Source organism: Cupressus sempervirens, chromosome 10 (assembly GCF_028749045.1).
Source record: "Cupressus sempervirens isolate cs-2001-9-10 chromosome 10, ASM2874904v1, whole genome shotgun sequence".
Taxonomy (NCBI): Eukaryota; Viridiplantae; Streptophyta; class Pinopsida; order Cupressales; family Cupressaceae; genus Cupressus; species Cupressus sempervirens.
Genome location: NC_143127.1, coordinates 907,079,593 through 907,223,771, shown reverse-complemented (window position 1 = coordinate 907,223,771; position 144,179 = coordinate 907,079,593). Strand labels below are relative to the sequence as shown.

The following is a 144,179-nucleotide window of genomic DNA, read 5'->3' as shown; positions in this document are numbered from 1 at the left end:
CTATGGAAAAAAATTATTTTAACTTTTTTTTGTAATTTTTTCTATACATAAATCTATTTGAAATGACCTAATTTGTACGAAACCATCAAAAGTCAAAATTTGATTTATACTTTTTTTTTTTTAAATGTAAATGATAGAATGCAGACAGAGACGACAAAATGCACAGACAACAAACCACGCAGACAACAAAACAGCGAATACGACAGAATAGCGCAGACGATAGTTTAGAAGGTTATCGAAAAATCGCAAACGACAGAATAGGTCGCCAAAAAATCGCAAATGACAAAGTAGCTAGTTGTCAGAAAAGCGCAGACGATAGAATAGGTCACAAAAAGTGCAAAAAATAGTTTTAAAGGTGAAGACGACAGTTTAGTGCACCCACAACGCAGATGACAATCTATGAAGCAGAGACGACAAAAAACAATTTGTAGATGACAGAATAGAATTTAAAAATAAAAATAAAAGAACATGCGAAGACGCAAATCTACTTAGACGCTAATCTACACAGACACTGATCTACATAGACAACAGAATGGTTCAAGCAAAAATGCAAGTATGCAAAGACGCTAAAGCATGGAGATGTTGATATGCGTAGATGCTAGTTTGCGGAGATGCTAGTTTGCTCAGACGACAAACGCAGATGATGTTGTGGCCCGCAGAGACGACAATGCGATGTTTTATGACTGAACTAAGGTAGTTTGCAAATTTTCAAGTGAAACCAAGGACGTGACTCCCACCGGGCGTGCCAAAATGTGTGCTAGAAAATGTGACCTGTAAGAAGTATGGGTTAACATACAAACACTAGTTTAAAAGCTTTCAAGTGCATCAAAGATTCATCAAAATGAAAAGAACAAATATCAACTAATGCTTGCTTGGGTTTTGCAACCTTAAGCAACCAACAAATCCAACCTTCCAGCCACCTCTATAGCTTAACAAAGGCACCCATAAGAGGCCTTGTTGGTGTGTTAGGATGGGGAGGTATGTTTAGTGTGCTCTCCAAAGCACAACAAAAGTATGAATCTCTTGAATGATTATGCAAATGTGAGTGCAAATGCAATATGAACCTAGGCTAAATGAGATGAGGAATACCTCAAGAAATGGCTATGAAAAAGCCATACTTGAGGGTATTCAATGATGAAATGTGAAATGCAACCAAGAAACTAATGAAATGTGCAAGCTAAACTGAGATGGAGATGCTAATACATGAAGAAACTAGATTAACAATGCATGAAGAAAACTAAATCAGCTACCAAATTGTTAGTATGATCTTAGAAATCTCTATGAAAATCAAACTACAATGCAAACTTTTAGCATGAGAACTCAAAACTCAAAATAGCATGATAACAATACAAAAATGGGAGATGCAAATGCTTGAGACAAGCCCTCTATTTATAGGCTTGAGGGAGGGCTTGGTGAGGTGGCATCCATGTAGGTGCCACATAAGGTGACATGCAAGCCATGCAAATGGTCAAAAATTCAAAGTTTGCTCACACATGTGTGAGCAAACTTGAGAAGAAGAGTAGGAGACAAGAGTGTGTAAGCATGCCATCTCACACATGTGTGAGCACACTCTTAGGCTAATGAGGGGGATTAGGGAGATGATTAGGAATTATTAAGTGGAATTAGAGAAGTAGGCTTAAGAGGATGAAAATGATAGGTGTAGACTAGGCTCTAGGTTAGGCTTAAGACTAAATTAAATGAAATTTAATTTAATCATGAGTTTAAAAGAATTAATGAGATGTGGAGAATTTAAATAAATAATATTTATTTAAAAAGAGGGAAAGATGGAAGATCATGTGTTAAATTAATTTAACACATTAGAGGTAAGAGTATTTAAATTAAATTTAAATACTCATGAGAATGAACTTATTTAATTAATTAATATAATTAAATAAGTAGAAGAATGTGAGAAATATAATTAATTAATCAATAATTAATTACACTGTCACGGGCAATATTAATAAATTAAGATAGTCTTTAGGGACGATTTTAAGCGTCTACAAATTGGTCAAAAGTTTGAATTTTAATGCAATACTACGAAAATTTTAAGGCGAAAATAAAAGTAGGTGTATGTCTGACCACCTTAATCAAAATTAAATGATAATATTTTTTAATAACTATAGATATTAAAAGTAGACTCCTGCCCAGATGTGATGCATATTTTTGAGTATTTTTATTCTAAATAAATAATTAAATATGAATTTTATACTAAATTTTTTTTAGAAAAAAAAATTCCATGCTTGACCACCTTAACTAATTGAAAACTTTACCAAATTAATTTTATTTATTTTTTTCTTATACTAGGTGAAGCATAGAATGTGACACAACTTTTGGATTTAAAAAATGTTATACTGTTTGAAAGTTATAGCTATTTTTCAATCAGTATGTCAATCAACATTTTATAATCATCTTCATTAAAAATTAACTAATAAATACTTATTTAACTCAAAATTTGACAACAATTATATCAATGGAATCTCGAGAGTGTTATAAAAAAACTTTTTTCATTTCATTCAATTTCGATGAAAATAACGTTGTTAGATGGGTACCCAAAGTGTGAGTGTGAGTGAAACCCTTTTCAAACACATTTTTTGGGTTGACCAAATAGGCTTGGTAAATACCAAGGCTAATCGGATACCCGAAATAAAATTGAGTATTCAATCTGTAATCGGATACCCGATATGAAATCGAGTATCTAATCATTGCAAATTTTTCAATTGTAATTTTGGAAGGAAATTTGAGAGGAAAGATTTTCCAATTGCAATTTTGGAGGGAGGGAAATTTGAGAGAAGAAATTTTCCAATTGCAATTTTGGAGAGAATTTTGAGAGGGAAACTTTAGAGGGTTTTGGAGGGAAATTTATTTGGGGGAAGTGTGAACATTAATATTATTATTACATATGATTATGATTATTATTATTAACTATTATTATTATATATGATTATAATTATTATTATATATAGTAATATGTATAATTATTGTTATTAAATATAATATAGCTATAAATATTATTATTATTATAACTAAATATAATATAGTAATATATACAATAAATATTATTATTAGATATATATAGTTATATTATATGACTATTATTATATATAATAATATATATGGTTATTATTATTAAATCTATAATCTAGTAACATATATGATTATTATTGTTACATAATTTAATAATATATTATTATTATATTAAAATATACAGTATTATATTATTATTAAATATAATATTATCATAAAATGCATCAAAAAGGGTCATAGGTTAACATATGACCCCTTTTGACACATTTCATGACAACATATATCCCTAGGGCCCCTAGTGACCCCTTTCAACGCATTCCCAATAGGTCCTTAGGGGTCCTAGGGCCCCTAGGGACATACGTTATCATGAAATACATCGAGAGGAGTCATAGGTTAATCTATGACCCCTCTCGATGCATTCGAACCAATCAAATACGTCCCTAGGGGTCTTAGGGCCCTTAAGGACATACGTTGTCATGAAATGCATCGAGAGGGGTCATAGGTTAATCTATCACCCCTCTCAAATCATTGAAACCAACCAAATACATCCCTAGGGGCCTTACAACCCCTAGGGACATAGGTTGTCATGAAATGCATCGAGAGGGGTCATAGGTTAACCTATGACCCCTCTCGATGCATTAGAACCAACCAGATGTGTCTTTAGGGGCCCTAGGGCCCCTAAGGACATACGTTGTCATGAAAATGCATCGAGGGGGGTCATAGGTTAACCTATGACCTCTCTCAATGCATTGGAACCAACCAGATGCATCCTTAGGGGCCCTAGGACCCCTAGGGACATACGTTGTCATGAAAATGCATTGAGGGGGTCATAGGTTAACCTATCACCCCTCTTGACACATTGGAACCAACCAGATGCATCCCTAGGGATCCTAGGTTGTCATAAAATGTGTCAAGAGGGGTCATCATAGGTTAACCTATCACCCCTCTTGACACATTGGAACCAACCAGATGCATCCCTAGGGGCCCTAGGTTGTCATAAAATGTGTCAAGAGGGGTCATAGGTTAACCTATGACCCCTCTTGATGCATTCAAACCAACTAGATGGGGCCCTAAGGACATACATTCTCATGAAATGCACGGGACGCATCTAGTTGGTTCCAATGCATCAAAAGGGGTCATAGGTTAAACTATGACCCGTCTTGATGCATTAGAACCAACCGCATGTGTCCCTAGGGGTCTTAGGGCCCCTAGGGACATACATTATCATGAAATGCATCGAGAGGGGGTCATAAGTTAACTTATGACCCCTCTCGATGCATTGGAAGCATCCAAATGTGTCCCTAGGAGTCCTAGGGCCTCTAGGGACATATGTTGTCATGAAATGCATCGAGATTGCATCCTTAAGGGTCGTAGAGCTCCTAAGGACATATGTTATCATGAAATGCGTCAAGAGGGGTCATAGATGTGTCGAGAGGGGTCATAGGTTAACCTATAACCCCTCTCAATGTATTAGAATCAACCACATGTGTCCTTAGGGTTGGTAGGGCCCCTAGGGACATACATTGTCATGAAATATGTCAAGAGGGGTCATAGGTTAATGTATGACCCCTCTCAATGCATTAGAACCAACCAAAAGGGTCCCTAGGGATCCTAGGGTCCCTAGGGACATATATTACCATAAAATGCATCGAGAGGGGTCATAGGTTAATATATGACCCCTCTTGACGCATTAGAACCAACCACATGCATCTCTAGGGGTCGTAGGGCCACTAGGGACATACGTTGTCATGAAATGTGTCGAACCTATGACCCCTCTTGACACATTAGAACCAACCAAATGCATCCCTAGGGGTCCTAGGGCCCCTAGGGACATACATTGTCATGAAATGCATCGAGAGGGGTCATAGGTTAACCTATGACCCCTCTTAACATATTAGAACCAACCAAATGCTTCCCTAGGGGCCCTAGGACCCCTAGGGACATAATTTGTCATGAAATGCATCGAGAAGGATCATAGGTTAACCTATGACCCCTCTTGATGCATTAGAATCAACCAAATGCATCCCTAAGGGTCCTAAGGACCCTAGGGACATACATTGTCATGAAATGCATTAAGAGAGGTCATAGGTCTCGATGCATTGGAACCAACCACATGCGTCCCTAGGGCCCCTAGGGACATAGGTTGTCGTGAAATGCGTCGAGAGGGAGATAGGTTGTCATGAAATGCGTCAAGAGGGGTCATAGGTTAACCTATGACCCCTCTCAACACATTTTATGACAATGTATGTCCCTAGGGACCCTACAACCCCTAGGGACGCATGTGGTTGGTTCCAATGCATCGAGAGGGGTCATAGGTTAACCTATGACCCCTCTCAATGCATTTCATGACAACCTATGTCCCAAGGGATCCTAGGGCCCCTAGGGACGCATTTGGTTAACCTATGACCCCTCTCAATGCATTGGAACCAACCACATACATCCCTAAGGGTCCTAGGGCCCCTAGGGACATACGTTGTTGTGAAATGCATCTAGAGGGGCCATAGGTTAACCTATAACCCCTCTTGACACATTAGAACCAACCATATGTGTCCCTAGGGGTCCTAAGGCCCCTAGGGACATACGTTGTCATGAAATGCGTTGAGAGGGGTCATAGGTTAACCTATGACCCCTCTCGATGCATTGGAACCAACCAAATGCATCCTTATGTCCCTAGGGGCCCTCGGCCCTCTTGATTTGGGGAACAAGTCAAGATGAGTCATCCTTAAGAGTGTTTTAATTGAAATTTAAATCGTGTAGTCTTTTTATATTTGATGAAAATTTGGCAGATTCTAATCACTTGATCACTCCAAATTTTATTACAGTCAAATCTATACGAACATTTTTTTTTATTAGTCCCTGCCTTCATTATGGGCAGAGAAAGGGAACTAATGTTTCCAGTAGTGGTTGCAATTAATTTTATTCTCTAAAACTAGATAATTTGCTTAAAAGTTGGTTTATTATTAGTCCCTACTTTATAGGTAGGGAACTAATGTTTTTGTTTACCCCTAGGGCCCCTAGGGACATACGTTGTCGTGAAATGTATCGAGAGGGATCATAGGATGCATTGGAACCAATCAAATGCATCCCTAGGGGTCCAAGGGCCCCAAGGGATATAGGTTGTCATGAAATGCATTAAGAGGGGTCATAGGTTAACCTATGATGCCTCTCAATGCATTGGAACCAACCACATGCATCCTTAGAGGTCCTAGGGCCCCTAGGGACATATGTTGTCATGAAATGTGTCGAGAGGGATCATAGGTTAACCTATGACCCCTCTCAATGCATTGGAACCAACCAAATGCATCTTTAGGGGCCCTTGGACCCCTAGGGATATAGGTTGTCATGAAATGCATCGAGAGGGGTCATAGGTTTGAGACCCCTATGACCCCTCTCGATGCATTGGAACCAACCACATGCATCCATGGGGGTCCAAGGGCCCCTAGGGACATACGTTGTAGGGCTCCAAGGGCCCCTAGGGACATACGTTATCATGAAACATGTGGTTGGTTTCAATGTGTCGAGAGGGATCATAGGTTAACCTATGACCCCTCTCGACGCATTGGAACCAACCAAATGCATCCCTAAGAGTCTTAGGGCCCCTAGGGACATACATTGTCATGAAATGCGTCGAGAGGGGTCATAGGTTAATCTATGACCCCTCTTGACACATTGGAACCAACCACATGTGTTCCTAGGGGCCAAGAGGGATCATAAGTTAATCTATGATCCCTTTCAACGCATTGGAACCAACCAAATGTGTCCCTAGGGGTCCTAGGGCCCCTAAGGACATATGTTGTCATGAAATGCATCGAAAGGGGTCATAGGTCAATCTATGACCCCTCTCAACACATTAGAACCAACCAAATGTGTCCCTAGGGGTCCTAGGGCCCCTAGGGACATACATTGTCATGAAATGTGTCGAGAGAGGTCATAGGTTAACCTATGACCCCTCTCAATGCATTGGCCTCTAGGGACATACGTTGTCATGAAATGCATCAAGAGGGGTCATAGGTTAACCTATGACCCCTCTCGATGCATTGGAACCAACCAAATGCATCCCTAGGGGCCCTAGGACCCCTAGGGACATAGGTTGTCATGAAATGCGTCCAGAGGGATCATAGGTTAACCTATGACCCCTCTCGACGCATTGGTGTAATACCCCAAAATTGGCTCATTGCCATTATACCAATTCTGGTCTATTTCTGATAATTTCTAAGTTCTATTCTAATAGGCAATTCTCATTCTGTTATTCGCTACTTGACTTAATTGTCAGATGCAGAAAACCCTAATCTGCATTCATAATATTTCTTATTTAATTCCTATAGTACGTACTCATATTAGTCGCATTAAACCTACTTGATTTAATTATAATAAGATTATTAAGTATTTATACTTTAATTAAATTAAATTATATCTTAAGGCTAATGTACTATGGAATTAAATTTATTTAATTTAATAAATATGCCTATCTTGATTAATTAAATGTAATTATTTAATTAAATGGGAAAGATATTTCTAATTAATTAAACAAAATTATTTAATTAAATGGAGTACTTACTTCTAATTAATTAAACAAAGTTATTTAATTAAATGGGAAGCCATTCCTAATTAATTAAATGAAGTTATTTAATTAAATAAGAAAAGTGTCTCTAATTAATTAAAGATTATTTAATTAAATAGAAAAAGTAATTATGAGAGCATATCTCATTTTATTAAATTAAATATCTCAACAAAATCTCTATTCAGTTCAAAAAGGGAAATTTTCAGTTCACTGTTGATCAAAAATGAGTTAAATCAGTTAACTCCTTTTTCTACTCAAATTGAATCAGTTAACTCCTTATTTTACTCAAATTAAATCTGTTAACTCCCTTTAATTTGGGAATCTCCCTTTATGACTGAACTTCACCTTTAATCCTGACCGTTGATTGAAATCGATCTCAACCATTGATGGATTTCAAAAAAGTCTATTTAAGAGACCCTCATCTCTTCATTTTGAGACGATGAATTTGGAGAATTTGCATCGAATCGCTGCTGGAATTCATACTCACATTTGCTCATATTTTTACATACATCTTGCATTCTTAGTTTAAATTCATCTAGCTTAATAATGCATACATTTTTAGTTTAATGTCTTTTATTTCTTAGATTAATTGTTTGTACTTCATCTAGATTACTTGCATATTCATATAGCTTAAATTGCATTCAAATCTTTCGTTCTTACAGGGTCTAGTTGCCTGCACCTTGATTCTGAGGATATTAACAGGAAAAATCCCTTTAGATAGAAGGCAACAGGTCACTTTGTAGGCTGATTTTTGGATAAACAATCCAATGTTCATTTCAGGATGAATCTGCATACAATGACCGTATTGAAGTGTGTGTGTTAGCAGAGGCCACATATTCACGCATACAATTGGAACCAATCAGATGTGTCCTTAGGGGTTCTAGGGCCCCTAGGGACATACGTTGTCATGAAAATGCGTCGAGGGGGGTCATAGGTTAACCTATGATCCCTCTTGACGCATTAGAACCAACTGAATGCATCCCTAGGGGCCCTAAGACCCCTAGGGACATACGTTGTCATGAAAATGCATCGAGGGGGGTCATAGGTTAACCTATCACCCCTCTCAACACAGTAGAACCATGCAGATGCATCCCTAGGGGCCCTAGGGTCCCTAGGGACATAGGCTATCATGAAATGTGTTGAGAGGGGTCATAGCTTAACCTATGACCCCTCTAGACACATTAGAACCAACCAAATGTGTCCCTAGGGGTCCTAGGGCCCCTAGGGACATACGTTGTCATGAAATGCATTGAGAGGGGTCATAGGTTAACCTATGACCCTATGACCCCTCTCAAAGCATTAGAACCAACCACATGCATCCCTAGGGGCCCTACTAGGGACATACGTTGTCATGAAATGCGTCAAGAGGGGTCATAGGTTATGACCCTTCTTGACGCATTGCAACCAACCACATGCACATGAAATGAGTCGATAGGGGTCATAGGTTAACATATGACACCTCTCGACACATTTGAGAACCAACCAAATGGATCATAGGTCATAATAATAATAATAATAACAATAATAATATATGTTGTTATATTTAATAATAATAATAATAATTTAATAACATATATAATATATTACGTTATTATATTTAATAATATATTTTTTATTATAATATAATTATAATATATATTATTATTATTACATTATAATATATATATCTATATTATTATATTATATATTATTATTATTATTATATATGTTATTAATATAATTATATTATAATATATATATTATTATTATATTTATAGATTATAATAATAATAACATATATCATTATATTTAATAATAATCACATATATGAATAATAGTTGTTAGAATTATTTAGAATAACTGAGAGGGGGGGTGAATCAGTTATCCAAGGTCCAATAATGTCCAATAAAACTTTTTCTACAAATCCTTAATGGCACATAACTGAAGTTATCATGTATGCAATTGAACATAAAAGTAAACATGCATCACAACATAACACTAAGGATTTGATAAGCCAGAAACCCTCCAAGAATAAGAAGGTAAAACTGGAGTGGGGATGATACCCACAAAATAACTGTGCAATTGATTTGAACCACTTCTAATGGTCTGCCTTGTTAAAGGCCTACCCTATTAAAGGCTACAACACACTGTTAAATGTGACCTTGTTAAAGGATTTAAAACATTCAACTTGGAATGTCACCCTGTTAAAGGATTTACATAGAGCTATTAGGCTCACCCAAGTCTATGGGATTTTCAGTCACCTTCTCAAAAGAATCTTTCATCCCTTTCTAAGAATCTCTTATCCTCCTCCTGAGGATCTCTTTGTCCTTCTCCTGGGGATCTTCTATTCTTTTCCTGAGGCTTATACCTAGCTATTAAGCTAACCTAGCAATGTAGGGTTTTAATATCTAATACAATGGTAAGAAAGTATTAGAAGGGTTTTGACCTGATACAGATTTGCAATCCTAACTGTGCAGATTTCATATCACTCTTCAATTCTCTTCTTTGCTTGGCTTCTCTCCTTTGCAGTGCAAATAGCTTGTTCACCCTTCAAGATTTGTCTCCTTGAGTTCTTCCACTCGTTATGCCAATGCAATCTCTTTGATCGCTTGATCAACTTAGAGTCTTGATGCTATGTTCTTACTCCTCTAGGCTTCTTTGCATGATCACACTTATGACCAATTCCCTCTCTTTCATGCGCACTTGATCTCTGACTTGTAACTCTTTATATAGAAGTTTTGTACTCAATTTCCCTCTCAAATCTCAATTTGCTCTTGAGAAAATGGTATTTTTTTCCCTCCAAATTATTTCTTCTAGAAACTTCATGATAAATCCATTTGGATTTGCCAAAAATGTTTTACATATTGTTCTGTGCCACCAGCTCATTATTCTTATCTTCTATTTGGCCCACAAAATTCTAGATAACTACCATGTCGGCTTAGATCTGGCGAATCTTTGATTTTCAAAATAATGCAGCAACTCGGCATTATTGGTTTAGTGATGCTTGGCACCTTCTGTATTACTCGGCTTCTTAATGTTATCTTTACTGGCGCTCAGCACTTGAAGACTTACTCAGCATTCATTACCTTTTGCTACTACTCGGCACCTGAAGGATTCGGTGTTACTCGGCATCTGAGTAATCACTCGGCTTATACTGAAGTTGAACTTGCTCGGCTTCAACTGAGAATCTGTTCGACTCTAACTAGCTTACTCAGTTCTTTCTAATGAACTTAATTAATCCTTACATCTTTGATGTATCAGATTGTGCCCATCCTCTTAGAGTATGTCATCAATACATTATTTCATTAATGGCTTAGCTGATCCTTATACTTCATTACATCATCATAACTTCAACCTTTCTCTAGGTACTCTAGTTACATCTTATTGATTGCCACCTCCTTGTCAATCAACCAATTAATAGTACTTGGATCACTAAAGCAATTGTCATTCCTGCAAGTAGCAAGTTTGACATCAATGACAAAACAATGATTGAAAATATTCTTTACCAGTTCCATCATCCTTCATTCATGATCTTTTCAAACATTTCCAACAATAATAGGTCATAATAATATGCAATACATAACAATAATCCTAAATAATATTACTCGTCATACATTCCAAGGGTCGTAACTCGAAGCTTGTGAGGGCTATCGATAACCCCTTACCAAGTTTGGTGAACTCGTCTAATTAAGAATTTAAAATTATAGCAAAAATTGCTCAAATTTGTAAAAGTTGCAAATTTGCAATTTTGCAACTTTTTCTTGCAAAGAGTCAATTAGGAGTTTGAGCAGGACCATACAAGGTTGGAAACACCTATATAAGGTGTGAAATGATAGCATGCATTAATGAAGCCAATTTTGTTAAGTGGATCAGTATGGGTAATTTGATCAATGTGAGAAATGTATAGATGTTATTCATATGGATATGGTATTGGGGAACCAAGTTAAAAAGGTTTGATCCAATCAAGTCTCTTAAGTTGGGATATTTTGAAGTTATCTTGAAATTGAAAAGTTGTAGTATGAGGATAGTAATAAAGTGAAGGGATAGTTATCAAAGATTATGAGTCTAGGAATGAGTTTGTGGTTGGGAAGAGAATCCATGGTTGAGGAGTGGAGTCCTTAAGTGTGTTGAGATTAGATTTGAAGCCAAGAGTTAGTTTCAAGGTTGAAGGTGGAGTTTAAAATCAGAGTTGGGGTTATGTGAACCTTGTGTAGGAGGTTAACAAGTGTGTTTATGTCATGATAGCACTTCAAATTAAATATTGCATCCAAATTTGATAATAAAGGTTGTTAAAATGTTATTCACAAATTATTATATTTGAATTGAATATAACAAACATGATCAAAATTAATGATATTCTATAAACATGAAAGATACACATGATCCACAATAAATTGAACAATACTAGATACTAAATTAATATGTACACCATTGTGCACATAAATGATAAAAAATATATATCAAAATACATGTATTCATAGACAAATTACACAAATATATATATATATATCAAAGTTCATGTATCCATAGACAAATTACACAAATATATATCAAAATACATAGATCCATATACAAAATGTGGTTGATCATGCCATTGGAATGTGTATAATATCAATGTTTCTGTAAACAATGTGGCATATGCCATCTCAAAATGTCTCATGACGCATCATATGACAACTATACTATCCTAGGCTGCTGGTGGATGATCAAAATGCAACCTCTTCACTACACTAGGTGGATTGGATGCCTCTTACATAAACAAAAAAGGAAAACTCAAAGTTAGACTACTAAATTTATATGATTCTTTGTATCTGACATTGAATCACTCAAATGCATAATGATCTTTTTTTTAATGATCTTTTATACTATTAAAATTTCATAATAAATACCTCTCTTGTTGACCTCCTGCATTGGTCAGGAGTCCTCTCGTATGCCCTCAGCAATGCTTTTACCTCACTGATTGTGGCCAGTGTATGTTCAAATATGTTTATCAGATGAATTTACAACTCAAACTATAACATTATAATTCATAGCATGCTAAATTTATAACATATTTAATTAAGAATTCAAACTACAACTTACTAGTGTCGGCTCCTTCTTAGGATATAGTGGTTGCATCATCAAAGATACAAAACTCTCCTATCCAACCTCATGCGCACTACGAGTTTCCTATGAGATACAAAATAGTAGTTATTAATATCATGAAAATCAGTTTTGAATTTATTTATGAAGTTAAAGAAAATAAAAAATAAATGATTTTTATACATACAATGGGGCTCTCGGTGCGAATAGAACTGCTTGAGCATCTACAATACATAATATGCATGGGCTTATCACTAGTAGCCACGCCCTATACAATAAAGAATGTAATTAAATTTTATTACCACAAACATTTTACAAGAATGCGTTGATATTTAATCAAATAGAAAGCACCTAATTACCTTTCCTTTGTTAATCGGTCCTCGCTCATCCCCCACACTTTGTCCCCCAAGGACAGGTGGCACCTGCAAGATAAAAGAAAGATTAGAAACCATATATGCTACAATATCAAATAGAAAAAGTAATGAGAACACAACATAATGTACCGTAGATGTCTCAAGGCCAAATAAAATAGCCGAGAGCATGGCATTATCAACCTGTCGCAGCTCCTCCTCAGTCATCAACTAAACATGAATGAAGATCACATACATGTATAAGTCAGTATGGCTTAAAAATTAAAATTACTCTATTATAAAAATTAACTTTAAATCGCATATGTGATAACAAAAAAATGAATACATGTACCGACACAAAAGGAGTCCATGCCTCTACATGCCCCTACTCTCTCACATCAGGGTCAATAAACTCTACATGTGCATCTAGTGTATTCTCATCTAATACAAACTAATACTCAAAAAGATCACGTATGGGACCCAAACAAATATTCTTGCATGTAATGCAAGTATGAGGCACACAAACGTGTGATGAGCTAGTTGATGATGAACTCGCACCAACATCATCAACACAGGGAGGCAGGATTGACTTAGCTTGAGATATTAATAGGCTACTCAGTCTATGGATGGCTCTAATGGTCTGAGAGCTAGCCTCTACGATAATATCAGGATGCTGCACTCAAGGAGGGGGGAGACATCAGTAGGGGGGGACAAAAGTGCCAAATTTCTTCCACTGGGAAGAGGGTCTATCCTGAGGAGCTCCTAGTCCTACACCCATGTTGGGCTTCATGCTCCAATAGTTCACCTTGAGTTTCAACACAAATTCTGCATGCAATTTTCTAAGGAAATAAAATGGCACCTCTAAATTGCTATGTGGAGGGATGTCAAAAACCATCCACAATTGATCCCAAAAGTTCACACTTATGGCATTATTTATGCATCATTTAGTCGAGAGTTTGGGCTTTTTGCAGTCAATTGGTAAACAAGTTTTTGGGTTTGCAAAAAGGGCAATCAAATCATCTTTACTTATATTGAGGGTCGCAACCTCATCATAGTCTAACCCATCATCAAACATCTCATGCATTTTGTCACACCTATGAAGAGCAGCATTTTGTTCCTTGGTAAGTGTTTCAATGTTATCCACTATGGTGTTTAACGTGGATAACATAGGAGCCAATACGAGTATAGTATTATATGTTATTCGCTAAGCCCTCAATTCGGTGAGATTTTCAAATATCAAATCCTTGATTCGAGGAGGGTTTTGAGGGGGTAAAGGATCATTTGGTGGACGATTTTGTGGGGGCACTGAATCATTTGGTGGGGGTTACAAGAAACAGTATTCCTTGCCTTAGTATCATCATTTTGGTTAGCCATACCTATTAATTTGCAAAACATAATTTATATTACAAAAACCTAAATTTTAACGATTTCTAAAAAAAACCTAAATTCTAACAAATTCAACTAAAACTAACAAATTTATACTAAAATTGATTAAAAACATTAAAAAAAACCTATTATTGCGTATATGATTACAATATGTATATCTGAGCTCGCAAAACACTATATCACTATCAAAATAGCAACCCTCAAGTTGTATTTTTTTTTTAAATAACAATATAGTTATCGGGTATCTGATTTGGTATCGGATACTTGTTATTATCGAATATTCATTTTTATATCGAATATCCGATAATATTGGGTATCCGATATCAAATCAAATACTTGATAAGGGTTGGGGGCCTACTTTCTAGGTTTGATACCAGGATGGGTGAAAAAAATTCAGAGTGAATTTTGAAATGCTTTAAGACATTTTCAAATTCTATTTTTTTCACATCGCCACTTTTTGGCATTGCGATGATCTTGCACATACCCATAAGAAGTTTGCTAGAACTAAATAAACTTGACAATGTTATGTGTAAACAATGTCAATTGGGGAAAATGACTTAAGTCAAGTTTCAAGAGAAAGGCATATTCATCTATTGATATTTTGGAACTGGTTCATATTGACTTATGTGGACCTATCAATGTTCAAAGCTATTATGGAGAAAAATATTTCATTCTATTTGTTAATGACTCTAGAGTGATGATTGTGATGTTTCATAAAGAAAAATCTAATGCATTTCAATTATTTAAGTGGTATTTGGCCAGAGTTGAAAAAGAGATAGGAAAGAGTCTGGAATGATTTAGATCTTACAGAGGTGGAGAGTTGATTTCCAATGAGTTCAACATTTTCTACAATGACAAAGGAATCAAAAGATAGATGTCTGCACCTAGGACCCCTCCTTAAAATGGAATAGCTAAAAGGAGAAATAGGTCAATCATGAATTGTAGTAGAACACTAATAATGGAGAATAATGTATCACATAAATATTTGAGAGAAGTTATAAGTACAACTATTTATACCTTGAATAGAGTGCAAGTCAAGAAAGGTACAAATGTTACACCTTTTGAATTATGGTATAGGTATGCTCCTAATGTAAAGTATTTTAAAGTTTTTGGAAGCAAATGCTACATACTAAAAGATAATAGAAATGGAAACTTGATGCTGAAAGTGATGAAGGCATATTTCTAGGTTATTCCACTAAGAGAAAAGCTTATAAGTGTTTGAACTCTAATACTAATAAAGTTGTAGAAAGTGCAAATGTGAAAGTTGATGAGTATGCAAAAAAGAATGAAATTGAATGTAAGACAAAACCTGAAGACAACAATATATTCATATATGTGAATGATAGTGCTCCTAGCACCCCACTTGAATTGATGAACAAAGTTGTAAATCTACAACAACTGAGAATGTTGAGTTACAATAGCCAGTTGTCAAGCAATAGACTATGGGTGTTGAGCAACACTAGAATGATGTCGAGTCATGTACAAAAGGAACTAAACATCAAGAAGACAATGTTGAGCATGCATAACATGAAGTAGAACCTAAACAAGAAAGAGAAAATGAGCTTGAAATCATTTTTCATGATAAGAAGATGAAAGAAGAAAAGAACCTATACTAGCAAAATATGTGAGAAGACATCATGCACCTGAGAAAATCATTAAAGATAAAGAAACTAGTGTTATGACAAGGAAAATACTCAAAAGTGATACATGCTTACTTAATGAGTTTCAACCCAAATCAGTGAATGATGCTTTAGAGAATAAGGATTGGATACAAATAATGAATGAAGAAATTAAATAGATTGAAAAGAATAAAACATGGACATTGGTACCTAGACCCAAAGACAAAAATATTAGAGGGAGAGATAACCAAGAGGGAGAGATTATAACATGGAGATAAAAGAGGGAGAGATTACAATGAAGATCAAGAAAAGATGTATGTTCAAAAGGAGATTATGTGAGTTATTGAGAAGCCATGCACAAAATAGGATATATATCAAAGAAAAAGTTCATATCTTATGTGAGTTATACATGGATGAGAATCATAATGAACCTATAGATATTAATGAAGATCTAGATCTGAACTCACACATAGAGGGAGTTTGCTCGAGACAATACATGTTCTAGATTACATGGTAACTAGAGGTATTGTCATCAATGCCAAAGAGGGAGATTGTTGGAAACTGTAATTGGAACAATTTTTATGTTGCCATTAATGTCAAATCATATATGTAAGATGATTTTCTATCTAATTTAAGTGTCATATCTATTTGATTGATGAAGAGGATTTGAGAAGTTAGTCATAAAAAAAGTACTTAGAGGGAAGGTTGGAGTAATGAGAAGAAATGACAATGGACACTTGATTAGTTACACCTTGACAAGATAAAGTGAGTGTTTAATCATATTACAAGTAGTGAAGATAGTTACATTAAAGCCTTGAAGAAGTGATAAAAGATAGAAAAATGCCTAGGCTTGACCGAGCAATAGAGTAGAAGATTAAGGAACTTGAAATACATGTCAAGTGATACTAGTGTCGACTGAGTGCCAATACAAGCTGAGCATAATTAATATTGATCGAACATCAGTAGTGACTAAATGTTAGTATGTGTGTTGAGTAGAAGATTTAGCAGTGACTGAGTTACACAGTGATGATCGAGTGACAAAATATAGTGTTGGCCGAGGAACACCATTTTAATAGTTTGTAAGAATTTGTGATTTCCAACTGATCTCTTGGAATATGAAAAGCATGTTGAAGATAAGGATAAATGACCTGGAACATTTAAATCAAGTAAAACTATGTTTGTGCATTTCTATGCAAGGATTCAAGGAGAAGTTTGGAGACATTTCTAAAATAGAAAGAAGAGACAAAATGGTGGAGGATTCAATGAATCTAACCTAAACCTAAGATATATGGTAATTATTAAGTAGAAGAATATCAAAATTACCTATTTAAGGAGGTACAAGGGCTAACTTTCAATGTTGTTGATCGATGCTATTGATTGGCGAATTTGAGCAGAAGGCTGAGAAGAAAAGAGAAGAGGAGAGGAGTGATTTCTTAAAGGATTACTAAGCGAATCAAAAATTGAGATGACAATGAAGATCATTCTATGGATCAACATGAGAGCAAAATAGAGATATGAATTTGCAAACTAAATTGTACTTGACAACTCAAAACTTGATGTTACTTTCTAACCATTGTATCAATATGTGCATTCCTTTAATCAAGGTTGACCTAACATTCATATATAAATCCTTTAATCAAGGTGGCATTCTAATGGAATGTTCTAAAGTCCCCTAAAAAGACCACTTTTAATAGGGTGATTAAATCCTTTAACAAGGTCACATTTAACAATGTGTTTTGTAAACCTTTGATAGGGTTGGCTCCTAATAGAGATCACTTTAGAAGAGTGAAAAGATTGGTGAGATGTTACTAGTGGTTTTTCCCAAATTGGGTTTCCACGTTACATCCTAGTGTTAGACTTGTGTGGATGTTATTTATGGTGATTTATTGTTTATATTTACATTTTGTAAGTCTATTATATTTAGGACAGTGGACTGCTAGTCAATGTTACTAGAGGTTGACTATAGACACTGAGCTATGGAATTTTAAGATCTGAAGTAGTTTAAGTCTTTTTTTGTTCAATTGGTACATATGGACCTTGGATAACTGATTCACCACCCCCTCTTAGTTATTTTAAACATTCTAACACCTACAAGTTCATTGTTGAAGTGCACACTTTATACATGCTCATGCTCCATCATACTCCCCTTTTCCATGTCCACTTTCAAAGAAGTTCCACAAACTCCTAACATTGCTTCTAGCAAGTTGCGTGGCTAACCATTTAAATACTTGCAGCTTTAAATTATCCCATAAACATGAAATGTGCTTTAAAAAAATTTTGTTGAAATTATTTAGAATAACTGAGAGGGGGGAGAATCAGTTATCCAAGGTCCAAATGTACAAATAAACTTTTCAATGCTTAGTAAACCCATATCCATAAAACCTTATCATGCATGTATCCATTAGATCATACAATACTTAAACTTTGTAGGTTAATGTCCTAGGTCAAAACAACTATTTAGAAATGTAAACATGAAACAACATAAGAACATTCACACAATTTTGACACAAGAGTTTTACATGGAAACCCAATTTTGGAAAAACCACCAGTAACATGCTGCTAATTCTCACTCTTCTGAAATGATGTCCTGTGAAAGGTCAACCCTGTCAAAGGTTACAATACACACTGTTAAATGTGACCTAGTTAAATGATTTCAATCACCCTGTTAGGAGTGAGCCTTGTTAGAGGACTTTAGACCATTCCATTAGAATTTCACTTGGTTAAAGGATTTACAAATGATTGTTAGGTAAACCTTTATCTAAAGGATTTACCCTAGATTGATGCAATGATTAGAAAGTAATAGTAAGGCTTGATCTAATAAAAAATTATAACTCACTTGCAAATTACAAATCTTTGTTTTAGTCCTCCATTCTACTTGGAATTCACACACTTAATCTCTGATAGCTTGTTCACCCTTCAAGCATTCATACTCTTATGCCTTTTTGCTTTGCATGCCAATGGTAGTCACTTCTGTTCGGCCACTGAATGAAGCAATACCCTAGACTCCTTGTCTTCCTTAGGTTCTCACATATGACAACCTTTGCTTCTTATTAGCTATATCTATAAATAGAGAATTTAGATCTTTTGTTGCTTAACCACAATCATCCATTTTAGGATTAGGTAGGATATAATGAATCTACCCACTTTTCCATTTGGTTCCTCTAGAAACTTCTTCTACTATCTTCCTTAAATTTTACCTCAAAACGGTTTACCTTGAATTGTACACCACCAGCTCATCATAGTTATATTCCACATGCTTCACATAATTCAAGAAAACAAAATAGTTGTCTTAGATTCATCAAATCTTTGATTTAACACTATTTACTGGTACTCAACATCAATATGCTAGCACTCGGCATCATTATGTTGTCATTCGACATCTATACTATTATGTTACTCGAGCAACACTAGTTCACTTGGCAAACACTAAAGTTTATTTATGCTCGACACCAACTAAAATTTACTTGGCATGTATTAACAATCACTCAACTTGCACTATTTTTCATCTTTGCTTGGCACCTCTTGATTTTAACTCGACTTCCACTAGCTTTTGCTCAACTTGCACTGACTGCTCAGCAAGGTTTGACAAACACTTTTCCTACTTAACCTTCTATTGGTGTTTTATAATGTCATGTTTCAAAAACCCAATGATGAGAAAAAAAATAGATCTAGGGGTAGCTAATTCCCATGTTCAACATACCTATTCAAAAACTGAAGCCAACTATAAGGCTATACTCCTTCTCCTTCTCCAGGCTCTGTAAAACCTAGGCAGGTGAACCTATAGATTATTTCATATAATACCAGTTCCAAAAGCATACAATATGAATCTATGCAAAGCAAATAAAATCCTGAATCTTCTATTGCTTATGCAAATGATCATGGACATGAAATAGATAATAACATGACTCGTGAACTTGAGGACAACTCTTTTCAACTCTTCACCAAAAATAGAAACGATATTGATTAATGATTTGAATCAACATAACCCACATATGCAACAACAATAAACATGAAATCTCCAAGTTGATCAGTCCCTTATCCATTGGGCATTAAATAAGTAAGAACATACACAAGGATACCTGAGATATACTCATATACCAAGATATCAAATCTATCCATTCACCTTGCAAACATACATCTATCTTCAAAATGAAACTCATACTTATCAAATCCTCCCATGATCCTTGCAATTTTGTCAATGCATATCAAGCAATTTACTCAAGTCCTTGACCCAACAACAAAATACACAATGGCATACAACTTCAAAGCCAAGTTGCAACTAGACAATATGCACCTTCTACATATATCATAGAAAATTACAAACCCATAAAGAGGAGACAAGGTTTAGATTGAAACTTTCAACAAAGCTTTGTATTCATTTCCTTGAAACAAATACATCGAATGTATGCAAAAACTCAAAAAATACACAAAAGATGACTATATTATCTAAATGCTCAAAAGAAATTAAACATCATTCATATAGAGAGAGAAAATGTTGACTATGAATGGTGGGATTGTTGGTAAACAGATTTTTTCTTTCAGATTATTACTCTTTAATGCCTAATTCGGAACAATATTTGATCACAAATAGTTGGAAAGCTCTTTATGGATATTTTAGCTTTCCTCTGAATTGGTAGGTACAACTCCCTGAAATAGATTTGCAATAAATTATGTTTTCTTCCTAAACTGCTTTGGGGTATGTTCTTAACCTGAGAACAGTAGAGGGATAACCGAGCTAGACCCATATAAAATCCAACTCGGGTAGATAAAAACTTCTCAATTCTGAAATAGATTTATGCATCCACACATGTTATGAATCCATAAATTCCATCCACATTATTAATTGATGCTTAACTAATCTAATTCAAATTTAAACTATGACTAATAAATTGGAAATACTAGCAGAATCTCTTCGTCGAATGAACTATAACAATACTTATCACGTTCATCCATTGCCTTGAAATAGGGGAGGTAAAACTCTATTCTTCCCTTATTCCAATTCAAATGAAAGAGAAAACATAAACTAAATACAATACTAACTAGAACAAAAAATGATTGACATAAAATACCATTCAATTGTCTCTACAACAAAGAGTACTTTACACCAAAAATTTGTCGACCTTTCATTAATCTTTTCAATTCATACATATAGAGTTTTTGAGATGACCATTACAATGGAAGTTTAATCGATTCATCTTCTTAGGGTAACAAATGGCAAGGTGCCAGTTTCTCATATTACAAAATTATAAAGAAAGCAAAAAGAGGGGATAACATGAATCATTTAGACTTCTTCCCCTTTTCTATTTTCGCTCTATGTGACTTGGCAGCAACCATTATTGGGATTAGCTCCTCATGATTGGGCACATGTATATTGGTGAATCTCAAAAGCCATTGTGCATGTTCCCTTGCCAACTCTTTTATGGCATTCAACTGACCTGACAACTCCTTCGTGGCCACATGTATCCATCCATTGAGTGCCTAGAGTTCTACAGTTCTGTTTTGGCTACTAGTAGCCACTACGGACAAATTATCCAAAAAAGTAGAGAAGTTACTTTTCATCACTTCTACTCTAATGAGGTCCTTTCCTTGGCTATTGGTTTGAGAGTCAGTGTGTAGCCCTCTCATCAACTCAAATCCTCTATCTTAAGTCTTCTTTATTTTACTCTCTGTCTCCTTGAGCCCCTTCTCAGCTTCTTGGATCATTTCTAACTTGAATTGTATACTTTGGAACCATTCAAACAAAGGTTCATTCCCTTTATTTAGAATCTTGGCTTCGACTGCTTCTTCTGCTTTCATCTAGATGATCATCTTTAAAAGGGAGATGCATTCATCACACCTAATTCTTTATTCAGCCAGAGTATTACTGTTACATAATATGTTATCCTTTTCTATTTCCAATCTGAGGATAGCATTTCCAATTTGATCTATGAGAGAAACTCCTTTTGATTTGAGTCTCTCAATCCACTCTCTACCAATCTGGCCATAGTGCCTATCTTCCTGAAGCTGGAAAATGAGAGCTTGCACTTCAACTGCACTAGGAATCTGAGTCATAGACATACTAGAAATAGTTGCTAGTGGAGTGACTAGCTACCTGATAAACTTATTCAATTCTTCTATTTATGCTTTCATCTTGATCTTTGACAATTTGAGACTCTCTAATTGTCCTTCTATCACTCTATTACTCAATCTCCACAATCCAACCTTTGTATCATGTCTAACTTCCCCAAGGTCAATTGAATGCAAAGTAAAATCATCAGGAGTCATATCCTCAATTCTCCCTCCTTTGTTCAGCTTTGCTATCTTCGTTGTCAAGTGCCCTATTTTTGGATCTTGCTCAAGTATGGACAGAGTCTTCTTCTTCTTGACCTTTGCCAATGTAGTCCCAAAATGAACCGCAAGGGATATAGTGTCTTTTGCAGAAACACTCTCATCCTTTCTCTTTCTTTTCCTTTCCAAAGTATCTTCTAGCCAAGAATAAATTCCTATCACCTTGGAAGTTGTTTCGAGTGATTTGATGATGAACATCTTCTTCTTTACTGGAGTCATGGCTACAACAATTGAAGAGAAAGGATTCTTTGAGTCCTTGGAGATGAGTTTGGAAGAAGCCTAACCCTTCTCCATCTCTGAAGTCTTCTTTGTCTCTTCATTTGATTCAGTTGACTCAGTGGTGCTACTTTTTCCATCCCCTAAGTCTACTATTTATATGGGGGAGCCACGTGGTCTCAAAAGTGAAGCACTTACTAATGGCACCAGGCTATGATGAGGGGATGGGATTGGAGTGGTACATAGAGAAGGAACAAGGGTAGTGTGAGGAGATGGAACAGAAGTAGTATGTGGGGAAGGTATTGGAGTAGGAGCACTATCCTTTGGTTCTTTTGCTTTCTTCTCTTCAGTGCCAGTCTGGGTTCCTATAACTAGCAAGGAACCATCATGACATGTTGGGGCTATAGGAACATTCTTATCTAGGAGTTGATCACCTCCACCTGTAGGTTTAGCTGGTCCTTGGGTGGAAGCTATGGTCACACTCACTGTAGCACTCTGAGATGAAGTAGGCATTGCAGCTACCGGGGAGGCTTGAGTGGCTGCACCCTTACTCTAGCTCTTTCTGGTTGTCCACTCGACCCATTTCCTAGTTCTCTTGATTATCCTTGCCATCATAATATCAAGACTCTCCTCCACATCCACATATGGCTCATAACTAATAGGAATTCCCCTTAATTTAGTCAGATATGTATTGCTATACATATTTTGACCATCATCCTCTAATCCTTCTACATTGAGATCAATGCTATATGTCTTTATTTGTTCCATCGTGAGCCTAGCAAATGCATGATTAGGACTCTCCAACTTATCTTTGCAATCTGCCTAATAATCATCTAGAGTAGTGACATGTTTGATCACACTCCCGATTTGAAGCATCTCCCTTGCATATCCATTTGGGTCGAACATGGGCCTCACAACTTCATATTCCTCCAATTTCTACTTATTCTTGAATGGCTTGAGCATTTTTTTAGCATCATACCGAGAATCACAACTATAAGCCCCAACCTTCATGGGGAACTCATATCCCTTCTTCCTTAGACTAGCACTCAGCACATTCACTTGGATAGCTTGTCTTACAATCTCTACAAGCACAATCATGTCGCTTGGGTATCTGGGCAGCTTCAGAGGAAATCCATCAAAATCTACAAGATGCAAATATGAGAAGGATGAGAATTGAATGAAGTAGCTACCAAACTGACTGATGGCTACCATTGCTTCTGGGCTAAACCTCCTCTCCGAGCATCCTCGTAGCTCCCTGCAAATCCTCGTTGTAAAAGAGTCATTAACCCTAACATACTCTGCATAACTATTCTGTAACTGCAAGCATGGATAAAATTCATAACTTTTTACATCATCAGGGAAATCCTCTATTATGGGAAGGCTCGACCACAATTGTAAAGAAGTGAACATATAAATTAGGAAAGAAGACATTTAGAAAGTATTGTAGAACTTTGCAGCACTGAGAGCTCTGGACAGATGTTCACTCACCTGTTAGGATAAACCACGGATAGAAATAAAAACTACATGCAAATATAACCAGTAACAAAAAATAATAGATCACACAGAAATGAACACAAGGCACCAAGATTTAACGTGGTTCACCCAATCCCTGGGCTACGTCCACCAAACAGCAAGTCCAATCTTATTACAATCCAGTGATTACAACCTGATTACAATCTGTAATCCCTTACTGCTCAATACCATCGCAAGAACCAATTTCACATCACAACATAATGAAAATACCTAACCCTAAACCCTTTTATACAAGTATTTTATCCATTTTAGGGTTATAACATGTCGGCCATATGTCAGCTACAACGTTGCCCACGACCCACTAATTATGAAGTATGTACAGTACTTTCCTAATCAGTCACCATAATCTAACAATCTCCCACTTGAGGACTGATCAGGCTCCACACTAAACAACAATCTCCCACTTGAGGATTGATTCTGTAGCAATACCACTACCACATGGGGCTCCCACTGGATCAAACCACCCTGGACTCTACTATTCTTGTATTCATGGTCAGTCTAGAAGACCAACTGAAGCTGAAGAGGAGTTCAGCTTCTCCCTTGTTACAACCTTTGTAAACATATCTACTAGATTGTCATTTGTATGGATCTTCTCCAGATTTAACTGTCCATCCTCCAAAATTGACCGAATGAAATGGTACCACAACTGTATGTGTTTGGTCTTAGAATGCAGAGCTAAATTCTTTGCAAGATGAATGACACTTTGACTATCTGTGAACAAATAATTATCCTTCTAAGGATGTCCCAATTCTTCCAAGAAGAACTGAAGCCATATCATCTCCTTGGTTGCCTTTGTAGCAGCAACATACTCTGCCTCTGTAGTGGATAGAGCATTAATCTTCTGTAACCTAGAAACCCAGCTCACAGCTGCCCCACCAACAGTAAAGACATAACATGTAGTACTCCGCCTGGTATAAATATCTCCTGCCAAATCTGAGTCAACATAGCCCTGTAAATCAGTAGTAGAGCCTCGAAAGTGTAAACACTTATTGGATGTTCCTCTCAAATATCTAAGAATCCACTTGACAACATTCCAATGCTCAAATCCTAGATGACTCATATACCTGCTAACGACTCCCACTACATGTGTAATATCTGGCCTAGTGCATACCATAGCATACATCAAGCTTCCTATAGCTGAAGCATAGGGTACCTTGGACAACTTATCCTCCTCTTCTTGTGTCTTCGGACACGTCTTCTTAGTCAATTTCAAATGACCAAGTAAAGGTGTGCTGACAGCTTTAGCATTCTCCATAGAGAAACATTGCAACACCTTCTCAACATAATCAGTCTGAGATAGCGTCAATGTTCTATTCCTCCTATCTCTACAAATCTTCATACCAAGGATTTGTTTTTCTGCCCCCAAATCCTTCATAGCAAATGCATTTGCTAACTGACATTTCAGTCCCTTAATATGATCCATGTTAGACCCAGCTACAAGCATATCATCAACGTATAAACATGAAATAATGTAGCTATCATCATCCAACCTCTTAAAATAAACACAATAATCTGAATGACACCTATTATAACCATGCTCATGCATAAACCTATCAAATTTCAGATACCATTGCCGAGGTGCTTGCTTCAAGCCATATAAACTTTTCTTCAATTTGCACACTAAGTTCTCCTTACCTTTGACCTCAAATCCTCGTGGCTGAGCCATATAGATTTCTTCATCCAAATCACCATGAAGGAAGGATATTTTAACATCCAGTTGCTCTAAATGCAAATCTTTAGTAGCCACAAGACTTAAGACAGTGCGGATAGAAGTCATTTTAACAACAGGAGAAAATATCTCATCAAAATCAATTCCCTTTTTCTGTGCAAATCCTTTTACAACTAACCTGGCCTTAAATCTTTTCTTACCTCCTTCCTCTTCTTTCAACCTGTAAACCCACTTATTCTGTAAAGCCTTTTTACCTGTAGGCAACTTGCACAAATCCCATGTCTTATTCTTCAGCAAAGAGTCCATTTCCTCTTTCATTGCAGACTCCCACTGAATCTTAGTATCCACCTGCACAACTTCATCATAACTTTCAGGTTCACCAACATCAGTAAGTAAAATAGAATACAAAGAGGGAGAAAATCTCTATGGAGGTCTAATTTGCCTCGTTGACCGTCTAACATTCACCAGTGTGTGTGGTATTTGTTGTTGCAGTTGTTGCACATCATGAGGAATGGCTAGAACATTAGCTTTTGGAGTATCATCCAGCACTACATAATCATCTTCTTTCTTCTCATGTTGCTGCAACAGATCTTTGTACAACACTTTCTCATTCAATATGACATCCCGGCTTCTTACAATTTTATGATTTTCAAAATCCCAAAGCCTATAACCAAATTCATTAATGCCATATCCAACAAAGACACATTTCTTTGATTTAGCTTCTAGCTTGGTTCTATTTTTAGAGTCTATATGAGCAAAAGCTTCACAACCAAAGGTCTTGAGAAAAGAATAACTCACCTTCTTACCAGTCCATGCTTCCTCTGGAATACCACAACCTAAAGGAGTAGAGGGACCTCTATTAATCAAATATACAACAATATTGATAGCCTCTGCCCACATGTGTAAGGGCAACCCAGCATGCAACCTCATGCTCCTTGCGTGCTCCATTATAGTCATGTTCATGCGTTCAGCCACTCCATTTTCCCGTGGAGTCCTTGGAACATTTTTTTGTCTATGAATACCATTAGAGGAGCAATAATCTTCAAATTCATGACTGCAATACTCACCACCATTATCAGATCTTAGACATTTTAATTTCTTACCAGTCTCATTTTCAACCAAGCATTTCCATTTCTTAAAAGTTTGAAATACATCAGATTTCTGTCTAAGGAAATAAACCCATACTTTTCTAGTTGCATCATCAATAAATGTAACATAATAATGAGAGCCACCAAGGGAAGATACCTAAGCTGATCCCCATACATCTATATGCATAAGCTCTAATTTCTCCTTTTTGTTTTCCTTCCCAGTCTTTACAAAACTCGCTCTCTTTTGTTTTCCATACACACAACTTTCACAGAAATCCATATTAACATATTTTAGACCTGGTAAAACTTTCTTTGAATGAAGTACTTTCATACCTTTCTCACTCATATGCCCAAGTCTATTGTGCCACAATGCTATATCAGAATCTATAGCAACTATTTGTTCTCCCGGCTCAACTGCAACAATTGTTCCTGAACATTCATTTTTCTTTGAAACAATCAAAGTAGAAGGAACAGTATGACTTGTACAAAGATATAAGGTGCCTACTTTCACACCTTTTGCTACTACAAGGGAACCTTTTGAAACCTTCCAATTTTTATTATTAAAAGTAACTACACAACCCTCATCACCGAGTTGCCCTATTGAAATTAAATTCCTACTCAGCCTTGGAACATGTCTTACCTCATGTAGTAGCCAATGATTCCCATTCTACAACTTAATCTTAATTTTTTCCTTTCCAACAATTTGATAGGGTTCATTATCCCCCAAATAAACAAGCCCAAAATCCCCTAGAACATAATCAATGAAATAACCTCTATGAGGTGTAGCATGAAATGAAGCACTAGAATCTAAAACTCATGAATAATCAACACTTTCTAAAGACAGAAGCAAAGCATCCTCTTCGAATTTGTTACTTACCACATTTGCCTCTTTGTCTCCATCTGATTTATCTCCTTCATTTTTCTTTCGATTCCATCAATCTTTTTTTTTGTGCCCTGGTTTCCCACAGTACTAGCAATCATTTGGTCCTCTCGATTGAGACCTCTTCTCCTTTGACTTTCCTCTTGATTTTCCACGATTTCCAGAGTTACTTCCTCTCTTAATCGTTCTGCCCTTGCTTTGTGCATTCAAAGCACTTCCTGATATAGATCCACCTGAGGTTTTCCTACGAGTTTCCTCACTCAAAACAACACCAATCACATCATCATATTTTAGGGTACTAGATCCAAGAACAGAATTACTCACCACCATTACCAAGCCATTCCAGCTTTCAGGAAAATAACACAAAATCAAGAGAGCCCTAATTTCTTCATCAAAATTGATACCTATAGAAGATAACTGACTAGTAATAGTATTAAACTCATTTAAATGATCTGCAATAGATCCACCTTCTGCCATTTTCATATTAAATAAACACTTCATGAGAAATACCTTGTTTGAAGCGGAGGGCTTTTTATACAGTGTCACTAGGGTTTTCATCAAATCTTCTATCATCTTTGCTTTTGTAATATTAAATGCCACCAATGGTGCCAAGCATAATCGAATGCTTCCGAGTGCCTTTCTATCCAAAAGATCCCATTCAGCTTCTGACATAGTTCCCTGATTCTTGGTTTTGCCTTCCAACGGCTTCCATAAATCCTTTTGATAAAGATAGTCTTCCATTTGTATCTTCCATAACTGGAAGTTCTGCCCATTAAACCTGTCAACCCTTAGCTTACCCTCATCTACCATTGCTCCCACTCAACCATGAGACTCCCACTCAACTGTGAAACTTTCTTGCAGAGGATAACTGAAAAACAACTAGGCTCTGATACCACTTGTTAGGATAAACCACGGACAGAAATAAAAACTACATGCAAATATAACCAATAATAGAAAATAATAGATCACACAGAAATGGACACAAGGCACCAAGATTTAACGTGGTTCACCCAATCCCTGGGCTATGTCCACCAAACAGCAAGTCCAATCTTATTACAATCCAGTGATTACAACCTAATTACAATCTGTAATCCCTTACAACTCAATACCATCACAAGAACCAATTTCACATCACAACATAATGAAAATACCTAACCCTAAACCCTTTTATACAAGTATTTTATCCATTTTAGGGTTACAACATGTCGGCCATATGTCAGCTACAACGTTGGCCACGACCCACTAATTATGAAGTATGTACAGTACTTTCCTGATCAGTCACCATAATCTAACATCACCTCATACATCCAATCAACATAATATGTGTCTGAACAGATGATTTGTACTAAAAAGAAATATTGTTCTATGAAATTGAGTGCTTCTACCTCACCTTCCAACCGATGCAAAAGAACCAGGATGTCCATGATTTCAGGCTTGAGATCAGTGCCAAAAAGAGTCTTAGGAACCTTACTCTTAGGTCCTCATGCCTTTTGGAACCAAGACCTCATGATTTCCTTCTGCTCCATCATCTTCTTCAAGGAGAACTTGGACATGGCTCCTCCCATGGTCAATTCAGAAAATTCTTCCTGCTCTGGAATCTAGAGGCAATTGACTACAGTTTTTCAGTCAATTGAGATTGAAACTGTATGATCTGACAACATAATTTGTTTAGTATCCAGATTGTAATGGTTAATGCATTCAACAATCAACTCGGGGGCTTGAATTGATACTGGAAACTTGGTTGCTTCCACTAGCTTGCTTCCTTAGAGTTTCTCTGTTATTGGGTGGATTGGCTCCATTTTCAACCTTCTTTAGAAATCTTGCATGTCGAAGAAGTAGAGTGAAGTATCTATAACATTCTACAATGTCGACTTAATCCCATTCAGTCCATCGAAACCAGTGAATCTTGTTGCCATCTTAACTGAGATAGAGATGAACTGTAAAACTTAAAATTGAAAATAGTACAGAGAGTAGAGCCTTGCAACTATGAGCATTTTGAAATCACTATTCAATTCAACAACACAACATTTCAAATAAGAAAGTGGTAGTTTAAAAATCCGTTATGTTCATCTCTATATAGAAATCCCAATCCACCCGTTAATCTTCAAGATTCACTCCACACAAGTGAATTAAAGGATAAATCCGTTAGATTAGTAAATGTGGGGGTTTCTAATAGATTTTTTCATGTCATTTCACTGTTCCCGTTGTCCCAACAGTTACTTTCCTTTATTACATATTTACTTTCCCATTTTTCACCAAGTTGCGGAGAATTAAGAACGGAGTACTCCATGGGGAAAAATCCGCCCAACCAAATTTTGCTCAAGGTACCTTCCCAAATGTGATCAAATGGCTTCCATTATCCTTTTTAAGCATCCTATGATTGATCTATGAGCCCAACATGCTTGCAAAAGTTATTTTTCAATGGATACGGAAAATCGCTTCAAAGGGTTGAAAATCCGCCAAGGAGAAGGCAACTTCTTTTTTTTGCCTTTGTTCTTATTTTCACTTAGCCCTTTAAGTCAATGTGTCTCTAAGCTTCAAAAAATCTTAAAAGGGCTGCAAAAATGAAAAAGGAACGCACTTACTTGCTTTTCTCCCTTACAAATGCCTTTGTGGAAAACTGACTTCCTGGGTCGAAAACTCGTCGTGGAGAAGCTACTTTAGAGTTTTCTACCCGATGTTATTCTGATCATTATGATGATTTCTGAGTAACTCCTGAGGTAGAATACTGCAATGTAGGAATAGTCTATCCATAAAACAACTAATTTCCTCCTTGTTTTAGCTTGTATAGCTCTTTTGTTGACCTCTGCGAAAAATCACCCTCACAGTTCGAAATTTCACCAAGGAGAAGTCAATGCTAGGTTTTTCGCAGACTTCATTTTCTTTATGTGTAAACTATAATAAGTTGCAAGAAATTTTGTTCTTGAAAATGACTTTGTGAAGATCGTGATATGACCCAAGAATCTCCATCGGAAGGTTCCTATACTACCCATAAAACTCACGACAACAAGGGAAACCCACTCGATTATGTAATGCGAGAGAAGAAGGAAGGTGAAAACCTGATGGAGTGACTTTGCACTTGGGGAAAAGAAATAGACTCAGACATACCTAAACCTAATTGAGACACAAGACCGTTTTCCACTTTGCATAATGGGTACAGAATGAAAAATAGGGCAATAAGGATCACAACTAGACCTCTACTCAAAAGTTTGGAAAACAACCAACCATCAACAACCCTAGAGAAAGAGAAGAGAAGAGATTATAAAGAATGGAAGAAATCTTAGATACTCTATGATGTTGCCATTTGTCCACTTGAAGAACTTCCACTTGCTGATGAAAAACTTCTCTCTACTCTCTTCCTATAACTCAAAATCAGATCTTCATCATTCTGTGTGAAAAATATCTTCAAGAATGTTATCAGAATGATAGAATCATATAACTGATTTGCAAGGGGAAACAAAATAGCCAATAAAGCTCATGCCAAATGACTTAAGAGGCAAAATGGAACTCTTAACAACATTTTCCCCAAATCTAGAGCCAAAAAACTCCCCTTGTCTTCTCCTTAACTGATTTTGAAGCTCAATGATGAAAAACACTCATTTTGCTAAGAATGCCTCAGAATTTACAAAATTGCTTATAACTTTTACTAGTCAATACCTATGCATATTCTAATTGCAAATTTGAAAAATTTACCTTCCACCCTTTCCAACCATATATTACACTCTATGTTTCTAATAAAAATGGCCCCTCTGGTATGCATTTGAAAAATCTAGGCTCGTGACCATGTTCAGAGCATTTAAAAGGATGGAAAATTTAAAAATTCAATATAGCTTGAACTTTGTGACACTTCAAATTTATTTAAATCCTTCATATCTAATGCACATGAAATTTGAAGGAAAAATACTAAAATAAATAAATTTATGACTTAATTTTTCTCCTCTTTTTTTATCTGGGTCAAACTTGGTCAACCCTCCTATGACACGTATCATCATGTGATTTGTTTGCTTCGCTCTGTCATCACCACCTGGGCACCATGTGGCACCATCCCATTAGTCTTTTGCCAACTCACTGCTTCATCACAAGGCTCTGTCGCATGTCATCTTCTTACTAGCTAGATCCACCACCTTATTGCCCCATGTCACATCTCATGTTCTCACGCATTTAGGGTCTTAACCCTTAACCTCACCTTAACCTAAGAGACCATGGGATTAACCACACTTTGTGCCATCAAAGATCCTTTTCTTAACCTTGGTTTAACCACTATGACCATGAGATTAATTTTGTTTTGCAACTTCGCACCTCAATCTCCTAACTGCGCCTTTTTCTTTGTGATCATGCGATTGCCTCTTTTTGCACTATTGGAGCATTTTATTGAACATAGAATTAAACGTCATAAAATTGTGCCTATCAGTTAATTAACTATGTCGCCCCATCATTGTAGTTAGGCCTAACCACACTTTAACTATTGCGATCGAGTAATCCAAGCTTGCCTTGAGATCTATGCCATGCGGTACCTACTAGTTCGTCATTGGGGTTGTTGATGTCATCATTCTTCAACTGAATTTTGGTTCAAAATTTATTTCATGTCATCATTGCCAACTGATCGGATGAGCCCATCGACGTGCGAGCTTTTGTCTTCAAAAGATGGGTGTCTTTTAAGACAACTTACTTCCATGTGTTTGGGCATATAAATATTAGAATTTTCCTTTATCTACCCAATGTGAGATATAATTTTTTCACCTAAAAATCCAATATACACACCATACTTTTCACAAATCAAAACCCACTGAAAAGCTCCTGCAAGATCATATGCTTGGGATTTTGCCTCTTCCTTTAACCCTATTAGGATTTTGCCTTTCCTACGGTGATCTGATAGATGAGAAAACATCACATGAATAGTGGTCTATTTTTAATTGTTCCTTGTGTCTTGGCATACCAATAGAGTAGAGGAGTATCATCTTTAGTGATGTTGCTACACTATTTTACAATTCCTTTCAAATTGCGATCACAAACCCCATGTTAAACCTCGCAAAATGGGAGAATGTGTATTTAGAAGATCCTGAAATGAGTTTTATGCTTGGCATTGATGAACAACATGAAAAATGAATAAATAAGAACTCAAAATTTTATGATGCTTGCACCGATTCAAGCTTTATTATAGACTCCCTCCTCTATCTTCGACTCATCACTCTCTCTGTGGTTCCTTGGAAGCAACATCATTGTCTTCATTTACAAACTTTATAAACTATGATGTAGAGATTTTTATCATACATAATCTGAGTCACCATCTTCTATTAAAACCAATGTTGTTGTAAATGCCTCATTCCATCATCTCATTGTTAGTTTGTGGTGACTGATCAGGAAAGTACTGTACATACTTCATAAATTCTTTGGTGAAATATTTTTTTGGGGTCATGGCCAATGTTGTGGCTGACATGTTGTAACCCTAAAGTGGCATAAAATACTTGTATAAAAGGGCTTAGGGTTAGGTATTTTTATTAAGTTGTGATGTGAAATTGGTTCTTGTGGCGATATTGAGCTATAAGGGATTACAGATTGTAATAAGGTTATAATCATTGGATTGTAATAAGATCAAACTTGTTGTTTGGTGGATGTAGCCCAAGGATTGGGTGAACCATGTTAAATCTTGGTGCCTTGTGTTCTTTTCTGTGTGATTTATTATTTTCTGTTATTGGTCATATTTGCATGTAATTGTTATTTTCTGTCTGTGGTTTAATCCTAACAAGTGGTGTCAGAGCCTAGTTGTTTTTTTAGTTATCCTTTGCAGGAAAGTTTCACAGTTGAGTGGGAATCTCACGGTTGAGTGGGAGAAATGGCAGATGAGGGTAAGTTGAGGGTTGATAGGTTTAATGGGCAAAACTTCCAGTAATGGAAGATGCAAATGGAAGAATATCTATATCAGAAGGATTTATGGAAGCCATTGGAAGGCAAAGCCAAGAATCAAGGATCTATGTCAAATGATGAATGAGATCCTTTGGATAGAAAGGCACTTGGAAGCATTTGATTATGCCTAGCACCATTAATGGCATTTAATATTACAAAAGCAAAGATGACAGAAGAATTGATGAAAACCCTAGCGACGCTATATTAAAAGCCCTCCGCTTCAAACAAGGTATTTCTCATGAAGCGTTTAATTAATATGAAAATGGTAGAAGGTGGATCTATTGAAGATCATTTAAATGAGTTTAATACTATTAGTAGTCAGTTATCTTCTGTGGGTATCAATTTTGAAGAAGAAATTAGGGCTCTCTTGATTTTGTGTTCTTTGTCTGAAAGTTGGAATGCCTTGGTAATGGTTGTGAGTAATTTTGTTCCTAGATCTAGTACCCTAAAATATGATGATGTGATCGGTGTTATTTTGAGTGAGGAAACTCGTAGGAAAACCTCAGGTGGATCTACATTAGGAAGTGCTTTGAATGCACAAAGCAGGGGCAGAACGACTAAGGGAGGAAGTAATTCTAGAAATTGTGGGAAATCAAGAGGAAAGTCAAAGGGGAGGAGATCTCAATCAAGAGGACCAAATGACTATTGGTACTGTGGAAAACTAGGGCACAAAAAGAAAGATTGCTTGAATTGAAAGAAAAATGAAGGAGATAAATCAAATGGAGACAAGGAGGCAAATGTGGTAAGTGACAAATCTGAAGAGGATGCTTTGCTTCTATCTTTAGAAAGTGTTGATGATTCATGGGTTTTAGATTCTAGTGCTTCATTCATGCTACACCTCATAGAGGTTATTTCATTAATTATGTCCAAGGGGATTTTGGGCTTGTTTATTTGGGGGATAATGAACCCTGTCAGATTGTTGAAAAGGGAAAAATTAAGATTAAGTTGCAAAATGGGAATCATTGGCTACTACATGAGGTAAGACATGTTCCAAGGCTAAGTAGGAATTTAATTTCAGCAAGGCAACTCAGTGATGAGGGTTGTGTAGTTACTTTTAATGATAAAAATTGGAAGGTTTCAAAAGGTTCCCTTGTAGTAGTAAAAGGTGTGAAAATAGGCACCTCATATCTTTGTACAAGTCATATTGTTCCTTCTACTTTAATTGTTTCAAAGAAAAATGAATTTTCAGGAACAATTGTTGTAGTTGAGCAGGGGGAACAAATAGTTGTTGTAGATTTTGATATAGCGCTATGGCATAACACACTTGGGCACATGAGTGAGAAAGGTATTCATTTAAAGAAAGTTTTACCAAGTCTGAAATGTGTTAATATGGATTTCTGTGAAAGTTGTGTGTATGGAAAACAAAAGAGAGTGAGTTTTGCAAAGACTGGGAAGAAAAATAAAAGGGAGAAATTAGAGCCTATGCATAGTGATTTATGGGGATTGACTTAGAAAACTATTCCAAGAACTCCACAGGAAAATGGAGTGGTTGAATGCATGAATAGGACTATAATAGAACATGCAAGGAGCATGAGGTTGCATGTTGGGTTGCCCTTACACATGTGGGCAGGCTATCAATACTAATGTATATTTGATTAATAGAGGTCTCTCTACTCCTTTGGGCTGTGGTATTCCAGAGGAGACATGGACTAGTAAGAAGTTGAGTTATTCTTTTCTCAAAACCTTTGGTTGTGAAACATTTGCTCACATAGATTTTGAAAATAGAACCAATCTAGAAGCTAAGTCAAAGAAATGTGTATTTGTTGGATATGGCATTAATGAGTTTGGTTATAAGCTTTGGGATTTTGAAAATCATAAAATTGTAAGAATCAGGGATGTCATATTCAATGAGAAAGTGTTGTACAAAGATCTGCTATAGCAACATGAGAAGAAAGAAGATGATTACATAGTGTTGGATGATACTCCAAAAGTTGATGTTCCAACTATTCCTCATGATGTGCAACAATTGCAACAACAAATACCACACATACCAGTGAATGTTAGACGGTCAACAAGGAAAACTAGACCTCCACAAAGATTTTCTCCCTCTTTGTATTCTATTTTACTTACTGATGATGGTGAACTTGAAAGTTATGATGAAGCTATGCAGGTGGATACTAAGATTTAGTGAGTCTGCAATGAAAGATGAAATGGACTCTTTGCTGAAGAATAAGACATGGGATTTGTGCAAGTTGCCTGCAGGTAAAAAGGCTTTACATAATAAGTGGGTTTACAGGTTAAAAGAAGAGGATGGAGGTAAGAAAAGATTTAAAGCTAGGTTAGTTGTAAAAGGATTTGCACAAAAAAAGGGAATTAATTTTGATGAGATATTTTCTCCTATTATTAAAATGACTTCTATACGTACTGTTTTAAGTCTTGTGGCTATTGAAGATTTGCATTTAGAGCAGCTGGAGGTTAAAACAACCTTCCTTCATGGTGATTTGGATGAAGAAATATATATGGCTTAGCCACAGGGTTTTGAGGTCAAAGATAAGGAGAACTTAGTGTACAAATTGAAGAAAAGTTTATATGGCTTGAAGCAAGCACCTCAACAATGGTATCTAAAATTTGACAGTTTTATACATGAGCATGGATATAATAGGTGTCATTCAGATTATTGTGTTTACTTTAAGAGGTTGGATGATGATAGCTACATTATTTTATGTTTATATGTTGATGATATACTTGTAGTTGGGTCTAACATGAATCACATTAAGGGGCTGAAAAGCCAATTAGCACATGCATTTGCTATGAAGGATATGGGGGCAGTGTTGTCACAAAAGTTTGCACCCACGTCCAAAGTTTTTACCTAAGGACAACTTTGTGAAACATGGAAACAACCTCCAAGCTGTGGGACCTGAACTATGAGGTTAAGTCTCCGGAGAAGGCCGACTTCCTTTACTATCAAGGTGCACCTAACTACTCTTGAAGAGGAAAAGAGAGAAGGAATGCATGGAAGCAAATCTACCTATTATAATCTAAGGGGGTGATGCACCAAAATAGAGTGTTCAAACCAATCTCTACCCATACATGCACTATTGAACCTTCATGACACCAAAAGATATATACATTCAAACTTGTTTTAATCTAACAATCACATGCAGATCAAAAAACCGAAATGAATGACACAAGGAAAGAGAGGATTCACTTATATACCATTCATAGGCCAAAAGAGATACAGTCATGCAAGATTGCAGATCTCTACAATACATCAATGAGAGGCAAATAGTTCTTGCACTTTACATCAATGGCTGAAGGAGATAAGGTAGAATGTCATACAGTTCAAAGGCAAAGGGAATTTACACATGAAATTGCAGAGCAATATCAGAGAAGTCAGAGATGAGTCAACCTTTACAAAATCTACAAAACTTGCCTTTATAGTTCAGGCATAATTGAGATATCCTCTTACTAAAGTTACTCCACAACCACTGCCATTAAACCTTTCAGAGAATAATCATGGAGATTTGAAGAAAATTCAATCTGAGTATAGATCCAGATGCAATGATATCTGATCTTGTTGGAACAAGGCCCTGAGAAGATAGAAATGACACCATTAAATAGTTCTAACCAGGAAGATGCATCAGATCAGAGATGGTGGAGTGTTTCTCGCGTTCACTAAGTTCAGCGCTCATTCAAGGGTGGTTGGCATTGATCACAAGGATCAGATCACGCAACAAAACTCAAATTCCCCTATTTATAGCTCTTGAATCAGCATGATCAGCAGGTCAACCGAATATTACACCCAAGTTAGGCCACGTAGGCCACTAACTTCATTTTATTTTGCCACTCTACAAGTCTCCACGTGGTTGATCGACACCTTCTTTACTAACTGTGCTACCTCCTCAAATCCTAACCATGATGCAACCACCAACCACCAGCCTTAACCACGTTGCCTAGCTGCAATGTATCTCCTTAGGCCTGCAAAGACACGTGTCCCTCAGGCGCTTTCCCACATTACTTAAAGTCCTCGCATCTTCATATTGTGGGGAAGTGTCGATCGTCGATCTTTATGAGATCAACGATCAAGAAAGGTCCTCATTATACTACGCACACCCACTAAAATTTTTAGGCCCGTGAACACCTCGACAACTACCTCAGTGACATGGCCCCACGATGCTTGCTCGCATTGTTTAATTTCCTTGCATCTTATTAATGCGGGGAAGCACCAACTCTAGATCTGTTTGCATCGAACGATGGATCTTGCTACTCAATAGAATACCACCTTTTCAAATCCACGTGCTTTGACAAGAGCCATGATAGAATTTATTTGTCTCTCTTGAGAAGGTCGAGCCCATGACATCACATCATGCCACGCGTCGCAAGGGCACATACCCTCATTGTTTAAAATCCTTACAACTTCATCTTAAGAGCATGTGCCAGCTGTTGATCTGATCGCATCGGACGGTGTTCATAACATGTGCTCTCTAAACCTGTGTAAATATCCACCGTGACATCATCCAGACACGAGTCACCAAGGCACTTGTCCGCATTGTCAGAAAGTCTAACGAAGCTCAGAATGTGGGAAAGCGAGTGCCAATCAAAATGCCAACTCACCCTGCCACCTTGTCTACGGTGGCTTCAAAGGAGACGGACCCACCTACCACGTGGCCGAAAAGCGCTGCCCTGCATTATTAGGAGATCTAACAAAACTCAGAATGTGGGAAAGCGGGCACCAATAGAATCGACAGTTGGAATAACCTTCTTCCCCTCTGTAGCCCACAGAAAGAACACAAACCCATCGATCCACATGTCGCAAAGGGGCTTCCTCGCATTACATATGGATCGTGCATTTGGAGAATGCAGGAATGCACCCATCATAGATCGTTAGAGATCTGACGGCATGAAAAGCTGTAGAAAAGAAGGTCTATTTGATTGTTTTATTTAATTTTTTGCATTTTAAATTCTTGGGTGTTAAAATAATAAAATAGTAGGACGTAGCCGTTGGGAGGACTCAAGTGTTTGAATTCAAATTTTTTGGCTGGAGGCAAAAAATGGTAACAGGCAGCAAAACAAATCCTTGGTATGAAGATTTGCAAAGATAGGAAGAACAGAACATTGATGCTATCTCGGGTTGATTATGTAGAGAAGGTGTTGCAACGTTTATCTATGGAGAATGTTAAAGCTGTCAGCACACCTTTACCTAGTCATTTGAAGTTGACTAAGGAGATGTGCCCTAAGACATAGGAAGAGGAGGATAAGATGTCCAAGGTACCCTATGCTTCAGCTGTAGGAAGCTTGATGTATGCTATGGTATGTACCAGGCCAGATATTGCACATGCAGTGGGAGTTGTTAGCAGGTATACGAGTCATCCAAGAATTGAGCATTGGAATGCAATCAAATGGATTCTCAAATATTTAAGAGGTACATCCAATAAGTGTTTACACTTTGGGGGCTCTACTACTGATTTATAGGGCTATGTTGACTTAGATTTGGTAGGGGATATTGATATTAGGCGGAGTATTATAGGTTATGTCTTTACAAAAACATTCACATATATATCAAACATCCCAAAAACATTTAAATATTCGACAAAAATAAAAAAACATTCAAATATATATCAAACATCCCAAAAACATTTAGCTATTCAACAAAAACACAAAAGCATCCATATATATTCCATAAAATCCCAACAACAAAAACATGACATTGCATTACAAACAACATTCATTGTCCCCTTGATTGCCACAACAACAAGCACAAACTTTTTATTCTCCTATGACAACAACACCAACATTCTATTTAACTAATAATGTTTGGTAGATTTTTTATTCTGGCCTCCCTGGGGGAGGTGGCAAGATAGGGCGTCCAATCACTGGCATTCCTTCAAACCCAATCCCAGATGATGATGCCCCTGAAGTCATCCCCACACCTACCCAAAGTGTATCCATGGGGATCGGGATGTTACCACGCCTCAAGAAGGTGTTTATCTGCTCCATAAAATGTTTCTCAGGGTATACAACTCCTCTCCTTTGCTCCAAAGGGACCACCTGGTGCTATAATCCCATGTAATATGTTGCATCTCGTGCAACCTTCACTGACTGCTTCATGACATCTTTCATTTCTGCCCGTAGTCTTTCTGCTCCTAGAATAGTTGTTGTCCTCTGCGTAATATCGCGTTCTCTTTCATATCTATTTGCTAGCATTTTCATTGACTCCCTCTCATATTTCACTGTATTCAACTAATTTTGGTACCATGTAATGCATGCATTACTTGCATTCAGCTGCTCTTGTGACTTTTGCGCTAAACTATTGGTTTGCACTACTGACTCCCTGAATGCTTCTACTTGCGACCGCAGGAGCACTAATTCATTTTCACATCTCTCCTCGCCGCTCTCTTAGGTGCCAAAGTTGCCTCCATAGTCTCCACTCTTTTTTTCTCCATCATTAACATCATCCCTAGGCACTCAGCTTCTGTCTGTGCACCATCCTCTCGTGCTCTTTCAATCAGGCCTTGAAAGAAATTCGCATCTTTCTCCACCTAGTCAGCCCATTCTTTTTCCACTGCCAATGTTTTCTCCATCACCACCACTACATCATGAGCCACTTGTACTGCAACATCATATTGCAATGCTCAAAATGGCCGAAATGTAGACAACACTAGGTCACCCTTTTGTTCCCCAAAGCTCTGCATCATATCCCCTAAACTACTTTTTCCCTTCTTCCATAAGACTAATGTTGGTTGCATCACAAATCTTTTTTCCTCTTTTCGAAGAATCTCTTCTATAGATGGTTGATCTTCTACACTTGCTCCCTCTAACAACACTCCCACACTTGGTACATTTGTCTCCTCTTTTTCCTCTGACTCTATTTGTTGCATCGCACCTTCTGCTGACAACTGCAACAAGGTCAAATCTTCTTCTTCCTCTTCTGCCTGATTTTGAGCTAAATTAATTTTGCTAGCCTCCACCACTCCTCGATCACAACATCGCACACTTCAACGTGGCAAGGTTTCTCTTCCTTCTTGTTGGCTTTTCTTTACGCCCCACTTCTGCCCCTGCAACCATTTCCTTTCTCCTTGGCTTTCATTTTCCTCTTCACTCCATCCCCTCATTCCTCCTTCTATCGCCTCTGGCATTTTTTGCCTCTGCTCTTGCGAATCGGCCATTGGTATTTCACTCATAGCTTAATTCTTCACTCACACTTTTCTTATGCTTCAGCTGACACTTCTTCTTGTTGGGTTTTCATCAAATTCACTCTCCTTTTATAGAACCAACAACATTCTCCATCGCTTCCATTAAATGCTATCCATATCTTCGGCAACAAGCTTCACTTCCCGCCATCATAATAGTCAAGTCGGCAACTACCTCCATCCTTTCCACACCTCACCTTCCCTATAGTAACAGTATGCTATATCCTATCTCTTTCCACTAGCTTCTGATCCCACGATTTTCATCGCCCTATCTCCTCATCCCTAGATTTTCTTCTGCTAACCTTCTCATCTTCATCTTTCCTACCACTATCCTATCACGCTAAGCTTTTGTATGGTAATCCCTTGTAAATACTTTGGTTTGTCCATTGTATATTCCTTGCATGTCAGTCCTTTGCTTGGCATCATTGTATATCTCTCATCTCTTTATGTCAGTTTATGCTTGATCAAACAAAAATAAAAAATAAAACATTTGCAGTTCTCTTGGTTAGGCACTTTAGCGAATCCTTGTACGAGATCCCTTGTCATCAAAATGTTGTCCTAAATAGTTTTGATTTCCCATTTGATCTTAGTCCTCGATATTAATGATAGATCCTTGTAGGATGCATCCTTCCTCTCGTCTCATCTTGGTCCCTCAGTATCCCATCCTACTGATCTCTTTGGCAAAAGGTAACTTTTTCATGGATTTACATTTTCTTTTGATTTATTTTCTTTTTAGGATTTCACGTTTGGTTCTTAAAGTATCTCTTCCAAATGATTTGGGTTATTCCCTCCTCATGGTCACCATGATCTTTTATATCATGGTGTGCTATGAATGGGGCAATTCAAGAGCAAGGTTTTGATAAGGTCTTTTTTGTTTTCTTTTCTGCTTGTGAGTCAGTCGGATATGACCCTTGCATAGTCCCAACATGTGATCACTTGTGGTTACATGGTGCACTTGGGAAATATTGTTTGCTTGTGGGTTATCCAGTATCATTTCCACTTTGATTCTTTCGAGATTCATGTGTGATGCTGGGGCAATCCTTGCGTGTTTGTTTCGCATCAGTCCTATGTAATATTGGTAAAAAGGCCTTGATGTTCTTACTAACCTTGGCATATTCCCAATATTCCTATATCAAAATAGTGCTCAACTACATGGTGGTGCTCCCCTTTGGAACACCCACACACTCAAGCTTCAATGGATTACTTCACACTACCATCTTATCAAAACATTTCATCCTATCCAAGCATCCCATCCAATCAGTCTTACAATCATAATCATAGCTCCTTCATCAATCATAATATTAGCTACTTCATCAATCATAAATCATATCTCCTTCATCAATCATTATTGTAGCTCTTGCATCAATCATAATCTTAGTCATCACCAATCATTAATCCTCAAATCATAATCTCCCCAAATCTCCCATCTTCCAAATCACTTCCCTAGGTTCAATTTAGAAAACCAATCACCCTCCCCCCTCTCCCTATCGCCAGTGTTCTTACCCATTGGTTATCCTTGCACATAAGGTTTTCCTTTGTATTATTCTCACATTCTCACTCCTCCTACTCACCCTCAATTCTTGTCCCTTTAAAGAAGTTGTTGGGCCTCACCTTCTCTCCCCGCCATCTTCTTGAGGGGGCATCACACAGTCCACTCTCTCCTCTTCTATTCAAGACTGGGGCAAATCATGTTGCTTTCAAAATTTTCTTCATGTCGTCTATCTTCAAACTTCTTTGAAATAGTATTGTTCCAACACTATCTCAAAGAGGGGCAAAATGTAGACACCTAAATCTGATTACATCACTTAAGTAATGCTATTTAGTCATCTCCTAAGGCATCATTAATTAAGTATTTAATATTTAATTAATCTATTGTCATCCCCTAGTTAATTAGTTAATTTAATTAACTATAGTCCAATTGATAAAATCAAATGATCACCCAAAATCAATTTATCAATTAAATCCCTATTCCTCTATTAAATTGAATAAATCCTCAAATCTATTCAATTTAATTCCATATCCCCATTTTATTAAATAAATCATTTAATAAAATATCTAAAATCCTAAAAGCCTCCTTAAACCCTATCCTAACCCCTAATCCAACCCATTCACACATACTAATGTCACTTAGCCACCTAACTAACCCATCCCATCAAATCTAAGCCACTTGCCCCCTAATCCCCCTCTAATCCAAGCCTAATCCTCACTCTAACCATGTGCACAACTTTAATCCTAGGTTAAGAATTACTAACCCAGGCCAAAGTCAAGACTTCCACCCACCTCCCATTTTAATATACAAACAAAGACTTCATCCTCCATTTTAAAGTCAAAACTTCCACCCACCAACCATTTTAATATTCAAACAAAGACTTTATCCTCCATTTTAATATTCAAACAAAGACTTTACCCTCTATTTTAATATTCAAAAAAAGACTTAACATCCTCTTTTAATATATTAGAATAAAGACTTGACCTACCCAAACCACTTGCCTCTTAATCTCATCCTAAGCTAAGCCTAATCCCTTCCTTAAGCATGTGCACAACTTTAACCAAGGGTTAAGAAAGTCTTAAACCAAACCAAAGTCAAAGTTCCACCATTAAACTCTTGCATTCCTATTCAAGATCCTTAAAGGCTCTTTAAAGACTTTTTATACCTATTTTTCACACTCATCCTCCACTTTTCTTCCCTCATAACTTCCTCTAACCACCTATCTTGACCATCTTCCCTATCCAATCCCTTTGTGACACTTGTCACAAGGCTAGAGCTTTGAAGAAACACAATCCATGTGCTCTCTTCTCCTTGCATCCTAGCCCTCCTTAAACCAATTCCCCTTCCTTGCATCCTAACCCTCCATCTCACTACCCCTTGGCCTATAAATGAAACCCTCTCCGTTTACAAATATCATCCACTTCTATGCTAATGTTATAATGCTATTTTGAGAGACTAAGGACTATCAAAATACCATCATAATGGAAAAATCCATCCACAAATCCATTTTTAATCATATCCTCCATTGAAGATTGAGCAATGTCATTGAGCACACATCACATCTTATAGACACATCTATGCATCAAAGGGAAGATTTCTTGGTTTAAGAGGTTTGCACATTCTTAGGCTACATTGGTAATTTAATTCTCTTTCATCTAATCATATATGTGAGTTAAATCTATTGTTTTGAATGTTTTGGTTATCCATTGTATTCCTTTAAGCACTAGTTTTACAGCTCTACACTATCATATACACCTCCAAAGCTTAACAAAGATGGTTCCGATTCTATATCTCTTTCCACATCAAACTTTGGGGAAGTGACTTCATTAAATGAAGAAACATCATAAGGGAAAATATGAACATCTTTAGAAACACTTATATACCTTTCAAAATCATGAGCTAACAAAGCTAAAATTTCATCAAGATTCAAAAAGACTTCCTTACAAATCTTCTTGTCTTGGCTATGATTGTTATCGGATGGCATGAAGAATTTACAACAACAGAAACATTAGTAGTAAAATCTAAAAAATTAGAAGCCTCACTATAGTCATTTTCATCATAATAAGAATTACTTCTACTATTGTTATGCATTTCTTTATTCTCATAAACACTGTCATATTATTCATTTTCAGTTATGTATCCATCTTCCTCATGTTGACTGCAATCATCTGATTCACTAAATTTTGAATCGTTCTCTTCACAATCACAAGACACATTATCATCATCTATGAATTCGCTACATTCACTATTATCTTTTGAAAATTTGTTCAGTGCTCCCCTCAGGATTTGTGACAAGGGCTCAATTGCCTCCTGTGTACTATAAGTTGAGTGGTTGTATTAGGTATTGAAAGATCAATGTTTTGATGCAATGAAAACCCCACTCTAACAAGTGGTATCAGAGCACAGTTACTTTGAAGAGGCTTAACAGCTTAAGTAAGATCCCAGTGAATATGGAATAGTTGAAGAAGAATCTTGAAGAAGCCCTTGAACAGATTTACCTTCTTACTAAAGAGAGAGATAACTTGAAAGATAGATACAAAGATGCAAAAGTTTACATTGGAAAACTGAAAGATGAAATTGATGATCTTAAATCTGCAAGGAACCTTTTGTGTAGATTAGCGTTAATGATGATATAGAAAATCTCAAGAAATATAATGAAATCTTGAAAGGTGAGTTGAAAATTGTTGAACTAAAGTTGAGTCTTAAGACTAGTAGCAATAAGAGTGAACCTAATCTAAAATATGAGAATGCAGACCTTAGATCCTAGTTAAGTCAAGTGGCATCTGAATAACATTTTATTAAGATAGAGCATGTAGAGTTGGAAAAATACAACATCATTTTGAAAGGAGTGTTGAAACAAGCTAAACAACAGTTAGAGAAACTTTACACAAGTTTTGAGAAAATTGATGAACATATATTTCATTAAAGACCTTCTTATGAAAAGGCAGGCCTTGGATATCTTCTTGGAGAGAAGTCAGCAAAGAAAGATGAGATTAGGATAGAACCAAATCCTATAACATAAATCCCTAAAGAAAAGTTCAAGTGGTCTGATGTCACTGAGAGAGTTAAATTGACAGAGAAATTTGATGAATCTAGAACAACAAAGCAAGTTGAAGAACCTAAGCAAGGTGGTTATCTAAAGAGGTAAGACATGAATTCAGAGGTAGATGTTATATATGTAATGAAGTTGGACATATTAAGAGAGATTGTATAGGTAAGTCTTTTAAACCTATTACTAATTTCTATTGTTATAATTGTCATGGTTATGGACGAAAAGAAGTAGATTGTAAAAAACCTAAGTTTGATAGTAATAATGGGAATAGTAGAATGTTTAGGAATACTAACTCTGTAGGTAATGGAAGAGGTAGATCTCAGAGTAGATCTAATGATAGAGAGAAACATGATGGTGAGAGAAATCAGTTTGTTTGTTACAAATGTAATAACCCTAGACATATTGCAAGGAATTACAAAGCACCTGAAAGTCAGAATGGAAACAATCAGAGGAGAAATGCACCTGTTTGTCAATTATGCAATAACTTTGGACACTTAACAAGATTTTGTAGAATGGACAGAGGGAACTTTAACATGAATCCTAATTAGAGAAGGAATAACAATAGAGATAATAGAAGGAAGAAGAAGAAGAGAAGAAAAAGGAACATGAAGAAAATAAAAGAAGAAAAGAAGAAGAGGAGAAAAGAAAAAAAGGAAGAAGAAGAAAACAAGAGAAAAGAAGAAGAGAAGAAGAAAAAGATAGAAGAAGAGGAGAAGAAGAAGAAAGAGGTTGAGGAGAAGAAGAATGCAAAGGAACAAAAGATAAAGACTACTATCTACTTCTAACAAGTGGTATTAGAGCTTTGTCACAGGTTCAAATCCTCAAACCCTTGGGTAACATTGAGGGGGAGATTGTTGAAAATTTTCTCAGTGCTCCCCTTGGGATTCATGACAAGGGCTTAACTGCCTCTTATGTACTATAGTTGAGTGGTTGTATCAAGCATTGAAAGATCGACCTTTTGGTGCAATGACGGCCCCACTCTGATGTAATAACATCAATGGAGTAAACCAAATGTTGGGATACATTCTTATTCCTTCAAAATCCATAAAATAAATTCTATTTTTAAAGACATCTCATGAGGCAAAACAAAACTCTTTCCAACACTAGTTTACAATACTTCACCGTTCACATGGTCTGACTGCTATACCCGAGTACATTCATCATAAATTTCAATCCTGATATTTTCTTAAAAAATCCTTTGGAGGATTTGTTCCAAATTAGGAATTCTAAAACATATCCAAAGCTAAGCCAAAAATAATAAATCCATTACACGTTATAGTCTCTGCATGTTGACCCATTTTCCTCTGTCATAAATTGGAAGTAAAACCAGTAACCCTTCCTAGGGCATCTAATAACTTCCTCAAAATGACTTTAAATAAAACCAAACCAATTTTAAATCAACCCTATATGAGTCTAGTTTTTTAATCTATAATCCATTAATTTTTTCAATTCATAAATTGTTCTACAAGCAAAAATCATTATCTGCAACTTCAATGGAGATCCTTAAAAACCAATCTTCATTAAAATGAACATAACTTACACATATCTAAATGAAAATGACTAAAATAAACTGGAAATGAAATCTAGTTCATATATCCTTCCAATGAATATAACTATAGTTTCTATTTCATCCAAATGTGTTTGTACCAAACATTTAAATTTGACTGTAGTTGGACATCCTCAAATCTGAAAATAACTACTTCACCAAAACTAGCATAACTTCTTCAAAACTTAACAAAATTGCTCCAAACCAAAGAGAGAAATAAGAGTATTCATCCTACTCTTCAAATTTATAGAAAATACAAGGGTTTCAAGCTACACATGTCTGTACAAGACCTGAAACCAACACAAAAATAGTTAAAACCAATCAAAATGACAAATTCTTAAGAAACCAAATGTTTCAAAATGATCTCTTCGTCCTCTTCCTCATTACTTTTTGTTTGGAACAACCAATACAATGATTTTTAAGTGGTTGTGGTGGTTTACAACTTCCCAACCACCTTTTAAACCAACACATTACATTCTTTGAACCCTTGTACATATTTCAATGCTTCTAAATGACTTAAATATTACAATATTATGATATTCATCATAATGTATGAAGGGTCAAGATGCTCCCACATCACACTCTAACAAGATCTTCAGCACATTTACTTTTTCTATCAAAGGATTCAGTACAGGATTCATAGCTACTTAAATCACTGTCAAAATTATTGAAAAGATCTTCAACATGCAAGATCTTTTGTAATCTCAAATGTGTTGGCCAGTTAATTGAATCAGGCATAAAAACATCTAGAAATATAATAGGCTATGAAAATTCCTTAGTTCTTAAAGAAATATCCAACTCCATGAGTGTTGATTTGAACTTCATATAAAATTGATCATCTCTTAGATTTTGAATACTTCCTACCATATTTCTTATGAATCTAACAATTTGATTACGAAGTTCCTTTTTTATCTTTAAAGTATCTTCAAGCACATCTTCACAACTTAGTAAACTAACTTCAAATCTGAGATCTGATTCCATTTTGAAATAAAAACTTCTAACTACCTCTTTCTCCTAGTGTTGAAAATCACTGAATAGAGGTAACCATTTCAACACTTGACTTTCATTGAAACTCATGAAAACTGAAATACCTTAAGTGTTGATGCTAAAACTTAATCTGTTGATCTTAACATAGGTGTAAATCTCAACTTCTTCATACCATTTATCAAAACCATGTAGAGTTCCCACCTCCTTGAAGAGGACAAATGAGATCACTATTATGATTCACTATATAACATTTTAAATTCTTAAAATAGCAGATCCACACAACACTTAAACTTTAATCAAGAATTGATAACTTCTTATCCAAGAAATATTGTCAAGAGCTTCAGATCTACTCACACAAGCTAAAATTCCTTCAAATTTTTTAATATGAAATCAACTAGGATACTAGTATAGAGATTTAGAGTCACCACTCACACTTGTGAGAAAAAATTATAACATAATTTGTCACTTGACAAATCTGAACCAAACTTTCAATTTGTAGGAAAATATGCAATTCATCAAGCCACTTTTGGAGATTTATAATCTTGGAAAAGAGAACAAATGCTTTTGTTCATTATTGACTCTGAACTTTGCAACATCACTTTGAAATATTACTCAGCTAAATTGATTGAAGATAAACTATCTTAGTAGCAATGCAATTTACACTCAACCCTTAAAGTTAATATTTTTCTAAATAAGGTAACCACTGGGATGCATGATTTTTTCAATATGAAACTGGAAATGACATCAAAAAACTTACCGTTGCAACTTGTTTCATGCACTTCTTTGAGTTGTATTGCATCTTTTTTCAAATTGTCCAGGTTTGTCTATCATAAATATTCAATACACTCCCAACAGAGTCACCATTTTGTTGGTGTTTTAAAATGCCAAGTTTCAAAAATCTAATGATGAGAATAAAATACATATAGGGGTAGCTAATTCCCATGTTTAGCATACTTATTTAGACACCAAGGCCAACTGTAAGGCTATACTCCTTCTACTTCAGGCTCTATAAAACCTAGGCTGGTGAACCTATAGATTCTTTCATATGGTACCAGTTTCAAAAACATACAATATGAATCTATAAAAAGTAGATAGAAAAATGAATCTTCTATTGGTTATGCAAATGATCATTGACATGAAATAGCTAATATCATGACTCATGAACTTGATAAACTAAGTGAGGGAAAATATTCTCAGCTCTTTAACAAAAAGGGAAAAGATATTGATTAATGATTTGAATTAGCATAACGCACATATGCAACAACAATAAACATGCAATCTCCAAGTTGATCAATTCCTTATTCATTGGGCATTAATTAAGTCAGAAGATACACAAGGATACCCAAGATATACTCATATACCAAGATATCATATCTATCCATTCACCTTGCAAACATTCATCTATCTTCAAAATGAAACTCATACTCATCAAATTCTCTCATTATCCCTGCAATTTTGTCAATGCATATCAAGCAATTTACTCAAGTCCTTGACCCAAAAAAATAAATACATAATGGCCTACAACTTCAAAGCCAAGCTGCAACTGGACAATATGCACCTTATACATATATTACAGAAAATTACAAACCCATAAAGGGGAGACAAGGTTCAGATTGAAACTTTCAACAAAGCTTTGTATTCATTTCCTTGAAACCAATACATCAAATGTATGCAAAAATTTAGAAAATACACAACAACCAACTGCATTATCTAAATTCTCAAAAGAAATTACAATGTTGTTCATATAGAGAGAAAATGTTGGGCATGAATGGTGGGATCACAACTAGACCTCTGCTCAATAGTCTGGAAAACAACCAACCATCAACAACCTTAGAGAAAGAGAAGAGAAGATATTATAAAGAATGGAAGAAATCCCAGATTTGTTATGATGCTACCATTTGTCCACTTAAAGAACTTCCACCTGCTGATGAAAACCTTCTCTCTACTATCTTCATTTAATTGAAAATCAAATCTTCATCATTTTGTTTGAAAAATGTCTTCAAGAATGTTATCAGAATAATATAATTATATAACTGATTTGCAAGGGGAAATAAAACAACCAACAAAACTCATGCCAAAAGACTTTAGAGGCAAAATGAAACTCTTAAAAGCATTTTCCCCAAATCTAGAGCCAACAAACTCATGTATCTGCTCCTTAAATGATTCTAAAGCTCAATGATGAAAAATACTCATTTTGTTGAGAATGCCCCAAAATTTACAAAACCACTTATAAATTTTACTAGTGAATACATGTGCATATTCTAACTATGAATTTGAAAAATTTACCTTCTAGCCTTTCCAACAGTATATTACACTCTATGTTTCAGATAAAAATGACCCCTCTAGTATGTATTTGAATAATCTAGGCTCACGACCATGTTTAGAGCATTTAAAAGTATGAAAAAACTAAAAATTCAATATAATTTGAACTTTGTGATACTTCAAATATATTTAAATCCTTCATATCTAATGCGCTTGAATTGAAGGAAATTTATTTATTTATTTATGACTTCATATTTTCCCCCTCTTTTTTTATACGGGTCAAACCTGGTTAACCCTCCTATAACACATGTCATCATGTGATTTGTCCACTTCACTCTATCATTGCCACCTGGGTGCCATGTAGCACCATCCCATTGGTCTTTCACCACCTCATGACTTTGTCACAAGGCTCCACCACATGCCATCTTCTTACTAGCCAGATCCGCCACCTCACTACCCCTTGCCAGATGTCACATTTCCAAGCGTTCAGAGTCTTAATCCTTAACCTTACCTTAACCTGGGTGACCACATGATTAACCACACTTTGCACCATTAGAGCTTCTTTTCTTAACCTCGGGTTAACCACTGCGACCATGTGATTAAAGATTTTTCGCAACTTCACACCTCAATCTCCTAACTGTGCCTTTTGTCTTGCAATCACGCAATTGCCTCTTTTTGCATTGTCAGAGCATTTTCTCAAATTTGGCATTGAATGTCGTGAAACTGCACCAAGCAATTAACTAACTACATTGCCCCGTTGTCACGATTAGGCCTAACCACTACAACCACGCGATTCAGGCCTGCCTCAAAATTTGTGCCACATGGCACCTATTGGTTCATCATTGGTGTAGTGTCTACCCCTAGTTAACATTTCTGTTATGATTGTCGAACTCTTTTAGGCCAATTTTATGCTCGATTACTAGTAGTATTGTTTTGAGATTATCAGGTATTGTTTCACATTAGTTGATTATATGACGAGATTACTTGGTACACTATACTTCATGTATGCATAATGATTATTCAATGATTTCAATTATTGATGATGATTAGTTAGATGGATTATCATGTGTTTTCTTATGGATACTTTCCCCATACTGCATGTGTATGGTGTGCATGTATGTTTTCTTTGTGTATGGTGTTTCTGATGTGGTTAAGTAAGGGAGTCGTAGTCACTTACTAGTCGGGATCTACATGATGCACCACTTCCTATCATTGTCTATTTAGCTTAGAATATTATGTTTGTACATGCATGAATTTTATGCAGATTGCAGGTACCGGGTATCGACTTTCCTGAATTCCCAGGATGAGCGTACCCTATTGCATTATCTCAATGGTAAGAGAGGGGAGATAAATTCTGAAGTCTAAATCCTAAACTTTTAAGCCATTTGTCCTAGAAAATTAGGACAAGTATTTGAGTTGTTTACCTTCTGAATGCATCGGATGATGTTAATTTGTGATTATAACCCTTTAGTTTGATCTTGTATGTGTTTTTCTATGATGGGTTTTCGTATTTTGTTTTATAAATTTTTGGTGGTTTTTCTATTAATTAAGTTAAATTAAATAATTAAATTAATGATTTAATTTAATAGAGAATTATTATGATATTTTAATATTTAATTTATTGGAAAATTAATTAAATGAAAAGAATTAAATTTAAAGATAAAAGTTACAAGTTTAATTTTAGAACGTGATAGTATTTATTTAATTTAATAATAATATATTTAGAGTTCATTTTTAAATAAATGCTAAATACTATTATTATTTAAGTTAATAAATATTCTATCAATTAAATGTTTGAAAAAAAATTAAAAAGTGGAAAAGATATTAATTTATTAAAAGTTTCAAAATTGCATTATGCGTGCATGGGATTAAAATTTAATAAATTAATTGAAAAGAGAAGTCAAGTGAAAATTAAATAAAGTTATTTAATAATTCAATAAACGTGCATGGAAATGATAAAGAAAAGATAATAAAGAGTTGAAGTTTGGTGAGCAAGGAGTCCTTTTGGGTGAATGCACAATTAGTGCCCTAATTTTAGGAGAGAACTCCTTATCACCAATTGAGGGTTCATTTTCGAAGGACCATGAATTTTGGAAGAGGAAAAGAATTTCGAAAGAGAGAAGATTTTGAGAGGGGAAATTTCTCTCACAATCTTCTTGAGCATAGCAATTAGCATCAGAGTCCAAGTAGACGCTTGTGATTATTCACTGAGTTTATTACGCTCTTTCTTTTCCTGTCCTCATCATGACTATCAAAAGGTTATCTGAATAATTCTTGTGACGAATGTTTCATATTATGAATTTCTAGTATGTTTGTTAAAATCTTATGTACAAGGAGGGGTTTAAATGATCAATATAATCCTTCTTTCAATAGATCTAAAAATTGGAAATTGAATGGGGAAGATTTTTGTATTAAATTCAAAATTTTCAATTAAGAATTCGACCAGTTGGTCGTATTTCCTCTATCAATTTAAGGCTAGAATTATTATTAAAAAAAATATAGCCATATTATGGTTGGGGGGGTGTGGGTATTGTTGTTTTAAATTTTTATAAAAATAAAATAATTTTAAAAAATATATATATATTATCAAATCAATGATATATATATATATATATATATATATATATATATATATATATATATATATATATATATATATATATATATATATATATATATATATATATATATATATACTATGTTGGGGAGGATGGGACATGCCCACACCCCCCTCCTTTTATTAAAGTCGGCAACCATACTGTTGCCGTAGGTACTGCAACAATAGAAATCTTCTGTACATGGAGGGGTTTAAATGATCAATATAATCCTTCTTTCAATAGATCTAAAAATTGGAAATTGAACAGGGAAGGGTTTTGTATTAAATTCAAAAAATTTAATTAAGAATTCGACCGGTTGGTCATATTTTCTCTATCAGTTTAAGGCTAGAATTGCTATTAAAATACATTATCAAATCAATGATATGTGTGTGTGTGTGTGTGTGTGTGTGTGTGTGTGTGTGTTGGGGAGGATGGGACATGCCCACACCCCCCTCCTTTTATTAAAGCTGACAACCATATTGCTGTTGTAGCTACTGCAACAATAGTGTTGTCACAAGCCCTGCGACAATAGGAGGCCGCATGACAACCACAAAGGGAAAAGCTAGCGGCTTAATCAAAATTGCAGGGTGGTACTTTTATTATTATTAAATTTTATAATTAATGAATTTTATTATGATCATGATTATTATTTGATAGTATTCATTAATAAGTTTGTTTTAAATTAATTTTATTATTATTTAATAATGATTATTAATAAAGTTTTAATTATTAATTTTAATTATTATTTAATAAATAAATTTTATTAACTATTTAAATTTTTAATAATTATTTAAAATATAATTATTATATATATTTATAATAATTAATTAATCTAATCAAATTTTATTTATTTTAATAATGGAAGTTATTTAAAAAGAAATGGAGATTTATTTAAATATTAATAATCTTGATTTTTTTTTATAAAATTGCAAGTTGTTTTATTTTAATCAATGGAATTATTTTAATAATTTAAATAAATAAATAATTATCCTTTAATTATTTTTAGAAAATTATTTTAAATATAATGGGGGGTAATTCTATATTTGACTCGAATAAATGAACGGGTTGACTTGTAGGGTAAACTGAGGATCCTTTTACTTGAAATGTACTTTGAAACAAAAATTGAAACCTTACATTTAACTCAAGTGTGTGCTTTCAAATCAAACCAAACTATGAAACCTATACTCTATTTGTTTTGTGTTCTTTGTGTTTGGAGTTTTGGGGTTGACCTAGCTTTGACTAGTCTTAGGATGTTACCAAAGGCTCGGGAGTTTGGTGTTTGTGATGTCATGATGATGTTTTGATCTCGATCTTTTATACTCAACCATGGTAATGTGTCTGGTATGCTCTATGATGTGTGTTGATCTCTTGATTGATATTGCTTTCCAGTGTTCTTGTGTGACGTCGAGGTGAATGTATAACCTACTTGACTTAACCATTTTTTAGTCTCGATCAGTTGTATTTGGATTGCTTTCCTGTCACTTTTATAGGACTGAGGTGTTTGTATGATTTGTTCGTAATGATGTCATGTTATGACATATCTGACTTAACCATTTTGAGTCTTCAATCAATATTTTTGGAATGCTTTCTAGTTGCTCGTGGAGAACTGATGTGTTATTGTGATTTATCTTTTGATGCTTTGTAGTCACTTGTATAAGACTGAGGTGATTTTATATGATTCTTTAATTTATACTTTTATGAGCCTAGGGTAGGTTATCTATATGTAATGTCGGGAAGTGGCTTACAATGGAGGTCAGGGCCCTAAGTGGCTACTAGGGTAACCCATTGTAAGTTGTTAAATTTAAGTGAAATGACTACACTAAATGAGAGTAAAATGAACCTAATAAGAGTCTTTGTATTTTCTCACCCATGCTTCGAGTGTCAGTACAAACTAGGATGGGAGTAGAGAGAACAATTGGTTGTGACCTTGCATCGTTACTATGCTTTGTCAATATGAGAGGATACTAGCGCCGCATAGGGATCACTAAGGGGTCGGGGTCCTAAGAGACTTCCAATGTAACTCTGGTGTGATTCTTGCGATGACACTTGCCCGGTTACATAGTAGGTTTCCTACGTGTCTTTGTGTGCCTCTAGGATTAGATGTTGATTTATCTTGGTACCTTTGAGTTAGATTACTTTTAGTGTTTTCTAGACCTAGAGAGTACTTTTGATATTTGGATTGATATCCTGTTTGGGACTTGAGACTATCTCCTTAGCACGATGGGAGTGGGCCTTTTTGGGTTACCACGCAGTCAAGTGGTAGTGCTTTTTACTCTTAGCATTAAGATCTGTCAGTTGCTACCGTGGTTGGAGTTTTCTTGTCTGCATTTCCTTTCATTCTATCTTTGAATTATTATGATGGATGGATATATCTTTTATGATGGATAGTTTCATTTATGGTATTGTACTTTATATCATGAATCCGAGAAGGATGATGTAATTCAATTTTTATAAATATATATTCTTTTAGCCTTTCATACCCTGTGACATGTACAATGGATGATTGAGCATTTTGAATTTTATTGCCAAGTGGCATTTAGAACAAATGTATATTATTAATTGAACATTGGAATTTTAATTATTCTTTAATATGGATGTGGTATTTTTTAGACTTAGTATTAATTATATTTAAATGTGATTCAACGTCTTGGGATCCTTAAAAAAAATGTAATCTGTTTTGTTGCTTATGTATGATTGTATGTTATTGCTTCCACTACTTTATGTTTGATGTGTATGATATTCTTTCTTGTTCAAAAAAAAAAATGTTTGACAAACTTAGTAAAATTTTAGGTGAATTCTTTTAGATCCCTTGGCGGGGTGTTACAATTGGGGTTATTGCTGATATCATCATTCTTCCACTACATTTTGGTTCAAAATTTGTTTCATGTCATCGTTGCCAACTGGTCGGATGGGCCCCTCCATATGCGAGCTCTTGCCTTAAAAAAATAGGTGCCTTTTAAGACAACTCACTTCTGTGTGTTTGTGCATATAAATATTAGAATTTTCCTTTATCTACCAAATGTAGGACATTTCTTTTCACCTAAAAATCCAATATACACACCATACTTTTCACAAATCAAAACCCACTGAAAACCTCCTGCAAGATCATATGCTTGGGATTTGGCTTGTTCCTTAAACCCTATCAAGATTTCTCCTCACCTACGGTGATCTGATAATCGAGAAAACATCACATTGTATAGTGGTCTATTTCTAATCATTCCTTGTGTCTCGGTGCTCCAACAGAACAGAGGAGTATCAACTTTAGTGATGTTTTACTATGCTATTTGACAATTAAAAAGGTAAGGTCTTTTTTATTTATTTGGGTGGGGGCAGGGGTGGGGTCGAAGATTTATTCAATTTCTTCCCCTACATCAAAGCCTGACTAACAAACAAAGTGATTGGGCATTCTCTCTAGCAAGATGAGAATCAGAAGGCTTACCTAAGAGTCTATTTTAAGCCAAGGGTCCTTATATCTAGGGCAAGAACAATAATTAGAGAAAAAGTTGACCTTTATGCCTTGACCTCGAGCATAGAAGCCAGGTCAGTTTCCCATGATTCATAGCCCCTAAAAAAACTCAAAAAGCTCAAGGGGTGGTCAAGGCTTTACTAACATGAGTTGGTTGAAGATTCACCCCTGCTCCACCCACAATTGATGGTGTTAGTGGCAAATTCTAATGAATTGTTTAAGGCTTGTTAAGCTAACATGATCTAAGCTGAGCAACAGGGATCCGAGTGAGGAAGAGATATTCCCATGTTCCCAAAGTTGGCGATTGGTGTAACCATGGGATAGTCTAACTCCCTAGTCATTGCTGATATGGAAACCACACATTAAACATCGCATAAGGGGAGAGTGTCTGTTTGGAAGATCCTGAAATGATTTGTATGCTTGGCATTGACAAACAACATGCATAATGCGTGAAGAAGAACTCTAAAATTCATGATCCTTGCACCAGTTCGACCCTGACTCCAGACTCCCTCCTCCACCTTTGACGCATCACTCTATCTCCGATTCCTTAGCAACAACATCATTGTCTTCATCTATAGACTTTATAAATTGTGATGTAGAGATTTTTATCATACATAATTCGAGTCAACATCTTCTATTAAAACCAACGTTGTTGTAAATGCCTCATTCCTTCATCTCATGACTTGTCTTTGTGCAATGATTTTTCAAACAACTCCCAATAGTATGAAGTTAGACGCTGATTGGAAATACACAAAGATATGGCATACTCTATCTTTTAACTTAAAACATGAAAATATTTCCAATAGAAACCCACATGCCCAACTTATAAATAATCCATACAGTGTCTTCATTATAAATGTTGACTTCAGAGGTTTGTCACCACTTGTAAATTCACATTCATCCTTGTTTGCATCTAAATCTGGATCTATTTCATCATCTACATCGAGAAAGTATCTATCTTCCTCAAGCACTGGATCACCAATCACAATAGATAGAAGTGGAGGAGTTTCCAGTTCTTTCGTGCATACTTTCTCAATTTCCTCTACTACAACAACTGCTAGTGCATCCTGGTGGGCTTCAAATGATGGATTCTAAGAGAGTGGGTATGGGTTCAAACCCAATATGAAGGTAAAATAAAGAAACATTTTCTATTGCATTATGCAACCTCCACATTCACATTCAGTCCTCGTGCTTGTCAAATTCACTATAAGGCATCTGACAAGTTTGGCTTAAATGCATGAGCATACATAAGCATTAGCTTTCCCCTTAATTTGGTCAACATCACGCCCTTTGGATTAGATCTCATCCCTAAGGAAGATTGTGCATAGAAAGGAAAAAAACACCACTACTCGATTTCATGAGCATTTCTAATGAATAATCCTCCCTTTTAATTACTTATTCGACATGATTTGACACTATTATTCAATTCACATTAATTTGGATAATGTAGAAATCTTGATAAACAAATAAGACTTTGATGTGCATTGACTTTTATGGAGCCATGTTTCCCTTATGCATGCTCCTCATTGAAATTCTTTTTATTTCACTTGTGAGCATAGTGCCTTGTGCATTTCTCAATCATCAAATAATAAAAGACATCAATAAAGGTCATATCCTTGGTTGCAATGATACTAATTTCTTTATATCACATATGGAACAACCACTTATTTACTTATGAACTAATACTACTGAATGAGAAACCAGATGTATAAGATTTCATACTGATACAAAAGAGTGGAGTCAATATATTACTTTTTTTGCCCTGCTCAACTTGCGCCTTCCTTTGGCACCTTTTGTACATCCCCTTTTTTACTGTGTATAATATTGATTAGATAGAATCAGTCAGGCCCCAAAGTGGGTCCAACTAAAAAAAAATCAAAACTATAACACCCGAGCCTTTGAACTAATCCAATGAACTCAATTTACTTATTTAAAACAAAAATCAACCACTGAATCATCACTTAAAACTTGTTTTACCACTTTCTTGCAAACTGTGATTTATGCCTGGATGCCTTTGAGATTGGCTTTAAAAACTGTCTGAATCCAACAATTGGGCTCTAAAAATTGACATGTTGATTCTTTGTTCCACATTATTAGATCCTATCAAATTTCATCTCATGACGACATTTGGGTCAAAAGATATTGACTGTCAAAGTTGCTTAGTCGAAACTGCCTACAAACAAACATGTTAGAAAACCATAAAATGCATTTGGTTTTGGCTTCAAAAATAGGTCAAACAAACACTTGGAGGCATGAAAGCTGGGTCATTAGTTCACTGTCATGACAAGAGTATAAATATATGTTCTGGCTCATGACGAATAACTGGGCATGTTTGACAAGTGTGTGAAGTTAGGTACTTGGATTTGCAGAATTAGGAACATTGCCAAAACAATGATTTTCTCAAACAAAATTGATAGCAAAACATTAACACAATCAAAAGCTAAAACCTGTCAATGGACCCTTGGTCTATTGGTGAAGTTGAATGGCTCACAAAGAGCCCACTAGGGATCAAGTCTTGCTGAGTGGAAGGCTGTGACATCATAAGGGATGAGACCGGGATCGTGCCCCAGGTGATTTTGACGACGTGGATGCCCTTTAGTCCTTGGCTTTAAGCCAAAGAGATTTCAGGAATGAGTGGGCCCGTATTGGATCCTTAAATTGTCTATGTGGTGACCTTCGCTGGTTGGTAGCTCGCAGGTAGGTCTACCTCCATTAAAAAAATAAAAAAATCCAAAAACTTCCATAGAATTTATTTGTTTATAGTACAATTTCTTTTCTTTTCTTATACTTTTCTATTATTAAAATAAAAAAAATAAAAATAAATAGCCACACGTAGGACGTTGTCGAAGTCGACGAAGGCGTATTAAAAATCACCACCTGAGTCATTATAAGCAGCAGGAATTTCCCCTGTTGTGGCGACATGAGAAACATACAAAGAAACAAGGGCGCGCACCGAACACAAAAAGTAAAGCCGAAGATCGTGAATAACGCAGAGGGTGTCCCAAATATACCCAGAAAATTTTGATTACAAATCATGGGTTCTCTGCAAGAAGATAATAACAGTGCAATCAGCATGGCAGACGATAACGGAAACGCCCCATGTGTTTCCGTGTCTAATGGCGAAGTGACTGTGAAGGAAGAGTGGAAGAGCGACATTACGTACGCGTCTCCTCTACCCACGCCCTCCACTGCCTCGTCAATCGTCGTGAAACAGGAATCCTCAAATGAGCGCAAGCGGAAATTAGGGTTTGATCTCCCGCTGGACGTCGGCACTCGCGTACTCTGCAAATGGCGCGACGATAAATTTCACCCGGTGAAGATCATCGAGCGTCGCAAGTTTCCCAACGGAGCATCAAGTGACTATGAATATTATGTTCACTACACAGAATGTGAGCTTTTGCCAATTTCTTTTCATGTTTGTCTTCAATTTTTCGTCTTTCCGAGGTCGCACTGGATTTTCCGTGGGTGGAGCTTTTGACTAATTGGTTCCTATGGTTTAATTTTGAAAGATGTGGAGAATTTTGTAATTTTCTCCGTGACTTGTACTTCCGTAGCATTCTCATCCTTGACGAATTGTTATACGATGCCCTTGTTTCGTACTTTGGGCTCTAAACCCTCGTTTTTTTTTCCCTATTCAAAATCTTATTTAGATTATCTCATCTCAATTTTAAGTACAGTGCTGAAAGTCGGACTCCGCGACAATTCTGCAAGCTGGTTTTTTTAACTGAACTTGGAATCAACTTGGAGTTAATTTTGTTTTGCGTTTTTAACGACTTATTTCTTATTTTAAAGATCGTTTACTTGTCTTTGCTTTTAATTTTTTTTTTTGGTTATTTTTCTTTGTTTCGTTTTTCACTCCGGCTGTTCTTTTGTTTTGGTTTTTATTAGTTTGTCTTCCGCAGGATTTGACATCTTGCTGAATTGTTACATTATGTCGTAGTTTTGTAATTTTCTCTTCAAAATCCCTTTCCCCACCTTAAAAATATTCTGTTTGCGAATTTTACATGATTTCAAACATAGCATTGATAATCAGAGTACTCCGGAAGTTGTATTTCTGGTAGTTGGATTGGGACTCCCAACTCCGCGGAAGTTTTTAAAATGATTTTTTCCTTATACTTTTTTATTTTTAAATTTAACTTAAAAACTGATTTTTTAAAAGATTTGGCGAGTAGTTCATATTTTGTGGTTCAAATTCTTGGACTGATTTCTGATATCAATATGGTGCTTGAGTTGACTCAAGCTTAAGAACTCCCAGATGAGAGGCTTGCAATTTACCAATGCCCTTCAGGGTGCTCCTAGACCAATTCACTTGTATTGCTCTACTGTTGAAATTTATTTTTAGAAACAGTTGTTCTCCTCATGTGGTTTGTTTCCTCCTTTTATAGGTTTAGCTTAAAGCTTATTTCCTTGGCATTTGGACCCTTTTGAGCTGTCACATGATGTTTTATTATTGTTATTTGTCTTCGAAGTTTTTTTATTGTTTGTATTGTTTTTATGTTTTCCACAAATGACATCGTCTAAGTTTTAAAATTGGTATTGTGTGTTGCGATGCTTAAAACACATATTGCTATTGTGCTGAAGTGGTCTAGCTTTTATTTAAAAAACCAATTTTCTTCCTTGGGGGTTCTTCTGTTATCTTTATCCTATTTTTAAAAGGCAATGTAAGTTGTCTTGATTTTTTGTTCAAGTCCCTTTAAAATAGTGTTAGTCATATTCCAGCTATTTTAATCCTCTCATAATCACCTACATATTGGCCTAAATTTGTTTGTTGTTTAGCTTTGATAACCCCTATCTTCTCTCTAGGATTTGATTTTTCAGCATATGTTTAAAATTTAGTTTTCTTAATCTTGTACACTGCAAGGTTGGAACCCTTTCCCAATGAGCACATATCGGCATATTACCCTAATTTGAAACCTTTTTGCCCATCTCCGTGCTTTTTGTTGGGCTCGTATAATTATATCACTCTTTATGTTTTTTAAATACTTTATGCTTTGAATATCATAGTGTGTGTTGTGAGGTTTGATGTTGAGACTCTGATCAATAATTGTAGATTATCCCATTTTCAATGCTTTTTAAGAAAACCTATATTTTCCCTTTGATTGCACGTTTTTGTAATTTATCTTTAGAAAACATATCTTTTGCGAAATTTGAACACTTACCTAACTACCATAGATTGTCCTAATTTTGACGTTGATTTCTAACTTGTTATTTTGCCAAACTTGTTTGTAATGGAATTAGAGAGTTCTTTCATTGTCTTTTAGCATTTTCTTCCGATGTTACAAGTGGAAGTATCATTATATATTTCAATAATCTTTGATTGTTTTTGAGTTTGAATATATCTCAAATGAGCATCTAAGCCAACCATCTATATCTATATATATTAGATAGATAGTTGGATAGGGCCAGCTTCCATTGCATTAATAGATATCAATAGAGTTTACATCATGACAATGGGCTAAAAGCACTAAAGAGTCAAAGACAGAGGTACCTTTAAACGACACCAACAAACAAATTATTGTCCTCAACTCTACACGCACGCAATAACCTTGTCAAACCTCTTACCCCCTATACATCTAACTCCATAAGAAGACCCCATTAACAAGGTTTGAAGCTTTTTATAGATGATTTGCTTTTTGGTGTGAGAGGTGATGAGCATACTAGAGTTGAGATTCTAACCTAGATCTGAATTTAGATTTAGATTTAATGTTTGGATCAAAGGTATTGATGTTTGGTAGCTTCTGTCGGATAAACCTATGTATATAATTATATATGAGATATAATTTAAATATATGTGTTCGTTATATTTGAGATATAAGTATATATGATTAAATTTATTATTGTATTAATTATCTAATCAGTTAATAGACATGTCTCATGAACATGTCTCGTCATAGCTTATGCTCATTATAAATAAGAGATTGCTGCCATTTGGAACACATACCAGTACATCCGACAAAGCTTAGTACATTTGCAGCGATCCATGAAACTCAACACGGCATCAGAGTAGGTTCTATACCAACTTGTGAGGTTTCAATAGTAAGGAAATATTGTGACTCAGAGATTAAATTTGTATATTAACGAGTTATGAGAATCAATAAAGTCTGAAGAGAAATTGATCTCTCAATGGTACTGACGATTGATTCTTCAAACTATATTTCAAGAGGTCTATATTTCCATTGCCAATTGTGATCAATGTTTCACAAATAATACTTCATAGCCACTTTCGGGAGACACCAATGAATCAATAATATATTATGCTATGATTTGTTATGAAGGAGGCATGAGATTCTTGTGCTGTGTAGAAGTAGCTGTGAAATTGGGAAGCATTGTTTTGATGTTTGCTGATCCAATCTCTTAGTATATAAGAGTCTTGTCCACTGCCGCATACTCCAAAATTTTGCATCATGTGATGATTAGATTAGGGTTGTGATAGGTGGATATTGGTGCTCCTAGTCGTAGCTAATACTCTCATGTGGGTTACTCACGTCACATGCAAGACATGAAGATGGGAGGTTGCATAGCTAATAAAGATGGGCCACTAAGAGATGGATTTATCCCATACTGGAGTTTCCATTGAATCCAACTCTGTAGAAATAAATGTAGAAAGCTTGAAAAGCTCACGAGGGATTGATGGACCTTTGGATTGTGAGAGCCATATGAAGGGTTTGACTTATTAGATTGGAAAATCGCACGGGTTGATTAAATACTTGAATATCTCTATGTCAAGAGATATGATGCTATTGAGAGTGTTGGCCACTGATAATGAGCTAAGTGCAACCGTTGACCTCATTGTAATTATCTTGGATTGTATATAGGTTGAAAGGCATTTCATATGTCAAATTCAGTATTCAATATGTATAGAATTGTCATTGGTTTCTCGGTGGGAGAAATGGTGTTAGCTTTTGGTTGGGTGTTGTTAAACAACATATACATTAGCAGGGCTTAGGCCCTAAAACAATTTTTTGGCAAATTTAATATACAAAATCAAGATGAAATTCTTTTTTTTTTCTTTTTCTTTTTTTGTCAGTGGCAAGTGTGGTGCATCTGATGGAGTTTGATTTGGGACATAGTGGTGTAAGGTAGCATACCACGTCGAGTAGACTGTGCGAACAAGAGCCTATACCACGTCGAGTAGATTGTGCGAACAAGATATTTTGTGGGCTTCCCATCGTGTATGTACTTGTGTATTGCATTCAACAGTTCATGTTTTGGAGACAAGTGAGAGTATATAATAGTTGAGGAAAATTAAAATGACATGTATAGGTGGTGTGCGATATAACTAAGGCAAGGGAGGCAAATTATTAGCAACGAACAAGCATACAAATATAAATGGGTAGAGGTTTTAGGCATCACCCAAATATTTTAAGATATGCTTTATTGGTAATGAACATTTCATAAATATTCATTTATATGTTTAATATGATATGGACATTATAATTGGAAGTATATCTAGTAACAATTCTCTCTCTCTCTCTCTCTCTCTATATATATATATATGTATATATGAATGCACGCGTAGAACATTGTGAATTTCTTAAAATAGATAAGTAATGTAAATAATGTTTATTTAAAAAATGATTGATATTTTATGAGATCAGTATAATCTTACAAGCGCTAAGTTTTTAGTTCAGAAATCAATGGTGATAAACAATAATGAGTCAAAATTGAACCAATAAACACCAGAAATATCCTGGGAAAACCCTTCAAGAATGAAGGGAAAAACCTAGCCACACAACAAAAAATATCTTTATTGATAATGAAAATGATCAAGTGTACAATATCCTTTGCTTGATGCGAATATATAACAATAGGAGCGACACTTCACATTATAATTGAAGGTCTCTTGATATTCTCATAACTCCTATAATTAATTATAACTTTTCGAATATTCATGCTTCAATGCAAGTGAATGGCACATGTCATTTACATTTAATATTTCAAATTAAACTTAAGTGTCCGTTTCAACTGATGGTAACAATAACGGTAATAACGCCCTTATAACCGGAGATAAAGATCTCTATCGCAGCTACTATCTTCAACACTCCCTCTTAGCCAGAGAGAGATCTTTAGTTGAACAATCACACAAAACTGCAACTAAAATGTCAATGATGAAATCTCATCCCAAATATCCTATAAAAACTTGTAACAATATGAAAATATGTAACAATTCCTCATATTCATGGAATCGCTCAACATGAAAACTTGTAACAATTACTCATATTCATGGAATCGCTCAACATGAAAACCTGTAACAATTACTCATATTCATGGAATCACTCAACATGAAACCCTAAAATGGAATCACTCAACATGAAAAGATTTGCAAGACTTGTAGCTAAGCCTTTATTCACGGATTCTCTCAACGTGAACTGTCATGGAATCTCTCAACATGACATCCAACTCCCATCATGGAATCTCTCAACGTGATGACATCACGAACTCTCTCAACATGATGTTCACTATCGCATAGTGAAAGAGTTATCATAGCTGATCTTACAATCTTATTTATTCACAAAAGAATAGAAATAGGTATAATAAAAGCAAGATTCGGTTCCATTTAAGTCTCAAATTTTACAGATACCACAAGCATCACAATCATAAATGAGAATGAAGGAGATTCCTTAAGCAGTCCCTCTTAATTATGAAGCCTCTCTTTGAAGCTAAAATCTCCCTTGAAAGCTCAACATCTCCTTTTGGAGTATAATCATTATATTGTTGCATCCTGCAATCAACTATCAATTGATCATAAATATCAATGCTAAAAACATTCTATTTCCAGTTAAAAATTTATGATTTGTGCGAAGTAAATAAAATACTTATCTCTATGCTGGTGAGAAACCATAGTCCAGCCAACAACGGTTGAAGCCATTTATGATGCAATAGTTGGTGTTTCAAGAGCCATTATATATTCCATTAGAGTGCTTTCCTCCTTATAACTTTAAACCTAAAAATCTGATAATATTGACTCAAGCTATAGTAGGAGACAAAGCGAAATATACAAGAATAAATCCTGAAGATAAACAGATACGACTCAAGAATGACAAAAGTCTACAAATACGAATCTAGTTATAGGCAATTGATTTCTTTAATTTTGTCGACACTTGCAATTTTTTTCTTTTCCTAGATGAGATATGCTCCTACCGTTATGACATGTTTGACCACCTTAAAATAACCCGATACGGTGATAATGATAGTCAATGGTTACAAAGATATAAAGTAATTTCCAATAGTTAGGTAATCGTGCTTCTCAAATTTTCAATAGCTTAATTAACACCTTCCTAGACAAAAAGAGACCACTTGAGCGCATACTATCTCATGCCAAGCTTTTTAGATAGACGAAGGTCCTCTTGCCCGCTACAACGTGACTTGACATTTGTAATGTCCCCTTTTTTAGCATTTATAGCATGATGTTGTTGTTAGCCTATTTCCCCATGGTCCCGTAGGCTAACTAGGACATTAAAAGGACTTAGAGGCCATTTGGCCTAGATAGTTTTAGCTGCAGGTCTTTCTGTGGGGTTTTGAGGCAACTTTGGGCATACTTACTATTTATAGTAAGTCATCTTGGATATGGTCGGACATCCAGTGGCAGCGTTATGTCGATGGTAATTGTTTAAAATCGACAAGAAGACTTGTTTATCATTGATAAGATTTGTTATGCATTGATAAAGCTATTTTATAAAGTTAAATTTAAATATTTAACTTTATTAATGCATAGACTATAGTTTGCGGGAAATATTTAAATTAAAAGAGTCCCCTTTATTTTATAACACATTGGAGACATAAGTTACATAAAGGGAGTGATGTTTTATCCCACATGGAGAAAACGAAGGATTGAGCTCTTGTGAGAACACTATAAAAAAAAGGGAAGAGCTTCTTTTTAGTATGCTTGGAAATATCAAAGAAATTGAGAAATTTTCTGGAGATTATGTCTCAATAGTTTGAAGGACGAAATCCCTTCAAGTTGGAAATCTTAACGCCATTGAAAGATATGGTCTTGAGATTTAACATGGTAGCATCCGAAAAAGCAGATACGAAAAAGCAGTCTGAAAAAGTGGAATCGAAAAAGCAGGCTGAAAAAACAGTCTGTAAAAGCAGTTCGAAAAAGCGGAATTGAAAAAGCAGTCCGTAAAAGCAGTTCAAAAAGCAGATCCGAAAAAGCAGTTCGAAAAAGCAAATCGGAAAAGCAAAGCAGAAGGGGCAGCATTGAAGGAAATTATTACAGCCATCTACAACCAGGTTCCCTTGTTAGTATTGTTTTTTAGGGTATTATAAGTTTCAGCTGTAAGTGTGCATTATACCAGCATTATCATTTTGTAATCCATGTAAATGCCAAAAGTCTTGGCCGTATTTCATGAGCATTGTATTAGAAATTTCATTGCAATTAAGAAGATAATAGTTGCTGGTGTCATTTAAACAATTCAATATCATTATTTATCAGCTAGTTAGTTTGCATACCAATTGTTTGTAAAAATGCCAGTTGGCTGTAGGTGTTCATGTCTCATGCTTAGATCATATATATGCACTGAATATTGTCAAAATTAGTAGCACCCTCATGTTAGGTCATTGTGTAGTCCATTTGGAGTCTTCTAGCACAAGATTCTCATTGATGCAAATTGAAGAAAGAGTCATTTAAAGCCAGCTAAAATACTATATCAGTCATACGTCCCTTGCATGTGAATTGTTTGATGAAATTCCTTGCGCTTTCATCAACATTTTTGAGAGCAGATTTGAGGAGGGTCATTACAGTGGTATCAGAGCAGTTTCTTGCCAGCCTGATTGGGTTATTTCAGATTGAATTCAATTATCAGTATGGCTTTAACAGGAGACAAGGATTTGGAAGAAAGAATGCACAATGTAAAGAAGAAATTAGATTGTCCATTTCAGCAAACAGAGGACCTTCTAAGAACTTTGGAGGAGTTGGAAACTTATTTAGGCAAGTTTGATCAGTCAAGACCCGATGCTATGCAAACAGCTTTATCTCCAGCATTTGGTTCGTTGGTTAAGCCCCGATTATTGAGACATCATGATGAGGTAATAAGACTTACAACTCTCTCTTGCATTAGTGAAATCATGAGGATAATAGCTGGCCTTGATTCTTGTGACGATCAGATTATGAAAGAGGTACTTCATGCCATGGTAAAAAGCTTTGAAAAGTTGGACAACATTCGGGACCCTTATTTCACAAAGAGGGCAAGATTACTTGAAGTATTTGCAAGGTGTAGATTTGAAAATATTATGCTGGCAATTGGTTGTATTAGTGACATTCGTAGGATGTTTAATACATTTTGGAATATTATGGACGAGTTTCATCCCAGCAGAGTATTGGCATCGATGCACTCCATCATGTTCACAATCTTGTCTGAGGGGGAGGATGAAATTTCTAAACTTTTGGTAGAAGACTTATGGTATGAGAGGAATTTGTCACCTATAGCATGTACGTGGTTAAAGAGCCTGATTGATAGGCCTAAGGATCGTACCTTCCCTATGACAGGCAGAAACTTGTATGAGGAGTTTAACAGACATGCGGATTCGATACAGGGAGACATTAGCACATTTTCAGGTAATGGTTTATCTGCATCATCTTCACAGGCAGAAGGGATTACAGATGTTGTGCAGGTTGAGCCAGTTGCATCAGAAGGTGATATCATAGACACACCAGATTGCGTGATTGACATAGATAGTGATTCCAGTACAGTTGGTCTGGATGAAGTTACTGTAGTTGAGGATACTGTCATGTTTGAGGATAGTACAGTTGATCAGAAAGTGAGCATTCATGACTTTGCTGAGAAAGAGTACCAGGCACAGTTAGATGCTTCGTCACATGAGGTTGAGGCTGCTAGAACTCCGCATGATTTGTCCAGCCAGTTGAAGGTGAGCAAAGACAGTATTGTGACTTCATTATCTCATCATGACAGGATGCGGGATATGATAGAGGATCACATTTGGATGATTTAGTTACAAGGTAGACATAAGGGAGTTCAGGCAAAGTCTTCTTGTGTTGACTTACAGGCGATTAGGGAAGGAATGGGAACGATGAAGTTGAGTTATTTACATCTATCAAATTGTGACCATCTTCTTAGCCTTGTTGGAGACTATTCAAATGCCTGAGGAGAAAGGAGGAGGAAGTTGACAAGCTTTCTCGCAAGCTTGAGGACACTCGAGCTTCTTTGGTGAATACTCCATTGGCATTACAAGACTGGGAGAGACATAGGGATAAGCATGGCATGGAGTTGAGTTTAGTTTCATCTTGCACTCCTGATACTCAGCTTTCTGCAGTAGGCAGATCATATGTGGTCGTTGATAATGTTGCGAGTTCATCTTGCATTCACATCCAGGATATAGGGACAATGTCAGACAGGTATGTGGAGCTAGTTGGTATTGGTCATATTACCCAGGTGAGGAGTTTGCTTGAGTTACCAGCTGATTCTAGTTTACGGATATGGACTCAAGATTGTTATATTGGCGTTTGGGATTTAGTTGACTGGAGATCTTTATCACTTTTTGGTAGCAGTGATTGTTTGGGTGCTATCGTGGATTTGATTAGCAGATTGCACGGTGTTGTCTTTTCTTGTGCTAGCAGCTTGTCCGATGTTGGTATTAGTTTTTATACACCGGTGTTGGGCTTTGTTCATATATCCAGTCGACCATTCTTGTTGGAATGTGTTGATGATCTTTCATACTTGGCAGTGTGTACAGATGAGTCCCAGGATCATATTGGCATTGATGACATCCAGGAGGATGCCGTGGGCAGTTTTGAAGACTTAGTTTCCTTGGCAATTTCTTTTGGTATAGAAGAGTTGGATAGCAGTGCTACAGTTTTTGATACTCTGTATGTTGATATGAGCTTTGGAGTTGATTCGCAGGATATGGATGGTAATACTTTAGAGACTAGTAACTTTGAGGATACTCCTTTAGACAGTGCGTCAGAGGAGGCTTGTAGGAGACAGTCTAGCCAGTGCCATCATGTGTCTAGTTAGTTGAGAGTTAGTGAACGAGACATTTCTATCGCTTGCCAACATTTCGACGCTGCTTGTCAGTTGTTAGCAGTTTATGGATGGGGTTCTCCTATTAGTGATGAGCAGGGAGGTAGTTATCTTTCCTTGACAAAGATCCACTCTTTATGGGAGGCTATTCGGATTCTGAGACAGAATTAGATGTAGTTGGTAGCCGATAGAGATTATCTTATGGAGTGGGGGAGTACAGCATATGATGCATTATTGGCCAAGGAAGATGAGGTGAGTGAGCTTACTCAGTAGCTCGAGGTGACTTCTGAGATTCTTGAAAGTACACAGTTGGCTTTCGAGGAGTCACAGTTTCATTTGGCTAAGGTGATCATGGAGTTAGAGCGACTGTAGTCTTTACCGGATTCTGTACAATCACGGATCGTGGTGTCTGGTGATCCGCGGATGTCCATGGTCGAGGTTGATAGAGGTAGTGGAGATGAGGATATATCTGTACACGACACTAGTATTGGCATATTTGGTCTGTTTCCACTAGAGGCAGGTTCAACTGAGTTGGGCGATGCAGCTGAGCATTGTGATATGTTTGACTTGGAGGGCACAAAGACTAGTGATGTTGTTGATTCTGCACTCTTGGCTATATCATCCTCTGACTTAGCTGATGATCAGTCACAGTTGTTTGTATCACGTTTGTAGGATGAGTCTTTGACTGGGATTGGTTCTTTTTACCGGCATTATACTGTAGGATATGTTCATCGGTTTGCTTTTGATCCATGTGTTGAGGAGTTGATGGCAGATAGGTTTGGTCTGGGCTCTCGTTTTTGCTATCTATCGTGTAATGACTATTCACCATCAGCAGTGCATGGGTGTTATGGTTATGAGACAATGACTGGTGATTTGCAGAGTTGTGTTAATTGCAGTAGGTGTGCAGTGTGCGGATTCTCTGTATTTGGTGCAGTTTCATGCGGGAGTATTCATCGTTGTTGCAGAATTGTATTGTACATTCCACATAGGCTAGTGGGATGTGTTGATGGTATTTACTATGTTGGCAGTTTGGGTTATCTACTCTACTTGGGTTTTGATATTTCGAGAGCTTGTTTCTCATGGGTTCCTGACTTTGGAGTTTGGGTGAGTTGTATTCGCCAATTTGATTATGGATTCCTCTTGGTTAATTTTCAGAGGTTGTTGCAGGAGCCTATGTTGACTGACAACAGTATAGTTCATGACTACATTTGGGATCCAGGCGGATTGATTGGGTTGTTGTTTGACCATTGCTTGGGGACAAGCAATTTTGGGAAGGGCGGACTGTAATGTCTCCTTTTTTAGCATTTATAGCATGATGTTGTTGTTAGCCTATTTCCCCACGGTCCCGTAGGCTAACTAGGACATTAAAGGGACTTAGAGACCATTTGGCCTAGATAGTTTCAGTTGCAGGTCTTTCTGTGGGGTTTTGAGGCAACTTTGGGCATACTTACTATTTATAGTAAGTCATCTTGGATATGGTCGGACATCCAGTGGCAGCGGTATGTCGATGGTAATTGTTTAAAATCGACAATAAGACTTGTTTATTTATCATTGATAAGATTTGTTATGCATTGATAAAGCTATTTTATAAAGTTAAATTTAAATATTTAAATTTATTAATGCATAGACTATAGTTTGTGGGAAATATTTAAATTAAAAGAGTCCCCTTTATTTTATAACACATTGGAGACATAAGTTACATAAAGGGAGTGATGTTTTATCCCACATGGAGAAAACGAAGGATTGAGCTCTTGTGAGAACACTATAAAAGAAAGGGAAGAGCTTCTTTTTAGTATGCTTGGAAATATCAAAGAAATTGAGAAATTTTTTGGAGATTATGTCTGAATAGTTTGAAGGACGAAATCCCTTCAAGTTGGAAATCTTGACGCCATTGAAAGATATGGTCTTGAGATTTAACATGGTAGCATCCGAAAAAGAAGGTACGAAAAAGCAGTCCGAAAAAGTGGAACCGAAAAAGCAGGCTGAAAAAGCAGTTTGTAAAAGCAGTTCGAAAAAGCGGAACTGAAAAAACAGGTTGAAAAAGCAGTCCGTAAAAGCAGTTCAAAATGCAGATCCGAAAAAGCAGTTCGAAAAAGCAAATCGGAAAAGCAAAGCAGAAGGGGTAGCATTGAAGGAAATAATTACAGCCATCTACAACTAGGTTCCCTTGTTAGTATTGTTTTTTAGGGTATTATAAGTTTCAGCTGTAAGTGTGCATTATACCAGCATTATCATTTTGTAATCCATGTAAATGCCAAAAGTCTTGGCCGTATTTCATGAGCATTGTATTAGAAATTTCATTGCAATTAAGAAGATAATAGTTGCTGGTGTCATTTAAGCAATTCAATATCATTATTTATTAGCTAGTTAGTTTGCATACCAATTGTTTGTAAAAATGCCAGTTGGCTGTAGGTGTTCATGTCTCATGCTTAGATCATATATATGCACTGAATATTGTCAAAATTAGTAGCACCCTCATGTTAGGTCATTGTGTAGTCCATTTGGAGTCTTCTAGCACAAGATTCTCATTGATGCAAATTGAAGAAAGAGTCATTTAAAGCTAGCTAAAATACTATATCAGTCATACATCCCTTGCATGTGAATTGTTTGATGAAATTCCTTGAGCTTTCATCAGCATTTTTGAGAGCAGATTTGAGGAGGGTCATTACAACATTGAAGACTCATCATGACTATTTAGGAAAAATTGACGTAGACAATCATCAATTTAAATCCCGTCACATTCTACAGACAACTGTTGTGAAAGAACGAAACCACAACACACGAAATATTAATTATGGCGGAAACTCATGCAGAAACTTGTTACAATCTCCAAGGTGGTGCTGTTATTGGAAACTCATATAGAAACTTGTCACATTGAAAACGTTAGATGAATGAACAGACGAGAAATGCAGAAAATTTTCAATCCAAGTTTCTCTATCAAATCAATCAAAGATTAAGCTAAGACTTACCTTTGAAATGTCTCCACCATTCGAATGCTACTTCTATGAATCCTTTGACCTATACCATTACCTTAGTAGGATTTCAACTTTTATTTCCGCACCCCAATCTTTCTATCAATAGCCCACGACTTTGCACCCTCACTAATACCACTCGTGTTATATGTCTAGTTGTCAACTTGCACTGCAGGCCAAAGATTTTTGAAAACTTGCGGGCTTCTGTACACAGATCCCTGCTTAGGATAATGGTCGACGATTTCTCTAGCATCAAAAGTCATTGTCCCCATGTAAAAAAACATTCCTACTATATAACTCAGTGGTGCGAACAAAAATAATCCCTGATGGTGCAGAATCTCATAGAGCAAATGCCACATGAATTTCTGCATAAACATCAAGATGCTCAGAGGTTGTGCAACTCTGCCCTGCATGCAACCACTCTATCTTTTCCCATGCCTTAAATGCGGTGAAGACAACCTCGGTGAAGATAGAGGCGATGGTGAGCTATGTGTGTTGCTTGACAGGCGGTTGAATGCAGGCATTTATGTATTGCCTTTAACTCTGTTTCCTCAGATCTCCTTGATCCATAATGATGGGAACAAACACTACTAGAGAATCTTTAATGACACGGGAGGTATAAGATTTTGAGAAGAAGATCAAGATAAAAGACTCCAGTAATCATTGTCGTAGAATTAGAGTATGCAACCAAAGAGACCACGAAAAATAGAGGCCTTCACTTTTCAAATGGCTCTGGATGAGTATAGGAAAGATCACCATTGAACATACATGGCTTGAGAGTCGACACTTCCACAGAAACACAACAAGATTAAGAAAATAGATGATCCTCGACATAGGATCAATACAATACAGTTACACATAAACATTGATCAATAATAAATAACACCCAAATTAAGAGATACACCGAAAAATCACAGAGAATATAAGCAAACAATCTAAACAAGAAAACCTTCTTATAAGCTGATATCTATCCTGGCTCTGATACCATGCTAAGTTTTTAGTTTAGAAATCAATGGTGATAAACAATAATTAAGGAGTCAAAACTGAACCAATAAACACTAGAAATATCCTGGGAAAACCCTTCAAGGATGAAGGGAAAAACCCAGCGACACAACAAAAAATATCCTTATTGATAATGAACATGATCAAGTGTACAATATCCTTTGCTTGATGCGAATACATAACAATAGGAGCGACACTTCACATTATAACCGAAGGTCTCTTGATATTCTCATAACTTCTATAATTAATTATAACTCTTCGAATATTCATGCTTCAATGCACGTGAATGGCACATGTCATTTACATTTAATATTACAAATTAAACTTAAGTGTCCTTTTCAACTGATGGTAACAATAACGGTAATAACGTCCTTATTACTAGAAATAAAGATCTCTATCGTAGCTACTATCTTCAACAACAAGAAGGGTGAAATAAATTCAGTGTTATATGTATAATTACCACATTAGCTATGATGAGGATAATCAAGGATGTTGGTGTACAGATTAAGTAATTATTTATTATTCTTTAGTATTATATTACTCTTTATCATTTATATTTTTGTATGCACTATAAGAGCTATTCACCTTGATCTTTTCCGTTGTCTTTGGATATGTTCTTGCAGGAAAAGAAGGTTGGTACTCTACACATGCTACCAAATATTGTGAAGAACTCAATCTTATGACAATAACTCCAAAGAAGTTTGGAAGTATTGATATAGAATTCATTAGTCATTTGATGATCATGCTAGATAGAGTGAGACTCTTGAAGTGAACATCTTTGATAATTGAGATTATGAGTATTCTTCTATAGTAAAAGGGATTATGATAGTTCATTAGAGGCAACCTTGGACAAAGAGAGGGAGTAGATAGAGGATATGTTTCAGATTTAGAGGGAGTTTTGACACCTTATTGGGAATAACCTTGTCAAGGAGGTCAAAAGGTTAAGTGTTTCTTCGTGAAGAAGAAGTTCCAAGTGAAATCCCTCATGATACATTCTTCTCTATGACAAGTTTGAGGTGAAAACCTTTTTGTTTGAAATGATTCATGGTGGATATCATGAGGAAGTGGCGACTTCTAAATGATTATCACTTGTATTTGCATAAGTTATTGGAAGTTGACACTCTTACAATAACTTAGTCATGAAATACATTTTATGTAAATGTTGAAACAAGTCATGATAGACTATATCGTGTAAATCAACAACTAAGTGTTAGAGGCCAGTCACTTGACAGTAGGGACATGTCTCTTCATTGCTTATGCTAATTATAAATAAGAGATTGCTGCCATTTGGAACACATATACCAATATATGCCATTTGGAACACATATACCAATATAGCTGGCAATGCTTAATACATTTGCAGCAATCCATGGAACTCAATAAAAGGATGGGTGACATGATTTCAATCGTTACATTACGCCTTAGTTTTGTAATTTTGTTTCCAAAGCCTTTTTCCCCTCTTAAAAAAATTAGTTATAAAATTTACATGATATTAAACATAGCATTGATAATTAGAGCATAGATGGAAAAATTGCTGAATAATCACTGATTTTTAAAAACTCGCCAAGTTTTTCCAAGAAAAACTCAGGTTCAAGTTCAGGTTCTAAGAACCGGTTTGTTGGTATGACAAAATTTTGAAATGGGGTTTGGGTTTGTTTGGGTTCAAAAACATGTATATACAATTACATACATATGCATATACATATGTATGCAATCAAGAGGAATGAATTAAGATCAGAATGCCACATAGTATCATAAAAACACTATAAACTTGTAATCATAATATCATATCTATTATGATATGATAACAGCAAAATGTTAAAGTATATCAAGACCAAGCATCATTATTTTGACTTTCAACAATTAGAACTATATACTAAGTCTTAATCATCTAATGGATTATCTAAATCTTCATCTTCTTTTCATCATCAAGGGGATTAGTTGATTCACAAACAGTGCCACTGTTAATGGGATCAGTTGAACTAATGACATTCTCGCTTTCTAAGTTGTCAAATGCTTATTACTTTGTCAATGTACAAAGAGCTTGTTAGTTTATAATTAAAATCTTACTTGAAAAATATTATATAAGTGGCTTGCAACTCCCTTCAACTATTGAAGATGTTGTTTAATGTTTGAAATATGATTTATCACGATACAAAGCTTCCAATTAATCGGATAGGGGTCATTATCAACAATTGGATGTAGAAATTTCACTAGAAGATATTTTGAGTGCTAGTTTAGTTTGATGTAACAAATATCTAACTTCAACAAATTTTGTTTTGTAACGTCTTTATTCAATTTCTGCAATAATAATTTTTGTACTAAATTATAGAATGTTTCTTAGTGGAGCTATACTTGGTTTGCACTCGGTTTGCCTAGGTCTCCACTGGTTTGACCTAGGTTCAACCTAGAGGAACCAGCCTACCTGGCTTTGAACCCAAGTGGAACCCAAAAGAGAACCAGGACCAGAACCAATCATTAGTTCGAAATATGCTTGGTTCGAAGGGTTGGGGGGAGAACTAGGTAACTAAGCTTATTTGTAGGAGGATTTATTTGTTGTTGCATATATACTCACACCCACACACATATTTAAAAAAACATATGTTTAGTTTTGACACCCTGTCTTCTCTCTCTTGTATTTGATTTTTCAGCATATGCTTAAAATTTAGTTTTCTTAATCTTGTACACTGATCATAGGTTCTTAATTTTAAACTCGACTCTCATGATCATTTCTAGTAGTATCCAAAAGCCAAAAAAAAACTGTTATTTTTGAAGCTCATTTCTCATTTTTTGGAGGATTTATTTGTTGTTGTATACATACTCACCCACATATATTTAAAAAACCATATGTTTTTGTATGGACAAGCCCAAAATAATAACCCAAATCGGAACTGACAACTTGGTTTTTATCTTACATTGAAAATTTAGTTTTCTTAACCTTGTGCATTGCAAAGATAGAGCCTTTCCCAATGGCCACTTATTGGTAAATTACCCTAATTTGAAACCTTTGCCCATGTCCATGGTTTGCCTTTGGCCTCATAGAATTATTTGATTTTGTATGGTTTTTTGCACTCTAGCTTTAAATATCATAGTGTGTTGTGAGGTTCGATGTTGAGTCCGTTCAGTAATCCTAGATTATCCCAGTTTGAAATTTGTTTTAGAAAACTTATATTTTCCCTCTGATTGGTGTTTTTCTAATTTATCTGTAGTCAACATATCTTTTGCAAAATTTGAACCTTTGCCTAACAATAACAGATTGTCCTAGCAATGATGTTCCCTTTCTAATTTTTTATATTGCCAGTTTTGTTTGTAATTGAATAAGGGAGTCCTTTCATTGTCTGTCAACGTTTTCTTATGATTTTACAAGCAAAAGTATCATTATTTATTTAATAACTTTTGAGTTTTTTAGAGTCTACAAATATGGCTTGAGCATTTGAGTGCCAACTCCCATTACATTAATAAAATTTCGATTGAGCTTACAATATGGCAGTGAGCCAAAAACACAAAAGATGCCCCTTTAAATGACACCAACAAACAAATTATTGTGCTCAACTCTACAGGGAATAACCCCGTAAAACCTCTTACGACCTATACATCTAACAACATAAGAATACTCCATTAGCAGGGTTTGAAGTGTTCATTCAGATGATTTGCTTAACTTTTAGTGTGACAACAGAGAAGCATACTATAGGGGTCTGAATTTTAATTTTCCTTTGCTGAAGCACAGTCCAAGCTTCCTCTCCATCATTAGCATCCATCATTTCTTTTGAAGGGTTACGACCCCCATAGGGCATAGCAGTGGAAAGCCCACTTAGATCCTTTGTTGGGAATGGAAAGCCAATCCGCTTGGGGCAATCCATCATGATAGATGGTGACTCAGTAATGGTTTCGCTGGTGGGATTTGGTGGGTCAATCTTGCACTCTAGATGTTTTGGAGTATCATCCGTACATTTTGGTGAATCTAATGGAGCTACATTCCCCTCAACCACATCATTCTTCTCCTAGCAAGAACATCCTTTTCCACAAAATAGTGGTGAGGGGAAATATCCTTCCGCCTAGAGGCAGAAGCCCGAATGACTTTCCTTTGTTTAGATACGGGCAGCCATATGATTCAGGTGGTAACACTTGTGACATTGGAAAGGAATTCCTTTGTAGTCAACGATCTAATTCCACATGTTCTAGAGGTTTGAAGGGTGAGTTCTGCTGGCAAGTCTTCAGTGGTGTTTATATCAACCAAAACTAGGGCATAGGTTGTGTGCAAATACTTTGAAGATCCCTCATCAGATACCCAAATTTTTTCCCAAGGAGTTGCCAATCTTTTCAATACAAGAATCAAACCAAAATTGTAATAGCAAACTTAGGAGTCTAACCCAAATCAGAATTACAGCAAAAGATTCATTGTTCAGAACAAAGCATGGGTGCCATGGTTTCAGGATGAGAATGTGCTCCTCCATATCCCATTAGTAGTCGAAGAGATTCATTCTCCTGCTTTGTGTAATCAAAAACCACCATAAAAAACTCCCTTGCACACGGGTAAATCTGAACAGCGTCCCTTGAAATGGGTTTCAGATAGTAGTTACTCATTGATGGAGTTGGAAAAGTCTTGGCCATACCCCTTTATTAAACTTTCTGATTAAACCTTGTTTGGAAAATAAATCTTCATTCTCTGAAACATTGAGTGTAATCTCCTCACCCAACTCCACCTTGAGTAGGGAAGGAGTAGAATTACATGGGGTGTGGGTTTTGGGTGGCATTGCATCTTTAGGGGGGACTTGCTTCCTTCCCATAGCTCAAGCAAGGTTCCCTACTGTCGCTGGATGGTGATCTGTAGCTTATTAATCACGCATAGACCCAAAGGGGATTGGTTGAAGGAGATAATCTGTCCTAATTTCAACAGTTTTATAGGATGCTTGTATTATCTTTGCATGTGCTCTATTCCCTTGAGAAGCAATTCGTTCCATTTGGAGAGAGGACAACTTATGTCCAGATCAGCAAGGAGATGTAGGGATTGTTAGCATGAATGCTGATGGTATTCCTTTGGGGGAGAATCCTAAGTATTGCTAGAGCATGTGGGAGATTGTTAGTATGATTGACATGTTGCATTCATGACTATGTTTGTCATTGATGTCAACATAGCAGTAATTCTGTGAAGATTGGCAGAGTAGCAGATAGCGGAGGAGGTTGTACGGACAAAGTTTTGATGGTCAGGTCAAGTTTGGTTAAGGACATGTTCTACACCGTGTCCTGATGATGAGGAAAGTGTGGTTAAGGACATGTTCTACACCGTATCTTGATGATGAGGATTAGTGTGCATCAAGGAGATGACATGCAAAAGATATGCTTGATTTACAGAGAGCAGTATAAAGACAGAGTATCTAAGAAGCAATTTCTGATGGTTGGATTATATCTCCTAATAGGGATAGAATCGTGACATGTGAAGTTGTACAGTGATAGTAGATCGTTGGATGGTGACGTCAGCAAGTGTGCAACGTCAGGGGTCACATGTGTGAAAATTTGTAAAGACTGTGAGTTGATAGTGTTATGTAATTGTGAATTAATTAATTATCTTACTATGGTCCTATTATAATTAATTGGGAAAGCCTCAAGGCCGACTCAAGAAATTGTTTTGAGGACTTGGAATAAAAGAAAGAGTTTTCCTTGATTGCAAGCATATGTTGTGATCAAAGAAGTGTGAGCAAGAGTAGAGTATTTGGTAAATGTGAGTAAGCAATCCAAGGGATTATTGGATGCGAAGTTGGTGATTTGGTATCAAGATTAAAAGAAGAAGAGCAATCCGGTTGATAGGACAGAGGAAGAGGAAGTACTAGTACAATTCATTTCTCTGAAAGGAATAATACAAAGATCATTTGGGCAATGGGTTCATTGATCTTGCCCTTGAAGCTATTTGGACAATGGGTCCACTTGTCTTCTACAACTCTTATTAGGGTTGGCACAACTCCTAATAGGGTTGGAATCTCCTAACATGGATTCAAAGTCTCCTAACAGGGACTGATATGAACTAAATGTTTTTATTGACTCCTAATAGGGTCCATCCTCTAACAAAGAATATTTCTATGACAGGGACTGATATGAACTAAATGTTTTTATTGACTCCTAATAGGGTCCATCCTCTAACAAAGAATATTTCTATGAGTACATCATTTTATGGGTACCATCCTCACCGGGGTTTTCCCTTTGATCAAGGGTTTCCTAGTTAACATATCTGGTGTTATTTTGTATGAGCGTCTTGTTGTGGTTGCTGATTATATTCCTAATATGGTTAAGGTTTAATAAGGTTGATAATTGTTGTAATAGTTGGATAATTGATTAACCCCCACCCCCCTCCCCCCCCTTTAGTTATATTGGTGGACTTTACATTCTAACAATTGGTATCAAAGCTTCAGATTCTTCAAGAGAAAGCTTAACATCTTTAGGAGATCAATGGTGAGTCACTTCAGAAAAGAAAGCCCTAAGTTTGACGGAGTTAACTATGATAGTTGGAAAGAAAAGATGAAGACTCATTTGCTATGTATGGGTCTAGGATATTGTCTTTTTATAAAGAATGATAAAGAAATTTTAGAAGAAGACAAGCTTGAAGAATGCAACGAAGCAGAAAGAGATATGCTTATGTGCAATATGAGAGCCAGAGAAGCCTCACTGATAGCTCTTCCTGAAAATGGATACAGTTAGGTAAAATCACTAGAAACATCTCATAAGATTTGGGAAGCTTTAGAATTTACTTTTGGAGGAGTTAAACATGCAAAAGGAGTAAGATTATAGAATTGGATATGCTTGTTTCAAGATGCTAAAATGATGAAAAATGAGCGTGAGAGAAGCTATATTGGTAGGATATTTGAGATTGTTACAGGAATCAAATCCTATAGTGGATCCAAGGAGGAAGATGAGATTGTGTGGAAGATTTTGAAAACTTTGACACCACCATTTAAGCAAATAGCTTTGATGATTGAACTATTGATACCCTGCACTGAGAATTTCACCAGGGAGACTTTGCTTGGAAGACTGGAAGCAGTAGAATCAAGTTTGAGACAGTTTGGAGAATTGACAAGAGTGGAGACAACTTTTAGTGCCTTGTGTTCATCCTTGCTTATCTAGAAGTGCAAGGACCCATGGAGATTATGCTAGCAGCAGTAGATCCAGATTTGAAGAAGACAAAAAGATTGAAGAAGGTATAGCCTTGCTTGTGAGAAGAGAACCAAATTGTAAGAAAATCTTTAAATGTTGGACTTGTAATGAATTTGGTCATTATGCATCTAAGTGTCCTAAAAGAGAGAAAAAGTATAAAAGAAATTTCAAGCCTAGAAGACCTAGAGATTGTTTGTATGCAAATGAAGATGACGAATCTGAGGAAAGAGTTTAGAGTGAAAGTGATGATGAATTAGGTTTTGTGGCTATAAAAGAAGAAAGTTCTGAAATTGAAATCAGAGAAGAAAGCTCTATTCTCAAGTTGAAAAGAAATTTGACATCAGTGCTAGAGGAGATTGTTAGCATGAATGCTGATGGTATTCCTTTAGGGGAGTATCCTAAGCATTGCCAAAGCACGTGGAAGATTGTTAGTATGATTGACATGATTGTGTTTGTCATTGATGTCAACATAGCAGTAATTTTGTGAAGACTAGCAGAGTAGCGAACAATGGACGAGGTTGTACGGACAGAGGTTTGGTGATCAGGTCAAGTGCGGTTAAGGACATGTTCTACACTGTGTCTTGATGATGAGGTTAAGTGTGCATCAATTAAGGACGCGACATGCAGAAGATATGCTTGATTTATAGAGAGCAGTATAAAGACAGAGTATCTAAGTAGTTTCTGAAGGTTGGATTATATCTCATAACAGGGATAGAATCGTGACATGCGAAGTTGTACAATAATAGTAGAGAGTTGGATTGTAATGTCAGCAAGTGCGCAAGGTCTGGAGTTGCACGTATGAAAAGTTGTAAAGACTGTGAGTTGACAGTGTTATGTAATTGTGAATTAATTAATTATCTTACTATGGTCCTATTATAATTAATTGGGAAAGCCTCAAGGTCGACTCAAGGAATTGTTTTGAGTACTTGGTACAAGGGAAAGAGTTTTCCTTGATTGTAAGCATATATTGTGATCAAAGAATTGTGAACAAGAGTAGAGTATTTGGTAAATGCGAGTAAGCGATCCAAGGGATTATTGGATGCAAAGTTGGTGATTTGGTATCAAGATCATAAGAAGAAGAGCAATCCGGTTGATAGGATAGAGGAAGAGGAAGTATTAGTACAATTCATTTCAATTATTCTGTAAGGAATAATACAGAGATCATTTGGATAGTGGGTTCATTGATCTTGCCCTCGAAGCCCGAAGCTGTTTGGATTGTGGGTCCATCTGCCTTCTACAACTCCTATCAAGTTTGGCACAACTCCTAACAGGGATTGATATGTACTGAATGTTTATATTGATTCCTAACAGGGACAAATATGTATTGAATGTTTTTATTGACTCCTAACAGGGTCCATCCTCTAACAAGGAATATTTGTATTAGTACATCATTTTGTGGGTACCATCCCCACCGGGGGTTTCCCTCTGATCAAGGGTTTCCCTAGTTAACATATCTGGTATTATTGTGTATGAGTATCTTGTTGTGGTTGCTGATGACATTGCTCATATGGTTAAGGTTTGAAAAGGTTGATAATTGTTGTAATAGTTGGATAACTAATTCACCTCCCCCCACTCTCAGTTATATTGGTGGACTTTAGATTCTAATAGGAATTACTTCTGTCCCTTGTTCATGGGAAGCGCTTGGTCTAGCGAAGTTCCGCAATGTTGGCATTGCTCTTTTTTTTTTTGTATATTTGATTCAAATATTTAGCTCCTATGAGAAATACAATATACAACTTCTTAAGAACAACATTTATGAATTACGCCTAGAATCCAAATAGTGGAAGATCAAGGATCAACACATAGAATCCACCTTGGATGTCATTTTGGGTATTTCAACATGGATCTCCATAATGATAACCTAATTCTTAATCACTTGATCTCAATCCCTTGGACTAATAGACTTAGCATCTCTAAACTACCTATAAAATGCGATATCAAATCTTCCAGATTGATTATGTAAAAAAGATTAACAATGTTTAACTCTTGTTGACTCATGTCAAGAGTCCTAGGTAGTTTGTTGTCTTATGTTGTTTTGATATGCTGTGAATTTGAGTCAACTTGAATGGTTCCAAGGTAATGTGACTTTTGATTGTCTTCAAATTAACATGGAGCCTAATTAAAGCCTTGGAATAGAAGTTTGACACTTTTGACTTTGTATGCCATCATATGATATTTTTGTTTTCATCGTTAAATAGTCTATTTCCCTCATTATAGAATTTGAGTAAAGTACACAAGGTCAATAGAAAGACAAATTTCTCTTTACAATCTACTAATGTAGAAGCAAAGATGGGTTTTTGATGCTAAGATTCTATGGGCAACTTCTTTCATGAATTCTCCTCATATGTTTTCCTCCTTTCTTTTTAATGCTCTTTCTAAGCTTCCTAACTCCATGAAGATGTTTAATTAGCTATGTCGATTGTTTAAATTTTTATCATAAATGGGTTCATTTTGAAAACATCTTGTCTTATAGTTGCCATTAAGTAGATTTCAAATATGTTAGGCATAGCTCAAAATTCTTTGATGGCCCAACTTTGAAAAAGTAACAAATTGCAACATGTGATCATGTTTGACACTAAATGAACAATTTTTTTTATTTGCAATAAAGAGGTGCTTCTAAAGCAAACCTTGTAAGGTGGAGAAGACAACTTGAGTTTGACATTTTTGTGGGCAAAATCGACAAGTTTGTGTGCAGCTTCTTGGCATTGTTGAGCAATAGTGTTTTGTCAAAGTTGTTTGCTCATGTTTGTCAAGTGACTCACCACCATTTGCAAGAATGGATCGTTATACCTTTTTTAGCATTGGTTCGTTGTAATATTTCTATTTAGCATTGGTTCATTGTAGTATTTCTATTATTGATACACTAATTTGTTGTCTTCTAACATGATTGCTTGCCCTTGAGTTTCTTCTAGTTAATCAATCTAATTAGATTTAATCATGCATGCTTTTTTGATGGATGTTCATTTGTAAAACAACTTAGGAGAATCTTTGGTGATGGTTTTAAATTAGCATTATTTCTTTCGACAAGTTGATCGAGACATGCAACAAATTCTCTCATTGGCTCATACTATCCTCACATGCAAATGAGAGTCGTGTAAAAAAAATGTGGCCATTTTTAATTAGCTTGAAATTTCATAAAAACTTTTTACACAATTCAGGTTGTGATTGAAACTGTGGCAAGATGGTAGAATCAATTTGTGATGCCTCCAACTAAGGTGTTGTCAGATAGTTTGCATGTGATGTCATCATGTGCCACTCCTAGAATAATGTATGTTGTAGTGAAGGTTGCAATGTGTTTACTAGGGTGTGTTGTCCTAGGGAGCTTTGAAGAAATTTTAGTATAACCAAGGGGAAAATTATTGCGCTTAACAAGAACTAAAGTACCAATGCTACCTCCTCAAGTCAAAGGTGGAGATGTGGACCATTGTGGTTATCGACATTGTCACCCATTGTTGCAAATGTTCTTTGTCCAATGTTCAAAATATCTTGATTAGTTGAGGAAAAGTTAGTGAACATTGAAAGTTTGAAAGATGAGATATTGACTTGCTTTCTTTTTGAATCTAGTGTAGACCAACATTGCAAAGGATCCTTTTCGAATGTTGAAAATATCTTTGATGTTTTCAGGAAAAACCAATGAAGAGAAACCTTCACTTGAATTTGCATGATTTTAAAGTTTGAAAGCCAACATGTTGACTTGCCTTCTTTTTAGAGTAGTGTAGACCTTATCCATCATTATGAACAATTTCAATTTGAAGGTAGACTGTTTTCTCGATGCAAGATTTGTTGCTTGTATCACATTCCCCAATGAAGTAGGAAAACATTGTTAGCATTTAATTGTCTTTTGCAAGACAAGACAAAATGAGACAATTTGAGGGAAAACTTCTGTTTAGATTGTAATGGAAAACCCCTCACTCTATCTAGACTAAACCAAACCACTTAATTGAACTAATCATAGATACCAAACTATCAAAATATGTGGATATCAATGCTATATAGTATTGTTGTTAGGTGTATGTATTAATGGATTGACTAGTTGTCTATATTTATAACTAGGATACTTTTGATGTGAGTTTTGTTCCACTACAACATACAAAATCAAATACTTGATGTTTTAAGGAGAAACACCAAACAATCAATCGTCTCTTGATATAAGGTCATCTCTCATGCTAAGCTTGCAAAGTAAGATCATGAAATGTCTTCAAGGTTCCTTCTTAATTGTGGAGTTCGCTTAGTTTTATGATGTGATATGTTGGTTATCACAAAGGGACTTATGTTATCCATTCAATGGATATCAACTCTTGCATTTCCCAAGATTTGGCTTAACAATGTGCAAATGAAAATATAGTTTAACTTTTCAATTCTCCACTTCAACGTAAACTTCTAACCTCTATATCTACTTCAACTTCTACTATGAATGCAAGGAATCATGGTTGAACTTGGACTCTACCAGATGTAATCTCGCTAGCAGTTCCACCCACCTAATGAAAGCTTCTAAGGAATACACATGATTTTCACATCAATTTCCTCTCTCTAATCCCATAATCTGGATGCAAAACAAAGATTGAACATCAGTTGAAGTTAAGTGTTTTCATCGGCTTTTCATGCAAGGCACCCTTACCATCAGCAAGAGGCTAGTGGCCTAGATTTGTTTTAGTCAAATAAGAAAACATTCACAATAACTTCCATTCAGCTAAACTACATCAAAATTAAAAGAAATCTACTCCAAGTGAAAGATTGAGGAAACCATGCAACACTCCAAAGCAATAACAAATAATTCACCCTGAAGAATCAACAATGAATTATCAGTTACTTTGATAAGCATTATAGAAACAACTTCATCAAGTCTCTCCCTTAGCTATCCTTCTCTAATCTTCTAGCTCTCTACTGCCTCCAATCTATAAGCTTATCCCCTGTAATCTTTAAACTAATGAATTACAAATGAGAAGGACTTTGCCTTTTATAGTAGTTCAATGTCAATAAAGGGCCAAGATTTTTAAAATTACACGAAGGCACCAATTCATAGACAATAAGAAAATTACAATGATTTTTTCAACTGATGAGAAAATGGGACACCCGGCATGATTTGATTGATTATGCTTGAAACTGAAATTTTCCAATTGGAGGAGGCAAACAATTGCCACCTCAATCCTTTGAAATTTCCTCATGGAATTGACTTGAATTGCTTGCATCTTCGCGAATTTGTGAACTTGATCTCTCTTGATTTTCCTTGAATATGTCCTCATGAAGCTAGATCCTCTTCGCTTTCTTGAATTTCCTTTTTATTCCAACTTGAGTTTGTGGGTTGATAGCTTTACAAGGAATCCTTCCTTCTCACTTGAGTCCTCAGGTTTGAGCCATCTCCTTGTATTCGCTTGAAGTCTTGAGGCCTTGATCATCACCTTGCCCTCTAGCTTCTCCTTCTGTTGGCGTGATGATAGAGGGTATGTGTACCAACAACATTCTTATTTTCTAAGATTTTCTAATGCTGGATTTTCATTCAACCCTTCTTTTCAAATTCACCTTGCAAAACAAAGGAGAAAAACATTAAAACTTTTGAAAAAAATCTGAAAATAAAATCACATCAATAATATTTTATAAATAAAATCCATCCCAACTTAAACCGAACAATTTTGCAAAGTCAAGGCAAATTTTAATCTCACCACAATCCAAAACCATTTATTATTATTTTCGTCTATTGTTCTAATTTTCATTACTTTCTCTCTCCTCAATTTTTTTTAATATATTTTTAGGAGAGGTAGGATGGTTTTGGCGATTAACAAAGGATGATAGTTGGTTGGGAAGCTTCCTAAAAGATGTGAGATTTCCCGAGGAGGGAAATTTCCGAAGATGGGAAATTTCCCCAAGACATGTTTTTACATTTTCCTCATTTGAACGTTCCTTGGGAATTCCTTGCTCTATTCTTGTTCATGGTGTTGCCCTCATGCTATAAATCGATCTTCTAATGCCTTAGATCATGGCAAAACTGGGGGGACACCATGTGGGGAAATTTTCAAGAGATGGGGAATTTCTGTAGGAGGAAAATCCTCTGGAAAATTATCAGTTTCTTCCCCTTCTAATATTTACAATGCTTGATTTGCCACTGAGTAAAGGCCTCCTAAAGCGTTTACACCTCATTTTGCCCAAAGGGGGAGTCTTGAGATTTTTTTGGGAGAAATGGGGAAATTTTTGAAGATGGGAAAATTTCCCAAGGGGGAAGTTTCCAAAGATAGGAAATTTCCCTAGGACTTGGTTCTCTCACAAACTTTGTCCTATTTCTCAATAATGCAAACCTTTCTTTCCCGGATTGAAATTCCAATCTTCATTTGGACTTAGGCTAGGAAAATTCCTCTAAGTGGCATCAAAATGTCTACACAAACCTAAGATTTTTTTTTCTCCAACTCACCCTGGACTGGGAGACCTGGAAAAAATGCCAACTAAAAGCACCTAAGACAACTACTCTTGCTTGCTAAAATGAAAAGAGGGGGTCCCCATTTGCAATGGGGCAATGGTGTGAATACTACACAACAGATACACACTGATGTGTATGGAAATGAGTCCTATTCTATGAATGCAAACTAGGATGTCTAATCTACATACAATATTATTGAGACAATTACTCTGTTCAACAATGATTCTAATAGGAAATTAGATAGTTGGCTTAATGTTCCTTCATTGCCTTGGATTTGTAATTGTGAAGTATGTTTGAGATCTAGGTATAATGATAGGAAAATGGCAAAATTTCATCGATAAAAATAAATTATAGAACAAAAAATCAACATAGTAGAACAAGTCTGGAAAGAAAACATAGGAATGGATTTGCAAATTGAGCTTGAAAGTACCAGATTGGTGTGTAGGGTATCCCAATCCAAGCGTCTTTGTGCAAATAGTGTAAGGAAACTCAGGTGCAGAAACAACTTCCTACACTAATCTCATAAGGAAAGTATGATGCAAATCTTATTAAAATCTTCTACACTTACAAATTCAATATCATGTAAACAACAATATTGCAGCCAATCATGCATACAGAAAATAGACAGAGAAAGGAACACATAACACAAGGATTTGCCGGTGGGGAAAAACCTTTCGGTAAAACGACCCCACCCCTTCAGAACCTGCACAATGTATTATCTTCAACACGAGGTTACAATACATTTGCAATGCAAGTTCAACATCAACAACAAAAGACTCCAGTAGCTACTCGCAGTACCAACAATACACCCTTTTCGCATCACATCTCTTCGCAACCCTAAAAACGCTTATAACATGCGCTTCACTTTAGGGCTACTCCCAAAAGGTAAACCGTATTAGGGTTTTACCATTCTCCGAGAAAATAGGAAACCCAAAAAATCTTTACAGTACTCAAATAGGGGTAGAGTGTACAGTACTCAAATATCTTAGTTGCCACATGTCTTCACCTGTCATTGAATCTTCCTAACATAGCTCTTACGTGTCATAGGAATCTGTCATAACCGTTTTATAGTCATGATCTCCTTACACACAATTCAAGATGTTGACACATCAACATTATTTGCAAGAAATACATTTTACAAAACAAATAATAAGAATAGGAATTATACAAGGTTGAGATACCTTATTCCTAACAAATAGAAAGGAGTAAATTCATAGTTAGGAGGTCCTATAGGTCCACTTCACCAAAACATAACCAAAATAAATGAATGTGAGTGTTGGACACCCTAGTGTGTCTTCTTGCGTGTTTGAAGTTTGGGAATGTCCATCATTGTTTGATTTTCATTCTTATAACACTTTTTGTTGTTTGATATGTTCTCTCACAAACTTTGTACCATTTCTCAATAATGCAAACCTTTCTCTCCCAGACTGAAATTCCACTCTTCATTTGGACTTAGGCTAGGAAAATTCCTCTAAGTGGCATCAAAATGTCTACACAGACCCAACATTTTTTTTTTCTCCAACTCACCCTGGACTTGGATACCTAAAAAAAGTGCCAACTAAAAGCACCTAAGACAACTACCCTTGCTTGCTAAAATGAAAAGAGTGGGTTCCCATTTGCAATGGGGCGATGGTATGAATACCACACAACAGAGACACAAGCTGATGTGTATGGAAATGAGTCCTATTCTATGAATGCAAACTAGGATGTCTAATCTACATACAATATTATTGAGACAATTACTCTGTTCAACAATGATTCTAATAGGAAATTGGACACTTGGCTTAATGTTCATTGTCTTGGATTTGAAATTGGGAAGAATGTTTGAGATCTAGTTATAATGAAAGGGAAATGGCAAAATTTCATCAATAAAAATAAATTATAGAACAAAAAATCAACATAGCAGGTCAAGTTTGGAAAGAAAACATAGGAATGGATTTGCAAATTGAGCTTGAAAGTACCGGATTGGTGTGTAGGGTATCCCAATCTAAGGGTTTCCGCGCAAATAGAAAGGAGTAAATTCATAGTTAGAAGGTCCTATAGGTCCACTTCGCTAAAACATAACCAAAACAGTGGAATGTGAGTTTTGGACACCCTAGCATGTCTTCTTGTGTGTTTGAAGTTTGGGAATGTTCGTCATTGTTTGATTTGCATTCTTATAACACTTTTTGTTGTTTGATATGAATGTGCATACACAAAAAACGAGGAAGAAGGGTTGTGTTGTTTAGGTGCTTGACTTTATGAAAAATAGATCTTGTACTCTAAAGGATATAAGGTTAAAACAATAATGGAAATGCTAGAATCAACAAATATTACCTTCAACTTGAAGCCTCTTGCACATAGAGTCTTACAAAAAGCTTGATGTTTACTTTTGTTTTTATGGGTAAATAGTTTATTTTATTAATAACAATTAAGAAGATTTTGATGGATAAATTACAAAAGGCTTGATGTTTATGTTTATATTTATGGGTAAATAGTTTATTTTATTAATAACAATTAAGAAGACTTTGATGGATAAATAGTTTTTTGATGGGTAAATAGTTTATTTTATTAATTAGTGTAACATCCACGCCCATGTCATTTTCTAGTTTTTAAGTTCTACACTAGATGTGAATTGTTAATTGCTTATGTTTTTTAAGGTCACAAAGGGCTAGGAAGTGTTTTGTTAATATTCAGTAGAGTAGAATATATCTATATCTATGTTACCCCAGTTTCTGGGACGAGGGGTTAGGGGGACGGGTTTGTGGGACATTTTTATTTTTATCTGGACCGGGGGACCACTACACACACAAAAAATTGAAAATTGAAATATATTAATAAATAATATGATACTGTAACATTCAGATAGCAAGATAATAACTTATATCAATTTAAAATCATTAAATCAGTGATCATTAATTGAATCATCATAGAATATAGCATTAAATGCACACACAAAATTGAAAATTGAAATGTATTAATAAATAATATAATACCGTAACATTCAGCATTGCAAGATAATAACTTATATCAATTTAAAATCATTAAATCAGTGATCATTAATTGAATCATTATAGAATATAGCATTAAATGAATCAAATGAGAGTTCAAATTTCAATTTCTTACATTTATAATTGAAACAGCCAAAGACTTCAAAACAGTAGCAACAATGAAGTCTAAATCTCACATTCTATCTTCTAACAGCATACTGTGGCTTATCTCTGATTAAACCTTAATTAGTTCATTTTTTGCTACTAAAGCAATTGCTTTGCAATATTCAGCGTGTATACTGGGAATTCTGAGTCTAATATCCCTAAAAATTTGATTAATGAAAAGAGCGCTTGCTGTGGTAGTACCAAGCAGAAAATATCCTTGGGCTAGTATATATGCAACCCGGCTAAGTGCAAACTCAGCAACGATTTGCCCGCTCACTCGATAACCAACCAGCTCAATAGAGAAGAAACAACTTTTCGCGAGATAATGAAATAATAGATTGCCTAGGTTCAGTTTAGTCAAGGCAAATAACAATATGAATGCATCTTTTTAATAATATTTAAACATTATAGGGTTGCGCTGAGGTCCATGTAAAATAAAAAATTTGCAAATATTTTATGAACTATCCTTTTTTGCCAATTGCTGCTGGAAATGGGTGACGCTCCATAGGATGGCTGGGGCCGTTTTTGGCTGTCCCTAGTCATCCTAGGGATAGTCAACAGTTTCCACAAATTATGTTGACTGCTTCTGAGTTTCCGGGGTGATTTCCAAATGTTTTCCATGACCAGGTACAGGTTGAGAACATTTCTGGCCGTCCCCAATGCCCCAAACGGTTTCTGTTTCCAATGGAAATGTATTTCCAGGTAACACTGATTTAGGCTGGAAAAATGATTCTGGGTAACACTGCTCCGTGGAGTTGAATCTATAAAGCAAAAAGTCCTATTCCTTTATAAATTACCTTTTTAAGGCTAATTATTGTTTTTATCTGAACAGATGATGATGTTGCTTTATTTAAACATTTGTGAAATAGCTGCACAAATTTATTGATTTATACTCCATGACTCTTTCAATAGCTAGTTTTTTAGTTTTACCTATGTGTGAACTGTCTATTGTTTGTTACAGATCTTTTTTTTTGAGGTTCACAAAGGACATCCTCAAACATCAGTTTTTCACTTCTGTTTTTATAGTCTTTGTCCAAAATTCATTTTTAATCACCCAAATATATGTGATCCTACTTTTGTGTTTGAAATGATGTGCATGTTGAATTCATACAATCTAGATGCAAAAATTAGCCAATTTAATTGAGAACTGAGCTTTTGGATGTTTTTGCCTTGAACATGAATCTAGTTTTTATATATTCTCTGGACTGCGCGATTTTTTTTAATTGGATAAGGTGTCACCTTAGATTTGGGGCTTAAATTGGAATGCAGTCAATCGACGACTTGATGAGTGGGTTAAGCTTGAACAACTCAAACTGGATTCTGTTGAGACGGATGTGGATGAGAAGATCGAAGAGAAGGTACATTCATCATATTTTTATTCATTTCATATTTGAATATGATGTATATTCATGGTTGAGTAATGAGCATGTTATTGTTTATTTATTCTCTTATAAAGGTCAATTGCCTTGTTTGGTTGAAAGTCTCTGAACTGTGACTCTTGTATTAATCAGTGGAATATCTATTTCCAACCTGAATAAGGGCAATTGCAATTAATCAAACAATATTGTTTTAAAGGGCAAATGTTCTGTAACGAGGAACTGTGAAAGTTAGTAATTTTTCTTTCCTTTGCATCTGTGTTTGGAGCAGGTATCAAGCTTGAAAATGACCCGTCACCAGAAAAGGAAGATCGATGAAACGCATGTGGAGGTAGTGATTTGACCTAGATATTTCTGCATTTATTTATATTAAATCCAAAACGAACTGGAATGTGTATATGGGTGATATTGAATGCTTTCATTTTTTTTTTATTGATTAGAATGCTCTTGTTTTTGCTCATTAAATAATTATTATATATCTCTTCAGTTTTCCTCTGTTAGACTTGTGATACAATCTTTCCTTTAAAGACCTGATTAATATTTTCAATTGCTTTTATAAATATTTAACTTGTAGAGGTTGCTTTTACAATCTAATGGAACTGAAGTAACATTTAGCCTCCTTCCTCTATTGATCTTTGCAACAGCAATGCCTCTCCCTTGTAGCTGGAATAATGCAGGGATGTCTTCTAATAGTAATTGAGATTCCAGAATTTTACAGGAAAGTCAAATGCAATTTTGAAACAACAGTAAAGGGCGACGGTGGGAGGAGGGCAGCCATTCACTGATGATATTTGCTGCATAAATGTTTAGCTTATGATTGTTGAAATAAATCTTATAATATCTTGAGGAGAAAAATATAAAATTTATAGCAAAATGCCACACTACACAATTATGGTATTTGCAGCTATATAGATAGAATCAAATACTATGAAAGCAAAACATAATATCAAGAGAACAAAACTTTTATTCAACATGATAGTGTATGCCACACAGTACAATGTGATGCATCTCTGATGTTCTATTTATTGACTGGTTGATTAAGTGCTAATTGGTTGAGTCATAACTGTCACTTGTTCACAACCATAAAAATAATTCTATCTACTACATAGGCTGACAACACAAAGATTGAAGACAGTTGAGTTGGAAACACAGCATTTGTTTTATTCATATGCTGATTACAAAACCTATGATATTATCACTATCTGTACGATTCTAAACAAATATGCAACCCCTAATATATCCAGGAATTTGGATGTGGATTTATCTGTGAGCTGTGCAAAGCAATGCTCATGAGGGAGGTGTTTTTTGTAAACCTCTCTTCTCACAGAAATGAGTGTCAGATTATTTTCTTGAAATTAACACAGCTAATTTTAGTTTTTTTCTGATTACATTACCTTCTACTTGTGTTTGAAATTACCTTTTCCTATTATTTATGTTTCAAATTTTCTGCTATTAGGGTCATGATGAGCTTGATGCTGCTAGTCTTCGCGAGCATGAAGAATTCACAAAAGTGAAAAATATAGTAAAGATAGAACTCGGAAAATATGAGATTGAGACATGGTACTTCTCACCATTTCCAGTGGAGTACAATGATTGTGAGAAGCTGTACTTCTGTGAATTTTGCCTCAATTTTATGAAGCGAAAAGAGCAACTTCAAAGGCATATGGTAAGCTCATATGTTAAAGCAGTTTCTTATTTTGTATTATACCAAACTTAAAAAGTAGTATGGTTCTCTTTTCAACTACAATGGAAATTGATCCTTGTCAGATACAATGCATGATCTATGTATCTGACAAAGATCTGAATTTTGTTATTATGGATGGTCATTTGATAGTATTCAAGTCTCGCCTATGTGAACTGAATATATTAGCTCAATGGATCATTAGATTGGATCTTTATAAAGGTCAAGATGGGCCCTGCAAAGTTAGGGTTATCATTTTGTCTGTCTCTAAACCTTAGCATCATATTGCTAACCGCTACTGGGCTTGTTAATGTTTGCAGTGGCTGTTATTTACTCTATTTATTTAGAATAGGGCTAGGAGGGATTTGAATAACGTAATCATCCTTCATAGAATAGGAATATGTCACAATATATCTAACATTTTTGGAAGGGCTTGAAGTTTAATAACAGCAGTTAGGCTTTTATTATGAGCATCCAAGCCTAAAAGCCATCACTATATTGTAAATAATTTGTTTCCAAAGATTTGTTGGAGGATTGAGTAGGGTCTGATCAACCTCTCCTGTGAGTAGTGGTCATGGTGAGCCTTGGCCAATGGTCTGTTTTGCAGTTACCTTGGTTTACTGCGAATGCTTGCTTCCTAATTGATCCGTGTCACTTGTTAATCCAGTCTCCTTTTCATGGGCTCCATTAAAATATCTTAGGCGATAGTTTCAATTTTAAATTCAAGCATATAGTCTTGTGTGCATGTTGCGGCTGTAATTCTTGTCTATATTGCTTCCCATTGTCTATCACAACCATGTCCATGTGTCCATGCTAGATCTACCTTATTTATTGCCTTGTAGATCCGGTGTCACCTTTGAAAGTATGTTTGCTTCTGTAGTGTTTGTATAATTGGGCTTGTCCACTCATAAATTTCAGCTGAGTGGGTAGAGGGGGAGTATAAGTCCGGTTTGTTGAGTTTCAAATCCGTGTTGGTTGTGTTGTTGGATCTGAGCTTATTATATGTTGCAGTTTGCTTGCATAACTGCATTTGGAGCTAAACACGCTTTCCTTTCTATGGAGTCAAGAAGCTGTGTCAAATATAATTGAGTGGGTGTTTGAAATTGGATATGGTATGCCGATGTTTTTCAGTCTAGTTTTGAGTTTGCATTCTTCCATTAGTACTATATGCATATGTTTTCTTTTGACTGGACAGTCTTGGCTGCTGGTTCTGTGATTTGCTAGTGAGTTTTCAGACTGTCTGTCTTTGAGAACAAGACTAGAATTTTGTTGATTTGTGTATTTCACAAATTCTTGAAAAAAAGGATTTAAATGTGTAGTTCATAGTTGGAAACAGTGCATCCTGATCACTTTCTTCTAGCAAAAGATCAACATTTGAAACTAAATGTAGGTTTTGAACTATCCGGATCATATTGTGCTTGTCAATTTCTAGCATGTTCCTGCTTATCCCTTTCAAGAACATATTTTTTTAAAAATATTTTTTTATTGCTGCTCATGGTCTCTATGCAGCATATTTCACAATTGGCCTAATCTTTCTTGGAGTTGTTTGTTTCAGCTGGCTCAGATATGTAGGTTGCATGGTCTGTGCATAAAATATATCACTTATTTTACTAGCAAATGAGCTTTAGAATTGTTCTTAATGGAAGTTATTGGGAGTGTGATTTAATTTAGGTTTTGAACTGTTTGTATTGCACCTATCAACTTTACCATGTCCGTGCATATCCTGTTCAAGAACATATTTTTATTTCTTAAAGATCTAAATCGATATTGTCTCCCATGGTCTGAATGCATCATTTTGCAAATAGGGAGTTTTTCTGGGAGTTGCATGTTTCAGTTGGTACAGATATGTGGATTGCAGAGTTTGTGCTCAACATATCACAATTATTTTACGGGCAGCTGAGTTTCACAATTGTTCTTAATGGAAGCTGCCTGGAGGAGTGATTTAATTTTTGAAAATGATGTCTACTGATTAGGAAACTTGCTATGAATCTATCTAATTTATCAATGGCGTTGCAGAGGAAGTGTGATCTTAAACATCCTCCTGGAGATGAGATTTATCGCAGTGGCTCACTTTCAATGTTTGAGGCAAGTTTCCTGATGTTTACCCTCATGAAGTTTTATGTTTATTCGTGTATTTTTCCTATTTTTAGTGTTGATCTTTTTTTTTCAATTCAGGAATTTATAAAAACAGACAGCGAAAGCATAATACAACTGACTGTGCTCATTCTTTTCTGTATTTTTCTTCTTGATACATCTGTTCAGTTTTTACTTACTTTCTAGCATGCCTTAGCAAGAGCTTTGATTTTTTGTTCTTATACTTGCAGAATATTTCTACCTTGATTGTTAAAATATTTGCATCTGTTATGTTTGATGCAGTCTTTATTTTCATTGCTCTTACCTTTTTAAATACTGTTTAACATCTTTGTATAAAAAATAATATGACACAAAGGAATCCTTTGTCCATTCACTCCCTAATTGGCATGTTGTAAATTTGTTATATTCATGATATTATAACATGATGTTAATTTGCTGGATGTCATTGGAGTTGAACTGTGATGTATTCGACTTGTCCTTTTGGAGCCTCCCAAATTACATGTAACAGATATTCTGTGGTAATCATTGGTCAAAGAAGTTGTTGGGTGATGAGAGCAAGATAAAGGATCATTTGTTACATGGCTAAAAATTACTTTTAGATCCCCTCTGTTCTACAGAAAATATTTTTGATCAAGAAATTTGTAACTGAGATGACATCAGTAAGTGAAGACAGTTGATTGCTCTGAAGCTGTGCAAACTATATTATGCCTTCAACTATTTTCATATTCCATTCAGAATTTTGGTTGGACATCACATGCACTACTGCTCATAATGAAGAAAAACATGTCAAGAAAATTGCCCTCGGAAAAGTGGAAGTTGTAGTAATTGGAAAAATATTAGAAGATATGTGTATTTTCAGTCAACTATTTGAAGGTCCTTAATCGCTTTATTAATGGTCATCTTAAGTTTTAAGTTGTCGCTATTTTTAGCTCTTCAGTCTTGTAATCTTTATATTAGGAGCCTTCGTCTCCTCTGTTTAATGCATTGAAATATTGGGAAGTGGTATCAGAGCAGGAGCCAGTCTGGGTACAACTCCCTCACAGGAGGGCCCAGGATAATGCGAAAAAAATGTTAGTGCAAATTAGGGGGTTTTGTTGAAAGCAATTGCAGGACCCAGGGTTATGAAGAAAAAATCGTTAATGTGAATTCAGGGGTTTTGTTGAAGGCAAATTGCAGATTTTAAAATTGCATGCGAGGCGTTTGTTGGCTTGCCGGAAGAGTCAAGGGTTTAAATTGTAAATCTTTAACCCTTCTCTGTTTTACATATTCCCAGCTTCTGCTAGTCAAAGATTTGCAGCTAAGGTGGTGGTTTCTATCTCTGTGTTTTGGAGCCGTGACAAAGTTTTGTTTTTGAGCTGTTCTTTTCTTTATGAAAGGTTTCTCAAAAGGTATTTTGTGGAACCTGTGCACCTTTTCGTGTACTTTTCGACCATGGCTCTGGTCTTCTTTAGCAAAGCCTTCTAGGCTTCTATGTCTGACATGCAGCATTTCTATGAGACTAGTATTTCCTCCCACCCAAATTGCTGTTGCCCTCGCTTTTCATAGCAGGTGCTGCCTCTCCATCCCATCCAGTTCAGAAGCATGCATTGGTTTTCATTAAGCCCATGTGTTTCATCTCTATCATCCTTGCTTTTCTGTGCGACTTCCCTCTGTTTTGTCATGAAACAACCTCCATTTTCTCGTGTTTTTGCATGCCATTTGGTGCAATGGTTTTATGCCATTTTCATGTGCACGTTTTTCTTGTGAGTTGCGAAGGGGCAGCTTTTCTGTGTAACAGCTCAGTATTCTTGGCCATTTTAGGGTTTCAACTTTCAAGCATTGTTTCCAGCAGCAAGGGTTTCTGCAGTTCAGATTTTCGGCTACCCGCAATTAGGTTTTCAGAGTTTTTGCCAGGGAAAAATTATTAGGGTGGGTTTTCATGTTTTTCCTCCAAAAAAATCTGATTTTTTCCTATTCTTCTTTTCTATAATGTTTCTCTCAAATTACTTAGGTATGTAATTTTTTTGCCATAAAAAGTTAGTGATGAGTATTCTAATTTTTCACCATAAAAACTAGTGCTGGGTTTTGATTGATTTTTCTTCTAAATAATTGTGTCTTGTTTTGCTTGATTTTTTCACTTAAAAAATTCATGACTGGTTTTGATAGATTTTTCACCTCAATTTGGTTTTTTCAGTTCTCAATAAAAATTGTTTCTGGGTTCTTTAATTAGGGAATTTGCTTGTTTGCATGGGATTTTGTATGTTGGAGTTTTGTAATCTTTTTTTCCACAAAAAAGTCTTCTGGGATTTTATTCTGTGCTCTATAATTTTTCCCTTTTAAATTTTTTTTACGTTAAGACATTCCTATTTTAAGGTTTAACTGTTCCCGTAAAAAATGAAGCTTTGTAAACTTTAGTTTCAGGGTTTGTCAAAATATTCCACAAAAAATGTGGTTTGATGCAGTCTGTTTTGGGTCACATCTGGTGTTGTTGAGGCTAACTTCTGCAAAAGTTTTTTTGCAAATTTTGTCAAAATCATCTGGAGGATTTTCTGTTTTTTTTCCACAAAATCGTGGTATGGTTTGTCGGTTTTAGTAGCTGATTTCAGAGGGATAGTTTATTACACAACATCATGTTGGACAGATTTTGCTACTTTTGTTCATTAATATCCTGCAAATCCAGGGAGGGTCTCATCAACAGTAGAGTGTTATGAAAAGAAGGAGCAGCCTTCTTTGCGTTTGTGACCAAAAGCCCTGTAGATTGTGTCTTCTGCTGGGTAGTATGATGACCATCAAGAGAGGGCATTAGAATATTTAGCTATTCTTAGTCTGCTAATTTTTGGTGTTTCTTAGTTGCTTTATTAATGGTCATTTTAAGTTGTCACTATTTTTAACGCTCAAGTCTTGTAATCTATTATCTTTATTGAAGGAAGCCTTCTTCTCCTTTGTTTACTGCATCGAAATATTGGAACAAGAAACATATAAAACAAAACAATGTGCAATTGGGAAGGACATAGTGAATTTTATTCCTACATTAGTATTGCAGGAAATTCGTCGTCTTCTCCAAGTGCCTTGTTGACCATTTATGGCTTTGTTTACTAAAATGAAACAGCATGCAATTGAGAAGCATACAATGAAATTTATTTCTATGTTATTACTGCAGGAAGTTCAGTGTCTTCTCGAATAACTTTGACATGTGATGAATCATTAATATGCGTACTTTATATAGTGTCTACTTATATGATGTTAATGTTCCGATAACTTGATCAAACACTTGGTAATGTAAATTGTTCATAGGTGCTGCTTCAGATTGCAAAGATATTGTTTGTATGAATTGGTCGCTTGAAATAGAACTGAAAAGCCACAAGTTATACTTTTCATATTCAGAAGCTTCTGGAGATTCAGTCCATGAGGGCAACTCAGAAAATGACAAGTACCATTGTTGCTAGTTGCATATAACTGATTGTAGGTGGAATATCTCAAAATCTGTTGTCATTAATTAAATCTGATATTATTTGCTGTAGCTTTGGCTTCAGCTATGAGGATTTTGTTATTTGAGGTTTGCTTCTCCAAAGTGCCCTATTGGTGATCTGTTTTTGTGTAGCTGATATATTGAATAAACACCCTATTTCATATAAGCAAGTTCTTGAATACTTTGTCCATGTAATTGAATTAAACTTATATCAGACTGTATGTAGAAGCACGATTTGCTGAGAATATAAACTTCAAATCTTTATTCTTGATCTGCAGTGTTGAATCCAATTAGAGATAATGTCAATCTTTGATGATGATTCTCAGCCTGTATGAACACACAGAATTTCAACCTGCTATTGCAAATATAACTTGAATAACAGCTTTTGAGAATAAGTGACAATGTTGGGTATTGATCTGCTGTAGGTAATGAACATACATTGATTTCAATGTCAATAGCACAACAAATGACGCACATATATATTGTCTTCAATAGATGCCTCTCAAGATCATTCATGATCTTTCCATTCAAGAGTCATGATTTATTTAGAGAATTAGTTAGTATTGACTAACTAATTCGATCTCATACAAGATCTGATTAATTAGTTAATACTAACTAATTGTGACTGCTTTATATATATTCAAAGTGATCGATCTGCAATACATAAGTGTATCGAAATTCATCTTAGATGTGTTTGGTCTGTATCTGATCATATATATTATAATCTGCAGTCTCAGGAGATCTGCCTGATGCTAAACATTAACAGTCCAACAATCAATAAGTAGTCATAAAAGATACTGCAATTAATCTAGGTATTATTCAATACATAGAGTGGATTAGTTAGGATTATTTGCCACATGCCATCAAGAGTTGGGAAAATGATAATATTGAATCATCTGAGACTAATATTACAAGAATATGGTATCAAAGGAACAACTGAAGCATGAGAGAATGCTTAGGTATACTTTTTAGTAAATCATAATGGTTTGTCTTTTAGAAAGGTACAATTTACCATTTATGGATCTAATGATCTTAGCTTCTGTCATGTATTTTAGAGAGAAGATTATTCTATCTGGTGTTGTTTGAACTTTTGAATTGCTTGTGCATATATACAGAAGTTGGCTTTGGTATTTTGTTTTTGCCTTAGCAATAATCATTTTCTTGCTTTTTTAGGGCTGAACTGTTGCCTCCCTTTGTGATTGCTTTTGCACCACCTCTTTAATCTTGAAATGTCATTTTGTTTGTGACTTGTGACCATATCTTGATCTTGTCTACACTTTATTATTCACTGTTAGCTTTAACAAATTATCATTGTTTAATATTACTACATATTTTCCTATGATCATTTGTGATGATTACAAATTCATTTTAATGCACATGGTTTTGAAATTTGACAAAGATATTTTTTAGCAGGTTGATGGAAAGAAAAACAAGATATATGGTCAAAACCTCTGCTATTTGGCCAAGTTGTTTTTAGATCACAAAACACTCTACTATGATGTGGACTTGTTTCTTTTCTATATTCTTTGTGAATGTGACGATCGTGGATGTCATATGGTTGGATACTTTTCAAAGGTGAGTATAGTACCTTTATTTGCTTTATGTTCAATTAGATGAATTTTTGTATTTAGAATCAGGGAGGATATGTTATATTGATTTACTTGATGAATCCTCATGTATTAGTGTCAGGCTGCCGTGTTTTAATATTTTGACCACTAATTCAAAACAAATTCAGTACAGAGTTAAATGCTTATAAGAAACCATATGCACGTACAAAACTGGTAGTAGAAGAAATCAAAGCAGTTTGAAGAATGACTCTTCAAATTTTTGTGTATTGCTATTTATCAGCGATTCTCTGAATTTGAGGATGACTGTGGAACAACAAATGTTTTTCTGTGTTTCTGGGATGGCTATTAAAATAACAAAAAAAATTCATTATGTCAAATTGGAGTTAGATCAAACTTCAGTTCTAATTATATTTAAGCAAGTATTAAAGCAAGGAATGTAAGACTCTATAAGCATTGGTGTTAGAAACACTTTATCTTGTATTGTCGCTTCCATTTTTTTCCGGATTGGAAAAACATGTATTTGTAATAATGGGCTAAAAGTCCAGAATGGGGATTTTTATGCCACTCAATATTATCATTATTGGTGAAGTGGCCATCTAGAGACACAAAATAGTAAGGTTACATGGAGACAGGGGTTACTTGGAGACTCCAGAGACTGGTACCAGTACTGGTATGACTATTTTTTTAAAACAGGAGACTGATACTTGGAGATGCTGCTACTTTTCTTCAATATAATTCATTAATCTATAGAAAATCTGAAATTATAGTGGACTGTGACTAGAATCTAACAGCATAGCTAGAAACTCCCCTGCCCCTCCATAGTCACCCGTATCCCTGTGTCCGTATCCGTATATGTATCAGATACAGATACATTATGGCACAGATACACATCAGATTCTCAACCCAGATGTGCCAGAAATTTTTTCCAGTATGCCAAATACTATATGATTGTATTTTTTAAAAGTTTGTTATAAATCATCCTTAATTAAAAACAAACTTCTTCCATGCAACTTTTTTTTGTTGGCATAAATAAAAACCTTGACCAAATGAGGAAGAAAAATGAAACGTTTTTCTATTTCACCTACCTATTTTTTTGGATTATCATCTAGATCAACTATCATTCTTTGAATATTGTAATATTTTAATCAACTTATAATTACGTATGTAGCATTTACATGTATTTATTACTTTAAAAGCTATCAAAATATCCTATAATAACCTAGAAAATTTTGTGAAATATATGTGTATTTGTTTTTTATAAATGTCATATCCTACCGTATCCATATTGGATTTCTTAAAAATGGCCGTATCCATATCCGATATGGTACCTGTATACGAATCCGTACCCATGTAACTTTGGAATTCAATGATCCCTGGATATCGTAAGTTCGTAACACCCAAATCCCCTATCAACACTGAAATGTCCACTCATTTCCCTTGTTACTGTTGCTCTTAAATTCTCAAGCCTCGAAATGGTGTTCAAAAACAAATTTTTTCCCCACTAAACCACCTTTTAAGAGAGTCACAATCCTTTGCAATTACCACCCTTCGAAAGAGTTGTGACACTTCACTTCCTCATTTCCTTCCCATTACTTTCTTCTTACATTGATCCTTCAATGATTCCCATGCTTCCCTCTGTCTTCCTTATCTCTTTTCAAACAAACTCTGCTTCTTTTAATATCTTATGTTGAGGATTCATAACTTTTCATTGCATATCTCTTAACCTTTCTTTAAACTTAATTAACTTAATTATATTAGATTATATTTTTAATTATTTGTTTATTTTTATATTGTAAGTTTATTATTGTTTATAAATTATTATTATTAAATCCCATCTCTGAAAGAGTACTTTACAAAGTGGCTATCACTTCATTTCTTAAAAGATCAATACAATTGAACTTCACTTTGATTCTGAAAAAAGATAACCTATGCAGACACTTTCAAGGTCAAAATTGCATAACTAAAATTAGCATTGTACTCAATGCAGGCAAGATCCTGGTGCCCAATGAATGAAAGATAGGATCTTCCAACCAACCCTGTGCATAACAAATTACAGAATGGAAACAAAACAACATTGAATAAGGAACTTAATTGCTCAGAAAAATCTGTTATAGTCCATCTAAATAAGAAACTAATTAATATACATGAGCTGCACTTATCGCTTCAGCTTGCACAGAGGTTGCATGTTACAACTACCAAAAGAATCAGAAGACAACTTCATTCTTTTCAGCAATATACTTATGATGTCCCCAACTCAAGCCACAAGGCTTAGCAATACATTATCTGTCCTTTCCTTGCATTACACGAGAGGAAGAAAGCATAGAGCATTGTTAGGTAAGACAAAAGTCTTTGGCTTGATTCTATTCTATCCGTAAGTTGTGGACATGTCTTTTTATGCAACTTAAGAGACTCTTAGACTAAAAACTTACGTTGCACTTCTCTACATGTACTGCAAGTGATTTTAATAAACACATGACAAAAATGCCCAGGCAGCGTGGGTTTTCTTGGAGCCTATTGGTTCTTTATTTAGGGTTTTAATGTGGGGTATTGGATTGAGTTGGTACCGGATAAAGGGCTGAGATTAAATTGTTTTTGGGTTCTTTAACTATTGGTGCTGCAATCTTTGGCATAAGGTTTGAAACCCGTAAGTAAACCCTTGTTTTGGAGAGATACAGGCTCGTCAGAAAGGTTGTTTTAAGTGTTGGGCATTAGTCTGTGATGACATAGCACATCATTATCAGATCTGCAATTCTTTATCAGGTTGGAAGGCTATTTTCTGAAGGTGAAATTCAAGCATCAGGTTTAGATTTGGGTTAAGTACAGCAAGATATCTTCATATTACTGAGCTTCATTAAAGATAGCAACAAGGACAACTAAAAACAGGTTGAGCAGATCTAGCTTTGATTTTCTAGATGTTTTGGTAAGGATAACTAGGGTTTAAAATCATTTCTGATGTATTTGTGTCTAAATCTACATATTTTTAATTGCCTTTATCTCAGAGAAATAAAAGTAAGTCACTGTGAATTGTTTCTGAAGTTGTTGGGCAGATTTAGAGTGATTTTCTGAAGGAAGTCAAAGCAAGTTTGAATTTGTTGAAAAAATTCATATATGCAAATACAAGTTCAAAATTTCTTGTGCCTTATTTTTGGAGATATTATTGTTTTTTATTATAATCTTTATTTGGGAATGTTACGATACTCTTGGCTAGGTCAAACTTCAGAAATGAACTAAAATATCATCAGAAATGAAGTGAGTGTTTTGAGTTCTAGTCTATGCATACTACTGAGCATTTAAAATATAGGTTCATCTGAAACAAACAAAACCCACATAATCTAGTGCAGTGGCTTCAGGCCCTTCAAGGTAAGTGTCTAATATTCTTCTGTCTTGATGCTAACATAGTGTTGCTGTTATCATGGCGGATTAGCAGACAAAAAAAATGTAAACACTCAAAACATGATATCCTGTTGCATGAACCACATGAAGGTCTGGTCGTTCTCTGTACATGTCCACTGCAGTAGGATCTTTTTTATCTTAGCTTTTGTTCCTTTGCTAGTTGCTCCTTTGAGTGTGGGTTGATAATTTTCTCCAGGTTGACATCAGCCTTTACCTTTAAAAACCTAGCCTTGGCCTTGATCGAGTGGTCCTCTTGTGACCCCGAGTCAGTCATATAAAGGATTCAAACTCCGCTGTAGGGAGATATGCTAGATTTTAGGACCGTGTTGTCCACCCCGTGGCTTTCTAAGCAATCAGTAAGCATGTGTGCTCTATGGTAGTGGCTCCATATGAATTGATCGGAGTTGCTTGGAGACCACCTTTTGATTGAAATAATATTATAATATCTCAGTTGCTGGTTTGGGTTTAGGGAGGGGTTCATGAATTTTGTTTTCTCATTATGGTTCATATGGGTTTGTATGTGTGTGTGTGTGTGTGTGTGTGTGTACATGTTATAAATGCACACAAAAAGCGAAATAAATATAATTGTGAAACTAAATCATTTCATACTATGATGCTTGATCATTGATAGATGGTCTGGCAGACTGGTTGTGATTTTTTAATAGACCGCAATTTAAGCGTGAATAAATTGGGAATAATCACTCCTTGAGAATGGGTCTGACATTCTTTACTAGAACTATGATCCAATTTGGATCAAACTGTCATCCTACTGGTTCATGATCAGTCATGAGTAAATGATATTTTCAGCTTCTTCAATTAAGACAAATGAAGGCCTACCTATGTCCTCCGTATGCAGCAGCCTACTTTTAATATGATGCTAAGACTTAGAGAAATTTACAGTCGATAGTTATTACTGATAAATCAATATTACAAACTATAAATCACTTATAAACTCAGAATATCAGCATGATAGATTGATCAGAAAATTCACATAAGATAGAGATGAAGAACAAATCCATATCATTTCTATGATATTAGAGCTGTGAACTACATACGACCAAGTGATGGAAGTTATGTTGGTTATGAATAACTTCCTTCACTTGGTCGTATGTAGTTCACTGCTCTAATATGGTTGTGAACTACATACGAGTACGACCAAGTGAACCATATATAAATTTTAAGAATTTGAAATTTTTATATAGACTTCGCTGTTTTTGGGCAGAGTCTGCCTGGGTTTGGGCAGGGTCCATGCCCAGCGCTGTGGGTCTGCACAAGTCTGTGGGTCTGTGAACCCGGGTGGACACAGAGAGCTGGGCCTGTCCGAACCCAGCATGAACCCCCACGTGTACCTGTACTGGGTTCACACCTGGACCCGGATCAAGGGCTCAGGGTGCGAACCCGTTAACTTAGAATAATACCTTCTAGTCGGGGATCACTCTAGAGTACATGGCTCTAAAGCTATATTGTGAATCTCCTGCATCTAAACATTAATGTCCAATAATTTAGCCAAGCTTAAATTCTGGAGAACTAGAGAATTACAAGTGGGTCATCAACATGTGGAACCTGATAACTTTATGCTACTGAGAATATCTGTGCTTAACAAGTGTAATAGTCTAAGCTCTATCTGCAACCCAACTACTGTTGCTAGTGTCAAATTGATTACCTATTGAAGCAATCCAACTTCTTTGGAAGATCCAACTGCAACAAATTACTAGACATTTTATTAAATAGCATCAACATCTATATCTGATTTATGCTGACAAGAGGGATTGATGCAAGTGTGACAGGCTATTTTTCCTAGCTTTAAATAAAAATTATTAAATTATTGAATACGTTACTTTCCACATGCACATGCATGAAAGACAATTATAACAGCTATAGTACATATTCATATGAAAGAAATTATTAGTCATAACAGATCAACTGAATTCTTGATAGTTGCTTTTATCAACAGAATGAAGGAAAGTTTTATTTAATTACTTAATGAACTGCTTGAAATTACTGAAAAATATTATAGCATCAACAGATAACTGAACAAAAATTTTCAACTGAACTCGAAGAATGTACAATAGTAAAATACCCATTAAAATGAAGGAGACATGGATGCATATCCATTCCATGTTGAGCAAGTCTTGGCATCAGGTGAAGAAGAGAAGCATTGATAGAGGCGTAACCTCCCAATAACGTCCCTAAGTATCCCACACAACCTCAATTGAGAAAGGCCATGGGATCAGGCATGGGAACACCCTTATCCTGTCACTTAGCATCTTGGTGTTAGAGTGTCAACTTCACATCTTGCTAGTCTGTGAACTCCTTTCATCAACCTATCTATCCGATTGCAAGCTGTCTTGACCTCAAGTGATCGTAGCATCATCATAAGCCACTAAACCTTCCTTGGCTAGGGATTTACATGGACACTATGTGCTCGATCACCCACCGCTTGACTTGACAACAAGACCTATACCACTTTATCCACCATGAGATGTCTCGAATTAATATGTTTTCTTATGTTAGTTCACTGCTTAGTTTGTGCTGATTTTCCGTCCTTTGTCTTGCAATTATATCCCACAATCAATTGTTATCAGCCTACTCCTTTCATCTCAACCTTGCTGGTCATCCTTGATGAATCACGAGTTGGCTTTCCATGCATCTTGAATAAAATTTGTTTACTACAAACAAGACTTCTTTGCCCAACTTGGGCCTATGGTAGATATTGGAAAAGGCCGTATGGCAATTCAAAAACAATATTGCAGTGTAACCTGAGTGTGCGTACCTGGGTCAAAAACCCCACGCACTAGGTGAGCGTACGTCCCTAGTGCGAGTACTTCGTGCACCCGAGTTCCCCCACTGCGGCCAAAACGTTGCCGCACTGTGGTAGCACTGGTCGAAGCACCTAGGTGCGACATGGGACACAGGTGCATTCGGGGTGAGGGGGTGCACGAGGGGTGCGGTCGGCATGTTCCATGACAAGTTAAAAAAAAAAAAAATGCTTTTGTTTTTTATTGTTTTCTTAAGCATGGGAACTATTTTTATTCATATTTGAATAATGAATTTTGAATCTTTCATCTTTGTCATTTGATAATTTGATAGTCAATGGTTGACTTCCATGGTACACTGTACTATGTATGGTTTATATTTTTCATTTATCATTATCATTATTATGTTCAAAAGTTTTAGTCATGGTTACGGGGAGACCTGTCTCCCCCCTAAAAGTCTCCGAGACGCTTCTCAGAGACTTTTTGCATCTCCGGAGACTTCAAAAGGATTGGAGACTTAATGACGAAGTCTCCTCATCCAAAAAGTGAAGTTCCCCCAACTCTCTTAATAAAATATAAATGTTAAATATGATATTAAATAATTTTATGTATTTTAGCCCTCAATTTTAATGTTTTTAATGCAAAAATTAAGACCAATGAGATACAATATGGTGATTATGTGAGTTTTGAAATATTTGGCTCTATTAATGTGACATTACTATTATTATTTACTTTAGTCATTTAGTTTTATAGTATTACTATTTTCAAATTTTATATTTAGTATTAGACTCTTTAAACTATTCAAAAAAAAAAATTGACGTCTCCAAATACCCTTGTCTCCTATTTTTGAAATATTGCTGTACCGGTACTAGTACCAGTACCGAGACCTCTAAGTCTCCTTGTCTCTTGGTGACCTTGGTTTTAGTATTTATAATTTTACTGAGTTCAATGGTCATTGGTAATGGTTATGAAGTTTCAAGTTTCAAGTTTGAACTCATGGTTAGTGAATTGCATTTCAATTTTCTATATTCAACTATATTTGGTATGTTATTTTGAAGTATCATTTCATAATTAATATTTTCAATCATATATGTATACAATGCAACCCCCGCCTGCCGCCCCCAAATTGAGGCCCTTTTTTTAACCCACACCTGAAACTTGTCCCACCGCACCCCTATGCCGGTGTAACACTCCAATATTGTTAACTCTCTGATGGTGCTTTTTCTTATCTCAGAGGCATGTTGTTTATACCCCTGTAAAAGAATGCACGAATCTGGTTTTCTTCCCAATTATTGAAGTTATGAAATGAAAAAACAAGATATAATACACTAGGTGAGTCAATCTTGGAATCTGGCCGATTGTATGTACATTAGCAGTCATACTGGAAAACTTATCATTTGTAAACATTTATTTAGTCACGGATCTTAGTTTGTTTGGCACTAGGCATTTTATTTTAAATTCATTTCACACAGCAAGCTCGATCTTAGAGCCTTCAATCACAATAAATAAGAAAGATAAGGTGCAAAAGGGTGCATGACCTAGCTTGTAATAATTGAGGTACATCACCCTCGAAAGCTTATCACAACTCCTTGATTGTATAAATTCAATCTTCCGTTGTGGCTATGATCGCCGATTATGAATGAGGTAAAATAATTGCTTGAAATGGCATGATATTGCTAGAAGAAATAAATCATAGGTGTGGTAGAGAGTAATAGAGAGCTTGGGATGCTGTTGCTAAAAGAATGAGTGGCAGGTATGAAAGCTTATTGCAGAGCATAGAAATGGCTTCCTTCCTCAAACACGCTCGGTTTACAAGTTATATCTCGCAAAAAGGAGCTACGTGCAAGATGACTAGAAAGGTGGCGATTATGAGTTACATTCTTTATTTGAAAATTCAAGAACCACAAATAAAAGGCCGATGGAAATAATAGCAAAAAGCTGATGAAAATATTATTAAAATATTGACATAAGATGGAAATAATAATAATTTTACTCATGTTTTATTTATAGCGATACTTATTGTGTTTACATACATATGTATGTATAACATATACATATACTTACATATACGTAAAATTCCAAATATACGTGTTTTTGTGTAGATGTATTTTTAAGTATATGTATACATACATGTATGTCATATTTTAATATATGTGTACATACATATACATGTATGAATGTTATGTAAGTACCATGGGTACCATTATAGTAGAACATGTCTGCCATTCCATTTTTTAAAGGTAACAAATTGTTCTTAGTTTGATTCATGCTCAAGTGAATACTTTTATTATTTTAATATATTATTAAATGTGTTGACCTAGTTAGCTTATGGTGATCACTTGATATACTCTTGCTTGCCTAGACTGTTTTCATTTGGCCATGGTGGTTTAGGACTCAGACCTATTAGCTCAATGGCAGGTTGGTGCTCTCACGCCAAATTCCCTCTCTGGCAATGCTTCCCCCCTTCACCGCATTCCTGCAAGAAAATAATTTACCATGGTAATAACATATTACCAAATTATTTAATGAAATCAAAATTTATCATAACAATATTCTTGGTGATAACCATTTCCCATTATAACGATTAACCAATATTTCTAATTTCCAGTAAATCATAACGAATAAGTAACACTTCATTTTCACATGAAGCCATAATGAAAAAAAACCACCAACTCAAATTTTCTTGAAGTCTTGACAGCTATATAGAATATTTATAATTAAGCAAAATAGGGGATGTAACAGCAAGCCATCAACATAAATGCTGTTGTGCAAATAGATCAATTGACTATTCCTTAATAAGTTCAAACCTGACATTCATTTGACCTTCGAAAAGTGACAAGTCAGAGGAAGATTTCTGATGATTGTTCATCTGCTTTGACATTTTAACAGTTATGACTTTTCCATGGTTGACAAGCAAAGCATGTTATGCAGGCTGACAATGTTGACATGGGAGGCTGCAATGGTTATGCTTCAGACAAGAGCTCTAGAGTAGGTGGGAGCCATTCTTTGTACAAAATTTGAAGCTGAAATGTCATTCAATAGACAATGAACATGCAGCCTAACATAGGTTTTGTGCAAGAATAACAAGTTTTACAATGAATAGTACAGCGACAAAGTAAAATAAACAACATACACTAGTTAATCTTGTGCACAACAAATCACCACGACACAAGGCAACTGTACAAATCAGGCTTGCTAGTGGGGGAGCTACAACATACAACAAATATTTTCTGGGTGATGAAAGATTTTGTCAATCCATGTTAAAAGGTTTGGGAATAAGGTGTTACACTATTAGGATTTGTTTTGGATAGTAGGTATGATCACCTACTTTGCTAGGTTTTCTTGCCAAAACGCGTCCAATTTGCACAATTCATTTTCACTTATATTTGGTAACTTCTTTCTCCAATTACATGCTTTATCTGTAATGTGTTCTCTAATTCTGCAGGTGCATGGTAGGAATGCATTTAGATGCATCGTCGGTGAGATATCCATCCCTTTTGGTAGCTCTCATGCTCTGGGCATGGAAAGCTTGCATTCATTAAAACAGATGTGGCTAACTCCAGGATCTGCAGATCATTTTCCTTCATATTAGTACTTAACTAGTATGTTCTAATTCAAACTTATTTAGAGATGTTTAACACTATATGTATGATATGCCCAAAAGCAAGCATGAAAATTGATTTGATCTGAGATTTGTTGTTACTTGGGTTAATGTCTCAATATGTTCATTGCACCTTCTTCATTTTCAGGACACTTAGAAATATTTAATGCTTAATCTAATTTTTTTAAATGACTGCAGGAGAAGCACTCAGAGGAATCATATAATTTGGCATGCATTCTTACTCTTCCTCCGTACCAGCGGAAGGGATATGGAAAATTCCTGATTGCTTTCTGTAAGCCCCATTATATTTTTCTCTGTAAATGCATTTGTGTCTTTCCAATATGGGTAATGCTTTTTAACATGATATGCGTGTTTTCCAAAAATACATGCGATACATGCAATTTTGCGGCTTTTGTTAAAAACTCGTATCATTCTTCTTTCTCGTCAATCATTTTTCATCATCTGTGGAGACAAATGCTAGTATATAATATTGGGAATTGGTAAATATCTGCATTTTTATTTACTTATAAGACAATATAGTTGGCATTCCAAAAAGAATGGTCCATCAGTAAACCTATCAAAATCTGTACATAGATGACAATCATGCCATCTATGAAACAAGATGGTTATACATGTGAAGTGTAGTGGTTTATTGATCCAGTCTTTCAGTTGTTTGAGAAGGATCAATATTCACAGTTATGAATATATAACGATCGAATGCAACTTTTTCTTTCCAATTTATTCATGTGACAATCTGCTCTGCCATTTTAACAATACTGGAAAAAATGCAAGGTGGGCCTGGAATGACAAGGTAGTGGTTTGTATGTAGGTGTACACAGAATTATGTCATTGATAAATCTAATCATATGGTTGTTTCTGGCTATCTACTGGAACATTAGTGAAAACACCTGGATACATTGGTGTAGCTGCTTGGTGTTAAGGTGCAGGTGTTATCTGCGCACCTGTGATTGCATCAACATTATATTTGAGATATCTGCTCTGTAATTCTCTGCTGCATTATCTAATCCTTTTTTATAATCAGGCAACAAAAAGTCTTTATTTATGATCGATCTTTCATATGTAGAACCACACTCATTGAAGATTGTGAAGAGTCTTCAGTGTTGGCTAGTGGAAGGCCATGTGCGTGTATCTTAGAGTTAATATTTGTTTATTGCTATTTATCCTTATTTCTGGGATGAAACATTAGCATGGCATCAAAATGGGTTGGATAACAACAAATAAGATATTCAAATTTAGGCTTTTTTCATTCCATTTGGGAGGGAGTTTTGGAGTGACTCCATTCTTCTTTTATTATGTAATGTTGGCATTAGTTAGATCAACGTTCTCATATGAAGTCATGAAATTGATTTCATTAAAGATTAATGCAGCGGTATCTATTTTTAATGAGTCTTAGTTTGAATAAGTTTGTGTGCTTCTACTCGGCTATCTATTGTGGATCAGAGGTGTTGATTTATGTTGGATAGAGGCATCTGGGTGGTTTATTTTAATTTTTCGTTGAGTGCACCGCTTTCAGTGTATAGTTGATGTCTGTAAATAATATGCATTTTAGATTAACGTGTGGTGCGTTTCAGATTAATTGGTGTGCAACATTTCTGATCTAGGTAGTGTGTATACTGTGTTGATGGACTGGGCTGTAAGAAATTACTAAAAGAAAGGCTTCTTGTGCGGGAAGGCTCAAGTTTCAGAGATGTTTACAAGTTAGCACACTTTGCTGAGCGCGTGCTAGTGTGTAGAAAGGAGCGCGTACAATATAATTCATTGAAAAGGACAGATCAAAGGAGTTTGTATCTGATCCAGTGAAGGCTTAAATTCAATCATTATGAATTGGTGCTCAATTGAGGTTGATACCTCAACTGACTGGAGTTTTGGTGATTCGGTTGTTCAGTGCTGGTGCTCTCTAAGAGATGGTGCTCACTATGAGTTGATGATCACTTTTATATTCTAATGACACTATAGTAATATAAATCTAGACTTATTGAACCGTTATTATTAAAGAGAGCGATCACATTGGGTGTTTGCATTGTGTTTACTACTGTATCAGCTGCTGAAGATGGAAGCTAGATCTCATCAACAGAGGCACTGGATATTCATCTTGTGTGAGTTTTGAATTATTGACAATGCAATTGTATCTAGATGTGACTGCAATCTGTGGGTTCTTTCTTTTGCATTGGGCAAAGCATGTCAAGTATATTGTCTGGTTCAAATGTGCATATACTTTGCAGCGACTATTCCTTCATATCAAGTTAGATATTCAGAGAGAGCTTGAGCAACAAATGGAGGAGGCCAAGTCCTTTGTAGAGGATCAACAAGCTCGAGAAGTAGTGTGGCATCTAAAGCTCATTTTTTGGTCAAACATTGGAGTCAACTATAATTTTTATGATAATCAAAATTGTAAGAATGCTGCCCCTACTGAGAGGGGGTCTTTGCTAAGAGGGAGTCTCAATATTCAGTTGTTCAGGGTCTTTGCTAAGAGCGAGTCTCAACATTCAGTTGTTCTTTTTATGTGCTATAATGCATTTTTCTCTTAGTTGCAGAAATTTGAGGCAAAAGCTCTTGCAATGCATTTTTCTCTGAGATGGAGGAACCTGAGGTGAAAGCTCTTGTAATGCAGTTTCTCTAAGACAGAAATATGAGGTGAAAAGCCCTTGTAATGCATTTTTCTCTGAGATGGAGAAATTTGATGTGAAAGCCCTTGTTGCTCTTTACACCCATGAGAGTAGCCATAGTGGATGTCATTTTAAGAGACTCCATGACAACATCACGTTGAGTGACTTAGTGATGGGAGCTTGTGTTTATTAAATTATTTCCCGCATGGGAGTAACCATCATGAACATCATGTTGAGTGGGTCCATAATGTTATCATGTTGAGAGATTCTATGATAAATTTTTGGTTCATTCACAATAGGTGTTTCCATTTTGACTGTCATGTTGGGAGACTCCATGACGTGAAAATTTGAGAATGATATCTCCTTTGCGAAGAGGTAGTGTTAAAAGTTTGGTAGCTGCAGGAGATCTCTGCACACCTGTGATTGCATCAATATTGTATTTTATTTGAGATATTTGCTATGTTATCTTTGTTATAATCAGGCTGCAAATAGTCTTCATTTATGAACGATCTTTCATACAAAGAGCCATGCTTTTTGAAGATCATGACGAGTCTTCGACTTTGGCTAATGGAAGGCCATTTGTGTGTTCTAAAGAAACTTTTCTTGTTTAAACAAAGAGTTATCATGTTGCACCTGAAGAGACCATGCGTGGATATTGAAGAGTCAAGACATTGAAGAATCAAGACAATGAAGGGGTCTTCACTTTGTAATGGCAAGTTAATGAAGGTTCAAGGCAATTTGTATATGTTCTTTAGGAGGAATTTGTATGAAATCGATTGTTGATATCTTATTATTCTGAAAATTACTTAAGTTTGAGCATTGTGTTTGGGCATAATGCAATTCAGATTTCTGCTTGTTCATCAATAAAGTGATTTTATTGTGTGGCTGGGTTTTTCTCACTCAAGTTGGAGAGTTTTCCTAGGATAAATTGTTGTGTCTTTCTGTGTCCTAGTATTCTTTGTTTTGTTTATTCCTGTTTGTCTTTATTTCTGGGATGAACCATTAACACCGGGACTGTTTACATTGAGGTGTGCAATCTACATGGCTAGCACTATAAATTTACAATAACATCAGCTACATACTCTATTGGTTCAAGCTAAAATATGAATGTAAAATATGTATAAGCCTCTCTTTTTCGTCTATAATCTATGATATCAGTTAGCTAAGTCACAAGGTTTGAGTTCAAATTTGAGTTCGACAACTATGAAATTCGGATAAGTTCAACAATCAAAAAAATTGGAAAAAAATTTGACATTAAATTCGCCTTATGTAATTTAAAAAAAGAAGAAGAATATAATATTTATTTATTATATGTTTGAGTTTTGTGCAAAGAACTTTTCAAGATAAAACTACAAAATAAAACATATTTCTATATCCAACATGTTACAAATGTAAATGGCGGAAAATTTGAATGAATTAATCAGAGATCAAACTGATCTATATATACAAAGAGGAGAGTCGAATAGAATAGAAAAATTCTATTCTAGACTATACTAAATATTAGAAACATTCTAATATTTACAGAGATATAATAAGATACAATAGTGAGCATTAAAAGGAAACATGAAGGTTATTTTAATACAACAATATATCCAATAAATCATCAAAACAGTTTGACATTGCAAAATAGAAATAAATAATCATTATAATAATTATAATTTCCAAAAATAAGTATAATATTTTAATATAAATATTTACAATTATAAAAATTATAATATTTCAGTATATAATAATAAATATACAATGTTTAATATATGAAAAAAAATAACAATTGTAAAATTTATAAAATTAAAAAATATATAATAGTTGTATAATATTTAAAATTTATAAAATTTGTATCATAGCAATTTTAATTGAAGTAACATAGATTAATAAAAAATAGTAATATAATTAAAATGCCTATAGATCTAATGGAAATAATTTAATGGTAATAATATTATAAATCTAATTATAGTATAACTTTAATGACAATAATTTGTATTCATGCTAAAAAATAAAATATGAAATGACAATCTTAATATAGTGGATATTGCTATCAAGATTTAACTGTGTGATTTTGAGTCAAACTCATTGACCCATGTTTCATGAGTAGTGATTCAACATGAATCCATCTCTCATGAGAATAAATGGGACACTTAGCACTCATTGGATTTAGGTGATGCTCACAGGGGTGAAGCACTGGGACTTCCCGGGAGGTCACCCATCCCAGTACTACTCCGGTCTGAGCGCGCTTAACTACGGAGTTTCCTCCATGGTTAAACCCAAAGCTTGCAAGCCACTTGCAAGCTTTGGGTTTAACCATGGAGGAAACTCCGTAGTTAAGCGCGCTCAGACCGGAGTAGTACTGGGATGGGTGACCTCCCGGGAAGTCCCAGTGCTTCACCCTTGTGAGCATCACCTTGCAAGTGGGGTTGCAAGCTTTGGGTTTAACCATGGAGGAAACTCCGTAGTTAAGCGCGCTCAGGCTGGAGTTGTACTGGGATGGGTGACCTCTCGGGAAGTCCCAGTGCTTCACCCCTGTGAGCATCACCCAAATCCATTGAGTGCTAAGTGTTCCATTTATTCTCATGAGAGATGGATTCATGTTGAATCACTACTCATGAAACATGGGTCAATGAGTTTGACTCAAAATCACACAGTTAAATCCTGATAGCAATATCACAATTTGACTCTCTGTGGAAATTATCTCTACTTATCAATCTTAATATAATAAACCTAAACCTAAAAACACAAAATTAAAATCTTATGAGTTTATAACTATTAAAATCTTAGACGGTGGCGAAAGACAAGTTGCAGTGACTAGTTGTTAGGGGAGACTGAGGAGTTGCAGAGACGATGGGAGTTGTCCAATAGATTTGAATTTGCGATCTGAATCCAAAAATAGATAGCCACGGTTTTGGTCAACAACCAGACACGGATGAAAGAGTTGCCTCCGATGCTAAGAAAAACAAAGATGAAAGTCTGGCCCCCGGTGCTCAGAAAAACAGAGTCTAAAGCCCTAGCCATTGCGGCTCACGAAAGCACAGATAAAAGCCCTAGCTGTCGTTGCTCTTAAACTGTTGGTGCATTCTCAGTTTGCAGATGGCTTTATTTATAGTGGAAACTTGGTCGAAAATCCTAAAATATGGGGTGATAAAATAGTTTTTTTCAAGACTACATGAGCATTTTACCTGTCCGTATGAATTTTGGACGAATTTTAACGAATTTATTTTGGTTTTTTGTGGTTTGCCGAATTTCGAATCTGAAGCTGAAAATTCGGTGAACCCTGTGACTTAGTCGGTTAGCATTCAGTGGCCACTTAAAGATATTCCTGATAGCCCCAGGAGTAACTTGTTTGCAATTTTGATTGCTCCTATTTCAAGATGCTTGATCTTGCTGTTTGGCAGATGACATTGAACTATATTTGTAAACTGAGCATACTGAAGTTTGTTGCTAATCCATTGGCCTTGATTTTGGAAGGCAAAATGGTTGCATTTTCTCTCAAAGTTTCAGTATGGAAATTTGCATTTTCACACCCATATACAATGATTAGTTACGTGTCATCCATGCATCTAGGCGTGGAGCTTTTGCAACCGTTTTTCAGTCCATAAAATACAAAGATGGACATCTTACTCCCTTCTCAACATACCTGTACATCAGATCCTTTGCTGACACCAATTTCTTATATTTTATCATACGAGAGAAATATTTCAAAAGCTTGGATGTCTTCTTGTCTGAATTTTTAAGACAGCTAGTTATGGGTTCAAATCCATCCCGCTAATAGTTGCCCTTTGCATGAAATAGGTCTGCAGAGAAGTCTCCATTTCTGCTTTGTGTGACATCTTTTCCGTAACTATATGACTACATTAGCTGTTTTATATATGTAAAAGATTACATAATATCATATAATTTAGGGAACATGTGTACTAAATTTGAGGAAGGGATGAAATTCACTGGAAGAAATTTCAAATACAGCGAAGAAATCCCCAAGGCAAGAAATAGTCAAAAAGTTTACAAAACTGTTGTTAAGGTTGATTCGGTGTTTAATTAGTTAATCTTACTTTTAAAAGACAGTCAAGGAAGCTCAGGAAACAATACATCTGAACATGAATCAAAGAAACTTTTTTGAAATCATCGTACTTGCTAAAAAGGACAAAACTCTTAAAATCCTTGGCTCACCCAGAACACAGCAAGTAAACTCTAGTCTCTCACAATACAGATTTTACTTTCACATGGAACTATGATGTCATATAAATGTGGTACCATTCAAAAATGCAGAATATAACATTTATTGATGTATTTTTCAGATTTAAAATCACCTTTTCTTATGATTAGCATTCCGGCTAAAATTTGGTGCTTTAAACAGCCTATGAATTGTCCAAGAAAGAAGGTAAGGTTGGGACCCCTGAGCGGCCCTTGTCGGACCTTGGATTAGTAAGTTATAGAGGTTACTGGACACGGATCCTTTTGGAAATTTTGAAGAAGCATAAGGGTAACATTTCTATCAAGGTATACAGCACCTTCTGGATTCTATGTTTTTAATTACATTTCTTCTTGCAAAATTATTGGACTCATCATTTCTTATCTTTAATCTGGATTGTCTATGCAGGAACTTAGTGAAATGACTGCTATCAGGACGGATGATGTCATTTCCACACTACAAAACCTAGATCTTCTACAGTATCGGAAAGGACAGCATGCTATCTGTGCCGATCCAAAGGTTTTAGATCGGCATTTGAAAGCTGCTGGGCGGGGTGGTTTGGAAGTTGATGTTTCTAAGCTTATTTGGACCCCTTACAGAGAACAATGATTATGTATCATTTTATTTTTGCTTGTGAAATATGATCCTTTCTAACAAAAGGTGTTGTAATATAACTGATTACTGACCATGGGGTTCACTCCCCACAAATTTGGCCACAGGATCTGGTCTGTAAGTTATCTGTACAGAGGTATCTCGATTGTTTGTGTGAAGGACAGCTATGGCATTACCGAGAATGAGGCATGTGCATGGGTCGAGTGGTAGATTGCTTCCCACCTGTTTGGTTCATACCGAGAAACATGCATTGTTTTAATAATTTTTTGCTAATTTATAAATGTACGGTGGTATAACTTTTGCAACTGTGTTTTACCTGCTCTTTATCGTCTGTCATGGAGACATTAGCCATTTAAATATCTGTAAACTAATTGTGTTTATTTTTAACGTGCATATCATCGAAATTTTGTTTGCATTCTAAAGTACAAGTAGAAGGTCAAACATGTGTTGTAATGCATTGTTTAATATCATTCGAAAGAAGATTACATTTTAGTGTAGTGAATGCACCCATTGTCATCTTTCTCCTCTGCTTCTTGTTTAGGGCTATTATGGAGCAACGTACTCTGATTTTAAGCTGTCATTATTTGTTAAACTAGAATATGTTTCTGTCTACCCAAATATTAATGTTATAAAGAATACCATAATGATATTGATTGCCTTAAAGAGTTACTCTAAACAGGTCAATTTATAGAACAGTTTTCTACTGGCGATGAGCAATGCAATAAAGTTTGCTGTGTGGTACCTCTATCTTCTCTTTACCCCTCTATAGGATGGTTATATATTCTAACATGAGTATATCATATGCTGTTATGGCTGCATAAATCTGGGTAATTGTCAAATTAGGCTTATGAGTGAGGTTTCTTATGAGTTTTCCACATGCATTTAGTGTCCTTTTGTGCACAAATGTAAAAATATTTTCGTGCTAGTCACAAATACTAATTATTTTCTAGCAACAAAGTTAAACAAAACTAAGCGACAGTAGAGTTAGCTAAAGGGTAAACTGAGAAAGCTGGGAAGACACGACAGAAACATCAATACTTGTCATTTGAATTCTAAGAGGTTGATCCCTACGAGAGAGAAATGTCTTAGGAAAGGAAGCATTCCTTTTTTCTGTAAATAAAAAAAAATAAAATAAAAATATTAGTATTCTATTATATTAATTAATATGATATTATTCTTTATATAATACTCTTCTAATCTCTCTCTCTCTCGACTTTCCCCCCCTTCCCCCCCTCCCTCAGCTGCCCCCACTTCCTACTCTTGAGCTCTCTCCTGGGTGAGTTATCTCCCCCTTGCCTCTCCCCTCCCTCCCTTAAGCTCTATCTCTATTCCCCCGTACTCCCCCCCCCCCCCCCCTCTTTCTCCTACTCTCTCTCTCTCTCTCTCTCACACACACACACACATTCACCCCCCCTCTCCTTTTCTCCTACTCTCCTACTCTCTCCTCTCCAACACTCCCATTTTCGCTCTCCCTCGCTCCTAGACTCTCTATGTGTCTCATACTTCCACTTTCCCCGACACTTCCTTTTGCTGACTCCCTCTCCCCCTCTCCCCTTATTGTCTATCTCTATCCTCTTCTCTCCTATTGTGTTTCTATCCTTCGCTCCCGTTATCTCTCTCCATTTCTCTCAAACACACGCACGCACGCACACTCACGCACTTCCTTTCTCTTCCCTACTTTCTATCTCCATCTCTCTTTCCCCTTCCCCCTTTGGTCCTCCCCTTCTCTAGCATACTCTCTTCTTACACTCTCCTCTTCCCCCCTACCCCACCTCTCTCTCCTACTCTCTCCCTCCCCACTGCTTTCCTCCTACTCTCCTACTCTCTCCTCTCCAACGCTACCGTTTTCACTCTCCCTCCCTCCTAGACTCTCTCTATGTGTCTCTCATACTTCCACTTCCCCCTACACTCTCTCTTTGCTCACTCCTATTCTCTCTCTCTCTCTCTCTCTCTCTCTCCCTCCCTCTACCCCTACTGTCTCTATCCTCCTCTCCTATTGTGTTTCTATCCATTGCTTCTGTTATCTCTCTCCCTCTCTCTCAAACAAATGCATGTACACACACACTCACTCACTCCCCTTCTCTTCCCTAATCTTTATTTCCATCTCTCTTTCCTTTCCCCCCCTCTTTGGCCCTCCTCTTCTCTCCCTTAACTCTCTTCTACACTCTTCCCCCCACCTCTCTTTCATAACCTCTACCCCTACTCTTCTCTCCTATACTCCCTCTCCTCTTCTATCTCCACCCCTCCCCATCTCTCTTCTATTGATTATATTACCTAGTAGGCGAAAAACTCAAGCCATCAAGCCAAATACAAAAGAGGTAATATTAACAAGAAGAAAAGTTAGCCAAAAGAGAGTAAGGTAATATAGAGGAAGAAACCTACCCTTATAATCAATTTTAGTAGAGGTAATTGTATGGCAAATGAAATATATCTCATTTTGGAGAAGGCAATAACCATTAGGAGAAGGTAATTTTACACAACATAAAAATAAATAATTACAATATCTCTCTATGATAACATATTTTTATAACCCAATAATACATAATCTAAAATATTTTATATATTGCAATTATGAGACCTTGCATTAAAGTGCTCTTTATTTCACTATTTTAAAATTTCTTCTTTTTATTGTCACACCTTTCATTATCTAAATATGAAAATAATTTTCAATAGTACTTTGAACTTGAAATGAATATTTAAAAATTTGATTAATTTCAATATATAATTGACAAAGATGATATATCTATTTTAAAAATGTTTTTTTGTCAAGAATATAATAATATTTATTAGATATTAGTAATATTTTGGATAATATTATGAAATCTATGCTCATTTAAGTATATGCAACTTATTCTCTTGAATAAGTCATCATCCACAAGTTAAATACCCAACTAATTGTTTGACATTGCATAAAATATAATTGTTAGGTAAGAGTATTTGATCATGAGAAAAATTCCAAATAGAGTGAAGCAAAAATTGTTTTCTTTGATTTATAATCAGAACAATAGATAAAATCCATGACCTAGCAAAAAATCAAATAAAGGAAAAATAAATTGGAGATACTTTGACCAACTGTTATTCCCCTCTCTCTTGCTTAATCTTCTGCAAAACTCCCTTTCAAGTTGTTTGTAGCACAAATTGTGAGCATGATGAGGTTTTGTCATGAATGCGAAATCCAACTCTTGTGTCAACAATACCCATATTTTTTTTTGTCTATTTTAGATGTGGAAACCTGAAACAATGCTGTAGCATTAATATTTGATTGGATGAATCTAAATGTAATAGCCTAACATGTAAAGTGGTATATGTGCTAAAGAACAAAAACAAAAAATATCGACAACCTTTTTATCCACACCTTTTATACATCTCTAACCTTTGATTTAAGACAATTAGGTCCTCCTCATATAAGGAAATGCCTCCAACATAAACATAGATGGTAATTTGAAAAAAAAAAAAACTAATTAAAAAAATTAAGAATGAAATTTGAAAAGTCAAATTTAGCTGGCTAAATCAACAATGTGATATATTATTGAATATTCAAAAGTTTTGGATATCCGATTAGCCTAGTAGGCCTGGTATTTGCATAGGCTTTTGACTTCTAAATATTAAATGTGAAAAGTAAATCCAAAAACATGTTTGACAATGTTCGTCTAATCTGTAGACTTTGTTTGTGTAGATGATGACCTTTTTTCCACCCGAAATTGATGAAACAAAAAGGGTCGCTTAAAGATATTATGATGTTTCCATCATTATAATTGTTAAAATTTGAGTTTAGTAAGTGATTATTACTTGTTTATTAATTTGGTTACCTCTAAAGTTCCGATTGACAAACTAATTTAAAAGTAAGTAGAAATTTCAATTGGTTTAACCTTTTTGAAATCCAAAACATATGTCACATTCTAAACTTTTTGTACAATTAAAAAAAAGCACAGTTTTTAATTTTTTAAGTTATAGAATTAGTTAAGGTGGTTAGACGTGAGTTTTTTAATTCTAAAAAATGTGTAGAAAAAAGTTCATAATTAATAATTTAGTTGGAAAAATAATACATAAAAATATGCATCACATTTGGGCATAATTCTACTACTTATATCTAGAATCTTGTGAAAAATATCATCATTTGATTGTGATTAAGGTGGTCATACACATACGTTTTATCCTTCTTTTTTTTTTCCAGAAAAATATGTACTTGATGCTATGGTTTTGATTGTGTTGAACCTAAAAGTTGAAATCTCCAAGAAAATATTGATGGAGACACAACAGAAGAACAGAATGAACACAACAGAAAAGGGAAATTGTATTAATTGAAAAATAAGCTAGTACATTCAGTATAGAGAAAATAAACTTCAAAACATGCCCTAAGGGCTTACAATAGCATAAATGTGGAGATAATTTCTCTTTTCAGTACCTCCTCTCAAACTCCACTCCGAACTTCCTTTTACAATGCCAGAAATCTCCTTAAATAGACCCCGGAGGGTTAAGGACTAGGAGTACATTCTAGAAAGTGCTAGTAGGCATCCACCGACCAAATAGAAGGCTCTAGAAGCTGCGTTAAAAGTCGGTGCAAATCTAGAAGAATCCAGAAACGGTAACCGAACTTCCGGGAGGCATAACTTTTGAACCGTAGCTCCGATTGACGAATCGTTTACATTTTCAGAAAGCTCTCGAAGCGCTCTATAGCCCTATGGACAAGCTTCACTCGTCCCCCCATTTTTCAGCCCTTTTCAAGGTCATTTAATGCCCCTAACCTAACTTTGAAGCATTCTTAGGAGGTCTCCAAAACCCGAAAAACTGCAATAACTTTCAAACCGTGGGGCCTTTTGACCTGATTCTTTTTCTGGAATGTTCTAAATCACAATTACATTCATCTAGCCAATTCACACCTTCTAGTTTACCAAAATGATGGCCCAATTACATGCTCCTATTTTTTCGGGATTTTCTAGCACACTGATAGTGGAACTGTGAGAGTTGGAACCTTTATTTGACCCAATGGGTGTCCAAAAATGAAAACACATGAAATAGAAACTAAGTCTAAGTACATTTTTTTGGGTGACAGAGGATTGCCCTTATACCTCTGGATGCTCTTGCATCAAATATATAAAAGAATCTTTTAATAGAATCCCTCATACTAAATCTAAATGTGTAGCAAACCCTAAAGGAATTAATATAGATATTTTCCCTTGAAAGGAAGTGATCCACAAGCTAATAATGTTGAAAATGACAAAAATTCTAGTTAGAAAGAGGCCATACCCAATTACTACAATATTTCCTTATCAAATCCTCTATTTGAGGATGAACTAGACAATTGCCTCTATTAATGTGTGTGTGTGTGTGTGTGTGTGTGTGAGAGAGAGAGAGAGAGAGAGAGAGAGAGAGAGAGGGGTAATAAAATAGACAATTACCCCATATTGACAATGACCCTAGAAGTATACATACGAATTGATAATGATTGTGTTGGTAAAGAAATGGTAGTTGAAAATTCTAAATTTGAGACGGTGGATGCCAATCAAAAGGATAATCCTCATGTCACGGCTAGGAAGAAGAAGAAAAAGAAAACATCAGATAGAAAATCTCTTTCACACTCAGATGTTGACAAATCCATTTCCATAAAAGAAAGGAGATTTTTGTTGGTAAACAAATTGTCCTTCTTCTACAAACTCTTGAATTACGAAATTTGCAAGAGACGATCATCTACCAACAGTTGCATAATCCATCATCAGGTTGGTAGATTTCCTTTGAATTGAAAGGTACATCTCCCTTATGAATGCTATTCAATGAATTTGTTTAGTTACTAAACTAATTGGGTAGGTTCTTGACTTAAGAATGGAAGAGGAAAACCAAGCTAGCCCAAGACAAAACTAACTTAGGCAGTGGGTTTTAGATCCTAAATCTAACCAATCCCATAAATCTACACATCCTATGATTTCCCAGCATTGGTAATACAATAAAGTAAGAGATGCAAAATGAAATGATCAAATTTAATATGCTAATGAATCCAACCTTAAACACCACACAAAGATATCTCCCTCAACCTCAAGCAATACTTTGATTGCCTTTAGTTCGTTGTATTATAATAAAGAAACGAAACTATGTTTGTTCATTGATCTTACTCTAACTTCAGAGAGATATTCAAATCCACACATGCAATGACACAATAAATTATTGACACAAAACACATTCAATCTTGTCTCTACTTGACATGAAGTACTTCACACCAAAAATTAACCAACTCTTCTATTGATTTTCAAAAGAATACATATAGAAATTAGAGATGGAACGTTACAAAAAATAATCGAATTGATTCATCTTCTTTACTAGAACGACCCACAACAAGAAGCCATTTATCAGTTACAAAAGGCAACACCAATGATTGGGTTGAATTCTTTGTGTTTGTTAATATGGACCTTTGTGCATCTAATGAGCTATCGAGAGAGGCTCTAGCAATGTTCTTGACTGTATCTATCCGTTACTATAGTTCTTCAACAACTTGAAATATCATTCATTGAGCTTTTCCGCCATTTAATAATTTATATCAATTCATCTCTGTGCTCAAATGCTAAATACCAATCTTGTATAACGTGGCAACAAATCTCAGGGGGTCGTAGAGGGTCTTCATGTTCTTGCTCGAAAACTCTTGAAATGAAAATAGTGTTTTGCTGGTTTATTGCTATAACACAACGATGTCTCATTTTCATCGCTCATCGCCATCATGTCCTACTACTCAATCTAGCCTCTGATGGGATCATCGCTATAGGATATAACGATACCCTCTCTTTTGTGTACCACAAGCTCGATCTCCACATCGCTATGACCTATGCCAATAACTTCATCATTCATCGATATAACTAAGTTTTGCTCATTCCACTTGGCAATGATCACTGAAGGTTGTGGTGATGGACATTTCTCATTGCTCATCACTGTAACAAAGTTTCATCTCCTGCAGTTAGCAATAAGCCTAATTGCTATTACCTATGGCGCTAACTTCATCGATCACCCATTTCTCATCACTCATTGCTGTAAAAAAGTTTCATCTCGTGTGCTTAGCGATAAGACTGATCGCTATGACCTATATTGATAACTTGATCATCCATCAATATAACTAAGTTTTGCTCATTCAACCTACCAATGATCGTTGAAGGTTGTGGTGATGGACATTTCTCATCGCTCATCACTGTAACAAAGTTTCTTCTCGTGTGCTTAGCGATAAGCCTGATTGCTATGACCTACGATGATAACTTCATCGATCACCCATTTCTCCTTATCGTCATAGTAGGATACATCAAATTAGTAACCTTTATCATTGTAGTTGTAGCAATAGGAAGAAAAACTTAAGGTTGTTCATGATTGACCAATTTCTAGAGTCGCCAGGTATATTTGCAGCTTAGTGAATATTGCTTGATGCAGGAAACTATAATATGAGAACAAATGGCTCTGATTGAGGACTTAGACATGCAAATTTTTGAGAAGGGACTTAGAATCTTTGGTTTTGCATGGTTACGACAAAAACACATGCATAGCAATAGACTTACTTCCTTTATTACAGAGAAACACAACTTGAGCTCGTAAAGGCCAGTGCCTTATCCATTGGCCTCCAGAGTCATAGATTAGCATAGGCAATCACAAAGCAATTGGATGGTGGAGAGGAAGGGTAGCCCACACAAGAAAACAACACAAGAAAAGCAAGATAAAAAGGCAACTAAAGTACGGAAAACAAACACAGGGACTATATGTAACTATCATACGATATAGGGATTACCTGTTTTCAATTAGCAATATGATATAATCTCAAAGCTTGACCAATATAGGTCAAGGGTAGCACCTCACCACTTGGGTATGCCAATTTGAAGGAGTTTCTTTCAAAAGCTTGATGAATAGTGAATGACACCTTCCAAAGTGTATCAAATTTTTCGTTCATACCTTTAGGTGCTCTCTATTTATCCCATAATAGTACATTATTTCCCACCCTAAACTTCTGAGATCTGGTTCTTTTATCAAACAAATTCTTCACCCGCATTTGATGCTGTGTATTGTGATATACAATCTCCTCCCTTCCCTCTTCAAGTTTACTCAAATACAGGATCCGCTTTTCTAAACCATCTTTGTAAATGTCATCTTCTATCACGATTCTCAATTTACTAGCAGCCAATTCTAAAGGCAGGGGTCGACTTGCCTCAACTTTGAAAGCCAATTCAAAGGGAGAAATGTTAATTTCTCTTTTGGGAGTCACCTTATCAGCCTAGAGTGCCTTGTGAATTTTCTTGTGCCATGCTTTTTGATTGTTTGATACAAGTTTTCTCACAATGTTGGATGCAGGATTTATAGGGCCAATAAAGTCGAGACCCCATTGCTAGAAAGGGCCTTCAATTATCACTGATCTAAGGGGAAATGAGGCCAATTGAGGTCTACCAGTCAAAATTTTACATTTCTTCCATTTCAACACCCAATGGTAGATGTCTTTGAACATTCCTAGCCAGTAATAACATTGTCTTATTATATTGAAGGCATTAATTGAAGAGGAGAAGTTTCCACCACAAGCTTCATCATGGAATATCTTTAACATCTCTCTTCTTGTTGTTTATCCATGCATCTGAGGAATGTTCCGTCTATTGATCTTTTGTATAGTCTATCTTCCTAGATGACATATTTTGTAGCTTTTAGGTTCAGATCTGTTCTTTGTTTCATTGTCAATCCTTCCGGGCATTGACTGTAAGTCAGGAAATATATAATATTTTCAAACCATGGGTCTTGTAGACTTATTGCCAGAACCAATTATTTTGCTTCAAGCTCTTTATTCACTTCATTTTCTGCCATAGCCTTGCATAACACATTTCCTCTTATCAAATTTTTAGGTTTGATTTCTATGTCATACTCCTATGTCTTTGCTACCCACGTTCCTCTATTGTTACATTCCACATCCTACTAGGTTAATATGGTCTTTACTGCGATATTAGGCACATACACTACATAATGAAAATGTAAAATATAAAATCTGATTTTTTTAATGCTTTATCACAACAAAGGCATGTTTCTCATTTTGAGAATATTTTAGCTTGTGGTTCTTTAGAGGTAGGCTTATAAAATCAATGGGGGCCTAGACTACTCTATTCTCCTGCATAAGGATAGCTGATAAAGTATGTTCAGAATAGTAACGATAAATCGTGAAATCCTTTTTGTAATCCAAATGACATAGAACAAGGGCATTGGCCATTGCGTTCTTTATGTCTCTAAAAGCTTGCTTCCTAGGATCACTCCATTTGAAATTCGAGGTTCCCTTTGTCATGTCCACAATGAATTTAGTGATCTCAGAGAAATCCAGGACAAATCTTCTACAAAAAATTACCTGACCAAAAAATGATTTTAGTCTAGTCTTATTTGTAGGAAGACTCAACCTTTGTATTGCTTTGACTCGTTCTGGGTCGATTCTTATGCCTTCCAGGGATACTATGTGGCCAAGTAGTTTTCCTTTAGTCACAAAAAAGACTAACTTCTTGGGATTCAAGGAAATCCCATGTTCTCGAAACCTTCACAATGCTTTCTCCAAGTCCTCTATATGATCTTTTCTTTTCTTTGAGAACACTGTTAGGTCATCCAAATAAATAACAATGATTTATCTTTCATGTCAGTGAAAGATAGGTTCATACCTTGTTGGAAAGTGGCTTAGACATTAATAATGCCAAAAGACATTCTGTGGTATGCGAATGTGCCCCATGGAGTGCTGAAAGTAGTCTTGTGTTGATCCTTCTTTTCTAGTTCAAATTGATTGTAGCCTGAAAAATTGTCAAGCATAGACATCATCTCAGCTTTCGCTATTATTTGTAACAAATGATCCATGTGGGGGAGAGCATAGTTATCTTTCAAGGATGCTTGATTCAAGTTTATGAAGTCCACACATATCCTTATTTCTCCGATCTTTTTCCTAACATGTACAATGTTGGCTATCCATGTGAAATGTTGGATAGGATATATGATCTTCGCTTTCAGAATCTTATCGATTTCTCAAAATATTGCATCAACCACCTTTGGATTGTAATTCCTTTGTTTTTGTTAGAATGTGGCAACATCAGGCTTTAAGGAGATTTGATGTTTGAATTCTCCATCCATGAAACTTTTTAAGTCTTCATAACTCCAGGTGAATGCATCATGGAACTCTAGAAAGAGTCTCTTAGCTTCTTCCTTCTCTTCTTGTGTGCAACACTTCCCAATCTTAATCATCTTGGGATTTTTCTCACATCCAATATTTATCTCCTCAGACTCACCAGCAGTGGGATCCCTTATTATCCTCTTCTCCTTAATATGGGTATCATGGTGAGTAAACAATTCTTCCAATGATACAAAGGAAGGAGGGATGGTATTATCTTGTACCTAAATGACACCAAATTCATCTTTCTTTTGATTCCTGGGACAATTTTCCAGGTGGTTGGTTGAATTATCTTCATGAAGGTTCCTGACATTTTCCAAAAATAATTGCAAGCTTTTATCATCTTTAAACACTTGCCTGTCTTCTACATTTGTTAGGTACGAACAATCTGTATAGGATCTCCACCTAATATCTTTTATTTTTAAGTTCTGGATGAGGAAGTAGCAAAGATGCAAATACTGCTATTTAATTTTCCTTGGTATTCAACCCTCTCAACATGGATTCAGTTGGGAAGGTGTCTAGTCCTTCAATCTCATCCCATACTCTATTTTGGTAGTTCTTCAACCTATAGTTCTTCACAGAGTATTGACCCTTTACTTGGCGTACAATCGGCTTGGCATCACCTCGAGCTCTTAGAATCTTTACCCCCTTTTCTTTTGCACCAATTATTCTGAATAGTAAAGCTTTTTATTCGGTTGTGTTGTTTGTGTTCCCAAACTCTAGTTTGAATGCCATTGATTCGGGTTTACCTTCCAGTGGTATCAATACAATTCTTGCACCATAGCTAGATAAAAAGGAACTTCCATCAAATTCCAACGTCCAAATTTGTAGTTTTTCTTTTTCAGCGGAGGTTTGATTTTCCTCTTCTTCATCTTTTTGTTTATTGACACTATCATTAGTGAATAACATGTAGTTTCCAAATTCTAACTCTTGATATAGGATTTGGGCCTTGGGGTCATCCGATTTAAAAACTGTGAACTTTGCCTTCTCTTTTGGTTCTAATTTAACTTTCTTACCATCCACAAGGATTAAGGCTTCAAACCAATTCAATTTTATTTCTCTGCCTAGATCTCTGCAAAATCTCCTACTTAGTAATAATCCATACATGGTAGGAATGTCAGTGACCATAATAGCTAACAATAATTTCTTCATTGGGTGGGTGGCTAGGGCTACTTGAGCATCTTTGATTTGCCCAAGAAATGGGACTTTCTTAGCATCCATGGAGTAACACTTACCATGGAATTTTGTAAAAGTTAGGCCTAAGGCTTTAGCTATAGGGGAAGGCATCATGTTATTAGAAGCACCTAAATATATTATACAATTACTCAACTTACAACCATTTATATACAAGGATACAAAAAATAGATCAAGTTTCTAACTTGGGAAGGTGGCCAAAATAGAAGACTCTCCTTGTTCAAAAAGGTTGGACGTCATGGACTCTTCCTCTACCATAGAAGTAACATTGTGATTGACATTTTCATTATCTCCCCTACAATGATCTATGAACCTTTTTAACTCAATAGGGTTAGATTTCAAGTAATCTATAAGGGAGACCCGAATTTTGGAATCTTTACAAAATTAGATAAAATGGAAAGAATTTTTCTCCTTACCTAGCTGAAGAATTATAACTCCTTGGGTGACATCTTTAGAACTTGAAGTAGACACATAGTTAGTCACCAAAGGAGGATTAGGAACCAGGGTCTTGTTTTTTTGACTTCGAGTTAGCACAACGTATGAGGTCCCATCTATGGTAGCATAACATTCCCCTTGTTTCTTTGAGTCAGATTCATATTCAAAAATAAATTTCCAGAGTCACCCTTTAAGCACAAACCTGTCTCAACACTGGGTACTGTAGTGTCCTTCTCATTAGTTGATAGTAACTGCATCATACGAGCTATCTTAGGGAAACTTTCACCATCATGATTTGTTGTTAGGTCGACGACACACATGTTCCTCTTTTTAGGGGGGGGCTTCTATGGAAAGCCTATATTGTGGACTAGGTGGCTGCCAAGTTCTTCCAATGACATTTCTTTCATTGTTGTTCCTCCCGAGCTAATCTTGGAAATTTCACTAGTATGGATTGTTGAATCTAGGAAGTTGTATTTTTATGGAAACAAGTTTATTAGATAATTTTTGTATCATTTCATCTAAGGAAGTAGTACCACTGGTACTTGCCTTGGTTTACATCTCGCATTTCCACTTACTTACCAAGATCATGTCATCTTCCAACTCCACAACCTTTTTCTGTGTATCTTCCAAATTAGCCCTCCTTAGATCATAATTAAAATCAGGTGGCTTATCACTTACGAAGAATGTCTTTAAGTTACTTGGGTGGGTTTATTAGCTATAGGGATCTTGTTAGAAATTTTATTAAAGCGAGTGAAAAAATATCTCATGTTTATAGAAGCTTGCTTCATGATAGAAGTTAGCTGTGATAAAAATGCGTGTTCATCTTCGACTATTTTGAATCTCGCTTCAAATGCTATTCTCATTTTTTCCCAACTTGTAACTGTGGCATCACCTAAATGATAGAACCAATCGGCTGCAACTTTGACCAAAGTCTCAACAAACAACCAGACAACCACATCTTCACATCCAACTCCCAGAATACGAGTTGCTACAAAGAAAGCCTTGATATGTTCATCTGTAGAAATTTTCCCATCTCCTAAAAATTTGGGAAAATTTTTCCTGGAGCTTGAAGGAAGTGTATGATATGCTGCAAGTTGTAAAGGACTAGTCGCAATGGCCCAAGGAGTTGCAATGACTATTTGTACAAGGTATTACAGATAATTAATAATAGAAGTGACTACTATGTGTAAGGTCAATACCTGACAAGTGGTAGATAATAGTGTTTGTGCCCTGGAAGGTGAAGGTGGTCTACTTTTGCTCCTCCTATCACTTCTTTGATGGGGTACTTCTAATATGGGAAAGCCAAGTTCTGAAAACCTTTCAAATACAGGATCTTTCCCACCTTGCTCTTTGGCACTCCTAAGAAATCTTTGATCTAGAACTTCAAATTAATTCTGTTGTCGAGCTTTGCGTTCTTCTCTTCTCAATGCTCTTTGAAGTTCTCTCCTTTGGATTTCTCTTTCTCGTGCTTCAGTTCTAGCTTCTTCTTGTTCAAGCGCTTGACTAGCATTCCTATAGTGCTCAATGTTTCTTCTATATCTCCAAACAAACATGTTCAAGGAATAAATGATATCTTCTTGGTCATCTTGGAATCCAAGATTAGGTTGGAGTACAGGAAACACATTCTCTTGAGGTAGCACCATTTTTCCTCATGTTAGCCTTTTTTTGGTCTAGCGACTATTCAAATTCCTCAGCAGAGTCACCAAAAATATGTTGGTAAACAGATTGTCCTTCTATAAACTCTTGAATGCCCAAATTTGTAAGAGACAATCATCTAACAACAATTAGATAATCCATTGATAGGTTGATAGATTTCCTCTAATTTGAAAGGTACACCCCCCTTATGAATGCTATTCAATGGATCTTTTTAGTTCCTAAACTAATTGGGTATGTTCTTGACCTGAGAACAGAAGAGGAAAACAAGCCAACCCTAGACAAAACTAACATCAAATAAAGTATGATTTCTTGACATAGGTAATGCAATAAAGTATGAGATGCAAAATGAAATGATCAAATTTAATATGCTAATGAATTCAACCTTAAACACCACACAAAGATATCTCCCTCAACCTCAAGCAATACTCTAATTGCCTTCAGTTCATTGTATTAAAATTAAAAAATGAAACTATGTTTGTTTATTGCTCTTAATCTAACTTTAGGGAGATATTAAAATTCACACATGCAATGGCATGGTAAATTATTAGCATAAAACACATTTAATCTTGTCTTTGCAACATGAAGTACTTCACACCAAAAATTAGCCGACCCTTCTATTAATTTTCAAAAGAATACATATAGAAATCAGAGATGGAGCATTACATAAAACAACCAAACTAATTCATCTTCTCTACTAGAATGACCCACAACAATAAGCCATTCATTGGTTACAAAAGGTAGCAATAATGATTGGGCTAAACTCTTTGTGTCTATTAATAGACACCTTTGTATATCTAATAAGCTATCGGGAGAGACTCTAGCAACATTCTTGGTTTTATTTATCTATTACTACAATTCTTTGACACCTTGGAATATCGTTCATTGAGTTTTGTGACCATTTTATAATTTATATCATTTCATATTTGAGCTTAAATGTTGAATACCGATCTTGTATAATGTGGAAATGAATCTTGGGGGTTCATAGAGGGTCTTCATGTTCTTGCTCAAAAACTCCCGAAATGAAAAAAATGTTTTGCTAGTTTATCGCTATAACACATAGTGATGTCTCATTTTCATCGCTTATCACCATAATGTCTTACTACTCAATCTAGCCTCTGATGGGATCGTCGCTATAGGATGTAGTGTTACTCTCTCTTTTGTGTACCACGAGCTCAATCTCCACATCGCTATGACCTATGACGATAACTTCATTATTCAATGATATCACTAAGTTTTTCTCATTCGACCTACAGATGATTACTGAAGGTTGTGGCGATGGACATTTCTCATCGCTCATCACTGTAACAAAGTTTCATCTCTTGTACTTAGTGATAAGCTTGATCGCTATGACCTATGGCGCTAACTTCATCAATCATCTATTTCTCATCGCTCATCGTTGTAACAAAGTTTCATCTCTTGCACTTAGCAATAAGACTAATTGCTATGACCTATGCCAATAACTTCATTATCCATCGATATAACTAAGTTTTTCTCATTTGACCTGCCAATGATTGCTAAAGGTTGTAGGGGTGGACATTTCTCATCACTCATCGTTGTAACAAAATTTTATTTCTTGTCCATTTCTCCTTGTTGTCACCGTAGGATACACTGAAATAGTAACCTTCATCGCTGTAGCTATAGGGATTGGAAGAAAAACTTAAGGTTGTTCATGATTGACCAATTTTCAGAGTCACTAAGTATATTTATAGCTTAGTGGATATTGCTTGATGCAGGAAACTATAATATGACAAAAATTTCATAGTGTTTTAATATCTATTATATATAAGAATTACAAAACCCCTCCCAATCCCAAAGTTGAATATTCATAGTTGGAATTGAATAAATTATTGGTGTAACAAGTTAAATAGAAAGGATATTGATGCCTATAAGAGGTAAAAGTCATTGGTCATCATGCCACCACTATCTTAATTTTTTTTTTGGGAACTAGGCTAAGACAAATTATCACTTGACATGAGCATGATAAGGGGGGATGGGTACAATTTTGGTTGGTCGTAGATGGGTTGAAAGTATTATAGTGTCTAGTATCTCCTTATGTAATTTGAAATATATTGAGTAGCCTTGAAGTTCTAAGAGGTTGAATGAAGAGTATGCAACATATGTGCACACAGTAATTATAGAGAAAGGGAAACACTCCAGGATTGGGTTTCCACTTCCCTTCTCACTACTCACTAGATTCTAAGTAGTGATTTTAACATGATTGATACAAATGTGATAACAATGGGGGTGTGAAACATAAATGAAAAGGAAATGAGAATTTTTCTAGATTAAATATATATAAAGACTCGATTTGGTAGATCCTCTAGTGAGAAAGAAGAATATGAGGTATATGGTTGACCTAGTACAATAATCAATCCTACAGGAAGAGGATATATTATAAAATTGATTTGATTTATACTAACGCCTCAATATTTTATTCTAATGGTGATAAGAACAACAACCCTATCATTGTGGCCCTGGTTATCATGTGTGACCATTCTCTCATATCCACTATTATTATAATATATTGTGCATATCAACCCATGAGCATATCTCGACCTAAAATGTGTTTAAACTCAACAATTCTCTTCTTAAGGATGATGATAATATTGGGTATAGTAAAATGACCCTTTCTATTTCTAGATTTGACCCTTTCTATTTCTAGATTTGACAACAATGCCATGAAACCTATAAAAAATTGGGATTATCTCATTGAAATATGGAGTGAGATGTTTCAAGTAGTTGATGAAAAGAAATCCAAGGGATATAATAAGATGAAATACATAATACAAGTATGAATTAGTAAAGTTGAAGGCATCCTCCAACATAAAGGACATGATGAGTGTCTCAAAGGAGAACTAGTTAAAACCAAGATGAAACTTAGGAAGCTTAAAAATATTCTAGTTTAGAGGTCAGAGTATTAGAAAAAATATAAATTGGTTGAAAAATTGTGAAAAAATTTAGAACTACTTTAACATTATCAGGAAGAAACAAAAAAGAGGAATGATTGAGGAAATTAATATCAACAATGGAATTACCAATGACCCAAAGGAAATATTCAAAGATTTTGATGATTTTTATAATAATCTATTTATATCTGAGCATAAGAAGTAATACTTTGAAAAGTTGAATTCGAGTGCCAAGAATTGATATAAAAATAAATATTTGATGAAGATACAATAAGTCTATCCAAATAAATCTTTGTTATTGAAATTCAAGATATAATCAAATCATTGAAAAATATAAAACCCCTGAAACTTGATTGGTTACCAACAAAGATTTACAAGGAAGACATAGAATAGATTAGTGGATAAATTATGGAAATGTACAATGAGGCTTAATATAGGGGATCTATCGGCAACAATATTAACAAAAGATTGATTAAACTTAACCCCAAAGGTGGGGATAAGGCACTAGTGAAAAATTGGAGGTTGATAACATTGCTTAACCTCTCCTATACGATCATAGTCACAACCCCATCAATGAGAATTGTGGAGATATTATAGAAGATGTATTTTGGATAATTTTATTACCACCTAAGAAGATGTGTATTAGACTAAGGAGGATGGAACAAATATTTTCATTATTCTTATGGACTTTGGAAAAGCTTATGATAGAATTGAGTGACCATTTTTAAAATCAAATACAGAGAGATTTGGATTTCCACATTTTTTTGTAGATAGATTGAGATATTATTTAATGACTTTTCTACTATAATTATCATCAACATAATCCACTATGAACTTATTTAGCTTTAAAGGTCGATTAGACAAGGTTTTTCTATTGCAACAACCTTGTTTGTTATTGTGATTAATAGTATGTATTATATTCTTAGGTTCTCTAACTTAGGCCTCCAATATAAGGTATAAGACGACAATATAATAGTATACTACTCAATTCCCAATTTATTAATGAAACTTTTTTCTTTCCTAAAATTAATGAGCTAAACTTTGATAAAATTTAGATAAGTTACATTTCTTTTGTCTAGCATTATGAACCAAGGTGGCACAATACAAACTGTAAGTGATTAGTTGGTCAAAGAATCCTCCTATGTGGTTAAAAATCAAGGAATGTGGTTAGTATAGGGATACATAAAGTTATATAATATTTATGGTTTCCATTTTTTATCAACCCGTCAATGAAGGAGATGTGGAAATAGATCTTTGCAAAAGATGAGGAAAAAATTGAAGTGGCAAAATCATTTTTTGTTTTCGGTGTTGGGGGGGGGGTGTTCAAGTTGCACATAAAATGTTTTATTCTCATTCTATTTAATATTCCTCTAATTTAATTTTTTTCTAATTATTAAGTGATTAAATTAGGAATAACATTAAGACATATTTTGTGGTTAGATGGTCAAGGCATAATGTGTCATGGAATTTGTGTTGTGCCACACTCCTATATAATTGGAAGGCATTGGAATTCATGATTTAAATTGCATTGAGTTACATAAGCTACCAAATTCATTTACAATTTTTCTCAAGTAAATGAACCATGGAAGGATTTTATAAGAAATCATACTTGCTTATCTAAACCCAAAAGAGGCAAAAGATGGAATGGTTTAGGTATGTTTGATATGTTGATGGGGGATTTTGAAGTTAATCTTTTTGATTACATTATTTTTTCTCATTATTAGAAGGAATGTACACAAGGGGTTTTCTATGTTCCAAAGAGGCTATTGGGCACTCTCCAACTTCTTCTATTCTAGAAAAATCTTTGTGGTGAGCTTGGGTTATCTCAAATCAAAATCCACTTAATTTGAAACAATGTTTTCTACTAGCCTCTCCCCAATGTTGTGTCCTCTATGTTTTACACTATTTCTATAAACCATCTATTCTTTGGATGTCCTTTTGAGAAATTGGTTTTGTCAATTTTTAATGGCCACCCCGTGAAGTGGAATCTATCAAACTTGTTCTATCTTGGATTAAAGTGCTTACTGGTTTTGTTGACAAATTTAATGATAAATTGAACATTTTTTGTTTGTTCTATTTTTAAATTGTTTGATTTATGTAGACCAAGAGGAATGAGAAAGTCTTTTAGGGTAAAATAGGAGCCTTACTAAGAGTAGGATTGAACTTAAATATTTTTACATATAATGTTGCAGTTCTCTACAACATTGGAGATACCTAGCTTCAAATTTATAAGTTTGATATGAAATCTAATCACTTATTCAATTTTTATAAAGATATGTTAAACCAGAGGGAGCTTAATCCATAAATAAATTTTCGTAGGGTATTAGTATATTCAAGAAAGACATTGAGGATATGAGTAAAGAACCTAAATTTTTAGATGAGCTAGAGTGGGATGTTTTTGCTTAACCAAACATTGATCCCCCTTGGGAAGATATGAAACTTATAAGGTCAAAGAAATTAACATCACATACTTGGGGCATGGGATGCACGATGAACTAGGATTTACTATACTTTTGTATAAAAAAACTTACTCTTCTATATTTTGTTGTCTATGATCAAACTTATACCATAAACCAGAGTTTAAATTTTGATGCAATTCTGACTATACTAGTGATGGGGTCATGACCTAAGACCAGAATGGACACAATAGGAAAGAGGAACTTTATTAACTATGAAAATATGCTAATACACTCAACACAGAGAAAATAGACTCCAAAACATGCCCTATGGGCTTACAATAGTATAAATCTGGAGATAATTTCTTCTTCCAATACCTTCTCTCAAACTCCACTCCGAACTACCTTTTACAATGCTAGAAATGTTCTTAAATAGACCCCAAAGGGATAAGGATTAGGAATACATTCTAGAAAGTGCTAGTTGGCATACACCACCAAAACAGAAGGCTCCAGAAGTTGCATTAAAAGTCGGCGCAAAATTAGAAGAATCTAGAAATGGTAGCTGAACTTTCGGGAGGCATAACTTTTGAACCGTAGCTCTGATTGACGAACCGCTTACATTTTTAGAAAGCTCTTGGAGTGCTCTATAGCCTTATGAACTAGATTTTCTTGTCCTCCATTTTTTGGGCCTGTACGAGGTCATTTAGTGCCTCAAACCTAACTTTGAAGCATTCTTAGGAGGCCTCCAAAAATTGGAAAACTGCAATAACTTTCTAACCGTGGAGCCTTTTGACCTGATTCTTTTTCTGGAATGTTCTAAATTACAATTATAATCATCCCTCCAATTTAAACCTTCTAGCTCACCATAATTATGGCTCAATTACCTAATCCCCTTTTTAAGGCATTTTTACGAATTCCAAGGTGCTTAAAAACTCTAACCCAAAACACTAATAGTGGAATTGTGAGAATACTTATGTCCTCAACAATCCAAGAACAAAATCCATACTTATTTCCTCCCATGGCTTTGATGGAATAGGAAATGGCTGATATAGTCCAGTATTGTGATTAAATCCCTTGGCCGCTTGACAAACCTGACAACTCGGTACAAACTTCTTCACATCCTATGACATTTGAGGCCAAAAATAATGTTCTCTAAGAATGGAAATGGTCTTATCTCGACCAAAATGTCCTGCCATCCCTCCATTGTGTTTCTCCTTGATCAAATTTTCCCTCATGGGACTCCTTGGAATACACAATTGATTGCCCTTGAACAACATACCATCCTGAATCAAATAGTCTAGCCACTTGGTTCTGTCTATAGCAACAGGTTCTTTACAAGCTTTCCATGCTTCAACAAAGTCAGTATCCTTAGGGTATAGATTCTTGAGTTCATCAAACCCAACTACTTCAACCTGCATTACTGTAAGCAACAACTGCCTCCTACTCAATGTATCTGCAACCCTATTAGACTTTCCACTTCTATGCTTCAACACAAATGTATAGCTCTGTAGGAACTCTACCCACTTCATATGCCTCTGGTTTAATTTACCTTGGCTATTTAAGTACTGTAATGCCTAGTGATCAGTATATAAAACAAATTCCTTTGGCAATAATTAATGCCTCCATTTCTTTAAGGCCTGAACTATTGCATAGAACTCTTGATCATAAACATAATACTTCTTCGCATCATTTAATTTTTCACTAAAATATGCAATAGGCTTACCTTCTTGGCTCAATACAACCCCAATAGCACTACCACTAGCATCACAATCCACCTGGAACACCTTACTAAAATTAGGAAGTGCCAACATAGGTTGTTCTATCACCTTCTTCTTCAACAATTCAAAACTTCTCGTAGCTGTCGTAGTCCATTTGAACTCTTTTCTATCCCCCCTTATTGTGTCAGTCAAGGGTGCATATATGCCACTGAAATTCTTAATGAACTTTCTGTAAAAACTAACCAGACAATGAAATGATCTCACCTTAGTAGTAGACCCTTGAGTAGGCCATTCCAAGATGGCTTTTACCTTCTCTAGATCCATTTTGAGACCTTTAGGTGATATAACAATCCCCAAGTAGACTAACTCTTTTTTAGCAAAGCTACACTTCTTCAGATTAATCAACAGTTTCTCTTCCCTCAACCTTTCAAGGACACTACGAATATGCAATAAATGTTCTTCCAAATTCTTGTTGAAAATTAAAATATGATCCAAATAAACAATAACAAATTTCCCCAAGAACTTCTTAAGTACCTCATTCATAAGCCACATGAAAGTGCTTGGGGCGTTTGTCAATCCAAAGGACATGACTAGCCACTCATAGAGACCCTCCTTGGTCTTGAAGGCAGTTTTCCACTCATCTCCTTCTCGTATCCATATCTGGTGATAGCCACTCTTGAGATCTATCTTTGTGAAGTACGGAGCTCCACTCAACCAGTCAATAAGATCATCTATTCTTGGCAAAGGAAACCAATACTTGATGGTTATCCTATTTATAGCTCAAGAATCTGTACACATTCTCCACTCTCCATCTTTCTTTGGTACCAGTACTGCAGGTACTGCACATGGACTCAGGCTTTCTTGAATCAAACCCTTCCTCGATAACTCCTGAACTTGTCTATTTAGCTCCTCATTTTTAGTAGGAGTCATCCTATGAGAAACCTTGTTAGGAAAACTAGCTCCGGGGATTAAATCTATCTGATGACTAATTTGCCTTACTAGTGGTTATCCTTCTAGAACATTGTCAGAGATGATATCTCCAAACTCACTTAATAAATCTAAAACTTCAACTGGTATTTCACTACTACCTTCCTCATCTTGTCTAGGAATCAAAGCATAACACATATACTGATGTTTCATGCCATCTAAAAACTTTCTTCGGTCAACAAGACAGATCCTAGCACTACTGCATACCTTTTCACCTTCCTTTATCATGGGCTTCAGTTTGTGGTGAACTCCATCCTTTGTCAGAGAGTATGTGTTTGCATGACCATCATGTACTGCATGCCTATCAAACTGCCATGGTCTTCCCAATAATAGATGGCAGACATCCATTGGAATAATATCACAGAGAAATTCATCATGGTAACTCCCAATTTTGAACTTCACTAAACATTGTTCACTTACTAGGACCTTATGATCATCCTTCACCCAAGCAATCCGATAGGGCTGGGGGTGTTTCTCCCTCTTGAGCTTCAGCTTAGAGACCATCTCCTCTGACACCAAGTTGTCAGTGCTACCACCATCAATGATCACATCACAACATTTATCCTCGCACTTGCACCTGGTACGAAATAGACTCCTCCTTTGTCCTGGTTCAATCTCACCACTTAGTAGGACCCTTTCATTTACTAAAGTCTCTCCTCTTTTTGCATCCTCTAAATGTGATGATTGTGCATCCTCATCCACATGAGCAACCCTAGCTTGACCCTCAGCTCTCCTATCTGTCCTTCCTTGTTGTTGAGGGCATTCAAAGGCATGATGACCTTCTTCATTGCAATGAAAATAGGTATCACAAAAGCCTACTCTTCTTGAACCTTGTCCACGTCCTCTACCTCTTCTTCTTTGATTTCCAAAGTTTTGATCATGGGAGTGGTTAAAACCCTCGTTCCTCTAGTTCCTACTAGTACCCACATCTTCATTTTTGTTGAGATAATGGGTGTTGCACACATTGCATAATATTGTTGTATTTTATTATTTTATTTTATTATGTAATGTTTCATCTAGATGGATGTGCAACATGTAAAGATTCCCATAGAATATTCTTGATGAGTTGTATTGTAACATTGTGATAATATTTCATGTAATTATTTAATATTGGGAAAAATAATTAAATGCCCAATATTAAATGTAGGGTCAGTGGGTTAGGTAGCACATGGTTTATGTAATACCACTTGGTGGTTTTGTGGGACTTGCTACTATATAAGCAGCCACAAGGGTAGTTGTTGTAGAGTGAGTAAGAGAAAGGCAAGAGTTGAGCAGGACAAGGCTTGACAGGTTAGCCAAGGGAGCATTTGTGAAAGTTGGAAGCATGGCATGGGATGTGTGGATTCATGCTTGTTAACATAGTTTTCTCGGTTGTGGCTATGGCCATGAAGGCTTCCATGGTTGTATTGCAATGGTATTTTTTGCTGAATAATACATGGTGATGGATGCTTTTGGAGGCTGGGTTTTTTCCTCAATGAGGATTTCCCAGGGTATATCTTGTGTCACAATTTTGTGGGTATGTTGTCTATTCTCTTGCATGTGGATTTTAATTACATGTTTATTTCAAATCTATTATGGGTTATGTGGAAATGGTTATATTCTTTGTTGCCAAGTTTCCTTACAAGTGGTATCAGAGTTATGGTTTTATTATTGTAACCCTAGATTGAATCCATGGGAATGCATGAGAGGATAAAAGAAAAGGGCAAGATATATGAGTGATTTATTGCAGATCTGAGGATTTTGGGTTTGCTATTATGATGGGATGTTAAAAGATTTGGGCATGTGAAATTTTTTGGACAAAAGGATTTTTTCGAATGTTTCATTTAAATGAGGGTTTTAGGGGGAGCTTGTAGAAATGACTTCCTAGGTAAAAACATACCTCACCATTGGATTCGGGTTAACATTTTCATAAATTTTGATATATAATATGCTGTAGTTTGGCCATGTTCAGAGGAAATGAAAGAGTTTTTTAGTTTCAGCCCATGATGGCCGTCAAATTTAATCTTGTCGAAATTTTTTCTCACAAAAAAAAAATAAAAAAATAAAAAATCATAGTGAAAATGGTAAAAAGACTGTCTTAGTAAAATGGCCATAACTTTATCTTAGAATATCAAATTGTAGAGTTTTTACAGGCATTGGAAAGCTTATTCAGAGCACTACAACATGGTATGGGTTTGGTTCTATGATTTTGATATTTTTTCAGGTTTTAAGAGCTCTAAAGTTAGATGTTATTTATTTTGAGCACAAATTAGGTCATAACTTGGGCATACAGAGTTGGATTTTGGACTTCGAGTAGTCAATGGAAAGCTCTTGGAGAGCTCTAACATTGGTTCAGATTTGGTGCAAATTTGGCATGATTTATTTGTTGATATATTTATCTAAACAATTTATGGTATATTTTGACTATGGTAACATTGTGAGTTTATGGCATTGGAGATTTAAGATTTGATGTCATTGTATACTTAGTTCATATTTTAGATTGGTCTCATGATGATATGGTTATCTGTGTTTGGCTTGAATATGTATTATGACTTGTTGGATCTACAAGTTGTGCATTGTTGTAAGCAGTCTATACTTACATGTTGCATTTATAGCTTGGTTATGGGTTGTCTTTTCCCATTGATATTTTATTATTGATGCATATTCAGATTGGTGGCTTGGATTTGGGTTGTCTATGCCCTAAGTCACATGATTTGCTAATTTTTTCTTCATGTAGAAGGGATCAGATGTTGTTACCATATATAGTCATGGTGGAGGATTGTGGTTGACTATTTTATGTTGACAGGTTAGACATATTGAGAGACAGATGCTCGGTTCATGGATGTGATCATGGTGCCATGAATTTTGGCATGACATGATTGGATATACAAGTACATCCTTGATGTTCATTAGCTTGGATTTCTGATTCAGTTATGATGGTATATCTTCTTGGTTGTGGATCTTGGTTAGTTAGTTTCTTTTGAGGAGCTCATGATGTGCACTTTGAGTTCTTTGATGGTTTGATGCCTTAGCTGATTCTTGTGGTTAGAGGATGGATTTTTTTCATCATGTGTCATGGATAGCTTGGATACACGATTTAGTGGGAGCTTGTGATAGTGATGGGGTGACAGTGTAGGATTAGTTCTTGTTTTGGTTTGGATCTTCATGTAGGAGATGGATTTTATGATGCCATCGGTGAATTGGTACCATAGTTGAGTGGGAGTTGTTGGCATTGATATATTTATCGAGTGTTTGCTGATGTTGGAGGTTTGTCTTAGATCCTATTGCTACAAAAGCATCTTTGACATTTTCATGGTGCACTTGTTATCTTCATGGTGTGTGGAGATGGTTCTTCATGGTATGTGGAGATGGCTTTCTTCATGGTGTGTGGAGATGGTTGCATCTTGAGGACTCACAAGGTTCTTGAAAAAGGTGCAGTTTATGCTTTTATTTGGCATGTTATCCGTGGTGTGAAGATGGTTTCATTATTATGTCATGGTATACTCTTGATACACATTTAGAGTTGTGACATATTATGATATGTTCATGTGGAGCATGTTATCTCTTTGGTTGAGATGGTTAGATCATGTTGTCATGTTTATGTTCCTGAGGCCATGGTTGGAACTTTGACATTGATCTTGGTTTAGTTTCTTAGTATTGAGTACAGTAATCATAAGTTGGATACTTCATGATATTGCTATGTTGCATTTGGAGTTGGCATGGATTGATTGGTTACAGGTGCTCATGGATACTTAGAGATGGTGGTGATGCTGATTTCTCTTGGATTAGAGAAGTATTTGTTGGGATGGTTGATGGTTTCAACAAGAAGTCCGAGGGGCAGTCACCTGATATGGACTTGAGAGGAGATTGCTCTTAGATGAGTCTTGGTTGGAGACTTGGGTATCTTGATGAGAATTCTCATTCCCCACTCTTGGTCTACTTGGCAGTTTGCTACTTGAGAGGTATAACCCATTGTTTTTCTCTCAATTGCATTATATTTATGCTTTTCTTTCATGGATATGGATCTTGAGCTATGGTACATGAGTTAGTTCTGGAGGGTTCATTTGAGAGATGGTTTAGCATTGGTTATCTCCATGTGCATATATTTTTATGCTGGTTGAGTTTGGGAGATGGGTTTATATTGGGCATATTCCTTGGATTTAGGAATGATTTATGAGTTTGATCTTCTTGTGAGAGGCTTACATCCATGATTAGTTATATGGTATGGTTTGGGTGTTGTTGAGGCTTCTTATTGGGGTTTTAATGGAGGAGATCATACTTGCACAATTTACATCTAGAGGTGTGTGTAGAAGGACATGATATAGGTTATGATTTGCATGGTTTCTCTGGTCTTGGTTATCTTCCTAGATGTTCAGTTTTGCATACACTGAATTTGAGATTGGTTAGAGATTGTGATCACTGGTTTGTGCTCATGTATGTCATGCGAGAGATGACATGGTTATTCCTTTATCTCTTTCCTCTGTTGGTTGTGGAGAATTTGAGAGACTATTGGAGAGTTGTTCTTGTAGAATATTAGTTTATGTATTGTGGATGTCCTTGATACTACATGGATTCACTTCTTTGAGATGATGTGAGTGGATTGGTTATAGATTTGAAATTATCTTTTGTAGTGGGAGCTTCTTGGTATATATGTGGTAGGTATTGCTCTTGAGGCTTGTAATTGCAAGTTATAGATTAGATATGTTGGTGATATGAGATTCACTTGGTATACCTTTAAAGGTATGGATAGTTGGATGGGTTGGCACTTTGTTGTGGGTCCTATTTCAGCTATGGATATTTTGACAACTATGGATACATGTGATTACCTTTGGATCAGGTTATTTGTGCTTGGAATTTCAGTTGGTACAAGATTTTATGATCTTCTAATGCAACAGGTTGGGTGACTTTCTCTTTGGATGGCTTCTATGTATGTCCAGTGGTAGTGGCATAATAGAGGTGAGATCATTCATGTTTGAGATGCTGGATACTTTGATTTTGTTACGAGTACCAGGATGGATCACTTGGTGTATTTTGATCCATGGTGGTGGATGTGCTGGGAGGTATTGTTCCCTTGTTCACTTATGTGGCTACGGATTGACCCTATGCAATGTATACAACAAGTGGGAGATTGTTGAGATAATGGGTGTTGTACATATTGCATAATATTGTTGTATTTTATTATTTTATTTTATTATGTAATGTTTCATCTAGATGGATGTACAACATGTAAAGATTCCCATGAAATATTCTTGATGAGTTGTATTGTAACATTGTGATAATATTTCATGTAATTATTCAATATTGGGAAAAAAAATTAAATGCCCAATATTAAATGTGGGGTCAGTGGGTTAGGTAGCACATGGTTTATGTAATACCACTTGGTGGTTTTGTGGGACTTGCTACTATATAAGCGGCCACAAGGGTAGTTGTTGTAGAGTGAGTAAGAGAAAGGCAAGAGTCGAGCGGGACAAGGCTTGACAGGTTAGCCAAGGGAGCATTTGTGAAGGTTGGAAGCATGGCATGGGATGTGTGGATTCATACTTGTTCACATAGTTTGCTCGGTTGTGGCTGTGGCCATGAAGGCTTCCATGGTTGTATTGCAATGGTATTTTTTGTTGAATAATACATAGTGATGGATGCTTTTGGA

General features: G+C 35.6%; 1 protein-coding gene across 1 annotated transcript; it reads left to right on the top strand.

The window, feature by feature from the left end:
* Positions 1-59,063: 59,063 nt before the first annotated feature.
* On the top strand, positions 59,064-117,431 carry LOC149536937 (histone acetyltransferase of the MYST family 1-like). Its single transcript, XM_089806195.1, has 9 exons — positions 59,064-59,536; positions 91,060-91,148; positions 91,438-91,497; positions 92,623-92,832; positions 94,864-94,932; positions 99,803-99,964; positions 109,906-109,999; positions 116,680-116,822; positions 116,923-117,431. Exons 1-9 carry the CDS (start codon positions 59,182-59,184, stop codon positions 117,121-117,123), a joined length of 1,383 nt encoding a protein of 460 aa, XP_089662321.1. The 5' UTR covers positions 59,064-59,181; the 3' UTR covers positions 117,124-117,431.
* Positions 117,432-144,179: the final 26,748 nt, after the last annotated feature.

Coding starts and splice junctions, on each gene's coding strand:
- LOC149536937 (XM_089806195.1), top strand. CDS start 59,182: ATGGGTTCTCTGCAAGAAGATAATAACAGTGCAATCAGCATGGCAGAC. Junction 92,833..94,863: donor AGCAACTTCAAAGGCATATG/GTAAGCTCATAT, acceptor ATGGCGTTGCAG/AGGAAGTGTGATCTTAAACA. Junction 99,965..109,905: donor TGGTTGGATACTTTTCAAAG/GTGAGTATAGTA, acceptor AAATGACTGCAG/GAGAAGCACTCAGAGGAATC.